The following is a 140,712-nucleotide window of genomic DNA, read 5'->3' as shown; positions in this document are numbered from 1 at the left end:
CTTCTCTCCTCCCTCCCTCTGCCAGTGACAAACCACCCCAATTCACTCAGAAAAATGACAGAATCTGAAGTGAGGGTCTCTAAGTGGAAAAGCTGGTAAAATTTGAAGGAGGTCTAAACTTTAGTTCATAGTATTGTACCACTGTTAATTTCCTGGTTTTCCTAATTGTACTATGGTTACATAAGATAATAACATTGGGGAATCTGGGTGAAGGGTACACAGGGCCACACTGGAAGAATTGTCTTGGGCCACACATAAAATACACTAACACTAATGATAGCTGATGAGCTTAAAAAAAAAACAGGTGGTGCGGTGGCTCACACCTGTAATCCCAGAAATTTGGGAGACTAAGGCGAGTGGATCACTTGAGGCCAGGAGTTCGAGACCAGCCTGGCCAGCATGGTGAAACCCCATTTCTACCAAAAGTGCAAGAAAAATTAGCCGGTTGTGGTGGTGTGTACCTGTAATTCCAGCCACTCAGGAGACAGAGGTAGAAGAATTGCTTAAACCCAGGAGGCGGAGGTTGCAGTGAACCAAGATAGCACCACTGCATTCCAGCCTGGGCAACAGAGCGAGACTCTGTCTCAAAAAAAAAAAAAAAAAAAAAACAAATCCTTATGTTTAAGAAAGTTTACGAATCTGTGTTGGGCCACATTCAGAGCCATCCTGAGTCACATGCGGGTCATGGGTTGTGCTACATAATCTACTGACTTGTGTATCTGTTTGCTTTTCCAACTAAGACATCACCTCCATAAGGAGGTGCTCTGTTTACTGTCACGTCTCTAGCATCTACAACACATCCTGGCAAATGGTAGGTCTTCAATAAACCGTCACTGAATGACTGAGTTCTAGGTGTCTATTTCTTTTTTCCCAGTCAAGGCAAGGGACATCTCTGATTATCATCTTTGCATTCTAGCACAAGGCCTGGTACAGAGTAAAAGTTCAATAAAGTGCCAAGCAAATGAGTAACAATGACAACAGTTAACATTTATTGCCCATTCCAGATGCTAGTATCAATTTGCTCTTCTGAACACCCACCCCAGAAAAATAGGTACCATTTGACAGTTGAGGACACTGAGTCACAGAGAGGTTAACTTACCCAGGATCACATAAGAAGTTGGTGGGGAAGTAAGATTTCAAAGCTAGGCAGTCTAGCCCTAGAAAACATACTGCTTAACTACTGCCTCTTACTGCTCCCTGGCTCACATGTATTAAGATCTGAACATATGGTGAAGATTTTAGGGCTTTAAAATAAATTAAAAAAAAAAAAAGTTATAGAGTGAGTGACTTTCAGACATTTTTGTCTGGCACCTACAAAAAGAAATGTATTTTTGGGGCCAGGCACATGGCTCACACCTGTAATCCCAGCACTTTGCGAGGCTGAGGTGGGAGAATCTTTTGAGCCCAGGAGTTCAAGACCAGCCTGCGCAACACAGACCCTATCTCTACAAAATATTTAAGAATTAAAAAAAAAAATACATTTTTGAAGAACCACAAGTATACATGAGTGTGCACATATGTATGAAACAAGTTTCACGAAACAGACGAACTTGTAACATATATACTTGTACCATGGTATAAATACCATGTGGATGTGATCTGGTGCTTTCTGTTCTACTTCACGTTTCAAAATGCTGGCTGCAACCCACAAACTGAAATGTATAATTATTAATGGGTCACAACCCATTGTAGGAAAACATTGCATTATTTCATTAACTGCTCACAATCACCAGATGAAATGAGTCTTTTACTACGAGGAAAGGCCCAAGGAGGTGAAGTCAGTACAGCCAGTAACATGCACACGTGGGCTGTGACCCCAGAGTCTATGTTTCTAATCACTGTGCAGTGCCACTTCCTGGGGAGAGTGAGCGAGCAGGGAGCAAGGCGAAGAGGCCAGAAGATCAGAGCTCGGGGCAGGGGCCGAAGGGCTCACCTGTTGTGTGATGTGCCACTGCCTTTGCCAACATGGTCTTCCCGCAGCCAGGTGGGCCATACATGAGGACGCCTCGGGGGGGATCGATGCCGATCTGAAACCCAGAGGAAGGAAGAGAAGTGGGAGTCAGGGGTTCCACCTCCAACCCCAGACCCAATGGGGCCTCTCCCTTCCCTGCCACCTGCACCACCTCACCTGCTTGTAGAGCTCGAAATGCGTGAGTGGGAGCTCCACGGCCTCCCGCACCTCCTGCTTCTGGATGTCCATGCCTCCGATGTCTGCATACATCACATCTGGCTTCTGGTCTGGTGGGAGAGCAGAGCTGGGGCTCCTGGCTGGGTCCCCAAGGTCCCCATAGGGCCCTCCCAGCTGCAGGCTCCCCCTTTACCTGAGGTGAGCATCATGATGCTGCTGTCGGCTTCGGGGGGCAGTACGTCCACCAGTGCATTGCTGTGTTTGTGGAGGGCCACTGAGGCGTTGGGCTTGAGCAGCTCCCGATCGATGGTGCTCAGGATGCGCACATAATAGTTGGAGCCTGCGAGAAGGGAGGGAGGAAAACAAGAAGTGTCAGCCTGGAAACTGCCCCTTCCCCCTTCCTTCCTCCTCATCTCACAGTCGCACCCTCCACGCCGCCAACATCTCTGGCTCAGACCCTGAGGGGTCCCCTCTCGGCCTCCAGCCTTCCCTCCTGCTATCCGTCCCCAACATTCACATGAACTCCTTATCTACTGCCCTGATTCTCCCTTGAGCTCCAACCCTGGCTGTCCAGCAGGCCTCCCCCTGCATCTCATACTAGTGAGGCACACTTCTCTTTCCAGGCTCAGTCTCTCTCCTGACTGTCAGACCTGGCTGACCAGCAGCCTCCTGGACACCTCCCATGATGCTCTGCACTGCCCTCCCTGTGTTCCCACAAACCTACTCCCCTACCCATGGTGCCATCTCATGGAAAGCCGCACTATCCCAACTCCCACAGGTCAAAGATAGAGACCTCATCCTGGATACCACTCTCCCCTCACTTTCTCATAGCCCCCCAGTCCAATTCCAGGCACAATTGCACACATTTCTCCACAACTTTTATAAGAACATGGCTTGGTCCAGAGGAGCAGAGCCCAGAAACAGGAAAAAACAGATAAGTGCCAGTGACAATGACTATCAAGAGGGCAAGGCCTAGACCCATATAAACAGCAGCAGCTACAATATACTCTGAGTCCCTATCAGAGCCCAGTCTTTTTTTTTTTTTTTTTTTTTTTTAAGACAGACTGTTGCTCTGTTGCCCAGGCTGGAGTATGGTGTCGCGATCTTGGCTCACTGCAACCTCCACCTCCAGGGTTCAACAGATTCCCATGCCTCAACCACCCGAGTAGCTGGGATTGCAGGCGTGCACCACCACACCTGGCTAATTTTTATATTTGCAGTAGAGACGGGGTTTCTCCATGTTGCCCAGGCTGTTCTCAAACTTCTGGCCTCAAGTGATCTGCCCACCTGAGTCTCCCAAAGTACTGGGATTAAACGTGTGAGACACCATGCCTGGCCTCAGAGCCCAATCTCTTAACACTCCTACTCATCGTTGCAAACTGCAGGCCCCAAACCAGTAGTAGTTGTGAAATCAGTTTGGAAGTTCATGACCAGAACTGTGTTTAAAGCAAAACAGACTAGAATAGGATAGAAAACATCAGTATATACCACACCTAGTAAGGCTAAATATTTCATGGTAAGACTTATGTTTTGCCGGGCGCGGTGGCTCAAGCCTGTAATCCCAGCACTTTGGGAGGCCGAGACGGGCAGATCACGAGGTCAGGAGATCGAGACCATCCTGGCTAACACGGTGAAACCCCGTCTCTACTAAAAAATACAAAAAACTAGCTGGGCGAGGTAGTGGGCGCCTGTAGTCCCAGCTACTCGGGAGGCTGAGGCAGGAGAATGGCGTAAATCCGGGAGGCAGAGCTTGCAGTGAGCTGAGATCCGGCCACTACACTCCAGCCTGGGCGACAGAGCAAGACTCCGTCTCAAAAAAAAAAAAAAAAAAAAAAAAAAAGACTTATGTTTTATACATCTATCTAAAAAGTAAGAGACAGAGACAGATATTCACAATGTAAAATATATTTCTGGCCGGGCACAGTGGGGCTCACACCTGTAATCCCAGCACTTTCGGAGGGTGAGGCGGGTGGATCACCTGAGGTCAGGAGTTCGAGACCAGACTGGCCAACGTGGTGAAATCCTGTCTCTACTAATAACACAAAAAGTAGCCAGGCATGGTGGTCCATGCCTGTAATCCCAGCTACTTGGGAGGCTGAGACATGAGAATCACTTGAACCTGGGAGGCAAAGGTTGCAGTGAGCCGAGATCATGCCATTGCACTCTCAGCCTGGACAACAAGAGCAAAACTCTGTCTCCAAAAAAAAAAAAAAACAACATATATATATATATATACACACACACACACACACACACACACACACACACACATGTATTTCTACCTTTCGATCAGTCAAAATACTCTGAAGAACACTGCACTGCACTGCCCTGCCTTGTTTGCTGCTTCCTAGCACATGGTAGGAAATAGTTAAGTGGACAAATGAATGAATTAGATGTCTTTGGCCACCCACACACCTGTGGTAGAGCCAACGATAGCTGTATTCTGATCCACAGCCTCCAGAAATTGTCCGATGACCAGCGGGATGCTTTGGATTCGCTTCACCTCCTCCTGGGCATGGAGGAATTCCTTTTTCAGGTTCTTTTGCTCATCCTTGATGTATTCCTCCTGCACCTCCAGGAACTCCAGCTCTTGCTGCAGCTTCTGTGAGCAGAGAGGGGACAGACGGGAATGGCTCCAGCCCTTGCTGATCCAGAGAGTGGTGGAAAATGGGGAGAGTATGAGATGCCAGGTCCTGTGCAAGGTCTGGGTTGGGGGTTGAATGTACCTTGTAGCGGCTGTACAGGTCCTCCAGGTCCTCAGGCTCAGGGCCCAGGAAGGACAGGCCGGTCTGGGGCCGGGACACGGACAGCGCTGGGATCTCATCCTAGACCAAAGGGGACAACTTACGTTGGAAGATGGTCCTCTCATGAAAACATCTCAACTTCACTAACGTTTGTTCCCCTCCCCACGTCACCCTGAAGTCACTTAGCCCCTAACAGACCCCTGATATCATAAGATCCTCTAAATAGATCCTTGTTTTGGCCCCCTAAACAAGCTCTTTATGTCAACTTGCCCCCAAACAGTTCTTATGTTATCATATACCACTCATAACACGTCCCCAGTGTCACACAACCCCCAACTAGGATCTAAATGTCACGTCAACTCCTTATCAGACCCAAATGCCACCCGATCCCCCTCAAGAGGTTCCTAATGTCACATGGCTCTCCTAGATAAGCTGTTAAAGTAACTGCGCCTTCAAAGAGTCCCAACATTCCCCAGTTTCCCCTCAAAGATCCCTTATGTCACAGTCTCCTAACTCACCTTAGACCTAAGCATCACTCAGCCAAGCCACAGATAATACTTAACTATCCGCCCCATTACCCGCATCAGCAAAGCCCTGAACATCAGTCAGCCCCGCAGCCTAGCCCCGGGGATCACTCGGCCGCATGGCTGGATCCCATACATCACTCACCGCCTGACCCAATCCCAACGCCGGGCCACTGACTTCACTAAGCACTACCGGCCAGGGTTCGAAATCAATGCGTCCCAAAGACCCACTAACGTCACTCACTCCCTCAGACCCGCTTTCTGAGCCTTACCTCCCACCATCACTCGGCCACCCAGACAAGCCTTCGAACAGCACAAAGCTCTCCACCGAGGCCTCGGAAATCACCCCAACCCGGGCCGGGGTCCTGGAAGCCATTCATCTCCCCACTCAGGTCTGGCTTCACCCTCTCCCCGCGAGCCCAGCACGAACTAAAAAGCCCAAGTCCCCACTGTACCTGAGCCTTCTCCACCAAGATGCCTATCTCCTCCATAGTGACCAAGCCGGCCTCTGTGTGGCCTGGGATGATCTGTCACCGCTTCCGCTGACGACAACGGAAGTCCCTGGCTGAGGAGGCTTCTGGGAAGTGTAGTTTAAGTTACCGCTAAGAATGGCTGGAAGGGCAGGATAGGATGAAGGGCTCATCTGAGCTCCTCCCTCAACATAGGCTCGTGCGCTGTCCGTACCCGCAGGCGCTAGGGCGGGACCGAAGCTGTTCGCGTGCGCAGTATCATGCGACGGCCCCATCTTGCCCTGCAGTGGAGGGTCGAGGTTCACCCCAGGAGGTGGCGCAACCCAGTTGCTCTTTCAACGGAGTAAGTTAGCAGAGCTCTGGCACGGACAGTCTGGCGGCCAACTGCTCTTAGCTTTCATTTAGTGTCTGAGCTGGAGGGACCTTGAGCTGGGCTCCACATAAGGGATCGTATGGGCGGGTAGGGTCTCCTTGTGGGGCTGATCCCAAGATTGTGCGCCGCGCGGGCGTGGGAAGGTCTGAGCAGCCGCTGAAGGTGACCCTTCGTACCGGGCTTTACCCCCGGGAGTGAGGAGCCCCGAGCCCGCAGTGAGCAACCAGTCAAGTAGAACCCACGCGTCTGGGCTGGGGAAAATGAGGCAGCCAGTGCCCAGAAATTGGGTTGCACAGGAGATCCATAGGCCTTAATTCTGTATCCCAGGTTTCCGCCTTACAAACCTATGCCAGGTCCTGTGCTTAAGCTTTACAGGCATCATCGTAGCAGGTATTATGTTTCCTTGTTTATAGAGAAGGAAACAAGCTCAGAGCCACGAAACCACCAGCCGTAGTCACAACATGCCGAAGGGACAAAGCACAGATTGGGACCCAGGTCTGTCTGACCCCAAAGCCTGTACTCCAGCCCCCAGGGATACACTGCTACCCTTCACACCAGCTACAGTTTTTGTTAAATAAATCTTTTATTGAAGTTAAAGAGAAGAGCACAAATCATTACAGCTCGACGAAATTACACAAAGTGAACACACCCTTACAACCTGAATTCAGATCGCAAAACCGAACAGTAGAAGCCCCATGTGCTCCCCTTTCCTCCATCCCTTCTTCCCTCCCCCTCCCCAACCCCCGCCTCAAGACGGAGCCTCACTCTGTTGCCCAGGCTAATGTTTGTATTTTTAGTAGAGACAGAATTTCACCATGTTGGCCAGGCCGGTCACAAACTCCTGACCTCAAGTGATCTGCCTGCCTTGGCCTCCCAAAGTGCTGGGATTACAGGCGTGAGCCAGTGAGCCACCACATCCAGCCTCCCGGATCCTTTCTAAAGGTTATCACTCATCTACTCATCTGTTTTTTTTATTTTTATTTTTATTTTTGAGAGATATGGTCTCTCTCTGTCGCCCAGGCTGGAGTGCAGTGGCACAATCATAGCTCACTAGAGTCTCCAACTCCTGGCCTCAAGCGATCCTCTCTCCTCAGCCTCCAAAAGTACTGGGATTACAGGCATGACCCACTCCACATAGCCTTTAAATATATATATATATATATCTTTTGAAACAGGTTCTTGCTTTGTCGTCCAGGCTGGAGTGCAGTGGTGACACCACTGCTCACTCCAGGCTCAACCTCCCAGACTCAAGTGATCCTATAGCCTCAGCCTCCCAAGCACCTGGGACTACAGGCATGTGCCACCATGCGTTGCTAATTTTAAAATGTTTTTTGTAAGGATAGGGTTTCCCTATGTTGCCCAGGCTGGTCACGAACTCCTGGGCTCAGATGATCCTCCTACTTCAGCCTTCCAAAGTGCTGGGGTTACAGACATGAACCACTGTGTCTGGCTGGACTCACCCTGAGTTATAACAAGTAAGTTACTTTTATTTGTTTTGAATTCTCTTTCTCTCTAGACCAGTACTCTGTGTACTGTGTTTGGCTTTTTTTAGTTAATGTTATTTTTGTGAGATTCATGCATATTATGTGTAGAAATAGTTCTTTCATTTTCATTCTGGATGGTTTCCATTTTGTGACTATGCTCTATACCTCAGACGGGATATTTTCCAGTTTAGGGCTGTTATAGTGCTATTGTTACGGGGGTCCTTGTTCTTAGAGCTCCCAAGATGGTGGCGGGCCACTTCCAAGATGGCGGCAAGCCTCTTGTTCTCTGACCTGGGGTTCTTGGCCTCACAGATTCCAAGGAATGGAATCTTGGGCCATGTGTTGAGTGTTAATAGCTCTATTCAGCTCAATTCGGATGAACCCTGGGCACTTAGCCCGCACAGGAACAATGGAAAGCCTCTAGCCCAATTGGGAGGGGCAATGGGTGCTGCCTCGCTGGATCAGAAGTGGAGTGGACACCCCGATCTGGAGGGGTGGAAGTCAGTGGCAGGTCTACCACGGCAGCAGACAGCAGCGGTGGACGGCGAGCGAAAGCTCAGCTCGAGCGGTAACAAATACGGAGCAGAAGAGTGTGCAGTTGAAAGATTTAAGAGTGAAAACAGCCAGGCGAGGTGGCTCGCGCCTGTAATCTCAGCACTTTGGGAGGCCGAGGCGGGCGGATCACGAGGTCAGGAGATCGAGACCATCCTGGCTAACATGGTGAAACCCCGTCTCTACTAAAAATACAAAAAATTAGCTGGGTGTGGTGGCCGGTGCCTGTAGTCCCAGCTACTCGGGAGGCTGAGGCAGGAGAATGGCGTGAACCCAGGAGGTGGAGCTTGCAGTGAGCTGAGATCCTGCCACTGCACTCCAGCCTGGGTGACAGAGCGAGACTCCATCTCAAAAAAAAAAAAAAAAAAAAAGAGTGAAAACAGAGCTCCCATAAAATGGGAGGGGACCCAAAGGGGATTGCCGTTGCCGGGTTTGTATCCCGATCGTTGTCTCTCCCCCTGTGCTCTCAGGAAATAGCTCCCTGGCTATTTCTTTACCTTCTGTTTTTGCCTGGTTAGCATTTTAGTGAGCTCTCTTTACTACCTGATTGGTCAGGTGTGAGCTAAGTTGCAAGCCCCTTGTTTAAAGGTGAATGCGGTCACCTTCCCAGCTAGGCTTAGCGATTCTTAGTTGGCCTAGGAAATCCAGCTAGTCCTGTCTCTCACTGTGAATATTCTAGTATATTTCTTTGGGCAAACTGATGTATTCATGTCTTCTGAAAATGGATGCCCCCTACCCCCCACCCCGAAAAAAAAAATAGAACCAAGTGTGGAATTGCTGATCATAGAGCCGTTATGTGTTTAGCTTTAGTAGACACTGTCACACTATTAACTTACACTCCTACCATTTGTATGTGTACTTTTGATATTCTGTGTGTTTGAACATTGTTTTCTATTTGGTGGTTGGATCATGGGTTGCCACACAAGACATCACTTGTGCATTTACTTTTGGCTAGGAAAGTTCCAAACCATGATCTCATAACAGCCTTCAGAGGTAGGTTTGCTTTGCCTCATTTTACAAATGAAACTGAGGTGCTGACAGGGGAAAGCCACTTCCATTAAGTTACAAAGAGAATTGGTGGCTCCTGCTCAGTAGAGATCACTGAGTAGGGAGGATCACTCTGCTGGGAGAACCCAGAGATTCGGTAGATCTGTCTCCTGCCTTTTCTTAAGGTCCTAGTGTCTGTGTTTCCACAAAAAAAAAAAAAAAAAAGGAAAACGACAATGACAATAAATCTTTCTTTTTCCCTCTGCATGAGCAACTCTTAATTCTGTAATTTTTTTTTCTTTTTTCTTTTTTTTTTTTTTTTTGAGACAGAGCCTTGCTCTGTTGCCCAGGCTGGAGTGCAGTGGCACCATCTCGGCTCACTGCAACCTCCACCTCCTGGTTCAAGTGATTATCCTGCCTCAGCCTCCCAAATAGCTGGGATTATAGGTGCCTGCCACCATCCCAGCTAATTCTTTTTTTTTTTTTTTTGAGACGGAGTCTCGCTCTGTCGCCCAGGCTGGAGTGCAGTGGCCGGATCTCAGCTCACTGCAAGCTCCGCCTCCCGGGTTTACGCCATTCTCCTGCCTCAGCCTCCCGAGTAGCTGGGACTACAGGCGCCCGCTACCTCGCCCGGCTAGTTTTTTTGTATTCTTTTAGTAGAGACGAGGTTTCACCGTGTTAGCCAGGATGGTCTCGATCTCCTGACCTCGTGATCCGCCCGTCTCGGCCTCCCAAAGTGCTGGGATTACAGGCTTGAGCCACCGCGCCCGGCCGCTAATTCTTGAACTTACCTTTTCCAAAATACAGTGATTCAGACCGGGTGTGGTGGCTCATGCCTGTAATCCCAGCCCTTTAGGAGGCTGAGGCGAGTGGATCACCTGCAGTCAGGAGTTCGAGACCAGCCTGGCCAGTGTGGTGAAACCCCATCTCTACTAAAAAGTACAAAAAATTAGCCGGGTGTGGTGGCACGTTCCTGTAATCCCAGCTACTCGGGAGGCTGAGGCAGGAGAAACGCTGGAACCCGGGAGGCAGAGGTTACAGTGAGCCAGGATGGCACCATTGCACTCCATCCTGGAGACAGAGTGAGACTCCCATCTTAAAAAAAAAAAGAAAAAAAAAATCTCTTTTCTTAGAAATAAAAAAAAAAAAAAGGCCAGGTGTAGTGGCTCATGCCTGTAATACCAGTACTTTGGGAGGCTGAGGCAGGCGGATCACTTGAGGCCTGGAGTTTGAGACCAGCCTGGCCAACATGGTGAAACCCCATCTCTACTAAAAATACAAAAATTAGCCTGGCATGGTGGCATGTACCACTGTGGATTCTAAGTCCAATTTATCAATTTTTTCTTTTATGAATCATACTGTTGGTGTTGTATTTTAAAAAACCTTTGCCTGGTGAAAACTCACAAAGTTTTTAAAAATGTTTTCTTCAGAAGTTTGATAATTTGATTTGCTGGGTGTGGTGGCTCACATCTGTATTCCCAGCACTTTGGGGGAAAAGAAAGGAAGTTTGATAGCTTGGTATTTCACATTTAGATCTATGTTCCATTTTGCCTTTGTTGTTGTTGTTGTTTTTGAGAGGGAGTCTCACTCCCCCGCCCAGGCTGGAGTGCAGCAGTGTGATCTGGGCCCACTGCACCTCTGCCTCCAAGATTCAAGCGATTCTCCTGCCTCAGCCTCTAGAGTAGCTGGGATTACAGGTGCCCGCCACCATGCTTGGCTACTTTTTGTATTTTTAGTAGAGAGGGAGTTTCACCATGTTGGTCAGGCAGGTCTCGAACACCTGACCTCAGGTGATCCACCCACCTGCCTCGGCTTCCCAAAGTGCTGGGATTACCGGCATGAGCCACTACGCCGGCCGAAGTTTCGTCTTTTTGCATGTGAATACCCAGTCAGTCCGGTACCATTTATTGAAAATATTATCTTTTCCCACTGAAATGCCCTGCGGCTTTGTCAAAAATCAGTTGACTATGCATGTGTATATCTATCTGTGGACTCTTCATTCCGTTCTGTTGATCTAATTTTCTTTCTTTTTTCTTTTCTTTTTTTTTTAAGACGGAGTCTCACTCTGTTGTCAGGCTGGAATGCAGTGGCGCAATCTTGGTTCACTGCAACCTCTGCCTCCCAGGTTCAAGAGGTTCTCCTGCCTCATCCTCCCGAGTAGCTGAGACTACAGGCGCGTGCCACCACACCCAGCTAATTTATATATATATATATATTTTTTTTTTTTTTTTTTTTTTTGAGACGGAGTCTCTCTCTGTCGCCCGGGCTGGAGTGCAGTGGCCGGATCTCAGCTCACTGCAAGCTCCGCCTCCCGGGTTTACGCCATTCTCCTGCCTCAGCCTCCCGAGTAGCTGGGACTACAGGCGCCCGCCACCTCGCCCTGCTAGTGGTTTTTTTTTGTATTTTTTGGTAGAGACGGGGTTTCACCGTGTTAGCCGGAATGGTCTCGATCTCCTGACCTCGTGATCCGCCCGTCTCAGCCTCCCAAAGTGCTGGGATTACAGGCTTGAGCCACCGCGCCCGGCCTTTATATTTTTAATAGAGACAGGGTTTCACCATGTTGGCTAGGCCTGTTGGCTAGGATGGTCTTGAACTCCTGACCTCGTGATCTCCCCACCTGAGCCTCCCAAAGTGCTGAGATTACAGGTGTAAGCCAGTGCACCCAGCCCTGTTAATCTAATTTTCTATCTGGACACAAATACCACATTGTCTTTATTACCGTAGCTTTATAATAAGTCTTAAAGTTAGGTAGTGGAAATCCTCCAATTTTATTCTTCTTTTACAAAGTTATTTTGACTATTCTAGGCACTTAACATTTCCATAAGAATTTTGGAATCAGCTTTACAATGTTTACTGAAAAAAAAAAGAAAAGCCTGACACGATTATATTTAGGAACACATTAGATCTACAGATTAATTTGGGGAAATTGACACTTTAACAGCATTAAATCTTCTAATCCATGAACCTGGTATATCTTCCAATTTACTTAGTCATTCCTTAACTTCTATCAGCAATGTTTTTTAGTTTTCAGTGTATAGGTCTTAAACATCTTTTGTCAGATTATCCCTATGTATTTCATATTTTATGATATTATAAATGTTACTAAAATTTTCTAAATTTCTAATTTTTGTTTACTTAAAAATACGATTGACTTTTGCGTATTATTCTGTGATCTTGTAAAAATCATTTATTAGTTTTAGGATTTTCTGTAGATTTCCTGGACTTTTTTTGTGTGACAACCATGTTATTAGTGAATAAAGACAGTTTTATTTTTCTTCCTTTTCAATTGACATAACTTTTGTTTCCTTTTCCTACCTATTACATTGGCCAGGACTTTCAGTTACAATATTGACTGGGAGTGGTGAATGCAAACATTCTTTTCTTTGTTCTCAGTCTTTGGTGGAAAGCATTTAGACTTCTAACATTAAATGTCTTTCAAAATGCCCTTTTAGCAGGTTAACGAAGTTTCTTTCTATTCTTAGTTTGCTGAGTTTTTTTTTTTTTTTTTAACCCTGAATGGATGTTCACTTTTTAATTTTTTTTGAAATGAGTCCTTGCTCTGTCACCTAGGATGGAGTGCAGTGGTGCAATCTTGGCTCACTGCAACCTTCGCCTCCTGGGTTCAAGCGATTCTCCTGCCTCAGCATCTTGAGTAGCTGGGATTATAGGCGCCTCCTACCACACCCAGCTAGTTTTGTATTTTTATTAGAGACACGGTTTCACAATGTTAGCCAGGCTGGTCTCAAACTCCTGACCTCAGGTGATCTGCCTGCCTCAGTTTCCCAAAGTGCTGGGATTACAGGTATGTGCCACCACGACCTGCCAGATGTTCACTTTTGTCAAGAAAATTTTGAACAGACATTGTATTCCCAGGATAAGCCCTACTTGCCATGATGAATTATCCTTTTTATATTGCTAGATTCAACTTGATAACATGAGGGATACTGATTTATAGTGTTCTTTCATTGTAATGTCTTTGGCTTCTGGTATCAAGGTAATGCTAGCCTCATAAGACAAATTGGAAAGTATTTCTCCTTATATTTTCTGAAAGAGAATTTTTTAGAATCCATGTTATTTCTTTCAATAATACTTGATAACATTCTTCAATAAAACCATCTGGGCCTGGAGATTTTCGGGGGAAGATATTTAACTATAAATTTAATTTATTTAATAGTTGTAAGACCTCTTTATCTTGTTCATCTTTCAAGGAACTGATCTGTTACATGTAAGTTGTAAAATTTATACAAACACTGTAGTGATATCTCTTCTGTCATTGCTAATATAGGTAATTTTTATCTTCTCTGTTTTTTTCTTGTTTAGTCTGGTTAGAGGTTTATCAGTTATATTGACCTTTCATAAGGACAATTTTTGGTTTCATTGATTTCTCCTGTTTTTTTTTTTCTGTTTTTAATTTCATTGATTTCTGCCCTGTATTTTTTTTTCCTTCAGTGCTTTGGATTTCATTTACTTTCTTTTTCTACAATGTTAATGTGGAGGGTTAGATTTGAGATTTTCTTTCATGACATATATGTTTGCTAATATAAATTTACCCCCTAAAAACTGCCTTAATTGCTTACATACATTTTGTTATATTTTATTTTCATTAAGTGAAAAATATTTTCTATTTCTTCTTAATACTTCTTTGACTCATGGATTATTTAGAAGTGAGTGATTCATTTCCAGATATTTGGGCCTTTTTCCTAGACATCTTTCTGTTATTGATTTCTACTTTAATTCTATTATGGTCAGAGAAGAGTAGCATTGTTTTGCATTTTTGCAAATCTCTTTAATGTCCAGTTTGAAGGAAAATGACTGGATCTTAATGTTTGCTTTTTCTTTCTGCTTTTTTTTTTTTTGAAACAGAGTCTCATTCTGTTGCCCAGGCTGGAGTGCAATGGCACAATCTTGGCTTGCTGCAACCTCTGCCTCCCGAGTTCAAGTGATTCTCCTGCCTCAGTCTCCTGAGTAGCTGGGATTACAGGCGTGAGCCACTGCGCCTGGCTAGTGTTTTGTATTTTAGTGGAGACGTGGTTTCGCCATCTTGGCCGGGCTGGTCTCGAGCTCCTGACTTCAGGCAATCCTCCTGCCTTGGCCTCCCAAAGAGCTAGGATTACAGGTGTGAGCCACTGCGCCCGGCCATTGTCTGCTTTTGCATTCAATGTGCTGTGATAGTTTGTTTCGGTTAACGTATATCAAAAAAATGTAGCCACACACATATAAGTAGCAGTAATATGGAAGTATATTTAATCTGCCACCATGAGCTTAATAGCTTCCCAAATACTTATTGCCTTTCAGATCAGAATGATGTGGATATCTATGACTATAATTTTTCAGTATAACAAATGTTTCAACATTTGGAAAGCTGTATAACTCACTGCACCAATATTTTCCAAATTCCTGTTGCATGATGCTGTAAAACTATGAATGGGTAAAAGATCCATGCAAAGTGCAATATAGACCAAGAAATTTTACTGTAATAGCATGGAAATAATTCATTGATATGGTTTCAGACGCCATGTTGCAACTAACCTTTGAGAAACTTCCACTTGTAGAGTTTTGGTGTAATATGAAAACAGGAAGATTCCATTAATCTGATGACTATTAGCTAGATTGATTTGGGGCAAGGGTCTTACTTATCATCATTTTTGCACTATCAGTGCAAATATTAAGAGTAAAATTTTGAATAACATCTTAGTATTATTATAAAAATAGTTTTGACCTCAGGGACCCTCTGGAGGGATCAGGGACATGCAGGGGTCTGCAGTCCCACTTTGAAAACTTCTCTACTAAGGAAAAAGAGAAAAATCCAGTGTTTTCCTGCAGGAATTAGAAAGGTAGAGCATTGATCCAACCGGGAGGTTAGAGCCAAGGTGAGACCTGAAGGACAAGTAGTAGTTAGCTAAGAAAGGTGAGGAGAGCCAGATGCAGTGGCTCATGGCTGTAATACGAGCACTTTGGGAGGCCGAGGTGAGCAGATCACGAGGTCAGGAGATCGAGACCATCCTGACCAGCATGGTGAAACCCCGTCTCTACTAAAAATTCAAAAAATTAGCTGGGCGTGCTGGCGCGCACCTGTAGTCTGAGCTACACAGGAGGCTGAAGCAGGAGAATTGCTTGAACCCGGGAGACAGAGGTTGCAGTGAGCTGAGATTGCACCACTGCACTCCAGCCTGGGTGACAGAGTGAGACTCCATCTCAAAAAAAAAAAAAAGAAAGAAAAGGGAGGAGAAAGACATTCCAGACTTTAAAAAAGCAACATAAGTGGAAGTTTGTGTGGGAGACATGTAGGGTGAGAACAGGAGTTTTGGGTTGAGATAGGAGAGGAAGGCCTGAATTATAGAAAGTCTTGAATGTCACCTAAGGAGCTTACGATTTATCCTGAGGGCAAGGGACAACCCATGAAGGGTTTTAAGTGGCAGGGAGTGGGGGATGGGGGAATGACTTAACAAGATTGCTTACTGTGCTGTAAATAGGGACTGAAAAGGATAAGACTGAGCAAAAAATCCAGAAAGCTGGTGGAAGAATGCAGTTGAGAGGTGGTTGCCAGAATCACTTGTAAAATGGTTGTGGATTTAGAAATAATTAGATTGATTTGAGAGATATAAAGCACATATAAGCAATGAGATTAAGAGAATAATTAGAGCTGGGTGCGGTGGCTCACGCCTATAATCCCAGCACTTTGGGAGGCCGAGGCAGGCGGATCACCTGAGGTCGGGAGTTCGAGACCAGCCTGACCAACATGGAGAAACCCCTACTAAAAATACGAAATTAACTGGGCATGGTGGTGAATGCCTGTAATCCCAGCTACTCTGGAGGCTGAGGCAGGAGAATCACTTGAACTCGGGAGGCAGAGGTTGTGGTGAGCCGAGATCGTTCCATTACACTCCAGCCTGGGCAACAAGAACAAAACTCTGTCTAAAAAAAAAAAAAAAAAAAAAAAAAAGAATAATTAGAAAGAGGGGTGAAAGGAAAAAAGAGGAACCCAGGATGACAGTCCTAGCTTGGACTGCTGGATGATGGCATAGTGTTTGACTAGAAGACATAGGAGGAGGGGCATATTGGAAGGAGAGTGACGAGGTTAAGTTAAGGTACCTGTGGGACATTCGAGTGGAAATTTTCCCTAGTCAAATGGGTACATGGAACTGGAAGTGACATACTTTCTGATTCCATTTGCATGACATTCTTGAAAACACAAGATTAGGGGAACAGAGAAGAAGTCAGTGGTTTCCAGGGGTTGTGGGGGAGGGATACTACAAAAGGATAGCATGAGAGAAGTTTCGGGGTGATGAAACTGTATCTCTGCTGTGGAGGTGGTTATACAAATCTATACATATCAATTTTACTGTATTTTTTTTTTTTTTGAGACAGAATGTCACTCTGTTGCCCAGGCTGGTGTGCAATGGCACAATCTCAGCTCACTGCAACCTCCACCTCCCAGACTCAAGTGATCCTCCCACCTCAGTCTCCCAAGTAGCTGGAACTACAGGTGCACACCACCATGCCTAGTTGATTTTTTGTAGAGATGGGGTTTCACCATGTTGCCTAGGCTGGTCTTGAACTCCTGGACTCAAGTAATTCTCCTGCCTTAGCCTCCCAAAGTGCTGGAATTATAGGCATGAGCCACCACACACAGCCTATTTTGCTTTTTTTTAAGATAAGCGTGAATCTTTTAATAGAATCTGCTTTTCTATTATTCACAAAGGTAAACATGAACATATATATACATAGAAGGGCAATGGTTTTGGATAGGAGACTCACATAATAAAAATATCAATTCTTTCAAAAAGTTAGTTTAAAAATATAATGCAGTCCCTCCAAAAATATCAGGTTTTTATCTAGAATTAGAGAAATTATTATGAAACTTGTTTAGAAGAATGAGAAAAGCAAGAACAGCTAAGAAAACTCTGAAAAAGAACAGAGTAGGGAGGCACCACTGACCTGAGTACACATATATATATATCGCCAGGCTGGAGTGCAGTGGTGCAATCTCGGCTCACTGCAACCTCTGCCTCCCGGGTTCAAGTGATTCTCCTGCCTCAGCCTCCTGAGTTTTTCAGAACTTTCTTAGCTGTTCTTGTTTTTTGTAATCCTGAGTAGCTGGGATTACAGACACGTGCCACCACGCCCTAGTAATTTTTGTATTTTTAGTAGAGACGGGGTTTCACCATGTTGGCCAGGCTAGTCTTGAACTCCTGACCTCATGATCCATCTCAGCCTGCCAAAATGCTGGGATTACAGGCATGAGCCACCGCATGTGGCCGACCTGACTAGATATTAAAACAGAAAACCTCTAATGAAAACAGTGTGGTATTAGCACACGAATGGGTAGGCCAAAGGAACAGAATAGAGAATCCAGAGCAGACCCAAATGCTTATAGATATTTAGTATATGATAAAGGTTGCATCTCAAATCATTGGTGACAAGAAGGACTTTTTAATAAGTGATACTGGAGTAAGCTGACAACTCTATGGAGGAATATAAAATTAAACCCATTCTTCAGACCACACAGCAGGACAAATGTAAAAGGGTCAGAGATCTAAATTTTAAAACATGAAACCGTGTAACTACTAAATGTGAATGAATTTATTCATTTATGTTTTCAGTTGAGACCTGTCTCAACTGGCTCTGCCGTCCAGGCTGGAGTGCAGTGGCATGATCTCCACTCACAGCAACCTCTGCCCCTTTGGTTCAAGCAATTCTCCTACCTGAGCCTCCTGAATAGCTAGGACTACAGGCACACACCACCACACCTGCCTAATTTTTGTAATTCTTTGGTAGAGATAGGGCTTCCCCATTTTACCCAGGCTAGTCTTGAACTTCTGGGCTCAAGCGATTCTCCTGCCTTGGCCTCCCAAAGTGCTGGGATTACAGGCATGAGCCACTGTGTCCAGCCGATGAATTTCTTTATAACCTGGCAGTGGTCAAATTTTTTTGCTACCTGATTCAAATTACAGAAGCAATAAAAGAGAGGACTGATACATTTGACTACATAATAATTAAAATTTTATGCTTGACGAAAATACAATGAACAAGGTAAGAAAACAAAAACAGAATTCATAGAAAATGGAAACTCTTTTATGAACAAATGATTGATCTCATTTATAATATTGCAAATGCAAAATAAAACTGTATTGAGATACCATTTGTCACCTATCAGATTGATAACATACTCTGTTGCCGAGGTTGTGGGAAAATTGGCACTCTCACACTGCTAGTGGGAATGAAAAATAGTACATGCCTGCCAGGCGTGGTGGCTCATGGGCTGGGCGCGGTGGCTCATGCCTGTAATCCCAGCGCTTTGGGAGGCTGAGGCGGGCGGATCACCTGAGGGTGGGAGTTCGAAACCATCCTGACCAGCATGGAGAAACTCCATCTCTACTAAAAATGCAAAATTAGCTGGGAGTGATGGCACATGCATGTAATCTCAGCTATTTGGGAGGCTGAGGCACGAGAATCGCTTGAACCCGGGAGGAGGCAGAGGTTGCAGTGAGCCGAGATCATGCCATTGTACTCCAGCCTGGGCAACAAGAGCGAAACTCCGTCTCAAAGAAAAAAAAAAGTCAAGTAAGAAAAGTCAAATAAAGAACAGTGTGAGCTGGGCACAGTGGCTCATGCGTGTGATCTCAATACTTTGGGAGGCTGAGGTGGGAGGATCACCTGAGGTCAGGAGTTCAAGACCAGCCTGGCCAACATGGTGAAACCCACCTCTACTAAAAAATACAAAAATTAGCCGGGCGTGGTGGCACACACCTGTAATCCCAGATACTTGAGTGGCTGAAGCAGGAGAATCGCTTGAACCTGGGAGGTGGAGGTTGCAGTGAGCTGAGATCCATAACACTGTACTCCAGCCTGGGCGGCTGAGTGAGACTCCATCTCAAAAAAAACAAAACAAAACAAAACAAAAAGAAGAAAACACAGTGTGTATGATACGGTATAATATGCTACCTTTTGCAAAAGAAGGAAAAGGAAATGCACAGACACGCACACTTGTATATGTATGTCTTTGCATATGTTTTCAAAAAGAAATGTTGGAAAGTTGAATGAAAACCCCATAAAAATGGTTACTCCCAGGAGAAGGGAGGAAATGTGGAGAGGACAGGGATGGCAGCTAAAGCTCTGTGAAGATAACTTATTGTCAAGTTTTGACTCTGGAGCTGTGCAAATGTTTTACAAAATTAAAAATATTAAACAAAGGCAGTTCCTCCCCTAGTACTCAAATTATGGTCTCTAAATTCAATTTGGGGCCAGGCACGTGGCTCACACTTATAATACCAGCACTTTGAGGGTCCAAGGCAGGAGGATCACTTGAGCCCAGGAGTTTAAGAGCAGCCTGGGTAACATAGGGAGACCTTGTCTCTACAAACAATTTAAAAATTAGCTGGGTGTAGTGATGCACGTCTGTAGTCTCAGCTACTTGGGAGGCTGAGGCAGGAGGATCGCCTGAGCCCAGGAGGTCAAGGCTGCAGTGAACCATGATCATGCCACTGCACTCCAGCCTGGGCAACAGAACAGGATTTTGTCTCAAAATGAATAAATAAATACAATTTGGTAATCATAGGAATTGTGGCTCTTTTAGAAATGGATGATTCTAGATCTGGGTAGGAAATATACCATAAACCAAGACAGCTCCCATTGGTCTAAGGTTTGACCACTTCAAATGTTTAAAAATCCATGCATTCATAAGGATTTTACATACATTCACACACATGCATGCACACACACACGTTTTGGTTACCTTTAGAGAGAGCATACTAAAATTGAAAATTGAAGCATTTAAGTTGCTTTTTCTGCATTAACTACGATTTAGGGTAACCAGAGAATTAATGAGGGGATGCTTCTTTGTATAATTGCATTATAGTTAATAAATGAAGAGAAAATAATACATTAAAAATCTCCATTTTGCAAAACCATAGTGAAATAATAGAATTAGGCAGGTTTCCAGATTTAGCCAATAAATGGCATGGGACATATTTATACTGAAAATTAATTGTTACCTGAAATTCAAATTAAACTGGAGGTCTTGTATCTTAGTTAGCAACTCTATATCAAGGTAATGATCAACAGTGGATATTAACATCATTGAGACAGATGCAGAAACATCATTTGATAAAGTTAAACATCTATTTATGATTAAACAATTAAAAGTAGAAGGAAACATTTAATAAAATAATGTATACTTTCAAAAATGCTATGGTAAGCATCATACTTAATAGCAAAATACTGAAAACAAGCTGGGTGTGGTGGCTAATGCCTGTAATCCCAGCACTTTGGGAGGCCGAGGGAGGCAGATCACTTGAGCCCAGGAGTTCGAGACCAGCCTGAGCAAAAACCCCATCTTTACAAAAAATACAAAACTCAGATGAGCATGGTGGCATGTACCTGTAGTCCCTGCTACTTGGGAGGCTAAGATGGAAGGATCGCTTGAGCCCAGGAGGCAATGGTTGCAGTGAGCTGAGATTGTGCCACTGAACTCCAGCCTGCATGACAGTGAGACTCCCTCTCAAACAACAACAAAAATCAATTGAAAGTATTTTTTTTGTGATCAGAAGCAAGACTAGGATGCCCCCATCATATCTTTCATTCAGTTATCTATTGGAAAGCCTAAAGAAATGTTATAAAGATGAGAATGGAAGGAATTAAACTAATTCATAAGAAATATGATTGTGTGTGTAGAGAACCCAAAAGAATCTACAAATAATTGTTTAAATAATAAATAATTTTATTTATTGACTTCTGGTTTTTTTGTTTGTTTGTTTTTGTTTTTTAATATGGAACGCTTCACGAATTTGCGTGTCATCCTTGCGCAGGGGCCATGCTAATCTTCTCTGTATCGTTCCAATTTTAGTATATGTGCTGCCGAAGCGAGCACGACTTCTGGTTTTGTGACAGGCAAGCTGGCTGACTTCCTGTTTTGATGTGGTCCAGAGCCAAAGAAGAAAAACCCCTTACTCAAGCTGTAGCTTACCTAATCTCCAGCCAATCAGCATCAAAGGCCCAAAAACCTATTAACCACAAGTTCCGGCTTTAGGGGACTAGGGACTTCACCAAGGACCCGCAAGTACAGCTAGGCTTGTTTCAACTTCTCCTTATTTTAATGCTAAAAATCATGCCCAGAGATGATTTAAAATGCTAATGTTACATGCAATGTGTGAAAAAGCATGTTGAACCACTGTGCAGGCACCAAAGAAATCCCTCCTAAACATTTGATGACAGGCACATCACAGCAGCTAGGCCCCTATAAGACAGATCAACCTGCTCCCTTTGGGGTGTAGCCCACCCTTTTCTTTTTGCAGTGCTGACCTGTCTTGTGCACAAGCTAAAATAAACATTCTCTTTTTCTTTTTTGTTTCTTTTTCTTTCTTTCTTTCTTGTTTTTTTGAAATGGCGTCTTGTTCTGTTGCCCAGGCTGGAGTACAATGGCACAATCTCAGCTCACTGCAACCTCCGCCTTCCAGGTTCAAGCAATTCTCCTGCCTCAGCCTCCCAAGTAGCTGGGATTATAGGTGTGCACCACCACACCCAGCTGTTTTTTGTATTCTTAGTAGAAATAGGTTTTCACCATGTTGCCCAGGCTTGTCTTGAACTCCTAGGCTCAAGCAATCCACCTGCCTCGGCCTCCCAAATTGCTGGGATTACAGGGGTGAGCCACCACACCCAGCAATCTCACTTGATTTCTATCATGAGAAATTAGAAGAACCAAGGATGATTGTAACATCTCCTGGTACCCCAGATGGGACCCTCATTTTAGGTCCCTACAGGACTTAGCAAGACTTCCTGGGGAACAGAGGCAGCTGACCAGGCGGTAAGAAAGGTGGTCACTCTGGACCATTGCTTTGGTGTTGGTGCTTTGGAGAGTCAAGTCTGGACCGTAGGTGAGTCTACTCTTCTCTCTCTTTCTCACCAGATGCCCAGTAAATGACATGGCCAGGATTATATCTGGCCATCTCTGCATATTTCTTACCCTTTCCAAGATTTGAACCTTTCACCAGGAGTACAACAATGAGTTAGAACTATTAGAACTACTAGAACATCTTGTCAAGTCAAAGGAAAGGTGAGACTGAACTTAACACATTAATCAGTAAACCTATCTGGAGTGTTCAAGAACTGACCAAACCAATCCTTGCCTTGACTTATGTCTGACGTTGATAAGGGCCTCTTTCTTTCTTTTGTCTCTCCTTCTCTCCCTTGTTTTTGGAAATTTGGGTGGGAAGTTGGGGGTGATTCCAGTTATCCCTTCGGGGAAACTTGTGTGGGCAGTTGGAGTGATTCTGGCTGATCCTTCTGAAATTGGTCTAGGAAATAGCCTGTGGGCTAGGTACCAGCTGGCAATCTGGAATTCTCTTTTGTTTCAAATACTGAAACCACTCAGTATTTTCCATGACTCTTTTCTTCTTTGTGGAGCCTGGACGTTTATAATCTGTTTTGTCAATTGTCTGAATGGAAATGTGTTCTTGTTTCTGGCCCTTGTTGCATGGGCCAGGATTCTTGGAAGGAAGCCTTACTCATTAGGCCAGATGAAATTTTTCTTCTGTTTGTCTAGTACATCATCTCGTTTCTTATTAGAGTCCATGTTAATAAATGTGGCTGTGGAGTAAGTTCTAGTTGGAGCTGATGTAAAATCTACTACTTGCTAGACTTTGTGGGTTGAAGCTGGCAAATCCAAGAGCTAAAGGTTGTCAAGCCCCCTCGTTCTGCTCTCTTCCCTCTGCCTCCTTGGCTTGCTTAGTTCTTGCCAGGGATTTGAAGGTCTGGGCTGAGTCAGACCAGGATGTGTGCTGCGATTGTGAAGATTGTCAGAGTCAGAGGCTGCATCCCTCATCAGGCCTCTTGATTACAGGACACCAGCTCTACCATGGGAAACACTACAGATGTCCCAAAAGATTCCCCCCTTGGATGTGTCCTCATTAATTGGGACCAGTTTAAATGAGATATTACAAAGAAAAAGAAGCTCGTGTTCCTCTGTGATGTTGCTTGACCTCAGTATCCCCTGGGATACCAAGAGAAATGGCCTGAGAATGGGGCCCTTCAGTTATAACACCATTTTCCAATTGGATATATACTGTAAAATATTCTAATAAATAGCTTGAGATTCCATACATGCAGGCCTGCAGGAAATTATATCAGGATCTCAAACTCTAGGACTCCTGCCAGGTTTATATGGCACCTCTCAAGCAACAGCTAAGAGATGAGCCAAGTCCTGTCTCAGATTTTAACCCCTAGGGCTCAATTCTCTCACTACTTTTCTAAGGGCAGGGTGGGAAGCAGGCCCCTCTGCTACTGTGGATCCTTTCTCCTGTCTGGAGCCTCCTCCATACCACACTGGGTCAGGAAGGCTTTCCCCTTCTACTCCTCAACAACCCTCAGTGCTGTCCCCAGTGTGGCTCCAACTGGACTCCAAGTCAGTACCCTCCTTCACTTCCCCACCATCCCAGGGCTACTTTCCCCCTGGGAGGTAATGGGTGGAACTAGAGGGGCAGCTCAGGTACATGGATCCTTATCAACGTCAGACATAAGTCAAGGTAAGGATTGGTTTGGCCAGTTCTTGACAATCCAGATAGGTTTAGTGATTACTTTGTTAAGTTTATTCTAACCTTTCCTTTGACTTGACAAGGTGTTCTTGTAGTCCTAACTCATTGTTGTACTTCTGGTGAAAATACTTGAATCTTGAAAAGGCTAAGAAATATGCAGAGGAGATGGCCAGATATAATCCTGGCCATGTCATTTACTGGGTATCTAGTGAGGCAGTGCCAGAGCAGAACCCCCAGTAGGTTTATACGGATGACAGGGACTGATTAAGGATAAATCACTTCCTTAATTGCATGTCAGAGGAAATAAGGAGGTGTCAGACAAAACCAGTAAAGTATAATAAAGTAAAATAATTATTTTACTCAGGAAGTGGATGAAAAATCCAGCTGTGTACCTTGATAGGCTCTCTGAGGCTTTCAGAAAGTATAGTAGCATAGACCCAAAGACCAGTGAAGGCCTAACACTTCTGGCCATGCATTTGTATAACCCACACTGTACCAGACATTTGGGGAAAGCTTCAAAAGCTGGAAGCTGACCCTTAGACCTCTGAAGCAACATTGGTAGCAGAGGTCTTCAACATTTTTAACAATTGGGACCAGGCAGAGAAGGAGGAGAAAAATGAGAGAATTAAAAGACACACATTTTGGCTGCCGTAATCACAGGCCCACCTTGAGGGGACCTTAGGTAACAGAGAAACCTGGATGGCGGGACCAACTAAACCCCACCCAATGTCAGTGGAAATGGGGTGCAACCAGTGTGCTTACTGTAAGAAGAAGAGGCACTGAAGAAAGGACTGTCCCTTGTTTTCTGGGAAGCCAGGATGGAGTGGACCTCCCCAACCCACTCCTCTTGTTGCTGGCCTCTCAAATAAAAAGGCTATCCCCTTTGAATGAGGGGTTCTCAAATGCTTATCTGCCTCCAGTCCTGAAAAGTTCCATCACCATCACCACTGCGGAGCCTTGGGTCACCCTCAATATGGCAGGTAGGAAAAGTGAATTCCTTATGGATACCAGAGCCCCCTACTCTGTCCTGACCCACCCTGTTGGATCTCTGTTCAGTGCCAGTTGTACGGTGACAGGAACAGATGGTCAACCCAAGGTAAGACAGTTTACCTTTCGTTTGACTTGTAAAATTGGATCTAAGGCTATCACCCATTCCTTCCTATATGTCCCTGAGTGTCCCCTTCCTTTAATGGTTCATGATATATTATCTAAGTTGGGAGCCTCAGTTTCCCTTCAGGGGAATGACATACAAGTCTCAGTGCCCCCTGAGAAAGGAATCCATTTATTGGCCCTTTTGGCTTCCCAAGATCAGAAGCTACCCCCAGTCCTAGAAAAGATACTGATTTGAGTGGAAAAGTCCGTATGGGATACCAACATTTCAGGACAGGTCATCAATGAGGAGAATATTAAAATAAAGCTTAAGCCAGGCCTACCCTACCTGTGCAAGCCAAAAGACCATTTGAGGCCAGAAGCCCTACAAGGGATATGGCCCCTTCTGGAAGCATTTACACAGAACAGACTAATTCAGCCCTGCAGTCCCCTTGTAATACACCAGTCCTGCCTGTGAAGAAACCAAATGGAGAATACCATTTTGTTCCACACTTTAGAGTAGTGAATGACTCAGTTGTTCCCACTCATCCTTCAGTCCCTAATTCATACACACTCCTCTCAAATTCCTGGGTGCACACAGTTTTACACTGTGCTGGATCTGAAGGATGCTTTCTTTTATATATGCTGTATCCTGACTCCACCTACCTTTTTGCCTTTGAATGGAAGGATCCAGAGACCTAGGAAACTCCCCAATGTGCTTGGATAGTGCTACCCCAGGGGTTTCCAGATAGCCTCCACCTCTTTGGGCAAGCCCTGGAAGTCCTAATTCAGAAGCTAGGGCCTGTCCAAAGGCCAGTGACTTACTTTTTAAACCAACTGGACCCAGAAGCCCAGGGGTGGCCTGGCTGTCTTAGGGCAGTGGCAGCCACCAGCCTCCTGGTCAAGGAGATCTCCAAACTCATGCTAGGCCAACCCCTTGAAGTTTTTACTCCTTACCAGGTCCAGAATGTGTTGGAAATCAAAGGGAGCCACTGGCTAACTGGAGGAAGGTTAACTCAAAATCAAGCCCCACTGTTAGAAACCCCAGACTTGACCTTAAAGATATATGAGTCCTTGAATCCTGCCACCATCCTTCCCTTGCCTACCTTGGGGACACTGGAACACACCTGTGTGGAAACTTTAGAATAGATCTAGTTGGATAAATTTACAGGACACCCCTTGAGAGAATCCAGATGAAGAGTGGTTTACAGATGAGAGTTGTTTTGTAAAAAATGGAGCCTATAGGCCGGGCGTGGTGGCATGCCACCACACCCAGCTAACTTTTTGCATTTTAGCAGAGATGGGTTTCACCATGTGGCCCAGGCTAGTCTTGAACTCCTTGACTTGTCGTGCACCTGTAATCCCAGCTACCCAGGAGGCTGAGAGGAGAATTGCTTGAACCTGGGAGACAGAGGTTGCCTTGAGCCAAGATCGCGCCATTGCACTCCAGCCTGGGTGACAGAGCGAGACTCCGTCAAAAAAAAAAAAAGAAAACAAAGAAAAGAAAATGGAGCCCGGAAGGCAAGACATGCTATTGTCAACGTACGCTGGACCAGAGAGGCAAAATTACTTCCCCCAAGCACTTCAGCTCAGGAAGCAGAGCTCCAAGCCTTAGTTAAGGGCTCTCCAGCTTGGATAAGGGAAGAGACTTAATATATATACTGATTCTAAGTATGGATTCCTAATGCTCCATGCTCCTGCAACTGTCTGGAAAGAGTGGAGAATGCTAATTGCCAGGAGCTCCCCGACAAAACACGAGGAAGTGATTTTACTCCTTCTTGAGGCATTCAGCTCTGCGTTAGTCCATTCTTACACTGCTATAAAGACATACCTGAGACTGGGTAATTTATAAACAAAGGAAGTTTAATTGACTCATAGTTCCGCATGACTGGGAGGCTTCAGGAAACAACCATGGCAGAAAGTGAAGGGGAAGCAAGGAACATCTTACATGGGAGCAGGAGAGTGAGTGAAGGAAGCCACACACTTAAGCTATCAGATCTCATGAGAACTCATGTACTATCATGAAAACAGCATTGGGGAAACTGCCCCTGTGATCCAGTTACCTCCCACCAAGTACTTCCCTTGACATGAGGAGATTACAATTCAATATGAGATTTGGGTGGGAGCACAGAGCCAGACCATATTAAGCTCCCTGCCCAAATAGCTGTTATGTCCTGTAAAGAGCAACAAAAAGACGATTCTTTAATCAGCCAAGGTAACAACCAGGCTGACAGAGCTGCCAAACAGGCAGCTCGGATGGGACCATTTTGGCCCTTGTAATTGGTCTCTCCACTTTGCCTTCAAATCCCCAGTACAGTCAAAAATTGAGCAGATGAAAGAGGGCATAATTTAGATGGTTAGGGTGTCTAGAAGATCAGCAACAATGCCTCTTCCTACCAGAAGCCGACCAATGGAAAGTCATCAAAAGTCTTCATGAGGCAACTCATTATGAGAGAGACTCACTATGGAATTTAATCCAAAATCTCCTTCTGGGCAAGGCTTTAAAAGCTACAGCATGATAGGCATGGTGGTTCACACCAGTAATCCCAGCATTTGGGGAGGCCAAGGCAGGAAGATTGCTTGAGCCCTGCAGATCAGGACCAGCCTGGGCAACATGGTAAGGCCCTGTCTCTACAAAAACATTTTTAAAAGTTATCTCGGCATGGCGGAATGCATCTGTGGTCCTAACTACTTGGGAAGCTGAGGTGGGAGGATTGCTTGAGCCCAGGAGGTTGAGGCAGCAGTGAGCCAAGATTGCACAATTGCATTCCAGCCTGGGTGACAAAGCGAGACCTTGTCTCAACAACAACAACAACAAAAGCCACAGTGGGCTGAGTACAGTGGCTCACACCTGTAAGCCCAGCAGTTTGGGAGGCTGAGGTGGGTGGATTACCTGATGTCAGGAGTTCGAGACCAGCCTGGCCAACTTAGTGAAACCCCGTCTCTACTAAAAGTACAAAAATTAGCTGGGTGTGGTGGCAGGCTACCTGTATTCCCAGCTACTCGGGAGGCTGAAGCAGGAGAAATGCTTGAACCTGAGAGGCGGAGGCTGCAGTGAGCGAAGATTGTGCCACTGCACTGCAGCCTGGGTGACAGAGCAAGACTCAGTCTCAAAAAGTAAAAATAAAAAAGCCACAGTGGACTCTGTAACTCAAGCATGTGAAGTTTGCCTTAGAAATAATTCCTGAGCCCATCCACTGACTCTGCCCCAGTGCAGCATAAGAGGACCTATCCTGGAGAATATTGGCAAATTACATAGATACCCTCTAAAAGGGAATTCAAATATATTCTGATTTTTATAGACGCTTTTTTTTTGAGACGGAGTCTCGCTCTAGCCCGGGCTCGAGTGCAGTGGCCGGATCTCAGCTCACGGCAGGCTCCGCCTCCCGGGTTTACGCCATTCTCCTGCCTCAGCCTCCGCAGTAGCTGGGACTACAGGCGCTCGCCACCTCGCCCGGCTAGTTTTTTGTACTTTTTAGTAGAGACGGGGTTTCACCGTGTTAGCCAGGATGGTCTCGATCTCCTGACCTCGTGATCCGCCCGTCTCGGCCTCCCAAAGTGCTGGGATTACAGGCTTGAGCCACCGCGCCCGGCCTTTATAGACGCTTTCACAGTCTGGGTGGAAACTTTCCCCACACAAACAGAAAAAGCAATTGAAGTTTGTAAATGACTGCTTAAAGGCCAGGTGCAGTGGCTCACGCCTGTAATCCCAGCACTTTGGGAGGCTGAAGTGGGTGGATCACCTGAGGTCAGGAGTTTGAGACCAGCCTGGCCAACATGGTGAAACTCCATCTCTACTAAAAATACAAAAATTAGCTGGGCGTGGTGGCACTGGGCACCTGTAATCCCAGCTACTAGGGAGCCTGAGGCAGGAGAATCGCTTGAACCCTGGAGGCGGAGTTTGCAGTGAGCTGAGATTGTGCCTTGCATTCCAGCCTAGGTGACAAGAGCGAGACTCTTGTCAAAATAATAATAATAATAATAATAAAAACCAAACCAAACAAACAAAAAGTAAATGGCTGCTTATACAAGGGATTCCTAGGTTTGGGCTTCCAGCCTTCCTACAGAGTGACAATAGGCTGTCTTTTACCACCTAGGTCACCCAAGGGCTGTCTAGCAGTCTTAGCATCAAATACAAACTTCACTCTGCTTGGTTTCCTCAATCTTCCGGGAAAATTGAGAGAATGAATCAAACCCTTAAAAAGAACCTTGGCTATAGTATGCCAAGAAGCCCAGAAATCATGGATTAAGTGCCTCCCTCTGGCCTTACTAAGAATAAGATCCACCCCAAAGGGGAACTTAAACCTCAGCCCTTTTAAAATGACCTATTGGAGCAGTCTTTTCTCAAGACAAACTTTCTAATAGATGAAGACTTAAATCAGGCTTTGAAATACATTATTGGCCGGGCGCGGTGGCTCAAGCCTGTAATCCCAGCACTTTGGGAGGCCGAGGCGGGCGGATCACGAGGTCAGGAGATCGAGACCATCCTGGCTAACACGGTGAAACCCCGTCTCTATTAAAAAATACAAAAAACTAGCCGGGCGAGGTGGCGGGCGCCTGTAGTCCCAGCTACTCGGGAGGCTGAGGCAGGAGAATGGCGTAAACCCGGGAGGTGGAGCTTGCAGTGAGCTGAGATCCGGCCACTGGACTCCAGCCTGGGCGACAGAGTGAGACTCCGTCTCAAAAAAAAAAAAAAAAAAAAAAAAAAAGAAATACATTATCAACTTGGGAAAAGTTTAGCAGACAATATAATAATAAAATATTACCCTAGCTGGGTAAGATGGTTTTAGATCATTTCCCTATTAGCCCAGGCACACAGGTCATACTCAGGATACGGTGAGGGTCTGGCATGAATCATGCTCCTACTGTACCCTCCTCTTTTTTTTTTTTTTTTTAGATGGACTCTCGCTCTGTCACCCAGGATGGAGTGCAGTGGTGCAATCTCGGCTCACTGCAACCTCCGTTTCCTGGGTTCAAGCAATTCTCCTGCCTCAGCCTCCCAAGTAGCTGGGACTACAGGCACATGCCACCACACCCGGCTAATTTTTTGTATTTTAGAGACAGAGTTTCACTGTGTTAGCCAGGATGGTCTCGATCTCCTGACCCCATGATCTTCCCGCCTCGGCCTTCCAAAGTGCTGGGATTACAGGTGTGAGCCACTGTGCCCAGCCACTGTACCCTCTTCTACCTTACTGTAACCTCTTCCTTTTAGTCTGGGTGCAGGGTGCCTGGAGTCACAGTAGCCCTAGGCATATAGTGGAGCAGGTGAGGCAGGCCTTGGAAAGGCTAAGAATCTCCCTCAATTCTCTTGCTAATGTGGTGTTGGACAACTGCTTGGCCTTACCCTCCATAACTTGGTTCCTTCCTTTCTTAAGCCCTTATTAGCTATCTTTCTTCTTTTAATCTTTAAACCATGCTTCTTTAACCTGCTGGTAAAATTTGTGTCTTCCAGACTACAGTAGTTTCATGTGAAGTTAATCATCATGCAAGACTTCCAGATTACTTATTAGCTGAACAGGAAGATGTTTGTACAGTCACCAAACCTCCTGTTGCACTTGGATAAATACTACTGGGCAAGTAGAGGTTAACACCCAGGCAGTTTACAATCAGGAAAGTGTTTACACTCTTTTGGTAAAGGAGAGTCAACTTAGAGTAGAATGTGTCAGATCAACCTTACCCTTGTAAGGCTTGTAACTTGGTTCCTCCCTTTCTTTCTTTTTTTTTTTTTTTTTTTTGAGACGGAGTCTCGCTGTCACCCAGGCTGGAGTGCAGTGGCCGGATCTCAGCTCACTGCAAGCTCTGCCTCCCGGGTTTACGCCATTCTCCTGCCTCAGCCTCCCGAGTAGCTGGCACTACAGGCGCCCGCCACCTCGCCTGGCTAGTTTTTTGTATTTTTTAGTAGAGACGGGGTTTTACCATGTTAGCCAGGATGGTCTCGATCTCCTGACCTCGTGATCTGCCTGTCTCGGCCTCCCAAAGTGCTGGGATTACAGGCTTGAGCCACCGTGCCCGGCCGGTTCCTCCCTTTCTGAAGCCTTTCTTGGCTATCTTTCTTCTTTTAATATTTAAATTTTTAATTTTTAAACCATCCTTGTTTAACCTGCTGGTAAAATTCATATCTTTCAGACCATAATGCTTTCATGCCCAGTAAATGGTCTTGCCAGGCTTCCAGCCTGTTTCAGAGACCACTGGCCCAGAGCCGTATCAGCCCCTTCAGCAAGCCACAAGAAATTCCTCCTCCTCCTGGAAATAGATGTAGGGACTATGTCCATGCTTAGCAGAAAGTAGTTCCAGAAGAGACCTTTGCCCAAAACCCCCTTAAGAATAAGGAGAATGAAATGTCTTGGCTGGGAATGAGACTGAGACAGCTGGCTGGCTTCCTATTTTGAGGTAGTTTAGTGAAAAAGAACAAAAGCCCCTTACTCAAGCTGTAGCTTATCTGCAGCGGGATAATTAAGGAATAAGAGAGACCAAGGGGTTGAGGAGGAATTATTTAATTATTCAGGTGCACCGACCCAGTCAGGTTAACATCCAAAGGACTGAGCCCTGAACAAAGAGTCGAGCTACCTTTTAAGCATTTCGTGGGGCCAGGGGAGATCTGTGCAGGGGGAAGCATATCACAGAAGTGAGAAACAAAGACAGTTAGTCAATTGAGACATGGATTATATCATTTCTTAATTTTCAAGGAACAGCATGTTTTACGACTTGGGATCATCCGTCTAGTGACCTTGCAGCTGCACAGCTAGAGAAACAGAGTCTTCACAATGCCTGGGAAAGGTAGAGATAAGGCTCACTAGCCACAGAAAAACAGGCAGTTAATTTTAAAGGACTCCAGCTCTTTCTCTTCCTCAGGGGGAATTGGGTATTCTTACATATAACTGAGTTTTCTTACACATTCTTTATTTCTTTTAATTCCTGTTCTATACCTAATCTCCAGCCAGTCAGCCTCAGAGGCCCGAGAAGCTATTAACCACAAGTTCCTGCTTTAGGGGGTTAGGGACTTCCCCAACAAGCTGCAGGAACAGCTTAAGTTTCAACTTACAGTGATATTTTCCTTATTTCAATGCTAAAAATCATGCTCAGAGGTAGAGATTTAAAATGCTAATGTTACATGCAATGTATGAAAAAGCATGTTGAACCATTGTGCAGGCACCAAGAAATCCCTTGTTAACACGTGATGACAGGCACATCACGGCGTCTGGACCCCTACAAGACAGTTTGACTTGCTCCCTGTGGAGAGCAGCCTACCCTTTTCTTTTCACGGTGCTGACCTCCCTCGTGCACAAACTAAAATAAACTTTCTTTTTTTTCTCTTTAATATTGTATCGGTAATCTCACTTGATTTCTATCTTAGGAGACTACAAGAAGCCAGGGTGATGGTAACCTCTCTGTCGAGATGACATAGATTTATTTTTCCTGGCTCCTCTCTGCTAAAAACCCTGGAATGATAGACATCCTTAAGAAGACTCTGAAACATAGAAAGAAGGAAAACTGACAAGGGGCCTTCAAACTCGAGAAACATCTCAGTGGCCCAGCATCTCTCAATTTCTCATCCAATGACAGGAGGTGGTCTAGATCCAGCGTCTCCCCAGCACCCTATCCAGCAGCAGAAAGCACCCAGGTAGGTGCTTTCCCCACCCTGGTGGATGGCGGAGATTAAGGAAGAACCTGCTGGCACCACACAGCCCAGGGAAGTACTCTCTACCCTTTTGTGCCAGTGTCTCCTACTCCTAACCTAGCAGTACCAAGCAGGCCCCAAGAAAATGCTTTCAACCTCTGTTGGTGGTACTAACAGGAATTGGGTGTGAGCTCAACCAGCACCAGGCAAATGAAATAGACCAGAATACTAATGCAAGGGCTCTGAAAACTAAATTGTCATTGGAATCACAACACACAAAAGTAGGCCAGGACCTGCATGCTAACCTAAAAAGAATGACTGCTAAAATAGAAGAGTTAAATAGGATCCAGGATCTCCTTTCATAGTATCAGAAATGTCCAGGATCTAATTAAAAAATCATAAATAATATGAACAACCAGAAAAATCACAACTTGAATGAGAAAAGCCAATCAACAGTCTATCACTGAGATGAATCAGATTTTGGAATTATCTGACATAGATCTAAAGTAGCCATCATAAAAATGTTTCACCAAATAAGTAGAAAATTCCTTGAAAAGATGGGAAAAAAGGAAAATCTCACCAGAGAAATGGAAAATATGTTTTTAAAGAACCAAATGGAAATGATAAAACTGAAAAATATAATAACTAAAATAAAAACTCTCTGGAAAGGCTCAAGAGCAGAATAACTATGACAAAGGAAATAAGAAATGAACTTGAAGATAGAACAATAAAAATTACCCAATCCAAAAAACAGAGGGACAATCAACTTTAAGAAAGAGAAACAGAAAATGACTAACAAGGGCTCAGAGAACCTGCAGGACAATTACAAAATAGCTAACATTTGTATTATCAGATTAACAGAAGGAGAAAAGAAAGTGGGGCTGAAAAATAGTTGAAGAAATAATGACCAAACCTTCCCAAATTTTGCCAAATTTGGCAAAAAACATAAACCTACAGATGCAAGAAGCTAAACAGAATAAATCTGAGGGACTCCATGCCAAAACACAGTATAACTAACTTACGAAAACAAAGGCAAACAAACAATGAAACTATCTTGGAAGCAGCTGGAGAGGAATTATAAATTGTCTATAGGGAACACTGATAAAATGACAATAAATTTCTTATCAAAAACCATGGAGAAGAAAGCCTGAAACAATACTCTTCAAGTGCTGAAAGAAAATAACTATCTACTGAGAATCTTTTTTTTTTTTTTTTTTTGAGATAGAGTCTCACTCTGTCCTCCAGGCTGGAGTGCAGTGGTGTGCTCTTGGTTCACTGCAACCTCCATCTGCTGAGTTCAAGTGATTCTCCTGCCTCAGCCTCCCAAGTAGTTAGGACTACAGGCGTCCGCCACCATGCCCAGCTAATTTTTGTACTTTTATTAGAGACAGGGTTTCACCATGTTAGCTGGGCTGGCCTGGAACTCCTGACCTTGTGATCTGCCCACCTCAGCCCCCTAAACTGCTGGGATTACAGGCATGAGCCACTGCACCCAGCCAAGAATCTTATATCCAGCAAAATTATCTTTGGGGAATGAAGAAGAAATGAAAAGCTTTTAGATGAAGGAAGACTACAAGACTTTGTCATCAGTAGAATTATTTTTAAAGAATGATTAGGCCGGGCACGGTGGCTCAAGCCTGTAATCCCAGCACTTTGGGAGGCCGAGACGGGCGGATCACGAGGTCAGGAGATCGAGACCATCCTGGCTAACACGGTGAAACCCCATCTCTACTAAAAATACAAAAACTAGCCGGGCGAAGTGGCGGGCGCCTGTAGTCCCAGCTACTCGGGAGGCTGAGGCAGGAGAATGGCGTGAACCCGGAGGCGGAGCTTGCAGTGAGCTGAGATCCGGCCACTGCACTCCAGTCCGGGCGACAGAGCGAGACTCCGCCTCAAAAAAAAAAAAAAAAAAAGAATGATTAAAGGAAGTTCTCCAAACTCCAAATGTTATGGGAAAAGGCTCAGAACTTCAGAAAGGAAGGAAGAATAGCAGAATGGACAAAAATATTGATAAATATAGCAGATTACCCTTCTCATGAGTTTTTAAAAATCATAGTTGGTTGAAGAAAAAATTATAGTATCATCTGATGTCGATAGGAAGAGACAATACTTAAAATAGTTATTATATATGAATATACACACATACGTATAAGTGGGAGGGTAAAAGGATGTATATGAATGTAAAGTTTCAACACTTCAATTAAAGTGGTAAAATATCAATAAGTTGGATTATAATCAGTTACATATGTATATTGTAGTACTAGAGCAAGTGCTAAGAAAATTCTACAAATTATGTATTCAAAAACAAATCAAAATGGAACGCTAAAAATTGCTCATATAACTCAAAGGAATGGAAGAAAAAATAAGAATGAGAAACGGAACAAATGGAAGATGAATAATAAAATGATAAACTTAAGTCCAAACATATCAATAACTACTTTAAATGTAAATAGTCTATCTACTTACATGAAATAAAAGACCAGAGATAGGTAGAGTGAATTTTAAAAAGTGACCCAAGTAGATACTGTCTCCAAAAAGCTTTACTCCAAATATAACAACATAGGTAGGTTGAAAATAAAATAATAGAAAATATTAATTTTATTAATTGATATTATTATAAATATAAATTTTAGGCTGGGCATGATGGCTCACTCCTATAATCCCAGCACTTTGGGAGGCCAAGTCGGGTAGATCACTTGAGGTCAGGAGTTCAAGACCAGTGTGGCCAACATGGTGAAACCCCGTCTCTACTAAAATACGAAAATTAGCCAGGCGTGGTCACAGGTGCCTGTAATAGCAGCTACTTGGGAGGCTGAAGCAGGAGAATTGCGTGAACCTGGGAGGCAGAGACTGCAGTGAGCTGAGCCCATGCCCTTGCACTCCATCTTGGGCAACAGAGTGAGACTCTGTGTAATATATATATATATACACACACATATATATATATACATACACACACATATATATATATACACATACATATTTTTTAAATATAAATTTTTAAAAGGAAGGAAGTACTATATTAATATGAAAATATTTTCCTTCAGCACAGAAAACGTTGCTAAAAACAAAGGATCATTCTGCCAAGACATTGCAATCCTAAGGTATATGTACCAAACAACAGAGATTCAAGTACATGAAGCAAAAACCAATAGAGTTGAAAGGTGAAATAGACAAGTCCACAAATATAGTTGGGGAATTAAAAACCTCACTCTCACCAAATTGATAGAACTACCAGGGATAAAATATGTGAGAGTATCAAAGAACGGAATAACAGCATCAATCAACAGGATCTAATTGATATTTATAGAATGCTCTGTTCAACAATAGACAAATCCACAAATACATTTGGGAAATTCAAAGCCTTGCTCTTGTTAACAACAACAACAACGACGACGACAAAGTAGTTCTTTTGTTTCATTGATTTTCTCATGTTCAGTTTTATTAATTTCTGTTCTTTATTATTTCCTTTCTTCTGCTTTGTGTTTGTTTTGGTCTTTTACTACTTTTTTGTGTAAGAGCTTAGATTATTGGTTTGAGAACTTTCCTCTTTCCTAATGTAAATATTTAATGCCATACATTTCCCTTTAGCTATATCCCACATATTTTGAAATATCTTCTTTTCATTTTCATTTAATTCTATGTACTTTTGATACTTCCTGTTTGGCCCATGGATTATTTAGAAGTGAGTTGCTCAATATCCTTGTGAGTGGAGATTTCCCTGTTTTTCTGTTATTAATTTCAAGCTGATTCCATTATGATCAGAGAACATCTCCTATAGAATTTCAATTATTATAGGCAGAGAGGAAGTGTGAATGTCAAATGTTACAGGGAAGGAACTAGAGGCAAGTGGCAAATAATGGGTCGTTGGAGAGTTTAGAAAAACATTCAGTGCCTATGGAAGTCAGACTGTGGGATCCAGAGCATAAAGGAATTAAGTTAGAAATTGCCCACAAGCCTGCATGTAGCTGGAGAGAGTACATTCTCTCCCACTGTGCTCAGGTCTGTAAAGCCAAGACTAGTCAGAGGGGCCCAGGGGTCTGGGATGGTGTAGCCAGTGCGCATGTTGCAGGGAGACAGAGGCAGATAAGCAGAGAGAGGCTGAAAGGCTCAGATACACAAGTACCTTTGTTTGGGCTCAGAGCAAGGCTGCCAGTGGAGGGATGGATGCGATTTCTCTGACCATAAGGAAATGTCCTCAGAGTTTATTTCCCGGGTCATCAAAGGGTTTCCTGAGAATTGATATAATACAGGGTAAGGCACAGGGCTGTATACACACACACAGGCACACACACACCACTTGGGCCTTAAAAGGAGTGAGAAAGAAGACCAAAGGGAATTGTCACAGAATATTAATTTGTGAGATCTCCCACCACAACCACCCCATTTCTGGGGACTCTGGCTGTGCAGAGCGATGATGAATTTTGAAGGCAGAAAGCTTCTTTCTGTGATCAACCAGGGGAACCCCCAAGGCTTAAAAAGAATTGAGAGCCAGAAACACCCATGAAACTCACCCTGATTCTTTCCCTTCACCTCCCATTTGTCTCTGAGTGCCTCAAACTACAAGACAGGTATCGCATACAGAGGATCTTATTTTCTTTTTTCTTTTTCTCCCCAGGTCAGAGTGCAGTGGCATGATCACGGCTCGCTGCAGCCTCAGACTCCTAGGATCAAGCAATCCTCCCACCTTAGCCTCCTGAATGGTGGAGACTACAGGTGCACGCCACCACACTCAGTTTATTTTTGTATTTTTTATAGAGAAAGGGTCTCACTATGTTGCCCAGGCTGGTCTTGACTTTGTGGCCTCAAGTGATCCTCCTGCCTCAGCCTCCCAAGTAGCTGGGACTACAAGTGTGCACCATCTGCCTGGCTAATTTTTGTACTTTTTGTAGATACAGGGTCTCACTATGTTGGTCTTGAACCAGGCTGGTCTCAAACTTGTGGCCTTAAGCATTCCTCCTGCCTCGGCCTCCCAAAGTGCTAGAATTACAAGCTGAGCCACTCTGCCTGACCTCACACAGGGAATGTTCACATCTTGGTTTGCAATTGCTGTTTCCTCCTAGGAATCCTGACATCTCCTCCTCCCAGTCCTTATCTCTTTCAGGGACCCAACAGCCCCTTCCACCAACTTTTAGACCCCTCAGGGACCCCGGCATCCTTTTCCCAAAGCTTCCATTTCCTGTGGGTCCCCTGCCCCTGCTTGTTTCTTGTTATCTCTGGCTTTTAGTCTTCTATTTACTCACTTCATTTTCCTGGTTGACTGTATATCCCAGTCAACTCTGAGCCTTTATCTTTCCCTCCAGGAATGTGCCTTGGGTGGGCGTGGGGATTGGTCGGAGCTCCAGGGAGAGAGAAGCCCCCGCACCCACTCTGGCCTCCCAGAGGCCCAGGATCCTGTGATAAGGGAGGAGGAGCCCCAGAGGCAGCAGCTGCTAGGGTGTTGGTCCAAGAGGGCACCCAGGCTTTGCAGCTGTTGGTCCCAGGGGAGACTCCCCTAGCAAACAGTGAGATCCTGGGTCAGGGAGAAGGCAGGCAGGGCGTGGGTCAGGCCAGCTCCTCAGAGGAGCTGACTCCAGATGAGAAAGCCCAACTTTCACCTCATTCTTCTGCTCCTTGTGTGCAACCTAGACCTCCACCTCCCATCTCAGGCAAATTCTGGGGTGATGGAGAGGCACAGAGTCCCCTAAACCTGTTCAGCTAGCCCCTGCTAAGAGCAAACCCTCCCTACACACAAAAATACCCCCCCAAACCAACAGGTCCTGGCTCTTCCTTGGTCCCCACAGGCTGGGGAGTCTCTGGCCACCTATATCCTATTTCCAGGGGCAGATGTCTGGAATCAGAAGTGGAATCCAGGTGTCTGTGTGGAACCGGGAAACAGAGGCCATTGTCCCTTCTTCACATACCGCCTCAGCCCCAGTGCCCACCTGCATGCTGGCCTGCGCCCGCACCAGAAGAGGCTGCCCCCCAGCTCTACAGTCTTTGAAAATGTCTTTACATCTCTGGGACATAAAGATGCCCAGAGAGGCTGGTTTTGGTGTTCCCGTTTTGCAGATGAGAAACCGCAAAGGCCCCACTGGGCTTTGGTGGAGGTCTTGTGTCCCACTCCATAGCCTCAGACTCCTGCCCATCCCAGACACCTGCCCCTAGTGGTGTCTGGAAGCAGGATGTGGGTGGCTAGGGACTTCCCAGCCTGTGGGGACTGAGGAGGAACCAGGACCCGGATATGGGTCCCTCATTGTTGTTCCTGGCAGGAGCCAAAGGAAGGAATCTAGCCACTAAACCAGCAGATATGACCACATGCCACCTCCCCCCTCGCTGCCCACACCCCCACCCCACCCTACCTCCACCCAGGGACCCAGGTGCTCAGCTTCCTGCTCCCCAGCTGTCTCCCTCAGAGACCCCACCCTTCCAGGACCAAACTTTCCAGAAGGCGTCCAGGGAATGGCCAGGAGCCGTCCTCCCTTCCTTCTTGGAACCCAGGCATCCAGAATCACCATCCCTCCTTCCCAGGCCTTCACAGTTTCCCATTTCATCTGGCCCTAAGGATGGCAGCCTCCTCCAGGAAGTTGGCATCATCTGCCTGGCACGTGACCCAGGGTGTGGCCTGAGCGGCCCAGAAACTCCACTATATAGCCCTGCCACAGGGCAGGCCCTGCAGCTCCAGGAACCTGCAGGTGAGAAGGGCTGGGGTCCCCTTTGGAAGTGGAACAGCAGGTCCCCTACTCTTGCTCCTGGCTTTAGGCCTCCTCATCCTACCCCTAGACCCACAAGACAGCCAACTCCCCACCCTGTCCCTGGCTACTGCCCTCCCCACCCGATCTCCAGACCCACTGGACAGCCAGCCTCCCCTATACACACACTGGTCCTTGGATCCATACCCCCGGTCCAATCTGCCTGACTTCTTTCCACACCTTAGCCTTCATGGTCCCAGGTGGCCCTTGTCATGAGAGTGGGCCCTTCTGCCGAGGACAGTCTCCAACAGAGGCAGTGACTCAGCCTTCTATGATCCCTTCTCTTTTCCTACTGCAGCCATGGGTGCCCTGTGGAGCTGGTGGATACTCTGGGCTGGAGCAACCTTCCTGTGGGGTAAGTCAGACCAAGACCCTCTCCATGTCCTTGTTCCAATCTGGGGAACTCTGCCTGGGTCCACGCCTTCCATGTGTGCCTCCTCCACATGTCACCCCAGGCTAGCTGAGACAGGAGAGAGGCCCTTAGGCTCTGCAGAGGGATGTGGTAGAATTCACCGATTCTCACCCTTTTCTGGATGGGAGCACTGGTGAAAACCTTAGTCCCCAAACTCAAGTGTGCACAAACTGTCTTGGTTTTCTGCAACTCAACTAAGGTTTTGACTTTGAACTTCATTCTGCTGAGTTGATGGAAAATTTCACAAAAGTTGTTTTTGGAGGCTGTTGTCCCCAATTCTCCCAGGGATGTGTCCGGAAGTAAAATTTTAGCCAAAGTACTGGGGGGAGGATGGGATATGAGGGCCCTCTAGTCACCAGTCAGCATCCATCTAGGCTACTTTTGAAATGTCCATTTTCCCTGATCCCCTAGCCCCCTGGGATATCCTTCAAGGCCCCCTTTATATGGAAGGTGGTCATTACATAGTCCCCCCCGCCACTCTCTTCAAGGTTCCTTAGACCTCTCTCTCTCTCTCTTCTCAGCTCCAGAGATGCTCTTCCTACTTGGGGGTGGTCAGAAGCCCCCACTATCATCTATTTCTAGGAGACAATTCATCCACCCTTCCATAATCCCCTTGTTCTCTTTATCCCCTTTTCACAAACCCCCAAGTCCCATTATTATTATTATTATTTGAGATGGAGTTTCGCTCTTGTTGCCTAGACTGGAGTGCGAGGGTACAATCTCAGCTAATTGCAACCTCTACCTCCTGGGTTGAAGTGATTCTCCTGCCTCAGCCTCCCTGGTAGCTGGGATTACAGGCGCCCCACACCACCATGTCCGGCTCATTTTGTATTTTTAGTAGAGATGGAAATTCACCATGTTGGTCAGTCTGGTCATGAACTCCTGACCTCAAGTGATCCACCCACCTTGGCCTTCCAAAGTGCTGGGATTACAGGCGAGAGCCACCGCATCTGGTCCCTACAAGTCCTATTAAGACAAAAATCAGTTGGGTGCAGTGGGTCACGCCTGTAATCCCAACACTTCAGGAGGCTGAGGCAGGAGGATCACCTGAGCCCAGGAGTTCAAGACCAGCTTGGGCAACAAAGTGAGACCCTGCCTCTAGAAAAAATAAAAAAAAATGAGCCAGGCACATAGTGCGTGTCTGTGGTCCCAGCTATACTGGAAGCTGAGATAGGAGGATCCCTTGAGCCCAGGAGGTTGAGGCTGCAGTGTGTTGTGTTTAAGCCACTGCACTCCAGTTTGCAAAAAGATGAAAATCACGCATACACCAGCAGCAGAGTACATTCACTTTGAGCTCCAAAGTGCTTAAAACAATTGTGGGTTGGAGATTTCACATGAAAATTCAGATAGCCAGTTTCTCTTTAAAAACAGAACGGCCAGGCGTGGTGGCTCATGCCTGTAATCCCAGCACTCTGGTAGACCAAGGCAGTTGGATCACCTGAGGTCAGGAATTTGAGACCAGACTGGCCAACATGGTGAAACCATGTCTTTACTAAAAATACAGAAATTAGCCAGGCATGGAAACCAGGAGGCGGAGGTTGCAGTGAGCCAAGATCATGCCACTGCACTCCAGCCTGGGTGACAGAGTGAGACTCCATCTCAAAGAGGGGGAAAAAAAGAAAAAATATAAAAGTTAGCTGTGCATGGTGGCACATGCCTGTAGTCCCAGTACTCAGGAGGCTGAGGCAGTAGAATCACTCGAACCTGAGAGGCAGAGGTTCTGGAGAGCCGAGATCATGCCACTGCACTCCAGCCTGGGTGACAGAGTGAGACTCCGTCTCAAAAGAAAAAAAAAAAGAAAAACAGGAAGGTCTTACAATTTAAAAAAGCTCACATTCTTCCATTATAACAGGTGAAATCTAGTCTCAACAGCCCACTTTATTTTTTTTTTACTAGTTTATATATTTTTTAAAATTTTAATTTTTATGGGTACATAGTAGTTGTCTGCATTTATGGAGTACCTGTGATATTTTGATACAGGCATACAGTGTGTAATGATAAAATCAGGGTAACTAGGGCATCCATCACCTCAAGCATTTGTCATTTCTTTGTGTTAGGAACATTCCAATTCCACTCTCAGTTATTTTAAAATATACCATAAATTATGGTCAATAATAGTCATCCTGTTCCGCTACCAAATACTGGATTTTATCCATTTCATCTAACTGTTTAACTGTATTTTTGTTTCCATTAACCATATCTGCTTATCCCCCACTCCCCACTATCATTTCCAGCCTCTGGTAACCATCATTTCACTCTCTATTTCTCTTTTCTTTTTTTTTTTTGTGAGCAACAGGGCTGTTTATTTCACCTGGGTGTAGGTGGGCTGAGTCCGAAAAGAGAGTCAACAAAGGGTGGTGGGATTATCATTGGTTCTTATAGGTTCTGGGATAGGCGGTGAAGTTAAGAGCAATGTTTTGGGGGCAGGAGGTGAAGCTCACCAAGTACATTCTCAAGGGTGGGGAGAATTACAAAGAAACTTCCTAAGGGTGGGGGAGATTGTAAAGAACCTTCCTAAGGGTGGGGGAGATTACAAAGTACATTGATCAGTTAGGGTGGGGCAGAAACAAATCACCACGGTGGAAGGTCATCAGTTAAGCTATTTTCACTTCTGTGGATCTTCAATTGCTTCAGGCCATCTGGATGTACACGTGCAGGTCACTGGGGATATGATGGCTTAGCTTGGGCTCGGAGTCCTGACATTCCTGTCTTCTTACATTAATAAGAAAAATAAAACAAAATAGTGGTAAAGTGTTGTGGCAGCAAAAATTTTTGGGGGCGGTATGGAGAGATAATGGCTGATGTTTCTCAGGGCTGTTTCAAGCAGGATTAGGGGCAGCGTGGGAACCTACAGTGGGAGAGATTCAACTGAAGAAAGATTTTGGGGTAAGGGATGATATTGTGGGATTGTTAGAAGGAGCATTTGTCATATAGAATTATTGGTGATGGCCTGGATGCGGTTTTGTATGAATTGAGAAACTAAATGAAAGATACAAGGTCCAAATAAAAGAAGGAGAAAAACAGGTATTAAAGGACTAAGAATTGGGAGGACCCAGGATGTCCAATTAGAGAGTGTCCAAGGGGATTCAACGCTATTGTTTGCTTGGTTGGCGAGTTTTTGGGCTCTATCCTTGAGTTTTTTAATGTTGTCATATACCAGGCCAGATTGATTTAGGTAAAAACAACATTCTTCATTTAAAAATATACAGAGTCCCCCCGGCTTTTGTTTTTTAGCAATGAGTAAGTCAGGGCCTCCTCGAATTTGGAGGAAAGAGAAATGCAAAGCTAGTGATTGTTTGTTAAAGAAGGATTAGAGACGGCTAGGACAGAGTGAGATTGATAGTATGTTGGAGATAGCTGGGGAGAGGTAGAGGGTAGCATAAGAATGGGAACGAGAATAAGAGTAAATATAAAAGTAAAGAATAGGACTTCATCAGGGTGAAAGTATTGGAGTGTACTGAAGATCTTCTATCCAGTTAAAGAGAGACTTAAGGGTGGCAGTTTGAGGTAAAACCAGGAGCCACTGAATACCAAGAGCATGAGAAACTGCTTGGGTGATTTGACTAGTAAAGGCCGGTCTGTTATCGGACTGTATAGAGGTGGGAAGGCCAAACTGAGGAATTATGTCTGACAGAAGGGAAGAAATGATCACAATGGCCTTCTCAGACTGGGTAGGAAAGACCTCTACCCATCCAGTGAAAGTATCTACCTAGATCAAGAGGTATTTTAGTTTCCTGACTAAAGTGGCATGTGAGTAAAGTCAATTTGCCAGTCCTGGGCAGGGTCAAGTCCCTGAGCTTGATGTGTAGGGAAGGGAGGGGGCCTGAACAGTCCCTGAGGAGTAGTAGAATAGCAAATGGAACACTGAGAAGTGATTTCCTTAAGGATAGATTTCCACAATGGAAAGGAAATGAGAGGATCTAAGAGGCGGGCTAGCAGCTTGTAACCTACATAGAAGAGGTTATGAGATGACAATAGAATAGAATGGGCCTGAGAGGCTGGAAGGAGATATTTTCCTTGGTCTAAGAACTATTTGCCTTGTGTGGGAAGAGATTGATAGGTGGAAGTTTCAGTCGGGGAGTAGGTGGGAGTGATGAGATGAGGAGGAGAAAAACTGGCCATGAGGGACAGAAGTTGGAAAGCTAGCTGCTTCTTTAGCTACCTTATCAGCATAAGCGTTTTCCTGAGTGACAGGATCTGATGCCTTTTGATGGCCCTTGCAGTGAATGACTCCAGCTTCCTTTGGAAGTAAAGCGGCCTTGAGAAGAGTTTTTATTAAAGAGGGATTAATGATGGAGGACCCTTGTGTAGTGAGGAAAGCTTTCAGCTCATGAAACAGCATGGTGGTGCAGGATATGGGGTCAGTATAAATATTGACTCATAGTCCCTTTACAAGAGTGAGGGCCGGAATTAAGGCAATGAGTTCGGCTTGCTGAGAGGTAGTGGAGGGTGGCAGAGCAGTAGCCTCAATGATAGATGTAGAAGATACTATAGCATAGCCTACCTTTGCTGGTGAGTGGCAATTAGGCCTGGTGGAACTGCCATCAATAAACCAAGTGTGGTCAGGGTGAGGAACAGGAAAGAAGGAACGATGGGGAAATGGAGTGAATGTCAGGTGGATCAGAGAGATACAGTCATGGGGATCAGGTGTGGTATCCGGAATAATGTGGGAGGCCGGATTGAAGTCTGGGCCAGGAACAATGGTAATTGTGGGAGACTCAACAAAGAGTGAGTATAGCTGAAGGAGCCGGGGAGCAGAAAGTATATGCGTCAAGTGTGAGGAAGAAAATAGATTTTGGGAATTATGAGAGCTGTAGAGAATGAGTTGAGCATAGTTTGTGATTTTGAGGGCCTCTAAAACTATTAGGGCGGCGGCAGCCACTGCACGGAGACATTATGGCCAGCCTAAAACAGTAAGGTCAAGTCGTTTGGACAAAAAGGCTACAGGGCGTGGTCCCGGTCCTTGTGTAAGAATTCCGACTGCACAGCCCTGCACTTCAGCTGTGTGTAATGAAAAGGGTTGGGATGAGTCAGGGAGAGCTAGTGTTGGGGCAGTCTCTAAAGCTGTCTTCAAGGAACAGAAAGAGGAGTGGGGAAAGGATTTAGGATCTATGTGGTCAGCTAGGTTTCCTTTTGTGAGTTTATATAATGGTTTCGTTAGGATTGCAAAACTAGGTATCCAAAGGCGGAAGTACCTAACCATGCCTAGGAAGGAAAGGAGTTGTTGTTTGGTAGAAGGGGTTTGGGTTTGGGAGATTAGCCGTTCATGATCAGCAGGGAGAGTACGTGTTTTCATAAAGAATTATACTGAGATAGGTAACACATGAGGAAGAAATTTGGGCTTGACTGAAGTAATGGGAGCTGTCTGTGAAGCCTTGCGGCAGTACAGCCCAGGTAATTTGCTGAACCTGATGGGTGTCAGGGTCAGCCTAAGTGAAAGCGAAGAGAGGCTGGGATGAAGGGTACAAGGAATAGTAAAGAAAGCATGTTTGAGATCCAGAACAGAATAATGGGTTATGGAGGGGTTGCGGAGGGAGCTATCGAGGATAGGAGAGTATATTGACTTTGGCACCATGGGATGGATAGGCTAGACAATTTGGTTGATAAGGCGCAGATCCTGAACTAACCTGTAAGGCTTGTCCGGTTTTGGGACAGGTAAAATGGGGGAATTATAAGGAGAGTTTATAGGCTTTAAAAGGCAATGCTGTAACAGGCAAGTGATAACAGGCTTTAATCCTTCTAAAGTGTGCTGTGGGATGGGATATTGGCATTGAGCGGGGTAAGGGTGATTAGGTTTTAATGGGATGGTAAGGGGTGCATCATTTGTCACCAAGGAGGGAGTAGAGGTGTCCTATACTTGTGGATTAAGGTGGGGAGATACAAGGAGAGGATGTGAAGGAGGCTTTGAACTGGGGCAAAAGGTGGCAATGAGGTGTGGCTGTAGCCCAGGAATAGTCAGAGAGGCAGATAATTTAGTTAAAATATCTCAACCTAATAAGGCAACTGGGCAGGTGGGGATAACTAAAAAGGACTGAATAAAAGAACATTGTCCAAGTTGGCACCAGAGTGGGGAGTTTTAAGAGGTTTAGAAGCCTGTGTTGTCAATACCCACAACAGTTATGGAGGCAAGGGAAACAGGCCCTTGAAAAGAAGGTAATGTGGAGTGGGTAGCCTCTGTATTAATTAAGAAGGGGACAGACTTACCCTCCACTGTAAGAGGTACCGAAAGCATCTGTGATGATCCTGTAGGCTTCCGAGGCAATCGGGCAGTGTCAGTCTTCAGCTGCTAAGCCAAGAAGATCTGAGGAGTCAGTCAGAGCCTTGGGCCAGCTGGACAGTCCAGTTTCCAATGGGATCCCGCACAGATGGGACACGGCTTAGGAGGAATCCCGGGCTGCAGACATTCCTTGGCCCAGTGGCCAGATTTCCAGCACTTGAAGCAAGATCCTGGGGGTGGAGGTCCTGAAGGAATGCCTGACCGCTGTGGCTTAGGTGTTTTGAAGTTTTTGTGTGCTGGAGATATGGCTGGGGTTTCTCTCACAGCAGAGGCAAGTAATTGCAACTCTTCTCTACTATTGTACACCTTGAAGGTGAGGTTAATTAAGTTCTGTTGTGGGGTTTGAGGGCCAGAATCTAATTTTTGGAGCTTTTTCTTATGTCAGGAGCTGACTGGGTGATAAAATGCATATTAAGAAGAAGGCAGCCTTCTGGCCTCTCTGGGTCTAGGGCGGTAAAGTGTCTAAGGGTTGTTGCTAAGCGGGCCGTGAATTGGGCTGGGTTCTTTACCTTGTGTAGTTTCTTTAAGTTTGTCATAATTAACAGCTTTGTAAGCTGCCTTTTTAAGCCCTTCGACTAGGCGGGAAACCATGTTATCTCGCCTTGCTATACCTGGGGAATTGGCCTGATAGTTCCACTGGGGATCTCCTCGGGGAACTGCTCTAATGCCTTCCTAGAGGTCTGGCTCATAAAGCTGGCAGTTGTCAGCATGAGACTGGGCTAGAGAAAAAGCTCTTTCCGATTCATCTGGGGAGAGGGTAGAATTTAGGATGACATTTAAGTCACTCCAGGTTAAACTGTAGGGCAGAGTTAGATATCGGAATTCCTGTATATATTTAGTGGGGTCTGATGAGAAAGAGTCTAAACACTAGCTGATTTGGGAAAGGTCTGATAGAGAAAAAGGCCCTGTACCCTGACTATGCCTTCAGCTCCAGCCACCTCTCTAAGAGGTGGGTAGGTGGAGGAGGGCTAGTCGCTGAACAAAACTGTAAACCAGACCGGGTGTGAGGAGGGGAGGTGACAGAAAGATTATAGGGTGGCAGAGCAGAGGCTGAGGAAGAATTGGGAGCTGGCTCCACCTGGCAAGGAGCAGCCTGGGGAGAAGGGGAGAGGTCTGATGAGTCTGTAGAAAAGAAGGATTCATAGGACTCGGAGCTTGGGGTGGAGACTGAAGGAACAGACAGGAGAGAAAGAAGAAAGAAGAAAGATTTGGGACGAGTTGCATTGGGAGCAGAGACTAGGGAGGGACCAATGTGTAAAAGAATGCCTGGACGTCAGGCACCTCAGACCATTTGCCCATTTTTCGGCAAAAATTATCTAGATCTTGTAGGATGGAGAAATCAAAAGTGCCATTTTCTGGCCATTTAAAACCATTGTCGAGTTTGTATTGGGGCCAAACGGTGATGCAGAAGAAAATAAGATGCTTAGATTTTAGGTCAGGCGAGAGTTGAAGAGGTTTTAAGTTCTTGAGAACACAGGCTAAGGGAGAAGAAGAAGGAATGGAGGGTGGAAGTTTGCCCATAGTGAAGGAGACAAGTTTAAAGAGACAGGTAGAGACATGGAGAAAGGGGTGGGGAGCAGCCCTGGGCTGCAACGTGGGTGAGCAGCCAAAGCAGGTGTCCCCGCAATTGACTTGCCACCAAGGGAACATGGGTGAATGATCAAGGCAGGCATCCCCGTGGAGATCAGATACCAATGGAACGTGGGTGAATAATCAGAGAGGCCTCCCCGCAATGATTAAATACCAAGGGAAGGCTGCCTTCCGGAGTCCATGACCGGCGGCAGAGTTTTGGGTCCACGGATAAAATGTGTCTCCTTTGTCTCTACCAGAAAGTGAAAGGAATTGAAATTAAGAGAAGGAAGAGATTGAAGGGTGGCGCCAAGATTGAAAGGAGAAAGAGGTTGAGGGATAGTGAGAGAGGTTGGAGAAGAGAGTAAAAAGAGGCCACTTACCCGATTTAAAATCGGTGAGATCTTCCTTGAAATGGTTGGTCTGAGGACCCGAGTAATAGGTGGATCTCTTCACGGAGTGAGGATGAAGACAGCGGACTAGTCTCCCGAAGGAGTCCCGCTGACCCGGGTCTTCAGCACCAAATGTTTCATGTGTCCGTGTGAAGAGACCACCAAACAGGCTTTGTGTGAGCAACAAGGCTGTTTATTTTACCTGGGTGCAGGTGGGCTGAGTCCGAAAAGAGAGTCAGCCTTCACTCTCTATTTCTACGAGTTCATCAGTTAAAAATTTTAAACTCCCATACATGAGTGAGAACATGTGAAATTTGTCTTTCTGCACTGGCTTATTTCACTTAACATAATGTCCTCCAGTTCCATCCATGTTGTTGCAAATAACAGAATCTCATTCCTTCTTTTTTTTTTTTTTTTGAGACCAAGTCTCACGCTGTTACCCAGGCTGGAGTACAGTGGTACTTTCTCGGTTCACTGCAACCTCCGCCTCCCAGGTTCAAGTAATTCTCGTGCCTCAGCCTCCTGAGTAGCTGGGATTACAGGTACATGCCACCATTCCTGGCTAATTTTTGTATTTTTAGTAGAGACAGGGTTTCACCATGTTGGCCAGGCTGCTCTCGAACTCCTTACCTGAAGTGATCCACCTGCCTCGGCTTCCCAAAGTGCTGGGATTTTTAGGTGTGAGCCACTGTGCAGCGTGATCTCATTCTTTTTTTATGGCAGAATGATTCTCCATTGTTTGTGTGTACTCAATTTCCATTATCCTTTCATCTGTTGATGGACACTTAGGTTGATTCCATATCTTAGCTATTATGAATAGTGCTGCAATAAACATGGGAAAGCAGATGTCTCTTGGATATACTGACTTCCTGTCTTGGAAGGAAAGGAACTGCTGGATCATGTAGTAGTTCTAGTTTTAGTTTTCTGAGAAACCTTCATACTATTATTGATAGTGATTGTAGTGACATACAGTCCCACCAACAGTGTAAGAGATTCCCTTTTCTCCACATGCTTACCCGCATTCATTATTGCCTTTCTTTAGGATAAAAGCAATTTTAACACGAGTGAGATGGTATCTCATTGTAGCTTTAATTTGCATTCCTCTGATGATTAGTGATGTTGAGCATTTTTTGATATACCTGCTGGCCATGTGTATGTCTTCTTTGAGAAATGTCTATTCAGATCTTTTGCCCATTTTTAAATCAGATTAATTCGGGCGTGGTGGCTCATACCTCTAATCCCATCACTTTGGGAGGCCGAGGCAGATGGATCACTTGAGGTCAGGAGTTTGAGAGCAACCTGGCCAACATGGTGAAACCCCGTCTCTACTAAAAGTACAAAAATTAGCCAGGCATGGTGGCACATGCCTGTAATCCCACCTACTTGGGAGGCTGAGGCAAGAGAATCACTTGAACCCAGGAGGCAGAGGTTGCAGTGAACTGAGATCGTGCCACTGCAGTCCAGCCTGGGTGACAGAGCAAGACCCCATCTCAGACACACACACACACACATCAGATTATTTGATTTTTTTCCTATTGAGTTGTTTGAGCTCCTTTTATATTCTGGTTATTAATCCCTTGTCAGTACCATATAGAAAGGCTACTGATTTTTGTGTGTTGATATTGTATCCTGTAATAGCTTTTTGATGGCGTCTTTAGGTTTTTTTTTAAATATAAGATTATGTCATCTGCAAACAAGGATAATTTGACTTCTTTTTTGTTTGTTTTGTTTTTCCAATTTGGATGTCTTTATTTCTTTCTCTCGTCTAATTGCTTTAGCTCGATGGGTTGTAAATATTTTCTCCCATTCTGTCAGTTGTGTCTTCACTTTGTGGATTGTTTCCTTTGCTGAGTAGAAGCTTTTTAGGTTGATGTGATCCCATTTGTCCATTTTTCTTTGGTTGCCTGTGCTTTTGATGTATTACTCAATAAATTTTTGCCCAGACCAATGAACTGGAGAGTTTCCCAAATGTCTTCTTGTAGTAGTTTCATAGTCTGAGGTCTTAGATTTAAGTCTTTAATCCATTCTGATTTGATTGTTGTATATGGTGAGAGATAGGGGTCTAGTTTCACTCTTCTGCATATGGATATACAGTTTTCCCAGCACCACTTATTGAAGATAAATCCTCAGCTTCCCGAGTAGCTGGGATTACAGGTACATGCCACCTTTATTTTATTGAAGATAAATGGTGCTGGGAAAACTGGATATCCCACAGTGTATGTTCTTGGGATCTTTGTCAAAAATGAATTCACTGTAGGTGGGTAGATTTGTTTCTGTGTTCTATATTCTTTTCCACTGGTCCATGTGTTTGTTCTTATGCCAGTGCCACACTGTTTTGGTTACTATAGTTTTGTAGTATAATGTGAAGTCAGGTAATGTGATTCCTCCAGTTTTGTTCTTTATGCTCAGGATGGCTTTGGCTATTCTGGGCATTTCATGTTTCCACATAAATTTTGGGATTAGTCTTCTAGTTCTGTGAAGAATGTCACTGGTATTTTTATAGGGATTGCACTGAATCTGTAGATTGCTTTGGGTAGTCTGGACATTTTAACAATATTGCGCCTTCCAATCCGTGAACATGGACTATCTTTCCGTTTTTTTGGTGTGTGTCCTCTTCCATTTCTTTCACTACTGTTGTATAGTTTTCATTGTAGAGATCTTTCATTTCTTTGGTTTATTCCTAGGTGTTTTATTTTATTTGTGGCTATTATAAATGGGATTACTTTCCTTTTTTTCTCAGATTGTTTGCTGTTAGCATATAGAAATGCTACTGATTTTTGTATGTTGATTTTGTATCCTGCAAGTTTAGTGAATTTGTTTATCAGTTCTAATAGCTTCTTGATGAATGTGTTTCTCTTTTTCTTTTTTTTTTTTTTTTTTTTTTTTTGATACGGAGTTTGGCTCTTGTTGCCCAGGCTGGAGTGCAATGGTGCAATCTTGGCTCACCGCCATCTCCGCCTCCCAGGTTCAAGTGATTCTCCTGCCTCAACCTCCTGAGTAGCTGGGATTACAGGTGTCTGCCACCATGCCAGGCTAATTTTTTTTTTTTTTTGTATTTTTAATAGAGACAGGTTTCACCATGTTGGCTAGGATGGTCTCAATCTCTTAACCTCTTGATCTGCCCACCTCGGCCTCCCAAAGTGCTGGGATTATAGGCGTGAGCCACCAAGCCCAGGTGTCTTTAGGTTTTTCTAAATATAAGATTATATCATCTTCAAACAAAGATAATTTGACCTCTCTTTTTCCAGTTTGGATACCCTTTATTTTTTTCTATTGTCTAAGAGGTTTAGCTAGGACTAACAACAATATGTTGAAGAATAGTGGTGAAAGTGGACATCCTTGTTGTGTTCCAGATCTTGGAGCAAAGGCTTTCAGTTTTTCCCCATTCAGTGTGATGGCAGCTGTGGGTCTGTTGTACATGGCTTTCATCATGTTGGGGTGTATATTCACTTTCTTGAGAATTTTTATCATGAAAGGTTGTTAAATTTTATCAAATGCTTTTCTGGCTCAATTGTAGTGATCACATAGTTTTTGTCCTTTATTCTGTTGATAAGATGTATCACACTGATTGATTTGCATAAGCAACAACCCACTTTAGATGGTGTAGGAGTGCTCCAGTTCCACAGTCGCCCCTCCGGGACTGTTTCACACATTTATATTTTCTTGCCTGGCCCCATCAGCATTTGAGTTTGAGGGCCCTGTCTAAGGTGTTTAGATTTTTGAAAAACAAAAGCCAGCAAGGCTTGTAGACGAATGCTGCATGAATCAGAAGAAAGGAAAGCAAAGCGGGGAAGAAAAGCCCAAGTTAATATTTCAACATGTTTCTGGGTGTAGAGCAAAAGGTGAGGAGGATTGGATAAGTGCACCCACAACTGTATTTTCTCAACCAGGAATGACCCAGGAGGCTTCAGTGGACCTCAAGAACACTGGCAGGAACGAATTCCTCACAGCCTTCCTGCAGAACTATCAGCTGGTCTACAGCAAGGCCTACCCCTGCCTCCTTATCTCCAGTCTGTCAGAGAGCCCCGCTTCTGTCTTCATCCTCAGCCAGGCAGACAAAACCTCAAAGAACGTCACAGTGAGGCCTGGGGAGTCTGTCATGGTCAACATTAGTGCCAACGCTGAGATGATAGGCAGCAAGATCTTCCAGCACGCGGTGGTGATCCACTCTGACCATGCTATCTCTGTGCAGGCACTAAATGCCAAGCCCAACACAGCGGAGCTGACACTGCTGCGGCCCATCCAGGCCCTGGGCACCGAGTACTTTGTGCTCACACCCCCTGGCACCTCAGCCAGGAATGTCAAGGAGTTTGCCGTGGTGGCCGGTGCCGCAGGTGCTTCGGTCAGTGTCACGCTGAAGGGGTCAGTGACATTCGATGGCAAGTTCTATCCAGCAGGCGATGTCCTAAGTGTGACTCTAGAGCCCTACAATGTGGCCCAGCTACAGAGCTCAGTGGATCTCTCGGGGTCAAAGGTCACAGCTAGTAGCCCCGTGGCTGTCCTCTCTGGCCACAGCTGTGCCCAGAAACATACGACCTGTAACCATGTGGTCGAGCAGCTGCTACCCACATCTGCCTGGGGCACCCACTATGTAGTACCCCCGCTGGCCTCCCAGTCCCGCTATGATTTGGCCTTCGTTGTGGCCAGCCAGGCCACACAGCTGACCTATAACCATGGGGGTATCACTGGCTCCCGTGGGCTCCAGGCAGGTGATGTGGTAGAGTTTGAGGTTCGGCCATCCCGGTCACTCTACCTGTCTGCAAATGTGGGCATCCAGGTCCTGCTGTTTGGCACAGGTGCCATAAGGAATGAAGTGACTTATGACCCCTACCTGGTCCTGATCCCAGATGTGGCGGCCTACTGCCCTGCCTATGTGGTCAAGAGTGTACCAGGCTCTGAGGGCGTGGCCCTGGTGGTGGCACAGACAAAGGCTACCAGCCAGCTGACCATAGATGGGCATGCAGTGGGGGCCAAGCTCACCTGGGCGGCTGTGCCAGGCAGTGAGTTCTCGTATGCTGAAGTGGAGCTCGGCACGGCTGACACGATCCACACAGCCGAGGCCACCACCAACTTCGGGCTGCTCACCTTCGGACTGGCCAAGGCTACAGGCTACGCAACAGCAGCTGATTGCGGTCGGAGTGAGTGATGGAAAATATCCCCTGGTCCTGTCCACCTGGTGACTGCTTTTCCACCCACCTGCTCCTCTGTGGCTTTCGGGATCCTGGTTGTCCTCCCCTCACTTCCCTTCTCCGCAACATCCTTCCTCAAGTCTTCTCAGCCCCTCCCATCCTCCCAGAAACAATATTGTAAATGTTTAGCAACCAGGGAGAGCTGGGGCACTACCAGTCAGAAGAGACAGCAGGCCGGGCACTGTGACAGGGTCCTGAAGCCCCCATCATGTTGGCATCAGCCCGTCTGTTGGTTTGTTCTGGGAAGCATCCTAGGGGAGAGCCAGGGTGCTGAGAAGGAGGGATCTTTGGGGTTGTGGGGGACAGTCAGGTCAGCAGCTTCTTACCAACCAGTTTGGAAATATTTTGATATTTTAGCAACTGACATAGCCACACCAGTTGCTAAGCCACTCTCCACACCTCATGTAGGAATGTTGATACCCAAACTCAGGAGGTCTAAATGTATGATAGTAAGACGACTACGTGTTGGGGAGGGGGAGTACCTTGCAATCTTTCTAGGTGTTTCACGTGTTTTTGACACAGTTAATGTATACGACCTGGCAGTTTGTGTGACCTCAGGCTCAGTCCATGAGACGCTGTCAGTGTAGTGCAGGGTCCCAGGGTTCAAATCCCAGCTCTCCTGTGTGATCTTGGACAAATGACTTCATCTCTGTGGGCTTCAGTTTCCACATCTGTAAAATGGGAATAATGGCTTCTCCCTCAAAACTTTTTTTGTTTTAGAGACAGGGTGTCACTCTGTCACTTGGGCTGGAGTGATCACAGCTCACTGCAGCCTTGAACTCTTGGACTAAAGCAGTCCTTCCTCAGCCTCCCAAGTAGCTGAGACTACAGGCATGCACCACCACACCCAGGTAATTTTTAATTTATTTTTTTGTAGGGACAGGGTCTTGCGATGTGGCCCAGGCTGGTCTCAAACTCCTGGGCTCAAGCAATCCTCCTGCCTCAGCCTCTCAAAGGGCTTGAATTACAGGCCTGAGACACCACACCCAGCTGCAAAAACTTTTGAAGACTGGGAGGAAGACGGAGGAAAAGCTGTTTCTTCCCATGTAGTCCCTGCCAGGCTAAGTCTCTGGGGTTCCTGGACCTGGCAAAAATGTCCCTCCCCTACCCTTCAAGACATGGAAGCCACTTAACTTCAAGGAGCCACTTTGGGCTTGAGAAATAGAATGAGGGAGTGGTGGGTGATTAATTATAATGGGTAACACTCCATTTAACACCTAGGTTCACTTCTAAAACTTTCTCGAGTTTTAGCTTATTTAATTCAAACACCCCCCACCAAGATCCCTATGAAGGAGGTATTATTATTACCCCTATGTTACAAATGAGGAAACTGAGGCAGAGGGAGTTTAAAACCACTTGCCCAGTTTCTCAGAGCCAGTTGGTTGAGCCAGGATTCCTACCTAGGCGGCCTGACTCCATAGTCCTTTTCATCCTGCTGAAGCCTGTCTTCCATTTTCTGTCCTTAAAAAAATCCCTTAGCTCAGCCGGGCGCGGTGGCTCACGCCTGTAATCCCAGCACTTTGGAAGGCTGAGGTGGGCAGATCACGAGGTCAGGAGATCGAGACCATCTTGGCTAACACAGTGAAACCCCTTCTCTACTAAAAATACAAAAAAATTACCCGGGCGTGGTAGCGGGCTCCTGTAGTCCCAGCTACTAGAGAGGCTGAGGCAGGAGATTGGCATGAACCCGGGAGGCGGAGCTTGCAGTGAGAGCCGAGATTGGGCCACTGCACTCAGCCTGGAAGACAGAGTGAGACTCCGTCTCAAAAAATAAAAATAAATAAATAATAATAATCCCTTAGCTCTTTTTGACCCTGGAGGGAAGGTAGGGAAGAGGGGAAAAGGGGGAGAGAAAAACACAAATTAACATTTTAATGACTGTTTCTGCCTTTTCTTACTTAACTGCCTTCCCTTCTTCTAGGCTGCTCTGTGTTAAACTAGAGAATCAGAAAACCTGGGACTTTCAGAGAGGCCTGAGCAACTATATCCCTGTGGGGTTCCAGACCTCGGTTTCCCCACCTTTAAAATGGGCAAAAATGGGCAGTTGTGAGCGAATTGCTCAAGCTTCCCAGGCAAAGTGGACTCCAGGATGCCTCCCTCTGAGGCCTAGGCAGGCTTCTTCCCCCCCTCCCCCTCCTCCCCTCCTCCTCCCCCTCCTCCTCCCCCCCTCCTCCCCCTCCTCCCCCCCTCCTCCCCCTCCTCCCCCCCTCCTCCCCCTCCCCCCTCCTCCCCCTCCCCCTTCCCCTCCTCCCCCTCCCCCCTCCTCCCCCTCCCCCTTCCCCTCCTCCCCCTCCCCCTCCTCCCCCTCCCCCTTCCCCTCCTCCCCCTCCCCCTCCTCCTCCCCCTCCTCTCCCCCTCCTCCTCCCCCTCCTCCCCCTCCCCCCCTCCTCCCCCTCCCCCTCCCCCTCCTCCCCCTCCTCCCCCTCCCCCTCCCCCTCCCCCTCCTCCTCCCCCCACTCCCTCCTTCCCTACCCCCTCCTCCTCCCCCTCCTCCTCCCCCTTCCTCCTCCTCTCCTTCTCCCCCTCCTCCTCCCCATCTCCTCCTCCCCGTCTTCCTCCTCCCCCTTCCTCCTCCTCTTCCTCCTCCCCTCCTCCTCCCCGTCTTCCTCCTCCCCCTCCTCCTCCTCCCCCTCTTCCTCCTCCCCCTCTTCCTCCTCCCTCTTCCTCCTCCCCCTCTTCCTCCTCCCCCTCTTCCTCCTCCCCTCCTCCTCCCCCTCCTCCTCCCCGTCTTCCTCCTCCTTCTCCCCCTCTTCCTCCTCCCCTCCTCCTCCTCTCCCCTCCCCCTCTCTCCCTCCCCCTCCCCTATTCCCCTCCCCCCTCCTTTTTCCCTCTCTCCTTCCCCCTCCCCCTTCCTCCTCCCCCTCCTCTCCCCCTCCTCCTCCTCCTCCTCCTCCTCCTCCTTCTTCTTCTTCCTTCTTTCTTCTTCTTTCTTCTTTCTTCTTCTTCCTCTTCTTTCTTTCTTCTTCCTTGTTCCTTTTTTTGTGAGACAGAGTCTCACTCTGTCACCCAGGCTGGAGTGCAGTGGTGCCATCTCAGCTCACTGCAACCTCTGCCTCCTGGGTTCAAGAGATTCTCCTGCCTCGGCCTCCCGAGTAGCTGGGATTACAGGCATGTGCCACCACGCTCTGCTAATTTTTGTATTTTTAATGGAGATGGGGTTTCACCATGTTGGGCAGGCTGGTCTTGAACCCCTGACCTCAAGTGATCCGCCTGCTTCGGCCTCCCAAAGTGCTGGGATTTCCAACCCCACAGACACTTCTAATTCTCTCTTTTCACTGTTCCCTACCCTCCCCAGCTGTGGTGTCCCCAGCGAAGCCCTCCTGCGAAGGCGTGCAGTGCGCAGCTGGGCAGCGCTGCCAGGTGGTAGGCGGGAAGGCCCAGTGTGTGGCAGAGTCCACCGCTGTCTGTCGCGCCCAGGGCGACCCCCATTACACCACCTTCGACGGCCGTCGCTATGACATGATGGGCACCTGTTCGTACACGATGGCAGAGCTGTGCAGCGAGGATGACACCCTGCCTGCCTTCAGCGTGGAGGCCAAGAACGAGCACCGGGGCAGCCGCCGCGTCTCCTACGTGGGCCTCGTCACTGTGCATGCCTACAGCCACTCCGTGTCGCTGATCCGCGGGGAAGTTGGCTTCGTCCTAGTGAGTACCCAGGGGCTTCTGGGGGTTAACATCCATGAGCTGCAGGTCCGAAAGCGGAGGCAAAGCCCAACTGGCCGACCTCAAACCAGGGTGCAGAGAAATGGGCCATGGGGTTGGAGGGTGGGGAGGGGGATTTGAAAATCAGTAGCAGGACCTTAGAACCCTGCCCTGCAGTCATCCCACATCTGGACATTTTAAGGATATTCAGAGACAGGATTCGGGGGAAAAATAACGCCAACATGGTTTATAATAGCATAAAACAAAAGCAAACGAAGAAAAAATTCTGTCCTAGTTAGAAAGGAAATTAAATATCCAACAATGAGGGATTTATGTTGACCAAATAACTAAATTTAATGAGCACCTGTTGTGGACCAGATATGTTTCTTAGCAATTTTCTCATCTTAATGCATTTAATGCTCACAAACTCTGTGCAGCAGGCATTATTATTATGAGCATGTTCAGACTGGGAAACAGGTTGAGATAGGCTAGTGATTTCCCGAGGGCTCAGAGCTAGTAAGAGTTGGAGCTAAGGGCACAGGCATGCAGGCTCTGGAGTCCCCGTTCTTAATCCCTCAGCTGTCCTGACTCTGGTAAATGCATTTCTACTTAGTTCATATGAATAACAGCAGCCTAGCGCAATTGCTTCCTTTTTTCTCGTCATGTTATTATGAAAATGTCAAAATGTCCAAAGTTGAAATTCTTATACAGTGAATGTTAACATGCCAATCACCTAGATTTTTCTTTCTTTCTTCTTTAATTTTTTCTTTTTTTCTTTCTTTCTTTTTTTTCTTTTTTTTGAGACAGAGTCTTGCTCTGTCACCCAGGATGGAGTGCAGTGTTAGGTTCAGGTTCAAGCGATTCTCCTGCCTCAGCCTCCCAAGTAGCTGGGATGACAGGCATGTGCCACCATGCCCAGCTAATTTTTTGTATTTTTGTAGAGAGGGGTTTCACCATGTTGACCAGGCTGATCTGGAACTCCTGGCCTCAACTGATCCACCTGCCTCAGCCTCCCAAACTGCTGGGATTACAGGTGCCAATCATCTAGGTTCTAAACACCATACTCTTCTTGATTGATCACACACTGATCCATCGGTTCCTCCCTCTGTCCATTCCACAATCTCTCTTATTTTTTATGCACTTCAAAGTTCCACACATCAGTACGTATCACCCAAAGGACTTCACCATGTCATTAACTAGAATACAATATTTTCACACTTCTTATGGCTGATTTTGCAGATGAAATTTATATATAATAAAAATCACAGATCTTAACTATATAGTTCACCTTTGGCAAATGTGTAACCAAATTGCCCATTAAGATATAGAATATTTTGGCCGGGCGCGGTGGCTCATGCCTATAATACCAGCACTTTGGGAGGCCTAGGCAGGTGGATCACTTGAGGTCAGGAGTTAGATACCAATCTGGCTAACATGGCAAAACCCCATCTCTAGTAAGAGTACAAAAATTAGCTGGGAGTGGTGGCACATGCCTGTAGTTCCAGCTACTTGGGAGGCTGAGGCAGGAGAATCGCTTGAACCTAGGAGGCGGAGATTGTAATGAGCCAAGATTGCGCCACTGCACTCCAGCCTGGGTGACAGAGTGAGACTCTGTCTCAAAAAAAAAAAAAAAAAATATATATATATATATATAATATATATTTTTGCATATATATACATATATACACACAAGTATACATATATATGTGTATATATATGTTGTGTTCTCTACTTTGCTTTTTGTACTTAGCAATACATTCTGGAACAGTTTCTCTATCAATGCAGAGGGAGCCTTTTTTGTGGGTTGATTTCTTTTTTATTTTTTATTACCTTTTTATTTTTATTTATTTATTTTTATTATACTTTAAATTCTAGGGTACATGTGTGCAACATGCAGGTTTGTTACATATGTATACATGTGCCACGTTGGTGTGCTTTTTTTAACATCTGCACAATTCTTTATACGCATATGAACACCATAGTTCATTCAACCAGTCCCCTGTGGATGGACACATTGTTCACCATTACAAACAATACTGCAATGAATATTTTTTTGAGATATATATATATATATATTTTTTTTTTTTTTTTGAGACAAGGTCTTGCTCTGTTGCCCAGGCTGAAGTGCAGTGGTGTGATTATAGCTCACTTCAACCTCAAACTCCTGAACTCAAGCAATCCTCCAGCCTTGGCCTTCCAAGTAGCTGAGACTACAGTCTCATGCCACTATACTGGGCTAAGTATTTTTATTTTTAGTAGAGATAAGGTGTTGCTATGTTGCTCAGGCTAGTCTCCAACTGTTGGTCTCAAGTGATCCTCCCACCTTGGCCTCCCAAAGTTCTGGGATTAGAGGTGTGAGCCCCTGTATCTGACCTGCAGTAAATATTTTTGTACCTCCCTCATTTTGTGAGTGTGCACGTAGATCTCTGAGATTAATAATCAGTTGGTGAAAGTAGGTGTTCTGGCCGGGCGTGGTGGCTCAAGCCTGTAATCCCAGCACTTTGGGAGGCTGAGATGGGCGGATCACAAGGTCAGGAGATTGAGACCATCCTGGCTAACACAGTGAAACCCCGTCTCTACTGAAAAAAAAAAACACAAAAAACTAGCCAGGCAAGGTGGTGGACGCCTGTAGTCCCAGCTACTCCAGAGGCTGAGGCAGGAGAATGGCGTGAACCTGGGAGGCGGAGCTTGCAGTGAGCTGAGATCCGGCCACTGCACTCTAGCCTGGGCAACAGAGCGAGACTCTGTCTCAAAACAAAAACAAAAACAAAAAAAAAGAAAGTAGGTTGTTCTTCAGTCCTGGAAGGGTTGAACGCAAGTTCAGGCGGACTTCAGATCCCTTAAAATTATATACAGAATTTTGTACCTCTCTCTGAAAAACTACTTTTTATTTTATTTTATTTTATTTTTGAGACGGAGTCTCGCTCTGTTGCCCAGTCTGGAGTACAGTGGCATGATCTCGACTCACTGCAACCTCTGCCTCCTGGGTTCAAGTGATTCTCCTGCCTCAGCCTCCCAAGTAGCTGGGACTACAGGCACATGCCACCACGCCCGGCTAATTTTTTTGTATTTTTTTTTTTTGAGACAGAGTCTTGCCCTGTCGCCCAGGCTGGAGTACAGTGGCGCCATCTCGGTTCACTGCAAGCTCCGCCTCCCGGGTTTACGCCATTCTCCTGCCTCAGCCTCCCGAGTAACTGGGACTACAGGCGCCCGCCACATCGCCCGGCTAGTTTTTTTTGTATTGTTTTTAGTAGAGACGGAGTTTCACCGTGTTAGCCAGGATGGTCTCAATCTCCTGACCTCGTGATCCGCCCGTCTCGGCCTCCCAAAGTGCTGGGATTACAGGCTTGAGCCACCGCGCCCGGCCAATTTTTTTGTATTTTTAGTAGAGCTGGGGTTTCATTGTGTTAGCCAGGATGGTCTTGATCTCCTGACCTTGTGATCCGCCCGTCTCAGCCTCCCAAAGTGTTGGGATTACAGGCTTGAGCCACCGCACCTGGCCTTACTTTTTTCTTTGTCAGATCCTCACAGATGTCAGTGACTTGACAAAGCTGTAAGGTGTAGAGCTACTGTCAGAATCATAGTAGGATACTCACAAGACATTGTTAGGAGAGGGGTTAATGAAATAGTGACTTCAGCATGGTCCTTTTTTTTTAAGTGTAAATATATCTAAAGGTTGGAAAAAACTCAACTGGATCTATACATTTGTATGTGTGTGCCTACAGGGTGATTTTCCTTTTCTCATTTTTGCTCATGTGCATTTTCTGTTTTCTGTAATGAACGAATATTATTTGTGTCATTTAAAAATGGGAGACCCGGCCGGGCGCGGTGGCTCAAGCCTGTAATCCCAGCACTTTGGGAGGCCGAGACGGGCGGATCACGAGGTCAGGAGTTCAAGACCATCCTGGCTAACACGGTGAAACCCCGTCTCTACTAAAAAATACAAAAAGCTAGCCGGGCGAGGTGGCTGGTGCCTGTAGTCCCAGCTACTCGGGAGGCTGAGGCAGGAGAATGGCGTGAACCCGGGAGGCAGAGCTTGCAGTGAGCTGAGATCCGGCCACTGCACTCCAGCCTGGGCGACAGAGCGAGACTCCGTCTCAAAAAAAAAAAAAAAAAAAGGGAGACCCTATCTCTACCAAAAAAAATAAAATAAGATAACTGGATGTGGTGGCGCCTGCCTGTGGTCCCAGCTACTTGGGAGGCTGAGGCAGGAAGATGGCTTGAGCCCAGGAGGTCGAGGCTGCAGTGAGCTATGATGCTGCTACTACACTCCAGGCTGGGTGACAGAGCAAAACTGTCTCAAAAAAATACATAAATAAAAAAATAGAAAAATTAAAATGGAGATCACTGGACTTAGGGGAGAGACAGATTTGAGCAGCCATTCTGGACTGAGAGCTCTGAGCATGGGTCCATGGCTGTCTCCATCACTGCAGTGTCTAAAGCACCAGCTGGCACAGAGCAGGCCATGCAGTGGGACTCACAGGCGCTTTGCTGGGAACCAGAATGAGTGAATGCTCTGTCTTCCCTCTGGGCCACTGCTCATGCTGTCCTCTCTCCTGTGGCTCCTTTTTTCATATTCCATCCTCTTGGCTAAGACTTTCTACACTTCAAGTCTCAGCTCTGGCACAGCTCAGAGAATGTGTAAGGAAAGAGTAAGAAAGCGATGACCAGGCTGGGTGCGGTGGCTCACACCTATAATCCCAGCACTTTGGGAGGCTGAGGTGGGAGGATTGCTTGAGCCAGGAGCTCCAGACCAGCCTGGACAACATAGTGAGACCCCATTTCTAATTTAAATTTTTAAAAATTAATTAAAAAAATAAAAGGCTAGGCACAGTGGCTCATGCCTGTAATCACAGCACTTTGGAAGGCTGAGGGGAGGGGGATGGGGGGGCAGATCACTTGAGGTCAGGAGTTCAAGACCAGTCTGGCTAACAGGGTGAAACCCCATCTCTACTAAAAACACAAAAATTAGCTGGGCGTGGTGGTAGGCATCTGTAATCCCAGGTGGGGGAATCACTTGAACTTGGGACGCAGAGGTTGCAGTGAGCCAAGATCGTGCCACTGCAGCCCAGCCTTGGTGACAGAGCAAGATTCCATCTAAAAAAAAAAAGATGCCCCAGGGCACAGAGAGACATAGTTCTTATCTCTTGGTTCTTAGTCAGACTTTAGGCTTCTATAATACCAGAACCTGGGAGGCTTACAAACAACACAACCTTGTCTCTCACAGTTCTGGAGGCTAGAAGTCCAAGATGAGGTCACCAGCGCTGCCAGGTGAGGGTGAGGGTGCTCCTCCAGGTTGCAAATGGCCTACTTCTCCCTGTATCCTCACACAGTGGAAAGAGGACCCGAGAGCTCTCTGAGGCCTCTGTCATAAGGGCACTAATCCCATTTGTGGGGGTGCCACCCTCATGACCTACTCACCTCCCAAAGGCCTCCCCCCACTCTTAATACCATCATGTTGGGTATTAAGATTTCAACATGTGGGCTTTGCAGCAGACACAGATATTGAGTCCATAACATCAAGCCAGATGGACTGGCCAGGATCTCTGTCCGCTCAGGACATTTGAATGGGAATATCATACTCCCTCCCGGTTTTCCTGGCTCTTTCTCTCTTACTGGTCCTTTAAGGCTCATCACAATTATTCTTTCCTCTGGGAAGCCTTCCCTGACCAGCAAGGTTAAATCTGACCATTTATCTAGGTTTTCACAGCCTCCTATCTTCCCACTATCCCAGCTCTGAACCCTCAGCCTGTACCTCCCCATCCCATCCCTGACTTGTCCGCCTGGGCCTTTCTGATCCTGGCCTTGACTTTTCTGCCTGTGCTTCTCCCACCTCTGCCCTGACCCCTCTGAGCTCCCATTGTCTGGTGATGGGTCTCTTTCTCCCAGTGGACTGGGAGCCCCACGAGTGTAGGGCATGGGGCTATCTCTGTTACCTTCGTATTCCCAGTATCTCCCAGCCCAAGGCCAGGCACAGAGTGAGTTCCCAGTGAATGTTTATTAAATGCAGCAGTGACTTCATTCACTTAGTAAGTGCCTGTGATTCCACCAGGCCCTGTTCTATGCATTGGGGATAAAGCAGTGATCAAAGCAGACCCAAACCCCTGTCTTTGTGGAGCTGCCATTCTGATGGAGTGAGACAGATGATAAACATGGTCATTTGTGAGTTATATTTTAGAAGGCCAGATGCTATAGAAAAAAAAGGAAAGCAGGGAAGGAGGTTATGGAGTAGGGAGAGGCTGCCATTTTTTTTTTTTTTTTTTTTTTTTTTTAGACAGAGTCTCACTCTGTTTGGCATGATCTTGGCTCATTGCAGCCTCCACCTCCTGGGTTAAAGCAATTCTCCTGCCTCAGCCTCCTGAGTAACTGGGATTACAGACGTGCCCCACCACACCCAGCTAATTTTTGTATTTTTAGTAGAGACGGGGTTTCGCCATATTGACCAGGCTGGTCTTGAACTCCTGACATCAAGTGATCCACCCACCTCAGCCTTCCAAAGTGCTTGGATTACAGGCGTGAGTCACTGCACCTGGCCCAAGACTGCCATTTAAAATGGGTTGTAGGCTGGGTCCCGTGGGTCATGCCTGTAATTCCAGCACTTTGGGAGGCTGAGGCAGGAGGATTGTTTGAGGCCAGGAGTTGAGACCAGCCTGGGCAACATAGCAACACTTCATCTCTATAAATAAATAAATAAATAAAATAAAATAATAAAATAGGGTGGTCAGGGAAAGCTTGAGTCAGTGACATTCGAGCAAATACTTTAAAAATATATTCTCCAATTTAAAACTTTTAATTAAAAAGCACACTTTAATGTCGAAAATGCAAACTTGGGGAGGGCAGAAAGATCACACACAAGATTGTCACTTCACACTTGGAGGGTCACACAGCAGCTGGGCAGAGGTGCTCCTCACTTCCCAGATGGCGCAGTGGCCAGGCAGAGGCGCTCCTCACTTCCCATATGGTGGGGCAGCTGGGCAGAGGGGCACCTCACTTCCCAGATGGTGGGGCAACCAGGAAAAGGCGCTCCTCACTTCCCAGACGGTGGGGCGGCCGGACAGAGGCGCTCCTCACTTCCCAGACAGTGCAGTGACCGGGCAGAGGGGCACCTCACTGAGCAAATATTTTATAGGAGGTACAGGAGTGAGTCACATGCACGTCTGCAGAAAGAACATTTCAGGCCACAGGTACTGCAAGAGGCAAGGTCTCTGATGGTGGCAGTAGCAGAAAGAATGAGTCCCAGTGCAGCCAGAGCAGGGGAGCAGGTGGGAGGCCCAGAGATGAGGACTGGAGGCCAGGTGGCACAGGGGCCTGACCACCCCCTCCTCACCCACTCTGCAGGTTGACAAACAGCGCTCGCGCCTGCCAGTCTCCCTGAGCGAGGGTCGCCTGCGTGTGTACCAGAGCGGACTGCGGGCTGTGGTGGAGCTGGTCTTTGGGCTGGTGGTCACTTATGACTGGGACTGCCAGCTGGCACTCAGCCTGCCCGTGCGCTTCCAAGACCAGGTGTGCGGGCTGTGTGGCAACTATAATGGTGACCCAGCAGACGACTTCCTCGCGCCTGACGGGAATCTGGCTCCTGATGCCGTGGAGTTCGCAAGTAGCTGGAAGCTGGATGATGGGGACTACCTGTGTGAGGATGGCTGCCAGAACAACTGTCCCTCCTGCACCCCAGGCCAGGCCCAACACTATGAGGGCGACAGACTCTGTGGCATGCTGACCAAGCTTGATGGCCCCTTCGCTGTCTGCCATGACACCCTGGACCCCAGGCCTTTCCTGGAGGAGTGTGTATATGACCTGTGTGTGGTCGGTGGGGAGCGGCTCAGTCTGTGCCGTGGCCTCAGCGCCTATGCCCAGGCCTGTCTGGAGCTTGGCATCTCAGTTGGGAACTGGAGACCTCCAGCCAACTGCCGTGAGTGATGCCCTGGGGGGTGCTGGGAGCATACAGTGAGGGGCAGGAGATCCCTAGCATCTGCTCAATATCTGAGAAGTTATTGTGGTTCAGCCTGGTGCTGGGCAATGCCAGGGGCCTAGTAATGGCCAAGATAGCCAGCCACAATGAGCCTAAGGTTGGAGGAGATGTTTCACTAGACATTCACAGTATGGAGGGGTCCAGGCAGGATGGGGAGGCCCACTCGGAGGGGTTGGGGCCAGGATGAGAGAGAGACAGGCAGATGAGTCAGGGCTGGGACTGGGGGGACACAGGCAGAGGGGTCAGGGCCAGGATGGAGGAAGTCAGTGGGGGCTATGGGAAACCAGAGGAGGTTTCCAGCCCAGCCTGGGGAGCAGGGGTGGTCAGGGAGGGTTTTCTAGAGAAAGGGATGTCCGATTTGAAACCCATAAGAAAGTTGCCGAGAGAAAGAGGAGGAAGTGAGTTGCAGGCCCAGAGAACAGCATGCTCAAAGGCTTGGCAGGACAGGAATTCATGTCTGCAGAATCCCAACACAGACATGTGATGTCTCTTCCTTTGCCTATAGTCCTCCCATGACTCCCATTGCCCTCTAGATGAGGCTCAGGCTCTTTAGCCAGGTGTCCATCTGCTTTATCATTCACTCATTCATTCCACAAGCATTCCTTGAACCCCTGCCTGCCCCCCTGTGCATGCTGATGATATCGAAGACACAGTGAGGACCAGCATAGATCTGTTCCTGCCCTTGAGTGAGGCTCCCAGAGACATGTCCCAGAAGCAGAAAGGACAGGTGGGAGGGAGGAAGAGGCATCCAGGCCCAGGCCCAGAGGGAGGGGAGTAAGTACAGGAGGGACATAGAGGCCACTAGGTGTTTGTGTTGGCTAGTGCTGTCTGTGTCCCCACTGCCCAGTAAGCACCCCCCGCCCCCGCCCCCCCGCACCCAACCCCATGCCTGGCGCAAAATGGGAACCAGAAAGTTCATATATTCTCCCATTCATCTCTGCAGTATTTCATGAGCACCTGCTGTGCACCAGGCCCTATCCTTGGTGCTGGGGACTCAGCAGTGATTGAGACAGATCAGGTCCCCACTCCCATAGGACTTATCTCTTAGAGGGAGGGGAGGGACACAGACAGTGAGCAGATAAACTAGGAAGTATCTTCAGAGAGCCAAATAAACAAGTTCATGCAATGACAGTGACTGTGAGCCTCATGAAGAGGGTGGCCAGGGAAGGCCTTTCTGGGCAGGTAACATTGGAGCTGAGACCATGGTCAGGCAATGGAGTCAGCTAAGACCTAACAGTGATGTCCACAGAACGTTTCCCCATAGATCAACTCAGTTAATCCCCACAACAACTGTGTGAGGTCTGGACTACATTATCCCATCTTACTGATGGGGAAACTGAGGCACGGGGAGATTGGAGTCAGTGGTTGAGAAGGAGAGATCTGGGATTTGAACCCAGGCCACCTGGGCCCCAGTGGGCTTTCTGTGGAAGGGGAAGGCAGAGGGCACAAGCAATGCAAAGGCCCTGAGGTGGAAGCGTGAGGACCCGGGAGGAGAAGGCAGCTGGGGCTGGGGCAGAGTGAGCCCGAGGGAAAGGGAGAGGAGGTAAGGGTTGAGAGGTGAGAGGAGCAGATGGCACAAGTCCTCCTGGGGCATGGGAAGGACTCTGGCATTTACCCTGAGTGAGAGGAAACCACGGGAGTACTCTGAGACAGGGAGGGACCTGATCTGACCCAGATCTTCCCAGATCCCTCGGACTGGTGTGAGGAACAGGCTGGGGGAGCAGGAGGGAGCCCAGGCAGGAGGATTTTTTTTTTTTTTTTTTTGAGACAAAGTCTTGCTCTGTGCGCAAGCTGGAGTGCAGTGGTACCGTCTCGGCTCACCGCAACCTCCGCTTTCCTCGTTCAGGTGATTATCCTGCCTCTGCCTCCTGAGTAGCTCGGATTACAGGCCTGCGCCACCACTCCTGGCCAGTCTGGGTAGATTTTGAATATGGAGCTCACAGGACTTGCTGACAGATTGGTTGTCCAGTAAGCGTTAGGGGGTTGGCGGGGTAGAGATTAACTGCATCGCTAGGGTGTGGCACAGGAGCACCCAGAAGGATGGCAGTGCCATTATCTGAGATGGCGAGCTCTGAGAGAAGAGCAGGGTTTGGGGAGGGAATTCCTGGGCGCTGTCCCCAATAGGGCGCCCTTCGACGGTCCCTGCTGCTCGGGCCTGATCCACCCTCTCTGATCTCCCTGCAGCCCTGTCTTGCCCAGCCAACAGCCGCTATGAGCTCTGCGGCCCTCCCTGCCCGGCCTCCTGCAACGAGACTGCGGCGCCGTCCAACTGCTCCGGGCGCCCCTGCGTAGAGGGCTGCGTGTGCCTCCCGGGCTTCGTGGCCAGCGGCGGCGCCTGTGTGCCGACCTCGTCGTGCGGCTGCACCTTCCAGGGTCTCCAGCTAGCTCCGGGCCAGGAGGTGTGGGCGGACGAGTCGTGCCAAAGGCGCTGCACCTGCAACGGCGCCACCCGTCAGGTGACCTGCCGCGACACACAGGGCTGCCCGGCGGGTGAGATCTGCAGCGACCAGAATGGGCTCCTGGGCTGCTACCCCAATCGCTTCGGGACCTGTCAGGGGTCCGGGGACCCACACTATGTGAGCTTCGACGGCCGGCGCTTCGACTTCATGGGCACCTGCACGTACCTGCTGGTCGGCTCATGCGGCCAGAACGCAGCGCTGCCCGCCTTCCGGGTGCTGGTGGAAAATGAGCATCGGGGCAGCCAGACTGTGAGCTACACGCGCGCCGTGCTGGTGGATGCCCGCGGGGTGAAGGTGGCGGTGCGCCGGGAGTACCCCGGGCAAGTGCTGGTGAGCGATGCAGCGCCCAGGGCTGGGTGGCCGAGCAGGAAATACCCACTGAAGACTTGGAGCTCTGGGTGGGTCTGGGCGTGGGGGAGGCCCATTAGAAGATCTTATTTTTTTTCGTTTTCCTTTTTCCTTTTTGTGGAGAACGGAGTCTTACTAAGTTGCCCAGGCTGGTCTCCAACTCCTGGGCTCAAGTGACACTCCCTGCCTCAGCTTCCGGAAATGCTAGGAAGTGAGCAATGATCAGGCCATTGCACTCTGGCCTGGGTGACAGAGTGAGACCGCTGTCTCTATTTTTAAAAGGAAGCTAGTGACCGGGAACGGTGGCTCACGCCTGTAATCCCAGCACTTCGGGAAGCCAAGGAGGGTGGATCATCTGAGGTTTGAGATCAGCCTGACCAACATGGTGAAACCCTCTCTCTACTAAAAATACAAAAAAAAAAAAAAAAATTAGCCAGGCACAGTGGTTCACACCTGTAATCCCAGCTACTAGGGAGACTGAGGGAGAATCACCTGAACCCAGGAGGCAGAGGTTGCAGTGAGCCAAGATTGCACCACTGCACTCCAGCCTGGGCAACAGAGTGAGACCCTGTCAAAAAAAAGAAAAAAGGAAGCTAGTATGGTCGCAGCAGCCTGAGTGAGAGGGACAGTGAGAAGAGGTGAGGTAAGGGAGGTAATGGGGAGATAGACAGATCATGGAGGTTTTGAAGGCCATGGGTGAGGCATTTAAATTTAAGCTGGTGCTTTAGGAATGAAGAGGGGTGAATGGTGAGCCAGGCAGAGGGAACAGCAAGTGCAAAGGCCTTGAGGTGGGACTGACCATAGTATGTCCAAGAGAATAGCAAGGAGCCCAGGGTAGCTGGAGGTGAGTGAGTTGAAGGTTGGGCCACAGAGCCGTGAATAGCCTGACCAGGTGGTCCTCTTGCATCTCCACCCAGGTGGATGACGTCCTTCAGTACCTGCCCTTCCAAGCAGCAGATGGGCAGGTGCAGGTGTTCCGCCAGGGCACGGACGCCGTCGTGCGCACGGACTTTGGTCTGACTGTCACCTATAACTGGGATGCACGAGTGACTGCCAAGGTGCCCAGCAGCTATGCTGAGGCCCTGTGTGGACTCTGTGGGAACTTCAATGGGGACCCAGCTGACGACCTGGCTCTGCGGGGTGGGGGTCAAGCTGCCAATGCACTGGCTTTTGGGAACAGCTGGCAAGAAGAGACGAGGTCCGGCTGTGGAGCAACTGAACCGGGTGATTGTCCCAAGCTGGACTCCCTGGTGGCCCAGCAGCTGCAGAGCAAGAATGAGTGTGGAATCCTTGCCGACCCCAATGGGCCCTTCCGAGAGTGCCACAGCAAGCTGGACCCCCAGGGTGCTGTGCGCGACTGTGTCTATGACCACTGCCTGCTGCCAGGCCAGTCTGGGACACTATGTGATGCATTGGCCACCTATGCTGCTGCATGCCAGGCTGCTGGAGCCACAGTGCACCCCTGGAGGAGTGAAAACCTTTGCCGTGAGTACCGGAAGTGGCAACTGGGGGACTCAGCCATATATATAGTCATTAATGTATAAATATCATTAATTCATTTAATCCTTATAATAGCTGTATGAGGTAGGGATTGTGGTTATACCCATTTAACAGATGAAGAAATTGAGGTTCAGAAAGGTTCAGTTACACAGCTGGGATCATGATAGCTAGAAAGTCACAGATGGTGGGCATGCAATTGTTATTAGTTTTTTTTTTTAGACGGAGTCTCGCTCTATCACCAGGCTGGAGTACAGTGGCTTGATCTCGGCTCACTGCAACCTCTGACTCCCTGGTTTAAGCGATTCTCCTGCCTCAGCCTCCAGAGTAGCTGGGATTACAGGCACGTGCCACCACACCCAGCTAATTTTTGTATTTTTAGTAGAGATGGGGTTTCACCATGTTGGCCAGGATGGTCTCGATCTCCTGACCTCGTGATCCGCCCACCTCAGCCTCCCAAAGTGCTGGGATTACAGGCGTGAGCCACCGCGCCTGGTGGCAGCTAGTATTTGTAAAATGACTGAGTACACCTGGTGGCCCAGGGTCTGATTCCCACATAACAGCTGTCATTGAGATACGAGCAACAGTATTGTCATTAGGAGTCTCATCCCCTGTCTGGTTCTTTTTGGTCCCCATCTATCCTGCCTCACTTATTTACATCTGCCTGACCCCTTGGACAGTCAGTTTGAGAGCCTTGTTTCAGAGGTGGGTGCATGAATGGTTTTCCAATGCCTTTGCTTGCCTGAGAAAGAAGTTTGAAAAGCCATGTATCCTCTCACCTGATTTTTTTTTTTTTTTTTTTTTTAAGATGGAGTCTTGCTCTGTTGCCTAGGCTGGAGTGCAGTGGTGCAATCATAGCTTACTGCAGCCTGGAACTCCTGGGCTCAAGTGATTCTCCTGCCTCAGCCTCCTGAGTAGCTGAAATGGCAGGCATGTACCACCCCAGCTAATTTTTAAATATTTTTTATAGAGGCGGGGTTCTGATTTTTTGCCCAGGCTGATCTCGAGCTCTTGGGCTCAAGCAATCCTCCTGCCTCGACCTCTCAAAATACTGGGATTAGGGGTGTGAGCCATCGTACCAGTTTCCTCTCACCTGATTTTTAATTTTTAAAATTCATTATTGAAATATAATACAGATATTTAAAAATATGTACATATCATAAGCTAACAGCTTGATCAGTTTTCACCGAGATAACAAATCTGTGTGAACAGTCCCAAATTCAAGAAAAAAAACATCCAGGTTCCCAACCCCAAGAGGTAACCACTATTCTGACTTCTAAAGTTTTTGAATTTTGGAATTAATGGAAGCATACATGTCTAGTTTTTCACCTGAAATAATTATAAAATGTATAATTTCCAACAAATGGTAACTTTTGACTTTTAAGAACTTTTTTTTTCTTTTTTTTTTTGAAATGGAGTCTCACTCTGTCATTCAGACTGGAGTGCAGTGGCGCGAACTCAGCTCACTGCAACCTCCGCCTCCTGGGTTGAAGCAATTCTCCTGCCTCAGCCTCTCAAGTAGCTGGGACTACAGATGACCGCCACCACACTTGGCTAATTTTTTTGTATTTTTAATAGAGACGGGGTTTTACCATGTTGGCCAGGCTGGTTTTGAACTCCTGACCTCAAGTGATCCGCCCAACTCGGTCTCCCAAAGTGCTAAAATTACAGGCGTGAGCCTCTGCGCCCAGCCTTAAGAACCTTTTTATTAGGGAAAAATTTAAACATACCCAAAGTAAACTAGGATAGTGAGCCCGAATATATCCATCATTTAGTTTCCACAATTATCAACATAGTATTGATATTTCAAAATGAAACTATTACTTGACTTTTGCTCCTCTTTTAAATGTATTCACCAGATACATAATCCTCATAGTCATACATTACAGGCATGAGTCACCACGCCTGGCCAAGTATTTATTCTTTCTCATGATTCTGGGGGCTGCTGAGCTGTTCTCCCAGCCTGGGCCAGCTTGGTTGATCTCTGCAGGCTGTTAGAGGCTCAGCCGAGGCTGGGTAATCGAGGGTGATTTTACACATCTGGCAGTTGTCAAGCTGGTTGGTTTGGAGGGCCCTCAGCTGGGACTTCTTGTCTCTGCTCCACTTGGTCTCATCTTCCAGTAAGTGAGCCCAGGCTTCTTCCCAAGGTGCCCTCAAGATTCCTAAGAGCAACAAAAGCACACAAGCCCAAGTGTGCAAGCACTTTCCAAGGCTCTACTTGGTATCATGGTTGCCAGTGTCCCACTGGCCAAAGCAAGCACCATGGTCATGCACAGAGTCAAGACGTGACCCTTGGAAGCCTGTGTCACGATCCCCATCACACTTCTCTGCCACAAGCATACACATATATGACTAAGATTTCAGAATTTTTATCATCCTAGCTACTCAGGATGCTGAGGTGGGAGGATCCCTAGAGGCCTGGAGTTAGAGACCAGCTTGGGCAGCATAGCAAGAGCCTGTTTCTGAAAAACAGTGCAAGCTGGGTGCTGTGGCTCATGCCTGTAATCCCAGCACTCTGGGAGGCTGAGGTGGCTGGATCATCTGAGGCCAGGAGTTTGAGACTAGGCTAGCCAACACGGTGAAACCCCGTCTCTACTAAAAATACTAAAAATTAGCAGGGTGTGGTGGTGGTTGCCTGTAATCCCAGCTACTCAGGAAGCTCCGGCAGAAGAATCGCTTGAACCAGGAAGGTGGAGGTTGCAATAAGCCGAGATCACGCCACTGCACTCCAGCCTGGGCAACAGAGCAAGACTCTGTCTCAAAAAATTAAATTAAATTAAATTAAATTAATAAAATAAAATAAGCAGTGCAGTCTCCACCCATCCCAAATCTTAACATGTGACGTGTTGCCCTGAGGTGTGAAACCTCCTGGAACAAAACAGCCTTCTTATAAAAGATGTAAGAAGTTTTAGAAATTCCTGAGACTATAAGACTCTAAGTGGTTTTTTTTAATGGAGTAAGATATCATTGCAAGTATTGTTTGTGCACAACTGATAAAAATATTAAACAGAAGTAAATTGTAATGGCCATTGTAATGGCATCATTCAGTGAGATGAATGGAGCTTACACCCACCCAGTATTTCACATATATTGTTAGAATGAGACAGGGTTCAGCATCAACTCTAATCCTACCTTTTATTTTTGTATATATGATATATATTTATTTTTGAGATATTATCCTGTCACTGAGGCTGGAGTCCAGTGGCATGATCACAGCTCACTGTAGCCTCAATCTTTGGGCTCGAGTGGTCCTCCTATGTCAGCCCCCTGAGTAGCTGGGACTACAGGTGCACACTACCATGCCTGGCTATTTTTTTATTTTTTGTAGACACAAGATCTCGCTATGTTGTCTAGGCTGGTCTCAAACTCCCGGGCTCAAGCCATCCTCCCGCCTTGGCCTCCCAAAGTGCTGAGATTACAGACTTGAGCCACAGCTCCTGGCTTACATGATATTGATAAGTGGGTGGGAGTGGACAGAGTACAGGTAGAGTAACATCACTCCGTGCTCTGAACCCCTCCTGAGTCAGGGGAAGGCACACAGTGAGACACCACAAAACTTATTTTTGATTATCTGTGAGCCGCCAATTATATTAGGCCCTCCTTTTGATTTATTACTCAATAATGAGTGAGCATTCATTGTGTTCACAGTGATAACAATATTTGAAATTGTCTATTTATGTCCTCAGAGGTTTCACACCCCAGGGCAGTGTGCCATGTGTTAAGATTCAGGATGGGGCCGGGCGCCGTGGCTCACACCTGTAATCCCAGCACTTTGGGAGGCCGAGGCGGGCGGATCACTTGAGGTGAGGAGTTCAAGACCAGCCTGGCCAATATGGCAAAACCCTGTCTCTACAAAAAATACAAAAATTAGCTAGGCGTGGTGGTGAGCGCCTGTAATCCCAGCTACTCGGGAGGTTGAGGCAGGACAATCTTTGCTTAAACCTGGGAGGCAGAGATTGCAGTGAGCCAAGATCGCACCACTGCACTCTAGCCTGGCCCATAGATCAAGACTCTGTCTCAAAAAAAAAAAAAAAAAAAAAAGATTCAGGATGGATGGGGGACTGCACTGTTCTCTTCTGTAAAGTGGAGAAAGCATGCTTGTGAAGGGGACAGGTGGACAATGGGAAGGAGGAATGCTCCTCTAACAGAGCATTCTTGGGCTGTCCTTTTAGGGAGGACACATATAATTCCAGCTAGCAGTTGTGTGACACGCATCCCACTGGGCAGGTCCTGTTCTAAGGGTTTCTCATTGAATCCTCACAACCACCCCGTGAGGTGGAATTGCTCTTATTCCTACTTTACAAGAAGAAGAAAGAGAACCACAGAGATGTTAAGGAACTAGCCTGAGGTCACACAGCCGGTGGGGTGATTTGAACAGGCTGGCTCCTGATTTTGTGCTGTTAATTATTAGACTCTGTGGCCTCTGTGGAAATTGAGAATCTCTTGTTTCCTCAAAACTCCTCTTGTCCTTGTACCTCTTGGAAGTTCTAGAAGACTGGATCACGAGGGCTTAGACATGCAGATGGAGGCCTGACCCAACTTCGACAATTATTGGTATTTTGCCATTCTTAGTTCCTCTACATCTCACTCCACACCCTCTTTTTTTTATAGAATATTTTAGATCAAATTCTAGGCAGATGAGTTCTCCTGTAACTACTTCAGTAAACATCTGTATTCAGCAACAAAAACGGACTTTTAAGGAACAGGACTTTTTTTCATGCCTGTAATCCCAGCACTTTGGGAGGCCTAGGTGGAAGGATCGCTGGAGGCCAGGAGTTCAAGACCAGCCTGGGCAACATAACAAAACCCTGTCTCTACAAAAGTAAAAATAAAGAATAAGCCGGGCATGGTGACTAGTGTCTATCGTTTCAGCTACTCAGGAGGCTAAGGTGGGAGAATATCTTCCGCCCAGGAGGTGGAGGCGGCAGTGAGCCGAGACTGTGCCACTGCACTCCACTGAGACCCTGTCTCTAAAAAAAAAAAAAAAGGAAGGAAGAAAGAGATATGAGGGCATGTGGTAATTAATTACCAGTAACAAAAATAATATCAATTCCCTAACATCATGTAAAGCCCAATCTGGGTTCAAATTTTCCCAATTGTCTAAAAAAAAAAAAAAAAAAAGTTTTTTTTCTATTTTGTCTGGCTCTAGAACCAAACCAAATACACATACTGCGTTGGATTGATCTACCTTGTTGCTTTTACTCTGTCAGAATTTCCTTCCTTTGTTCCTCCCAACATAGTATTATGAAAATTGTCAAATATACAAAAAAGTTGAAAGAATTTTACAGTGAAGACCCATAAACCTACCACCTGGACTCTACACTCTAATTCTGTTTCTTTTCTTTTTCTTTTTCTTTTTTTTTTTGAGATGGAGTCTCGCTCTGTCACCCAATCTGAAGTGCAGTGGTGCGATCTCAGCTTACTGCAACCTCCGCCTCCTGGGTTCAAGCAATTCTCCCACCTCAGCCTCCCACGTAGCTGGGATTACAGATATGCGCCACCATGCCCAGCTAATTTTTGTATTTTTAGTAGAAACGGGTTTTACTATGTTGGCTAGGCTGGTTTCGAACTCCTGACCTCAAGTGATCCTCCCGCCTCGGCTTCCCAAAGTGCCGTGATTACGCATGTGAGCCACCGCACCCGGCCTCTACACTCTTAATTCTAATTCACTCACTTGCCTTATCACGTATCTATCTCTCCATCTAGCTCTTCCTTTTGTTTATGTCACTTAATTATTGGGAAAGATAGGTCATTTATCCTGCAGAATTTTCTACTTTCGGGATCTGGCTAGTTGCTATTTTGGAGTGTTATTGAACTTGTCCCTGTGTCCCCATGATTCTCCTGTAAGCTGGATGTTAGCTTCAGAATAGCACCACCCAGCAGAACTTCAATGATGACAGCTCCATATTTGAGCTGTTCAAATACATACCAGGTTGCCACAGGTCACATGTAGCTGCTGAGCGCTTGCAGTGAGGATATTGTGACTGAGGTGCTAAAGCTTCAATTTTGTTGCATTTTAATTAATTTATATCTAAATGGTCCCAAGTGGCTAGTGGCTACTGTATTAGACAGCACAGATAGAGATTTAATGTGGTTTAGTTTTAGCCACTTAGATTTGCTTTTTATAGACTGGAGTGACTGGAGTGACTGGAGTTTGGGGAGGGGAGAAGGGAGGTTTTTTTTTGTTTTTTGTTTTAAATAACACTGGCTAAATATTTTAATTTAATTACTGTTATAGAAGGAAGAAGCTAAAAGTATGGCATTCACAAATACACTGCATAGATTATACACACACACACACACACACACACACACAAATATATGCATATGCATGTTTAAAATATATACCACATATCAACACCATGTATCCAACTTGAATAAGGTCATTAAAGACATAATAGAAGTCCGGGTGTGATGGCTCATTGCTGTAATCCCAGCACTTCGGGAGGCTGACGCAGGGGGACTGCTTGAGCCCAGCAGTTTGAGGCCAGCCTAGGCAACAGAGTGAGACCCTGTCTCTATACAAAATTTTAAAAGTTAGCCAGGCATGGTGGTGCACGTCTATAGTTCCGGCTACTCAGGAGGCTGAAGTGGGAGGATTGCTTGAGCCCAGGAGGTCAAAGCTGCAGTGAGCTGTGATAGCAAGCACCACTGAGCTCCATCCAGCCTGAGTAACAGAGCGACCCGTTTCTCAAAAAAAAAAAAAGAAAAAGAAAAGAAAAAAGAAAAAACCATAATAGATAACTCCAAACTACAGTTAAATTGGGAAAGACTCTTAAATATCAGGATCAGATTAACTGCGATGTAATGTGTTCCCCAAGCTCCCTGCAATGGGACTGCTTGTGTGTGCGTGTCTTTGAGCATCTGTGTGTGCATACGAATGTGTTGGGGGACCGCTTGTGTGTGTGTTTGAGTGTGTGTGTGCATATGAATGTATTGGGGGCTGGGGGGTATCGAGTCCTGCTCCCTGGTAGCAGGAATTCTTGATCTTTATGTCTCCTCTCCCTGCAGCACTGAGCTGTCCACCCCACAGCCACTATGAGGCGTGTTCCTACGGCTGCCCGATGTCCTGTGGAGACCTCCCAGTGCGCGGAGGCTGTGGCTCAGAATGCCATGAGGGCTGCGTGTGCGATGAGGGCTTTGCGCTCAGTGGTGAGTCCTGCCTGCCTCTGGCCTCCTGTGGCTGCGTACACCAGGGCACCTACCACCCGCCGGGCCAGACCTTCTACCCGGGCCCCGGGTGTGATTCCCTTTGCCACTGCCAGGAGGGCGGCCTGGTATCCTGTGAGCCCTCCAGCTGCGGCCCGCACGAGGCCTGCCAGCCATCCGGTGGCAGCTTGGGCTGTGTGGCCGTGGGCTCTGCCACCTGCCAGGCGTGGGGAGACCCCCACTACACCACCTTCGATGGCCGCCGCTTCGACTTCATGGGCACCTGCGTGTATGTGCTGGCTCAGACCTGCGGCATCCGGCCTGGCCTGCATCAGTTTGCCGTCCTGCAGGAGAACGTGGCCTGGGGTAATGGGCGAGTCAGTGTGACCAGGGTGATCACGGTCCAGGTGGCAAACTTCACCCTGCGGCTGGAGCAGAAACAGTGGAAGGTCACGGTGAGAGCAGATGGGAAGCGGGGAGCGAGGGGCCTGTGGGTGGGTGGGGCACAGGCAGCGATCAGCCCAGGAGTTGGGGGCACAGAGATGAGAGTGCATGTGCGAGGCCTGGGGTCCCTGAGGACAGAAGCTGCCAATAAGAACCCAGAGTGGGAAGCCAATGAGGGAGGTGTCCTCAGGGACTTGGGAGCTGCTCCCCCTACTCTGTCCCTCAGTCTCCACCCTCTCTTCACCTCCACACATTGACTTTTCTTCCTTCCTTCCCTCCCTCCTTCCTTCCTTCCTTCCTTCCTTCCTTCCTTCCTTCCTTCCTTTGTTTCTTTCATTCTTTCTTTCTTTTTCTTTCTTTTTTTTGAGATGGAGTATTGCTCTGTCACCCAGGCTACAATGCAATGGTGTAACCTGGGCTCACTACAACCTCCGCCTCCTGGGTTCAATCGATTCTCCTGCCTCAGCCTCCCAAGTAGCTGGGATTACAGGTCCCCACCACTACGCCTGGCTAATTTTTGTATTTAGTAGAGACAGGATTTCGTCATGTTGTCCAGGCTGGTCTCGAATGTCTGACCTTGTGATCCCCCTGCCTCAGCCTCCCAAAGTGCTGAGATTACAGGGGTGAACCACTGCGCCTGGCCGCATGGACTTTTCTCTCCAAATCTCTCCCACCGTCTCCTCCCTCCCACTCCATCCTCTCCCCACCTCAATCCTGGATTCTGTCCTACTCACCTCCCTATTCTGCCACTCATTGGCAGGATGTGGTGCCATCAGAGGTTGAGACAGCCCAAGGCTGGAGAAGCTTCATGGACAGAGGACAGTCTGTTGGTGACACTATCACCCCCTTAACAATAACAACAGCAGCTATCGTTTCTATACAGCTGACTGCAGACCTTTTGGCTGCCAGGCACTTCATGTCCATGGTGTCTGTATGTTTGTAACAGGAGCTGCAGGCACTATGACTTGCTTTATTTTTCAGAGTGGGGTGGCCCATCACTGGCCCATAGTCCCCCAGCAAATGTGGAGCTTGAACCCCGTGCTGCTCTGCAGAGCTTTTCTTACTGAGAAGATTTGGTCTCATATGGAGACTGGCATCTCAGTTACAGTGGAGGGGTTTCCCCTGAGATCCCACTGAAACACACACACGCAGCTGTTTTTCTAGTAGCAGTATTGGCGAAGGTGCTGATAAATTGCTGACTTAATCTGGTGAACTGGACAACTGCGACTTTTTTTTTTTTTTTTGAGACAGAAACTCGCTTTGTCACCCAGGCTAGGGTGCAGTAACACAATCTTGACTCGCTGCAACCTCTTCCTCCTGGGTTCAAGTGATTCTCCTGTCTCAGCTACAAGTGCCTGCCACCACGCCCAGCTCCTTTTTTGTATTTTTAGTAGCGACGGGGGTTTTACCATGTTGCCCAGGATGGTCTCAATCTCCTGACCTCGGGATCCACCCACCTTGGCCTCCCAAAATGCTGGCAGTACAGGCATGAGTCATCATGCCTGGCCAAATTTTTTTTGTATAGAGAGGGGTTTGCTATGTTGCCCAGGCTGGTCTCAAACTCCTGGGCTCAGGAGACCCTCCCACCTTGGCCTCCCAAACTGCTGGAATTACAGCTGTGAACCACTGCTCCTGACCAATTTATTTTGTATTTTTTTTATTTTGTAGAGATAGGATCTCCATATGTTACTCAGGCTGACCTTGAACTCCTGGGCTCAAGTGATCGTCCCACCTCGACCTCTCAAAGTGCTGGGATTATAGACACGAGCCATTGTGCCCCATCCAGGGGTGGATTTATGAGGCTTTGTTGGTATCTAGTAAACTTAAACTGAAACCACTGTCCTCAGCTCATAGATTTGAGTTCAGTTCCTCAAGAATTCAGCCTAATTTTCCACCCGCTGATGCTTTAAAGCATAAACCTGTGGTGCCCATTTACTCTTCAAAAGAAAAACTTCCACTCATAGCTGCTAGTAACAGCAAATGCTCCTGAAGCATGCATGCTGTGCCAGCCATGTTTCTCAGCACTTTACAGACATTAATTTATTTGATCCTGACAACAGTTCCATGGGGCAAACACCTTATTCCCACCTGAGAGATAAGGAACAGAAATAGGGAGAGGTGACTCACTTGCCCAAGGTCACAAATAGGGTAAGGGGGAAACTGTTTGAACTCGGGCAAGTGACTCTGGGAGCGATCATTGCTTATTAATGCCTGCATCAAGTGGTACATAAAGGATAGCTGGAGGCTTGTTACTTCATTGAGACCTGTGTTCTTTTCCGGTGGTGCCATAACAAATTACCACAAGCTTCGTGGCTTAAAACAATAGAAAATGTACTTTCCCACAGTCCTGGATGTCAGAAGTTCAACGTCAGGGTGTTGGCAGAGCTGCACCGCCTCCAAAGGCACTGGTTGGGGGATCTTGCTTTCCCTTTCCAGCTCTGGAGGCTCCAGGATCTCTGGGCTTGTGACAACACCATTCTAATCTGTGCCTTCATCTTCATGTGACCTTTTCTTGTGTCTCTGTGTCTTTTTCTCTCTGGCTCTTATAAGGACACTTGTCATTGGATTTAGGGCCCAGCTTAATCCAGGACAATCTCATGTTGACGTTATTTCCCTGAATCCATCTGCAAAGAACTTTATTCCAAGTAAGCTCACATTATGGGATTCTGGGTGAATATGCATATTATGGACCACCATTGAATCCACTATCAGGCCCCATTATTCTACCAGTTTTAGAGATGCAAAAAGTGAATACGTAAGAGGTGAGGACACACAGTTCTTCAGCATCAGGCATGGGCTTGAACTAGGGTCCAACCCCCACTCAAAGTTTACTTTCTGAAGCGTGGCCTGCGTCTCTCGCCTCCCAGGTGAACGGTGTGGACATGAAGCTGCCCGTGGTGCTGGCCAACGGCCAGATCCGAGCCTCCCAGCATGGTTCAGACGTTGTGATTGAGACCGACTTCGGCCTGCGTGTGGCCTATGACCTTGTGTACTATGTGCGGGTCACCATCCCCGGAAACTACTACCAGCTGATGTGCGGCCTGTGTGGGAACTACAACGGCGACCCCAAGGATGACTTCCAGAAGCCCAACGGCTCGCAGGCAGGCAACGCCAATGAGTTCGGCAACTCCTGGGAGGAGGTGGTGCCCGGCTCTCCCTGCCTGCCGCCGCCCACCTGTCTGCCAGGGAAGGAGGGCTGCAACACCAGCAGCGAGTGTCCTCCCGAGCAGGAGAAGAAGTATCAGAAGGAGGAGTTCTGTGGGCTCCTCTCCAGCCCCACAGGGCCGCTGGCCTCCTGCCACAAGCTGGTGGATCCCCAGGGTCCCTTGCAAGATTGCGTGTTTGATCTCTGCCTGGGTGGTGGGAACCTGAGCATTCTCTGCAGCAACATCCATGCCTATGTGAGTGCTTGCCAGGCGGCTGGAGGCCACGTGAAGCCCTGGAGGACGGACAGTTTCTGTCGTGAGTGAGGGAGAGGCAGAGGGGCAGGGAGGGGAGAGGTTGAAGTACACAAGGGTAGACCCTGGGCCTTGCAGCCCCTCCCTCCCCAGGGCTCTGATCGGCACCCGCTCCTTGCAGCCATGAAGTGTCCAGCGAACAGCCACTACGAGCTCTGTGCAGACACCTGCTCCCTGGGCTGCTCGGCTCTCAGTGCCCCTCTGCAGTGCCCAGATGGGTGTGCTGAAGGCTGCCAGTGTGACGCCGGCTTCCTCTACAACGGTGAAGCCTGTGTGCCCATCCAGCAATGCGGCTGCTACCACAATGGTGTCTACTATGAGGTAGGAACCTAGTCATCTGGGGCAGAATATGGGGCCTCACCCTTCCCACTGCTCATCAGCCCCACAGCCTACTTGGTCTCTTACTTATTCTTTTAGAGTCAGGGTCTCACTCTGTCACCCAGGCTGGAGTGGGTGGTACGGTCATAGCTCACTGCAGCCCCGAGTTCCTTGGCTCAAGCAATCCTTCACCTCACCTCCCAAGTACCTGGACTATAGGTGTGCACCACCAAGCCCAGCAAGTTTTTAATTTTCTTGTGCAGACATAGACATGGGGGTGTCTCATTATGTTGCTCAGGCTGGTTGTGAACTCCGGGCCTCAAGCCATACTCCCGCCTTGGCCCCCCAAAGTGCTGGGATTAATGGCATGAGCCACCTTGCCCGACCCATTCATCCTTTTTTTTTTTTTTTTTTTTGAGACATAGTCTTGCTCTGTTGCCCAGGCTGGAGTGCAACCTCCGCCTCTTGGATTCAGGCTCACTGCCACCACGGCGTCCCAGGTTGAAGCAATTCTCTTGTCTCAGCCTCCTGAGTAGCTAGGAGTGCAGGCGTGTGCCACTATGCCCGGCTGATTTTTTGTTTTTTTGGTAGAGATGGGGTTTTGCTATATTGGCCAGGCTGCTCTCAAACTCCTGACTTCAAGTGATCCTCCCACCTTGGCCTCCCAAAGTGCGAGTGTTACAGGCGTGAGCCACCACAGCTAGTCCACTCAGTCTCTTGAATGTCTCTTGTACCCACTCATTTCCCCGTTCCCATGGCCCTCCCTTGGTCCAGCTGGCCCTCTCCCACCTGGGTCCCTCCAGGCTCCTACCTTTGCTCCTCTGGTCCACCCTCCACGTGGCAGTGGTAAAGATCTTTCTAAATATGACCATGGACTCTGAAGCTTTAAACCCTCCCCTGACTCCCCAGGTGAAGTTGTGGCTTTGCCTTCCAGGTCTGGAAAAAGGGAGCCTTTCTGACCACAAAGACAAGATTTTCATCTGTTATACCAGCTGCTAACACCCTCTGCTTCCCTCTCCCACTCTCTCCCTGTGGGTCCTTTTTCTTTGCCTGGAGCATGTGTTTGTCTAGTGTCCGTCTCCCTTGCGGGACTGTGAGCTCTCCGCGGGGTGGGATCCTCTCTCTGTTGTTCCCCTCACATAAATAATAGTAGTAATAACAGAAAATATGTAGATAGTGCTTTCTGTGTATCTCGTAATGTTTTGAGTGCTATGTGTGCATTTTTTATATATACATTACATATCTAAAAACTTTTTATTCTGAACATTTTCAAACATGCGAAAATGAAGAGAATAGTGAAATGACTGTCCATGGACTTACCCATCACTTCGCTTTAAAACTAAGCCACATTCTCCCAATCTTGTTTGATGTCTACCCCACGTATCTTTCCTATCTGAATGTTTTAAAGGAAGCCTTTGTTTGTTTGTTTGTTTTCTTGAGATGGAGTTTCGCTCTGTCATTCAGGCTAGAGTGCAGTGGTGAGGTTTCACCTCACTACAAGCTCCACCTCCTGAGTTCACTCGATTCTCCTGCCTCAGCTTCCCGAGTAGCTGGGACTACAGGCGCCCGCCACCACACCTGGCTAATTTTTTGTATTTTTAGTAGAGACAGGGTTTCGCTGTGTTAGCCAGGATGGTCTCAATCTTCTGACCTCGTGATCCACCCGCCTTGGCCTCCCAAAGTGCTGGGATTACAAGCATGAGCCACCGCGTCCGGCCTACCCTTTTCATTTTATCTGAATTTTACATGTGTTATTAACTCAGTTATACTTCTATAGCCAGGCGCTACTATTTTCTGCAATTTGCACATCAGGAAACTGAGCCATAAAGCGGTGAAGTAACTTGCTCAGAGTCACAGAATTTGGAAACAGCAGAAACGCACTTCAAGCTCAGGCCATCTGCCCTTAGTTACTATGTCACACTGTTTCTCCTACAGCAGAGATTGAGCGGATATTTTGGAATGAATGAGTTAATGAATAAAAGTGAATGAACAAATGTACAAATGAATGACGGCCCCAAAGCCATGCTGTGCCTCAGCTTCACAGACAGGGGGCCATCCTGCTGAGAGATGTCCCTTGCCTGTGATGTCTGCAGGCCCCTCTGTGCCCAGAATGCCAGAGTTGTGAGAGTCAGCTCCCACCCGTGGTGTCTGATGGCCGTGCCCTCTCTCCCCACAGCCGGAGCAGACAGTCCTCATTGACGACTGTCGGCAGCAGTGTACGTGCCATGTGCGTAAAGGCGTGGTGTGCCAGGAGCACAGCTGCACGCCGGGGCAGGTGTGCCAGCCCTCCGAAGGCGTCCTGAGATGCATCACCAAAGGTGCTGGGCTGGGCTGGGACTGGGGCTGATGTGACTATGGATGGAGTACAGGGACTCTGAGGCCGAGGGTGATGTGACTGGGGTGTCCATGGCGGGAGGCGCACAGGACTAATGATTGAGGTCGCAGACCTGGAGACCCCTGGGCTGGGTTTCACAGGGCCAGGGCCACCTACTGTGGGAGGCAGGGACCCTTAGGGAAAATCCAGGCTGTGGGGACCCTCAGAGGTTTCTCAGGGTTGATGTCAGAGGCCCTCGGTATAAGGCAGGGACAGGCATGCCTTTGCTGATACGAGCTACATGGTAAATGTTTCAGCTTGCAGGCTGTATGGTCTCGTTCCAACTGCTCACTCTGCCATTGTGGCATGAAAGCAGCTGCACACTATACAAGTGAAGAGGTGAGACTCCTGTAAGACTTTAGAATACAAGAGCAGCAGCCCAGGGGGCCATGGTGAGCTGACCACTGGTGCGTGGAATTAGGCTTGGGGCTTCAGACACTAGCACCAAAGGGCAGGGGAGAGACTGGGATCCCAGGGACAGGGACAGAGCAGAGTTCTGAGTCTCAGGCACAGAGACCCCACCAAGGCAGGACATTGGATATGGGGACCCCTCTCAAGTGGGAGATCAGGATTTCTAGGGGTATAGTCTCTGATGTGGGAACCCCTCCAGACTAAATCTGGGACATAGAGCTACCGCCAGGGCTCATTTCTTAGGACGAAGAGCAGAGAACCCTTCTCCCTCAAAGGATAAGAGAATAGGAGCTCCAGCACCAAGGGGTAGGCTAAGACTCTCAGGGTGATGAGCAGGACAATGGGACTCCCAGGAATGGGGGTATATCGCTCAGCATCCAGTCGAGAGACAGAAAGCACACAGCCATTTGAATGAGGAAAGTTCAATTAAAGAATCATTTACTTATTAATAGGAGACTACCTATTAAAAGGCAAAGAGGGCCTGGTGCGGTGGCTCACACACCCAGCACTTTGGGAAGATCGCTTGAGGCCAGGAGTTCGAGACCAGCCTGGGCAACATAGTGAGACACCCGTCTCCACAAAAAATGTAAACTTAGCCAGGCGTGGTGATGCAGGCCTGTGGTCCCAGCTATTCAGGAGGCTGAGTTGGGAGGATCACTTGAGCCCAGGAGTTCGAGGCTGCAGTGAGCTATGATTGTACCACTGCTCTCCAGCCTGGGCAAGGCAGCAAGACCTTGTCTCTTTACAAACAAACAAATAGAAATAAGAAACAGTAAAGAGAACACTAAAGAATACCACCAAAGCAGACAGAGGAAGTAGCCCCCACTTCCAGGGCTAAGGTGGAGGCCTCATGGAAGGGAGAAATTGGCCCCTCCTCTTCAAGGAGGGGAGAATCAGCCCCAAGGCTGAGTCCAATCCTACTGCAGCTGTAGCCCACTGGGTGGCACAGAGGTTTCTGCAGGCTGGAGTTGGCAAGAAGGAAACTCCTCACTGGGAAGCCAGCTGGGACCAGTGGAACTCACTGACTGTGGCCACACACCCTGGCCAGAGCTGGAAGGGCCAAACCAGCTGGAAGGCCAGACCAGGAGCCCCTCCCTGCTGCAGTGACTCTCCAGCGCCCTCTGTTGACAAAGCTTAACTCCGCGGGTGTATTTGAAGCTGAGAGGCGGTACATTGGTAGCAGGCACGGGAGGAAGGTGCCATTTGAAGACTGGCTTCTCCCACACAGGGATTCCACAAGCTGGGTCACAGATGTAGTAACTGTAGGAACAGGGTCTGGGACACAGAAGCCCTCCAGGACAGGGCCTCAGCAGTGAGACACCCTCCAGGCTATTGGCTTGAATATAGCAACCCTCCGGGATGGAGTTTTGCACTGAGGGAGGCCCAGGCAATGAGACTTAGCTAGTTAAGGCCTCAAACGTTTCAAATCATGCTGAGACCCCTGGCACTGAGCTCTTGCCAGAAGATCACCCAGGGCCCTACTCTAGGTCACAGAGGCCCCCAGGACCTAGAGAAATTGGAGACCCATTGCTGTCAAATGTGGAGAGGTCCAGAAGGCTGAGGTCTCAGGCATGGGGGACCCTGAGGCCTAGATTATTTTTTTTTTTTTTCAGAAAAGGTCTTACTCTGTCACCCAGGCTGGAGTGTAGTGTAGGTTACTGCGCCTCTATTTCCTAGGCTGAAACAATCCTCCTGCCTCAGCCTCCTGAGTAGCAGGCGACTACAGGCACACACCACCATGCCTGCCTAATTTCTAATTGTTCCGTAGAAATGGGGTCCTGCTGTATTGTCCAGGCTGCTCTCAAACTCCAGGGCTCAAGCGATCCTCCCACCTCAGCCTCTTATAGTGCTGCGATTATAGGTCTGAGCCACCACACCTGGCCTGGGGCCCAGGCCTTGAACACAGAGAACCCATGGGCTGGGATCTCAGACATGAATGCTCTCAGGGCTGGCATCGCAGACACAAGGACCCCTGGGGCACAGATCTCAACTTGGGTCAAGTGCACCTTTTCTCTAAAGGGCTAGATGGTAAATGTTTAAGCTTGCAGGCTATACCTTCTCGATCACAGCTACTCACTCTGCCGTGGTGGCGTGAAAGCAGCTGTAGACTATGTAAGTGAAGAGGGTGAGGCTCCTATAAAACTTAAAATAGAAGAACAGGCTGAAATCTCAAGCAAGGACACCATGGAAACTGCATCGTAAACACAGACCTAGAGTCTTGGTCTTAGGTGCATGGACTCCACAACCTCAGTCTCACACAGCAAATGGCAGGGCCTCAGTCTTAGAGATAGGGGGACTCAAGGGCCTGGGTCTTGGCTGTCAGGGACCTCTGGGACCCGGGTCTCAGGTATGGGATCTTTGACACCCGAGACTCAGACACACCACCATGGGGCCTCAGTGTCAGACGTGTGGAACTCCCAGGGGCTGGTCTTGAAAACAGCAGGCTGGGCTTGGTGGCTCATGCCTGTAACCCCAGTACTCTGGGAGGCCGAAGTTCGCTAATCACTTGACGTCAGGAGCTAGAGACCAGCCTGGACAACATAATCAAACTCTGTCTCTACTAAAAATACAAAAATCAGCCAAGCATGGTGGCGGGCACCTGTAATCCCAGCTACTCGGGAGGCTGAGTCAGGAGAATCGCTTGAGCCCGGGAGGCAGAGGTTGCAGTGAGCCGAGATTGCGCCACTGCACTCCAGCCTGGGTGACAGAGAACCAACAAAACAAAACAAAATACAAAAGCAAACTATAGGACCTGGGTCCTAGACATGAGGACTCTGGAATCTGGTCTTGCCTGCGGTAACCCTCGGATCGCTGGCACAGACTAGGGTAGATGTGGAGGGAGCGGCCATCCTTGACAATGGGCAGCCTCTCAAGGTCCTCCCTCTTCTGTCCCCAGACCCGTGCGACGGTGTGACATGCCAGCCACAGGAGACGTGCAAGGAGCAGGGTGGCCAGGGCGTGTGCGTGCCCAACTATGAGGCCACGTGCTGGCTGTGGGGCGATCCACACTACCACTCCTTCGATGGCCGGCCGTTTGACTTCCAGGGCACCTGTAACTATGTGCTGGCAACAACTGGCTGCCAGGGGGTCAACACCCAGGGCCTGACGCCCTTCACCGTCACCACCAAGAACGAGAACCGGGGCAACCCTGCTGTGTCCTACGTGAGAGTCGTCACTGTGGCTGCCCTGGGCACCAACATCTCCATCCACAAGGGCGAGATCGGCAAAGTCCGGGTATGTGTGGCAGGATGGTCCCCTGAGGTCCCCGGGAGGACAGGAGGGATCCTGATGACCACAGTTAGCAGCTCAAGGCTCTTTGTCTTCACTTGGGCCTGAAACAAAATGTCAACAAAAACTAATTCCAGCAAAAATATCACCCCATTCCTGCGAATTAAACAAGCCTAGCCCCTTGCTAAGGGCTTTAATCTAGGACCTCAGCATTTCCCTTCTTTACAGACCTGGGTTTGAATCCAGCCTCTCCTCCTTATGAGCTAGGTGATGCTGGGCAGTTCACTTGGTAGGCCTCAGTTTCCTCATCTGTGAAGTGGGCATCATATCAGGGCCTGCCCCACAGCAAGGTGGTGCATGTCACATGCTGAGCTCAGAGTCTAGTCCAGGTGAACACTCGTTTGAGTGTCTGTGAGGGAACAAGTGAGAGGCCCAGAGACCAGGACATGGAGAGAAATATAGGGAGATTGGGATGGGCATGGGGGCTCACACCTGTTATCCCAGTACTCTGGGAGCCCGAGGTAGGTGGATCACCTGAGGTCAGCAGTTCAAGACCAGCCTGGCCAATAGAGTGAAACCCTCATCTCTACTAAAAATACAAAACTTAGCTGGGTGTAGTGGCGCTACTGTAATTCCAGCTACTCTGGAGGCCGAGGCAGGAGAATCATTTGAACCCTGGAGGCGGAGGTTGCAAGAGCCAAGATTTTGACACTGTACTTCAGCCTGGACGACAGAGCGAGTATCCATCCCCTCCACGAAAAAAAAAAAAAATATATATATATATATATAGTGAGATCACAGGAGAGAGATGGGCTGTCCTTTCTGCCCAGGGAAATGGAGATAGAGCCTAGTGGTAGCTCACAGACACAGAGGGAGGGATGGAACAGAGTAGGCGGTGAATAAATGATGGTGAGTGAGTGGAAGAGACACACAGAGAATGAGGGAGGGAAGGAGGAAGGGAAGAGGAGGGAGAGACAGACAGAGAGAGAGACGACCAAGTGATAGAGACTTAGGTGAAGACAGAGGGAGAGAGACACAGAGAGACAGAGAGACAGAGACGGGGAGGGAGATAGAGATCAAGGGAGAAGATTAGAAAAGGTAAAGTGAGGTTTCATTCCCCAAGACCTGGGCCAGAACAAATGTCCACACTGTGTCCGATGACAATCCAACTATCGGAGGAAGGTCTTGGCCTCTCCCAGCCCCCGGTGGGGTGAGAAAGAGGGAGGCAGAGGGCCAGAGCTGGGGCCGTAACACCTCCAGTGACCCGTTTGACTTCTTCCTCCTTCCCCAAGGTGAACGGTGTGCTGACAGCGTTGCCCGTCTCCGAGGCCAACGGGCGGATTTCAGTGACCCACGGTGCATCCAAGGCACTGCTGGTGGCTGACTTTGGACTGCAAGTCAGCTATGACTGGAATTGGCGGGTAGATGTGACGCTGCCCAGCAGCTATCATGGCGCAGTGTGCGGGCTCTGTGGTAACATGGACCGCAACCCCAGCAATGACCAGGTCTTCCCTAATGGCACCCTGGCTCCCTCCATACCCATCTGGGGCGGCAGCTGGCGAGTCCCAGGCTGGGACCCACTGTGTTGGGACGTGTGTCCGGGGTCCTGCCCAACGTGCCCTGAGGACAAGTTGGAACAGTACGAGGGCCCTGGCTTTTGCGGACCCCTGGTCCCTGGCACAGGGGGCCCCATCGCCACCTGCCATGCTCATGTGCCACCTGAGAGCTTCTTCAAGGGCTGTGTTCTGGACGTCTGCATGGGTGGTGGGGCCCACGACATTCTTTGCAAGGCGCTGGCTTCCTACGTGGCCGCCTGCCAGGCCGCTGGGGTTGTCATCGAAGACTGGCGGGCACAGGTCGGCTGTGGTGAGTGTCGGGGTAGCAGAGGCGGGGCTGGGGTCAGGTTCCCGTCTCTTCGGGGCTAGTTTGGTTTCACTCTGGTCCTCCTGGGTCTCTTTGTTTGCTTTTCTCTCTGTCTGTCTCTCTGTCTCTTGGTGCTTGTCTCTGTGGCTCGCTTTGCTTGTCTCTGTCTGTTTCTCATTCTCTCTCCCTCAGTTTCTTCTTGGGTCTCCTGGTCTCTTGCTTTCTCCTATTTGTTTCTCTGTGTTCTCTGTCTCTCTGTGTCTCGTCCTTTGTCTCCCCCTTTCTGTGTCTGCTCCCTATTGTCGCTCTCTGTCTCCTGCTACCCTGTCCTGTGACCCCACCCTAACACCCTCCTCTCTGTTTCTCTCCTTCCTGCTCCTTCATCTGCCCACAGAGATCACCTGCCCAGATAACAGCCACTATGAGGTCTGTGGCCCACCCTGCCCTGCCAGCTGTCCGTCCCCTGCGCCCCCTGCGGCCCCAGCCGCGTGCGAGGGTCCCTGTGTGGAGGGCTGCCAGTGCGACGCGGGTTTCGTGCTAAGTGCTGACCGCTGTGTTTCCCTAAACAACGGCTGCGGCTGCTGGGCCAACGGCACCTACCACGAGGCGGGCAGTGAGTTTTGGGCTGATGGCACCTGCTCCCACAGGTGTCGCTGCGGGCCTGGGGGTGGCTCGCTGGTCTGCACACCTGCCAGCTGTGGGCTGGGTGAAGTGTGTGGCCTCCTGCCATCCGGCCAGCACGGCTGCCAGCCCGTCAGCACAGCTGAGTGCCAGGCCTGGGGTGACCCCCATTACGTCACTCTGGATGGGCACCGATTCGATTTCCAAGGCAACTGCGAGTACCTGCTGAGTGCACCCTGCCACGGACTACCCTCCGGGGCTGCAAACTTCACTGTCACTGTAGCCAATGAGCACCGGGGCAGCCAGGCTGTCAGCTACACCCGCAGTGTCACCCTGCAAATCTACAACCACAGCCTGACGCTGAGTGCCCGCTGGCCCCGGCGGCTACAGGTGAGGAGGGCTGTGGGCCAGACAGGAGCGGGTGCCAGCTTTGGGGTTGCCCGAGATGGTAAGGGCTTCACCATTCCCCTGGGCACCTTTCACAGCTTAGCTGGGGCATGATGGAAGGGTCAGAGGATAGGCCTAGGAGCCTGATGGCTTGGCACCAGGGCTTCTTCCTCTCTGAGCCTACTGTATTCCTTTGAAAACTGGTGTAAGAAAAGTAGCAGCTTTAGAGAAGGATGAGGAGTCAGTGACATGTGCCTATAGAGGCTCTTTGTTTTTCTTTTCTTTTTTTCTTTCTTGCTTTTCTTTCTTTCTTTTTTTTCTTAGCCTGACTCCGTTGCCCAGGCTGGAGTGCAGTGACAGGATTAGGGCTCACTGCAACCTAGAACTCCTGGGCTCAGTCGATCCTCCCACCTTGGCTCCTGCCTCCCGAGTGGCCGGGACTAAAGGCGCACGCCACCACGCTGGCTAATTTTTCCTTTTTTTTTGTAGAGATGGGGGTCTCACTATGTTGCCCAAGCTGGTCTGAACTTCTGGCCTCAAGCCATCCTCCCATCTCGGCTTTCCAAAGTACTGGGATTGCAGGCTGCGCCACCAGGCCCGGCCTATAGATGCTCATTATTATTTTCAGAGGGGAGGTGACATGCTCAGGGTCCCACAGCTAGTAGGTGGTGGGGCCAGGATTCAAACCCGTGTTCACTCTGCTTACCGCTCCCCCAACCCCCGCCCGCAGGTGGACGGCGTGTTCGTGGCTCTGCCCTTCCATCTGGATTCGCTCCTGCACGCACATCTGAGCGGCGCCGACGTGGTGGTGACCACAACCTCAGGGCTCACGCTGACTTTCGATGGGGACAGCTTCGTGCGCCTGCGCGTGCCGGCGGCGTACGCGGGCGCTCTCTGTGGCCTATGCGGGAACTACAACCAGGACCCCGCAGACGACCTGAAGGCTGTGGACGGGAAGCCTGCTGGATGGCAGGTGGGCGGCGCCCCGGGCTGCGGAGAATGTGTGTCTGGGCCATGCCCGTCGCAGTGCACCCCAGAGCAGCAGGAGTCCTTCGCCGGCCCGGACACCTGCGGCGTGATCTCCGCCACCGACGGCCCGCTGGCGCCCTGCCACGGCCTTGTGCCACCCGCGCAGTACTTCCAGGGCTGCTTGCTCGACGCCTGCCAAGTTCAGGGCCATCCTGGAGGCCTCTGTCCTGCAGTGGCCGCCTACGTGGCAGCTTGTCAGGCCGCTGGGGCCCAGCTCAGCGAGTGGAGGCGGCCGGACTTCTGTCGTGAGTACTGCTCCATGCATGGTCCCCATCGCAGAGTCTCTCCCTGCCCTTCCTTTCCAGGACTGTAAGACAGCTGCCCCTTCCTCCTCCATGGGGCTCAGGGGCCACCTTCCTTCCTCTGAGCTGGGTATCTCCTGTCAGGAAACACCTTGGCACTCACACACTGAAATGCCCCAAGTCAGGTACTGCAGTGAGAGAGAGTCAGTTAGAAACAAGTATTGAGGGTCTGGCCGCGGTGGCTCACGCCTGTAATCCCAGCACTTTGGGAAGCCGAGGCAGGCAGATCACCTGAGGTCAGGAAGTCGAGACTAGCCCGGTCAACATGGTGATACCCCCGTCCCTACTAAAAATACAAAATTCATCAAGGTGTGGTGGCAGGCACCTGTAATCCCAGCTAATCTGGAGGCTGAGGCAGGAGAATGACTGGAACCCAGGAGGCAGAGGTTGCAGTGAGCCGAGATGCAACACTGCACTCTAGCCTGTGCAACAGAGTGAGACATCAGATCAAAAAAAAGAAAAAAGAAAGAAAGAAAAAAAGAAAAGGGACACCTAGTCAGAATCCCGGGGTCCAGGACACCCTTGGGGATTGGTGATCCATGTTCTCAGACATCCAAGGCATATAGATTGGGATGACTGACCCTGCCTCAGTCACATAGCAGGGTACCCTTGGTTAGGAAGACCTTGTGAGTTACAGCTGGTCACAGGGCCCTTGTCTTTTGCACACACTGAAATACACCTAGTCATATAGAATTAGTCGCATGCCTTCCGTGGTATCTGCACAGATTTTACACTAAGACTAACTGGTTAGATACACTCAGATAGAATCAGGACCCTTGCATAGCCCTGGGCAGATCCACACAGATGCATAGTTAGATAGTCCTAGGCGGTTCCCTTCAGGCAGGTCTCCTGGTCACAGGTATCCTGCCAACTTTACTCAGGCACAGCCTTACACAGACCATGTCAGAAGGACTCTGGGAGATGCCCAGGTCAGACACCCACAGCTGGGTACCCTCAGGCAGAGTCATACCCTGAGATACATGTAGCCCCAGACCCCAGTCACATTCACACCCTGAGATACCCGTAGTCAGTTCTGATCTTGCACACCCCGAATAGATAATAGTGATCCATTTCACCCAGGTAATCCTGCCTGACATAGTGAGACCCCATCTCTACAAAAAACTACCAATAAATTAGCCAGATGTGGTGGCTCACGCCTGTAGTCCCAGATACTCGGGAGGCTGAGGCAGGATGATTGCTTGAGCCCAGGAGGTGGAGGCTGCTGTTAGCGCGCCTGTGCACTCCAGCCTGGGTGAGATAGAGTGAGACCCTGTCTCAAAATAATAATAATAATAAATAACATAAATAAACATCAGGCAAGCAGAGTCATTTGATCTTTAGAAATACTTGGTCAGGCTAACACATAAACTGGTCAGAGAGACCTGGGCATGTCCCCTCCCATTCCAGGTCCCACGCTGAGACCCCCAGCTAGATGTCCTGGATCACATGTGCATACCCGGAGACACCCAAGTTGACATGAGCAGTTTTCCCACTCAGGGCCTCCCCAGACCCCAACTCAAATGCCTACCTGACTCATGCCCATCTTGTCCCCACAGCCTTCCAGTGCCCTGCCCACAGCCACTACGAGCTCTGCGGTGACTCCTGCCCCGTGAGCTGCCCGAGCCTCTCAGCACCTGAGGGCTGTGAGTCGGCCTGCCGTGAAGGCTGTGTCTGCGATGCTGGCTTCGTGCTCAGTGGTGACACCTGTGTGCCTGTGGGCCAGTGTGGCTGCCTCTATGATGGCCGCTACTACCCGCTGGGTGAGGCCTTCTACCCGGGCCCTGAGTGTGAGCGGCGCTGTGAGTGTGGGCCAGGTGGCCATGTCACCTGCCAGGAGGGTGCAGCCTGTGGGCCCCATGAGGAGTGCCGGTTAAAGGATGGTGTCCAGGCCTGTCATGCCACAGGCTGTGGCCGCTGCCTGGCCAATGGGGGCATCCACTACGTCACCCTTGATGGCCGTGTCTTCGACCTGCATGGCTCCTGCTCCTATGTCTTGGCCCAAGTCTGCCAGCCAAAGCCTGGGGATGAGGACTTCTCCATCGTGCTTGAAAAGAACGCAGCTGGAGATCCCCAGCGCCTCCTGGTTACTGTGTCTGGCCAGGTTGTCAGCCTAGCTCAAGGGCAGCAGGTGAGTCCATGGGAGCCTGCCCTGGGGGTCTGAAGGTAACACAGCCCCATCTAGGGGGTTCTGAAGGAGCCATGACCCCACCCTGTAGGTATGAGAGGGACATTCCTCCAACCTGGGAACTCTGAGCCTATCCTGGAAGGTCTGGTGAATGGTCCCACCCAGGGAGATTTTTGTTTTGTTTTGTGACAGGGTCTTGTTCTGTCACCCAGGCTGGAGTGTATTGGCATGATCACAGCTCACTGCAGGCTCAACTTGCTGGGCTCAAGCAATCGCCCCACCTCAGCCCCCCATGCCTAGCTAATTTTTTTTGGTAGAGATAAGGTCTTGCTGTGATGGCCAGGCTGGTCTTGAACTCCTGGGCTCAAGTGATCCACCTGTCTTGGCCTCCCAAAGTATTGGGATTACAGGTGTGAGTCACCACGCCAGGCCTGGGGCCCAAGAAGTTTAAGGGAAACATGACCTGACGTTAATGGGACTGAGGGAGATGCAGCTCTGCCCTGGGAGTGGGACAGGACAACCTTGCTTGTGGTTCTGTGAGTTCCTGACCTACCTGACCCTTCCACCCAGGTCACCGTGGACGGCGAGGCTGTGGCCCTGCCTGTGGCTGTGGGCCGCGTGCGGGTGACCGCCGAAGGCCGAAACATGGTTCTGCAGACGACCAAGGGGCTGCGGCTTCTCTTTGATGGCGATGCCCACATCCTCATGTCCATCCCCAGCTCCTTCCGTGGAAGGCTCTGTGGCCTCTGTGGGAACTTCAATGGCAACTGGAGTGATGACTTTGTCCTGCCCAATGGCTTGGCAGCGTCCAGTGTGGAGACCTTTGGGGCTGCATGGCGGGCGCCCGGCTCCTCCAAGGGCTGTGGCGAGGGCTGCGGGCCCCAAGGCTGCCCCGTGTGCTCGGCAGAGGAGACTGCACCCTACGAGAGCAACAAGGCCTGCGGGCAGCTCCGGAACCCCCAGGGACCCTTCGCCACCTGCCAGGCTGTGCTGAGTCCCTCTGAGTACTTCCGCCAATGCGTATACGACCTGTGCGCGCAAAAGGGCGACACAGCCTTCCTGTGCCGCAGCCTGGCAGCCTACACGGCGGCCTGTCAGGCAGCCGGCCTGGCCGTGAAGCCCTGGAGGACAGAGAGCTTCTGCCGTGAGTGTCCGTGGGTCCCTCAGAGAACTCTAGACCAGATGTAGGGGCCCCTCCTGGCCCATTCCTTCTATTCACATGTGGAAGTGGTTTCTCCCCACCCCCTCCCACCCCACGCCCACATACCTCCTTCTCCCATGGCGTAGTCCACTGGCTTCCCTGCTTCCCTGCTACCCCTCTCACTGTTCCTTCTCAGCCTCTTGTCCGGGCCCACTCTCCTCAAACCTCAAGTTCACTTCTTCCCTAGTGCTCTATTCTGGACTCTTTCTGCAGTGACCTGAAAGGCATAGTTGGATGGGTTGGGAGATCTATGGCTCACACAGACCCTCCTTCTACCCCCTGACAAGATCATATCCCCTCAGATCCCCCCAAGACAAGGTTGCAGCCTAGGAGACAGCCCCCTAAACTAGGACTGTACCTCTCATTCAAATCCCGAGGGGAGGGACATCACCTGAGACTCTCAGGACAAAGCAATGGCCCCTCCGGCCCCAGGTCAGAGCCAGCTCTCCCCTGGGCAGGACCTATACCCAGGGCCGTCGTCCACACCCGCGGCCTTAGATTTGTTCTCAGTGTTGACTGTGGACCTGGTCTGTCTGTCTCAAGCCCTGAACTCTCTCCTGACTGTCAGTCCAGTGATCCTAATTTCTGACTTCTGGCCTTTAAAACTGTGGGAGAATGAATTTCTCCTGTTTAAGCTACCAAGTCTGAGGTAATTGTGAGGGTGTCCAGGACACCTTCCCCTGGGTGTCCTTAGAGTTCCTCTCACCTGATGTGTTCCCAAATAAAATCAGCCTATCACCCCCAGCCTGATGCTCCTTCCCCAATCCCGGTGGGCATTGCAGAACAGCCATACCATCCACCAACTGCTTAGCCAGAGACCAGGGACTTACCACAGATATTTCCCTTGGGTCCGTACAGCCTCTGTCCCAACCCTGACCCCTCTGCCTGTGCCCCCCATCCCAGCCCTGACCCCTTTGCCTGTGCCCCCCCGACCCTGGCCCTGACCCCTCTGCCTGTGCCCCCCTACCCTGGCCCTCAACCCTCTGTCTGTGCCCTCCCCATCCTGGCCCTGACCCCTTTGCCTGTGCCCCCCCACCCTGGTCCCCACCCCTGTGCCTATGCCCCCAACCCTGGTCCTGATCCCTCTGGCTGTGCCCCCCTACCCTGGCCCTCAACCCTCTGTCTGTGCCCTCCCCATCACGGCCCTGACTCTTCTGTCTGTAGCCCCCCACCCTGGCGCTGACCCCTCTGTCTGTGCCCCCCATGCCTGCCCTGATCCCTCTGCCTGTGCCCCCCGATCCCTGCCCTGACCTCTCTGCCTGTGCCCCCGTATCCCTGCCCTGACCTCTCTGCCTGTGCCTCCTCATCCCTGCCCTGACCCCTCTGTCTATACTCCCTGAGGCAGTGTGTTCACTTTTGGCTGTTCCTATCTGTCCCACTGAACGTGAGCTCTGTAGGACTGGGGTTGAGGCTTTTCTCAATACTTGTGTCTTCAATGCTACCTAAAACAGGGCTGGGTGTGCAGTAGGCCCCATTGGTTATCCAGGACCCTTTGGAGGTGTGACACAGCCCTGCCTCCTCTTTCTGCAGCGCTCCAGTGCCCTGCCCGCAGCCACTACTCCATCTGCACACACACCTGCCAGGGCTCCTGTGCAGCTCTCTCTGGCCTCACGGGCTGCACCACCCGCTGTTTTGAGGGCTGTGAGTGTGACGAGCGCTTCCTGCTTTCCCAGGGTGTCTGCATCCCTGTCCAAGATTGTGGCTGCACCCATAATGGCCGATACTTGCCGGTGAGTAGGGGCTTGGGGTGGGCAGAGAGGATAGAAGAGCTTGAGAGAGACCCAGAGCTTCCGTGCTGACCTCTTCAAGGCTGGGGACAGAGGAGCCACCGCCATCTCCCAGCTGTGTGACAATGCAGGCAACCTCCCCGTATTAGTTTTGTGTAGCTTCTGTAACCAATTACCGCAGACATGGCAGCTTAAACAGGAGAAATTCATTCTCCCACAGTTCCAAAGGCCAAAAGTCAGAAATCAGGATCACTGGACTGACATCAAGGTGTTGGCAAGGTGGCACTCCCTGCAAAGAAATCTAGGGGAGGCCATGCCCAGTGGCTCATATTTGCAGTCCCAGCCCTTTGGGAGGCCAAGGCGGGAGGATCACTTGAGCCCAGGAATTCAAAACCAGCTTGGGCAACATAATGAGACCCCATCTCTACAATTTTTTTTTTTTTTTTTTTTTTTTTTTTGAGATGGAGTCTCGCTCTGTCACCCGGCTGGAGTGCAGTGGCCGGATCTCAGCTCACTGCAAGCTCCGCCTCCCGGGTTTACGCCATTCTCCTGCCTCAGCCTCCCGAGTAGCTGGGACTACAGGCGCCCACCACCTTGCCCGGCTAGTTTTTTTTGTGTGTATTTTTTTAGTAGAGACGGGGTTTCACCATGTTAGCCAGGATGGTCTCGATCTCCTGACCTCGTGATCCGCCCGTCTCGGCCTCCCAAAGTGCTGGGATTACAGGCTTGAGCCACCACGCCCGGCCCAATTTTTTTTTTTAATTAGCTGGGCATGGTGGTGCACACCTATAGTCCCAGCTACTCAAGAGGCTGAGATGGAACAATTGCATGAGCCCAGGAGTTGGAGGCTGCAGTGAGTTATGATCACACTGCTGCACTCCAGCCTGGGTGACAGAGCAAGACCTTATCTCTAAAGAAAAAAGGAAAAGAACCGGGTGCGGTGGCTCACGCCTGTAATCCCAACACTTTGGGAGGCCGAGGCAGGTGGATCACGACGTCAGAAGTTCAAGACCAGCCTGACCAACATGGCGAAACCCTGTCTCTACTAAAAATACAAAAATTAGCTGGGCGTGGTGGTACGTGCCTGTAATCCCAGCTACTCAGGAGGCTGAGGCAGGAGAATCACTTGAACCCGGGAGGCGGAGGTGGCAGTAAGCCGAGATCACGCCACTGCACTCCAGCCTGGGCAACAGACCGAGGCTCCATGTCCAAAAAAAAAGAAAAAAGAAATCTAGGGGAAAATCTGTTCCTTGCCTCTTCCAGTTGCTGGTTGCTGCAGGTTTTCCTTGGTTGTGGCCACATCACGCCAACCTCTGCCTCTTCTGAGTGTGTCATAACATCTCCCTCTGCTTCCCTCTTATAAGGATACACGTGATTGCACTTAAGGCTCACTCAGATAATCCAGGAGAAATTTTCCATCTTAAAATCCTTAATTCAATCACATCTGCAAACACCCTTTTCCCATATAAGGTAACACTTACTCATTACAGGGATTAGGACCTGATATCTTGGGGCAGGGGCATCATTTGGCCCCTCCTTGAACTTCATTTTCTTCACCTGTAAAATGGGGCTAATCACCATCTTTGTACCATAGGTGTCTGAGGATCAGGCACGATTATACAGGAAAGATACCCACTGAGCACTGGGCCTTGCCCTGCATGTTCATCACACTCAGTAAAAAGAAAGAGCAGTTTATAGCATGGTGCAGTGGCTCACGCCTGTAATCCCAGCACTTTAGGAGGCCGAGGTGGGGGCAGATCAAAAGGTCAGGAGTTCGAGATCAGCCTGGCCAATATGGTGAAACCCCGTCTCTACTAAAAATACAAAAATTAGCTGGGCATTGTGGCGGGTGCCTGTAGTCCTAGCTACTCGGGAGGCTGAGGCAGGAGAATCGCTTGAACCCGGGAGGCAGAAGTTGCAGTGAACTGAGATTGCGCCACTTCATTCTAGCATGAGCAACAGACTGAGACTCCATGTCAAAAAGAAAAAAGAGCAAAAAAAAGAAATAGCAGTTTACAACAGTGCAAATAGGTAGCCCAGCTAATAATTTTTTAATAATATGAATTAAATTGAAGAATTGATTTATTCTTGTTAATGATTTTTTTGAGCTCTTACTATGCACCATGTTTGTTATAGGTATTATTTTGTATTTATTGAGATAGGATCGCACTCTGTCTCCCAAGCAGAAGTGCAGTGGCGTGATCATGGCTCACTACAGCCTCAAACTCCTGGGCTCAAGCGGTCTTCCTGCATTAGCTTCCTGAGTAGCTGGGACCACAGGCTCACACTGCCATGCCTGGCTAACTATCTAATTTTTTTGTAGAGATGGAGTCTCACTATGTTGCCCAGGCTGGTCTCAAACTCCTGGGTTCAAGCGATCCGCCTGCCTTGGCCTCCTAAAGTGCTGGGATTACAGCGATGAGCTACCTCTCCCGGCCATGTTATGGATGTTAATCCATTTAATAATCACAACAATCCTCTGCAATAGATACTATGGCTATTTTCCCCATTATACAGATGAAGAAATTGTGACGTAGAGAAGTCAGCCCAAGGCTATATTAACATGCAGTGCTAACTTGCATTGCTTGCAAATGGAGTCAAATTTTGCTCTTTCCAGTAGACTCTCACTGCCTACTGGAAGCCATCCTTGATACCCTAGGCTGGGTTAGGTACCTCCTCTGAACCCCTCCGCTCCCTGTGCTTCCCCATTCCTGCTCTGACCCCTCTGCCTATGCCAGAAGTCTTCTCGGATTTGTGAGTCTGGCCTTCATGGTAGAGGTCTGGCCTAGAGATGTGGAAATCATTAGTGTAGAGATGGCATTTATTTTGTTAATTACATTTCTTCATTTCTTACCTGTATCAGTTAGCTTTTGCTGGGTTACAGATCACTCCAAAACATGGTGGCTTAAAATAATTATTCATTTAGTTTGCAATTTTGTGACTACAGTTTAGGCTGGACTTGGCTGGGTGGTTCTTCTGCTATGCTCTGGGGTTGCTCATGTATAATATCTGTAGTCACCTGGTGGGTCAGCTGAAGGCTGCCTGGTCTAGGGTGGCCTGAGCTGGAAGAGTTATCTATGTTCCATGGGGTCACTCATGTTCTAGGGAGCTAGCCCAGGCTTGTTCTCATGGTGGCTGGGCAGGATTCTGTGTGTGTGTGTGTGTGTGTGTGTGTGTGTGTGTGTGAGAGAGAGAGAGAGAGAGAGAGAGAGAGAGGAGAGAGAGAGAGAGAAAAGAAGCTGTAAGTTCTCTTGAGGTCTAGGCTTAAACCTGTCACAATATTGCTTCTTCTGTGTTTCATTCACCTAAATATAGTCTTATGGCCAACCCAGATTCATAGGGAGGGGGAAATAAACTCTATTTCTTAATGGGAGTCTGTAAAGTGACTCTGCATGGATGCAGAGGGTTCAAGGAGTGTGGCCATTTTTGTGATCCATCCCACCACCATAACCTGGCCCCTTTCTGTGCACAGGTGAACTCCTCCCTGCTGACCTCAGACTGCAGCAAGCGCTGTTCCTGTTCCTCAAGCTCCGGCCTAACATGCGAGGCAGCTGGCTGCCCATCAGGCCGCGTATGTGAGGTCAAGGCTGAAGCCCGGGACTGTTGGGCCGCCCATGGTCTCTGTGTCCTGTCTGTGGGTGCCAACCTCACCACCTTTGATGGGGCCCGTGGTGCCACCACCTCTCCTGGTGTCTATGAGCTCTCTTACCGCTGTCCAGGACTACAGAAGACCATCCCCTGGTACCGTGTAGTTGCTGAAGTCCAGACCTGCCATGGCAAAACTGAGGCTCTGGGCCAGATCCACATCTTCTTCGAGGATGGGATGGTGACGGTGACCCCAAACAAGGGTGTGTGGGTAAGTTTGTGAGTAGGGGGTGGGGAATGTCTCCCCTGGGCTTTTGCTCTTCCGATTACAGTATCCCCACATTCCTGGCTTCCTTTCTGTCTTGCGATCTGTTTTCTTTATCCAGGTCTCTGTGGTTTAGTCTCTGGATTTGTATTTATCTCAATATTTCAAACTTGGTCCCTCTGTTCTGGCTGAGTTCTAGAGGAGCAAAAACATACTCGAGTAACTTAATAGTTTTGACACTAGTATGACTCGAGACTCTATGGGTTGCAAGTGACTTAAAACCAAATTCAAACTGCCTTAAGCAAAATTGAATTTATTAGTCCATGTAGCTAGAGAATCCAAGGATAGAGCCTCAGGAATGGCTGACTCTAGGTGCCCTGGCAATATTATCAGAAATTTGTACTTCCATCTTTGAGACTTGCTATTTGCCAAATCAGCTTTATTCTCAAACAGGCTTTCCACTTGCAGGGGTAAAGACAACCCCCTCAGCTGCCCAGGCCTATGCCCCACCAGCTTAACTACCTTAACAGAAAATGGTTCAATAAAATATCCCAGGATGATATCTCACTGGGCCAGTTTGGGTCCCATGCCCACCCCTGGAGCCAATCACTGTGACTTTAGGGAGGAAGTTCTGTGATTCGTCAAGGCTAGGGGCGTCACATAATGTGTCAGGGTTTCCCATAACCACCCCCAGGTTCAGTGATTCAGTAGGACTCACAGGACTCAGCATATAGTTGTACTTAGGGCTAAGACTTGTCATAGGGAAAAGATACGAAGTGAAACCAACACAGGGAAAAGGTGCATCACACAAAGTCCGGGGGAAATCAGGTGCAAGCTTCCGAGAGTCCTGTCTCGGTAGAATCACAAAGGATGTGCTTCATTCCTCCAGCAACAAAGTTGTGATGAAACGTGAAATGTCGTCTACCAGGGAAGTTCATTAGAGTCTCAGTGCCTGGGGTTTTGGTATCTACCTACCAAAATTTCAGACTCCTAGAAGGAAACTCCCAGAAGATGCTCAGCATCTTTGTTCATCACTGGACTATAAGCCGCAAGTAGGCAGGGATCCTGTCCATCTTGGTCACCAGTTCGTTCGCAGTACCCAGATCAGGGCGTGGCACCTAGAGGGTACTCAGGAAAAGGTTGGTTTTGTGAATAAACTCAGCCCTGCTCCTTTTGTGCCAGGCCATGTGCTGGGTAACAGAGATGACGTGGACTCAGTCGTTATACTTGCAAAGTTCGCACCCTATTGAGACCTTCCATCCACTAGTCTTCATCTATCCTTCACTATGCCCATCCTCCCTTTTCCCCTCCTTCCAGCATCTATTCTACCCCCTTTCTCTTTTTCCCATTTTCTTCCTTCTTGTCTTCTTCCGTTCCTTCTTTCTTCCATCCACCCACCCGTCCGTCCATCCATCCATCCACCCACAAATCCACCCATCCACCCATCCATTCATCCATCCATCCATCCATCCATCCATCCATCCATCCATTCATCCATTCATCCACCCACCCACTCATCTGTCTTTTCAGATCCATCTACCCATCTCTCCAATCATCTGGCAGAAGAAAACTCAGATACAAAAGCATTTAGAGGGCTGGGCATGGTGGCTCATGCCTGTAATCCCAGCACTTTGGGAGGCCAAGGTAGGCAGCCGATCACTTGAAGTCAGGAGTTAGAGACCATCCTGGCCAACATGGCAAAACCCAGTCACTACTAAAAATACAAAAATTAGCCAAGCATGGTGGCAAATGCCTGTAGTCCCAGCTGAGGCAGGAGGATTGCTTGAACCCGGGAGGCGGAGGTTGCAGTGGATCGAGATCGCGCTATTGCACTCTAGCCTGGGTGACAGAGCAAGACTCTATCTCAAAAACAACAACAACAAAACAAAAAACAAACAAACAATAAAAGGATTTACAAAAAAAAAAAAAGAGAGAGAGAGAGAGAAGTCTTTCAAGGAAGTTTCTCTAGAGAATCTAACTTTAGAAGGGCTAATTCACCAACTAACATAGACAACAGTTAAAGGAAAAAATTCACAAAGTTACTGGATCTGCAGCCTATGATGAAGAAAAAGTAATTTTCTCACATGATTATTATATCTGCTAAAGTCATTACTTATCTTCAGACATCAGCATTGCAAAAGCAAAGGATAACGTTGTTTTGGTTAGGGAACCAATAACTTACAGAATGTGCTCAAAGTTGGTTTTATTTTGCAAACTAGAACCATGCTGAGGTAGGCAGATCACCTGAATCCAGGAGCCCAAAACCAACCTAGACAACATAGTGAGACCCCCTCTTTACAAAAAATACAAAAATTAGCCGGGTGTGGTGGCGCACACCTGTAGTCCTGTAGTCTCAGCTACTTGGAAGGCTGAGGTGGGAGGATTGATTGAGCCTAGGAGGTCAGGGCTGCAGTGAGCTGTGATTGCACCACTGCACTCCAGCTAGGATGACAAAGCAAAACCCTATCTTAAAAAAAAAAAAGAAAGGAAGGAAGGAAAAGGAAAATAGAACCATAAGGATGACCCTGGGGTTTGTCTGTTTGTTTGCTTATCTGTCTGGTACAAAGTGCTTCCCCCACCGACTTTGGGGTGTTGTGTAGATCCACAAGTCCATCTCTCCATCCCTCCACTCTCCATCCTTCTATCCGTCTATCCAGATCTACAGCTATCTTCTCATGTATCCATTGCTCCAAATAGTGCAAACATCCAGGTCTTCATCTCTTTCAGCACCCGCCTCTGATTTAGTTCCATGAACTTATCTTGCTTGGGGTCTCTATCCTGGTAACACCTAGCTATTCTATGGCTGTGGCCTCACCTCTGTGTTTGCTGGGCACCCCCCACCAGGTGAATGGTCTCCGAGTGGATCTCCCAGCTGAGAAGTTAGCATCTGTGTCCGTGAGTCGTACACCTGATGGCTCCCTGCTAGTCCGCCAGAAGGCAGGGGTCCAGGTGTGGCTTGGAGCCAATGGGAAGCTGGCTGTGATGGTCAGCGATGACCATGCTGGGAAACTGTGTGGGGCCTGTGGAAACTTTGACGGAGACCAGACCAATGATTGGCATGACTCCGAGAAGTCAGTGATGGAGAAATGGAGAGCACAGGACTTCTCCCCATGGTGAGGGATGTAGTATGGAAACCAGACTTCTTGGGGCAAAGGCACCTGGATCCTCATGGGATGAGGGCAGTCAGGGTGGGTGTTTAGTCTTCAAGCAGAGGTGCTAAGTGTCTGTCTCTTGCAGTTATGGCTGATCAGTTGTCCACTGGGAATGAAGACTTCCTGAAGAAGACCTGATCCTCCTGGAGGCTGCAGTGGCTGAAGGATGCATCATGTGCTCCTACCCTGCTCTACCACTTTTCTGGGTCGCAGAGGCCAAATGTGAGAGCATTGAATAAATTTCTTAGGCTAAGCTGCATGTCACTGTGTCTGTCTCATGCCTTCTCATCCCTGACTTTCCTCCTGCACAGCAGGTATCAGGTGCCTGGGGAATCTGGCACATGGTGAATGTTTATCGGGGGCTGGGAGGATGGATGGATGATTGCATGGGTAGATGAAGAGATGGATGGGGGAACTGAGAAAATGGTGTGTGGGGAACTAGGAAGATGAGGCAACAATAGGTGATTAGAAGAATGGATGGATGAGAAGATAAATGGCCAGGCGCAGTGGCTCATGCTTGTAATCCCAGCACTTTGGGAGGCTGGGGCAGGAGGTTTGCTTGAGCCTAGGGGTTTGAGACCAGCCTGGGCAACATAGTGAGACCCCATCTCTACAAAAAATATAAAAATTAGCTGGGCATGGTGGCACGTGCCTGTATTCCCAGCTACTCGGGAGGCTGAGGTGGGAGGATCACTGGAGCCTAAGAGGTTGAGGCTACAGTGAGCCATGATCATTCCACTGTGCTTCAGCCTGGGCAACAGAGTGAGACCCTGTCTCAATAAAAAGAGAAGATAAATGATTGGATGGAGGGAAGGTGTGGAAAATGGAGAGAGATAATAGATTCTGGCTTTATCATTTATAACCCTAGCAAGTTACTTAATTTCTCTCTGGATCAGTCTTCTCATCTTTAAAGTAGAGTTAATGATAGTACTTACAGAGCTGGAGTGAAGATTTAATGTGTTAATACAATCAACAAGTAAAAAACTGAAGTCTTGGTTTTCTTTCAAATCTGTCCCCTTCCCATGATGGTCTTCCCTACCTCCTTAAATAACACAATTAGCACCCCGTGAGTTCAGCAGCAAGAAAATAGGGGAATTATTCTTCATTTCTTCCTCTCCTTTGTCCTCCACTCAGTTCCTTAACAGATCATCTTAAACTGTTTCAAAACATACCCAAGGCCCCACAGTGGCTCACGCCTATAATCCCAGCATTTTGGGAGGCTCAGGTGGTCGGATCACGAGGTCAGGAGTTCGAGACCAGCCGGGCCAACATGCTGAAACCCTGTCTCTACTAAAAATATGACAATTAGCCGGGCATGGTGACAGGAGCCTGTAATCCCAGTTACTCGGGAGGCTAAGGCAGGAGAATTGCTTGAACCCGGGAGGCGGAGGTTGCAGTGAGCCAAGATTGCGCCACTGCACTCCAGCCTGGGCAACAGAGCAAGATTCTATCTCAAAAAAACAAACAAACAAAGAAAGAAAAAACACACCTGAAATCTACCTTTCTTATTATGCCCACTGTCACCACCTGGTACAAGTCATTATCCTAACTTCTATCAACAACACAGTAACCTACTGTCTGCTCTTTCTCTTCTGTAATCCACTGTCACAGCTGTCATGAGAATCTTCCTTAAAATACAAACAGGTCACTTGGGGCCAGGAGTTCAAGACCAGCCTGGGCAACATAGCAAGACCTTGTCTCTACAAAAAATTTAAAAATTAGCCAAACATGGTGGTGCAGGCCTGTAGTCTCAGCTACTGAGGAGGCTGAGGTGGGAGGATTGCTTAAACCCAGGAGTTTGAGGTTACAGGGAGCTATGATTGCGCCATGCATTCCAGCTTGGGCGACAGAGCAAGATCCTGTCATTTAAAAAAATAATAATAGTGATTATATATATACATATATATTATATATATATATAATAATTAACTATATACATTTATAATAAAATCAAATTTCTTCACCTTGTCCTATGAGGCCCCTTCCAACCTCTTGCTGACTCATCTCTTATCACTATCACTATCTTCCTTGCCAATTATGATTTGGGAATGTGATCTTTCAATTTATTGAATGTGCCAAATTTTGCCACTTCAGTCCTTTATAATATGCTTGTCCCTCCACTCATGACATGACTGGCTTTTTCTCATCCTTCAATGTCATCTTCAGTGTTAATCAACTTAGAGAGGACTTTTATGGCCACCCCACTGGGCAACATAGTGAGACCCCATTTCTACAAAAAATGTAAAAATTAGCTGGGCATGATGGCACGTGCCTGTATTCCCAGCTACTCGGGAGGCTGAGGTGGCGGGATCGCTGGAGCCTAGAGGTCAAGGCTGCAGTGAGCCATGATCGTTCCACTGCACTTCAGCCTGGGCAACAGAGACCCTGTCTCAATATAAAGAGAAGATAAATGATTGGATGGATCCACTTTCATCCCCTTCTGTCCCACCCTTTTGCTAAATTCCTTCTTAGCCTTTGTCACACTTTATAATTAATTTTGTTTGACTTTCTCTCCAATTCGAAATAACTTAAGAGCAGAGATGGTATCTGCTTCATTCACTACTTTATTTGCAACTCCTAGCACAGTCTGTCACATCGTAGGTGCTCAGTACATATTGGATAAATGAATAACTAAAAACAAACTTGCAGGAAAGCTTTGCAATAAACCTAACAAAGGATTAATATTCACAATATGCTGCATACCAACATGGCACATGTATACATATGTAACAAATCTGCACGTTGTGTACCCTAGAACTTAAAGTATAATAAAAAATAGAAAAAGAAAAAAGAAAAGAAAAGAAAGCTTCTAAGAAAAAGAAAAAATATATATATTATATATATATCTCCACAATATGCAAAGAAATCCTTCAATAAGAAAGACAATAACCCAATTAGAAAAACTGCGTTGGCCGGGTGCGGTGGCTCATGCCTGTAATCCCAGCACTTTGGGTGGCCGAGGCAGGCAGATTACCTGAGGTCAGGAGTTCTAGATTAGCCTTGCCAACATGGTGAAACCCCCATCTCTACTAAAAAATACAAAAATTAGTGGGGCATGGTGGTATATGCCTGTAATTCCAGCTACTCCAGAGGATGAGGCAGGAGAATCGCTTGAACCTCGGGAGGCAGAGGTTGCAGTGAGCCGAGATCACACCACTGTACTCCAGCCTGGGCAACAGAGCAAGACTCTGTCTCAAAAAAAAAAAAAAAGAAAAGAAAAGAAAAGAAAATAAAAATAAAATGGGTTGAGGATATAAACAGGCAATTGGGAGAAATCCAAACATGTTGAATTCATACAGTATGTCATGTTCTTTGTGTACAGTATTTCTGAACTTCATAATTACTCTGTGAAATGGGAATAGACAAAGAAATAGTCTCAGTGAAGTTAAATAACTTGCCCAAGGGCAAACAGTTTGTAAATAATGGAGCCCAGATGTGAATCCGGATGTGTCCTCTACCATAGCCAGTGCTTTCTATTGAATTTTGCTGTCAACCATTGCCTGGGATCAATTTCCCTTCGAGAAAAAGAATTAAGAGGTCCTAAAAAATAAAGAATAAAAAGCAACATTCCAATAGAAAAATATGCAAATGATTGGAATAGTTCATAGAAAAGGAAATACAAATTGCCTTAAAACCTAAGGAGGTGGCTGGGTGCCGTGACTCACGCCTGTAATCCCAGCACTTTGGAAGGCTGAGGCGGGCAGATTACCTGAGGTCAGGAGTTCGAGACCATCCTGGCCAGTGTGGTGAAACCTTGTTTCTATTAAAAATACAAAAATTAGCTGAGTGTGCTGGCACACGCCTGTAATCTCAGCTACTTAGGAGGCTGAGGCAGGAGAACTGCTTGAGCCGGAGAGACAGAGGTTGCAGTGAGCTGAGATCGTGCCACCGCACTCCAGCCTGGGCGACAGAGCAAGACTCTGTCTCAACAACAAAAAACAAACAAACAAAACCTAAGGAGTGTCTGATTCTGCTCATACGAAAAGAAATGCAAATTAAACTACCTTGCAATACTACTTCTCACCCATTAGCAAAGTCACAAAAATTAGACAATATAATTTGTTGACTAGACTATGAGAAACAGAACACTTTTCTGTGTTACCAGTGGGAATGCACAATGTGTAAGTCCAACGCGTAAGGGATATTTGGTAGTGTCTAACAAGATTGCAGGCGCATTTAAAAAAAATTTTTTTTTTTTTGAGATGGAGTCTTGTTTTGTTACCCAGGCTGGAGTGTGGTAGCAGGATCTCAGATCACCGCAACCTCCACCTCCCGGGTTCAAGCGATTCTCCTGCTGCTCAGCCTCCCAAGTACCTGGGATTACAGACGTGCACCACCGTGCCCAGCTAATTTTGTATTTTTAGTGGAGACGGGGTTTCACCGTGTTGGCCAGGCTGGTCTTGAACTTCTGACCTCAAGTGATCCACCCGCCTCAGCCTCCCAAAGTGCCGGGATTACAGGCGTGAGCAGTACCCCACCCCCCTCGGCTGCATTTATCTTTTGATCCAGTGATCCTACTGCTAGGAATCCAACTTAAAGATACCTTGGCAATAAAAGGATGTAAGCCTGAGGCAGGAGAATAGGGTCTAGAGGCAGAAAACCTAAGGCTGATTTGCACTGACTTCCTAGAACTGAATCAAAAGGAAAATCCCAACTTGCCACACCCAAGTAACAAAAGGATCAGAGGCTACTCCCTTTGCAACCCCCAACCCCAGCGGGCTTCCCCTCCCCTTTCCGCATGGCCGATGAAAAATGGAAAGTACCTCTGATTGGTAGTCCCCCACAACCAATCAGACTGGTCATGGGCCTATTCTTCATTTGCATAGGGTTGTAAACCTGTAACTTCACTTCAGCCTCTGATTGGTCCCCCACCCATCCCGACCCATTAGACGTTTGCATAGGGTGTAACTTTGTACCTTCACTTCAGCCTCTGATTGGTTGCTTCCTGGTTTGTTGAGTGTGTCTGTTCAGCCTGCTCCCACCCTGTGGAGTGTACTTTTCATTTCAATAATTTAGGCTTTCTTTGCGTCATTCTTTTGTTGGCTGCTTCGTTGGTGTGTTTTGTCCAATTCTTTGTTCAAAACGCCAAGAAGCTGGACACCCTCCACCAGTAGTGAGCCCAGGTTGCTCACTGCAACACTCTTTGTAAGGAAAAAAGACTGGGAACAACTAAGTCAATTTTCTGTTAGTGGACTGGTTGACTAAACGACGTTTCATCTACACAGCAGACTGTAATCCAGATAAATGAAATATAAGAAAGATTTCTATAAACTGTTCTGGGGTGATCTTCATAATATATTATGAAGTGAAGGAAGCAAGGTTAGAACAGGGTACACATGAAAAGACCTCTAAGAGTAGAACCAAAAGGGGAATTTGGGGGTACTGGTCATGTTCTCTTTATTGACCTCAGTGGTAGTTATGTGGTTTCTTCCCTTTGTGATACTTCATAAAACCACAGTTACATGTACTTTTCTCTTAGCATGTTGTACTCCCCCCAAAAAAGATCTAAAGTAAATAAATTATAGCCTGGCATTTCTCATGCCTGTCTGTATTCCCAATGCTTTGGGAGGCCAGGTTGGATTGCTTGAGACCAGGAGTTCAAGATCAGCCTAGGCAACATAGGGAGACCCTGACTCTATGTAACAAATAAATAAATTATAATCTCTGAAGACTCTTGGCTAAAAAGTTTATATGTATGTGTGCGTGAGAGAGAGAGAGAGAACACACCAAATGAAGGGACCTTGTTTGGATCCTGATTTATTTATTTTTATTTTTATTTTTTTTTTGAGGCTGAGTCTCGCTCTGTCGCCAGGGCTGGAGTGCAGTGGCCAGATCTCAGCTCACTGCAAGCTCCGCCTCCCGGGTTTACGCCATTCTCCTGCCTCAGCCTCCCGAGTAGCTGGGACTACAGGCGCCCGCCACCTCGCCCGGCTAGTTTTTGTATTTTTAGTAGAGACGGGGTTTCACCGTGTTAGCCAGGATGGTCTCGATCTCCTGACCTCGTGATCCACCCGTCTCGGCCTCCCAAAGTGCTGGGATTACAGGCTTGAGCCACCGCGCCCGGCTGGATCCTGATTTAAATAAGCAGTAATTCGGGCCGGGCGCGGTGGCTCAAGCCTGTAATCCCAGCACTTTGGGAGGCCGAGACAGGCGGATCACGAAGTCAGGAGATCAAGACCATCCTGGTGAACACGGTGAAACCCCGTCTCTACTAAAAAAAATACAGGAAAAAAACTAGCCGGGCGAGGTGGCGGGCGCCTGTAGTCCCAGCTACTCGGGCGGCTGAGGCAGGAGAATGGCGTAAACCCGGGAGGTGGAGCTTGCAGTGAGCTAAGATCCGGCCACTGCACTCCAGCCTGGGCGACAGAGCGAGACTCCGTCTCAAAAAAAAAAAAAAAAAAAAAAAAGCAGTAATTATTTATTTGTTTATTTATTTATTTATTTATTTTTGAGATGGAGTCTTACTCTTGTCACCCAGGCTAGAGTGCAATGGTGTGATCCGGCTCACTGCAACCTCTGCCTCCCAGGTTAAAGTGATTATCATGCCTCAGCCTCCAGAGTAGCTGGGGCTATAGGTGTGCACCACCAAGCCTGGCTAATTTTTGTGTTTTTAGTAGAGATAGGGTTTCACCATGTTGGCCAGCCTGGTCTCAAACTCCTGGTCTCAAGTGATCTACCCGCCTTGGCCTCCCAAAGTGCTGGGATTATAGGCATGACAGCCACCATGCCTAGCCAGTAGTAATTTTTTAAATCACTTTTTCTTTTTTTTTTTGAGATAGAATTTTGCTCTTTTCACCCAGGCCGGAGTGCAATGGTGCAATCTCGGCTCACTGAAACCTCTGCCTCCCGAGTTCAAGTGATTTTCCTGCCTCAGCCTCCCAAGTAGCTGGGATTACAGGTGCCAGCCACCACACCCAGCTTATTTTTGTATTTTTAGTAGAGACGGGATTTAACCACGTTGGCCCGGTTGGTCTCGAACTCCTGACCTCAGGTGATCCATTCCCCTCTCAGCCTCCAAAAGTGCTGGGATTACAGGTGTGAGCCACAGTGCCCAGCCTAAATCACATACTTTAAACCATTGAGGGAATATGGATATAGACTGGCTACTAGATTATAAAAAGGACTTCTTGTTAATTGTGTTAGGTGTGATAATGGAAGAAAATGTTCTCTTTCTTAAGAGATGCATACTTGCCGGGCGCGGTGGCTCAAGCCTGTAATCCCAGCACTTTGGGAGGCCGAGACGGGCGGATCACGAGGTCAGGAGATCGAGACCATCTGGCTAACACGGTGAAACCCCGTCTCTACTAAAAATACAAAAACTAGCCGGGCGAGGTGGCGGGCGCCTGTAGTCCCAGTACTCAGGAGGCTGAGGCAGGAGAATGGCGTAAACCTGGGAGACGGAGCTTGCAGTGAGCTGAGATCCAGCCACTGCACTCCAGTCCGGGCGACAGAGCGAGACTCCGCCTCAAAAAAAAAAAAAAAAAAAAAAAAAGAGATGCATACTTAAGTACCTGGAAGTGAAATGCATATTATTGAGGTTTGCTCTAAAATACTCCGGAAAAAAATAAAAAGATGTAGGCGCAATAGATAAAACAAGGCTCTTTTACATGTTAATAGTTGTTGAGGCCAGGTGGCGCATAAATGGGGACTTCTCATCTTGTCTACTTTTTGTGAAAGGTTTAAAATTTTGTTATGTAAATTAAAAAGAAAATTCATCAGGTCATCTAGGTCCTAGTCATAACAGCTTCTGCAAAGTTTTGCACACTTGGTCCTAATTTGATTTTTTGCTGAGAGGTGTACTCAATGCTAGCCCTTATGACCTTACTGTGGACATTCCTTCATTCATTCAATACATGTGTTTTTGCCAGGCACGATGGCTCACACCACAATCCCAGCACTTTGGGAGGATGAGATGGGAGGATCGCTTGAGCCCAGGAGTTTGAGACCAGCCTGGGCCACATCTCTACAAAATAAAAAATAAAATAAATCGATGAATAAATAAATGTGTTTGAGCACCTACTATGTGTTAAATTTGAGATGTTTTGTGGTAGGTTGAAAAATGCCCCCACCCCCGCAAAGATATCAGATCCTAATCTCTTGAACCTGCAAATATTGCCTTATGTGGGTAAGTGGTTTTTGCAGGTGTGATTAAGTTAAGGCTCTTGAGACAGGGAGATTATCCTGGATTGGATTATCTGGGTGAGCCCTAAATGTAATTACATGTATCCTTTTTCTTTTTTTCTTGTCTTTTTTTTTTTTTTTTTTTTGTAGATGGAGTGTAGCTCTTGTCACCTAGGCTGGAGTGCAATGGCATGTGATGGCACACGCCTGTAGTCCCAGCTACTCGGGAGGCTGAGGCAAGAGAATCGCTTGAACCCGGGAGGCAGAAGCTGCAGTGAGCCGAGATCACGCCACTGCATTCCAGCCTGGGCGACAAAGTAAGACTCCATCTCAAAAAAAGAAAAAAGAAAAGAAAAGAAAACCGATCTATCAGGTACTATGCCTATTGCCTGGGTGACAAAATACTCTGTATATCAAACCCGTGACACACAATTTACCTATGTAAGGGGTATGTGTGCAGATTTACCTATATAACAAACCTGCACACAGCTAGGCACTGTGATGGGTAACAGGGAGTCATCCACAGTCACACATGGGAAGGCAGCATACATGGTATCAAGTGCGGGGCGGCTGATACGTATTGGGATAGAAGGATGTTGGTGTCCTCTTGTCATTGCTTCTATCTTCTCGGAAGCAAGGTCAACAACAAAGAGTGAGAAGCGGGGAGAAAGTTCTAAGGTTTGAAGAAAGAGGAGAAAGTGTAAAATAATTCTTCAAAAAAACGGGTCTGGGCTGGGTGCAGTGGTGCACGGACTGTAATCCCAGCACTTTGGGAGGCCGAGGCAGACAGATTGCTTGAGCTCAGGAGTTTGAGACCAGCTGGGCAACATAGTGAGACACTCGTCTCTAGAAAACATACAAAAATTAGCAGGCCTGGTGGCGCGCACCTGTAGTCCTAGCTACTTGGGAAGCTGAGACAGGAGGATTGATTGCTTGAGCCTTGGACATTAAGGCTGCAGTGAGCTATGATCATGCTGCTACAGTCCAGCCTGGGTGACAGAGCAAGACCCTGTCTCAAAAAATAAAAAAAAAAAGAAACTAAAAGAAATAAAATAGGTCCAATTACTTTGAAAAAAAGTGTTCCCATTTCTTCAAAAGGTAAACATGCTCAGCATATGACTCAGCCATTTCACTCCTAGGGCTTCTCCCAAGAAAAATTAGAGTAAACCTGCACAAATATTTGTACATGAATGTTCATGGCAGCGTTATTCATAATAACCCAAACTAGAAACAACTCAAAAGCCCATCAACAGGTGAACAGATCAATGAAATTCCAGAGAATGAAATACTCAGCCATAAAAAAGAAATTCGCAACAATGTGGAACATTAGGCTAAGTGAAAAAAAAGGCTACATATTGTATGATTCCATTTGTGTGAAATGGGGTGTTGGCAGTTTTCTGAAATTGGATTGTGGTGATGGGTGCACAACTGTAAATTTACCAGAATTAAATGAACAATAGACTTAAAATGGGTGAATTTTTTTTTTTTTTTTTTTTTTTTTTTGAGACAGAGTCTCACTCTGCACCAGGCTAGAGTGCGGTGGCATGCAGTAGGCTCACTGCAACCTCTGCCTCCTGGGTTCAAATGATTCTCTTGCCTCAGCCTCCCGAGTAGCTGGGACTACAGGCATGCGCCATCACACTTGGCTAATTTTTGTATTTTTAGTAGAGATGGGGTTTCACCATGTTGGCCATGATGGTCTCTATCTCTTGATCTCATGATCCACCCGCCTCGGCCTCCCAAAATGCTGGGATTACAGGCGTGAGTCACTGCACCTGGCCAAAATGGGCAAATTTTATGGTATGTAAATTAAACCTTAATAAAGTTGAAAAAAAATTAATACATGTGTATTTGTTTGTGTGGGCTGTCTTAACAAAATATCATAGACTGAGCGGTTTCAACAACAGAGATTTATTTCTCACAGTTCTGGAGGCTGGAAAGCCCAAGATCGAGGTGCTGATTGATGTGATTCTCTGCGAGGACCCTCTTCCTGGCTTGCATCTCCCCTCTCTGCCTCTTATAAAATCACTAACCCTGGCTGGGCGCAGGGGCTCACGCCAGTAATCCCAGCACTTTGGGAGGCCAAGGCGGGGGGATCACCTGAGGTCAGGAGTTCGAGACCAGCCTGATCAAAATGGAGAAACCCCGTCTCTACTAAAAATACAAAATTAGCCAGGCATGGTGGCACACGCCTGTAATCCCAGCTACTCCAGAGGCTGAGACAGGAGAATCGCTTGAACCTGGGAGGCAGAGGTTGCCGTGAGATGAGATCATGTCACTGCACTCCAGCCTGGGCAACAAGAGCAAAACTCTGTCTCAAAAAAAAAAAACAAAAATAATAATAAAGTCACTAATCCCATAATGCAGATTCTACACTCATGACCTCCTCCAACCTTAATTCCTCCCAATGCTGTCACCTCCAAATACCACAACATTGGGGGTGAGAACTTCAACATGTGACTTCGTGGGGAGACACAATTCAGTCCAGGGCAATGTGTTATCTATATTATTAACAGGGTGGGAAAAAATGGACAGTGAATAGACTAGGGGCAAGTGATAGGATTGCTGGTCAGCATTAAGCATTTGGGTTTGCAGTCATGAATCAAAAGTGAGACCAGCCAGGGTGATTGTGTATTTTTCTCCACCCACATTGAGCTGCCAGGGGTGCAGGTGCAGAGTATGTGGAGGGTTGAATTCAATTCATAGTTTGGAGGTGCGCAAAGGGGTGCAGATAATGATGGTGGGGAATCTGGCTGGGTAGTGAGAGTGGTGTGGCCATGATCGGGGGAGGGATAGCAAAGAGTCAGACAGCTTAATGGATGGTTAGGGCTGAAGGCTCACTGGCGCAGTCTTTAGAAGGAGTGAGCTGGAGAGAGAGGAGGTGATAGGCAGAGCGTGAGATGCACGGAGCTGAGATTCTGTAGGGGCTGTGGTTGTGGGCCTGTTGCATCTAGAATGGGTCTTTCTTCCCCAACCAGGCTGGGACCTCTGGAGCTGTCACAGTTATGCGTTGTTGCGTGTTCCCAGCACAAGGTCTAGGTGTGATCATGGGAAAGAGGGGTTGGGTGGAGGACAAGCTCAGTGGGGGAAAGGAGGTCAAGGCACCAAAAGGCCAGAGTGGTAAAAGGATCATTTACCTGAATTTGAAAATCACCAAGAATAAGGATGGGAGTGGTGTGGGTAACAGTGAGCCTGGAGCTAAATGACAAGGTGAGCAGAGGTGACTTGGGAGTCAATGGGTCTAGCAGCACAAAGGGGAGCAGGTGCTACAGTGTGACTGTGCAAGCTTCAGAGCTAGGGGTGCAGGGAACAGGCAGAGAGAATGGTTTAGAAGTGGAAGTGAGGAGCAAGGACGCTCTTCTCCCATCTACAGATCCAGTGGACATGAGGGCCGAGAAGGAGAAAACAACCCCGCTTGGAAAGGGTGGTCTTCAGGGCAGAGTCAGGTTGTGCTTACAGCAGGAAGGTCACAGGAAGGTTCAGAGGGAGTTGAGGAAATGGGGAATATTGGGAAAAGCCCTCAAGGGCTTCACTATCCCTGCTCTGCCCTGTCTGCCAGTGTCTCCTCCATCCCCCTCCCACCTCTCTGCCTGGGCCTTCCCCATCCTGGCCCTGACCCCTCTGCCTAGGGCTCCCCAATCCCATTTCTGCGGTGCCTCCCCCATCGTCCTCCTACCCCTCTGCCTGTCCCAGTCCTGACCCCTCTGGGCCTACACTGTCTGGGAACCTGTCTGTCTCTGCTATTGGACTGGCAGCTCCAGGAGGACAGGACTTGGGGCTGTTTCAGTCACCATTGTGCCCCAGCACAAGACCATCAGGCACCTCCACCACTAATTACTCACCGACAGAGCCAATTTCAGGTCTTCAGAGCAAGCGGGCAGGCAAAGTATCTCGGAAGTAGGAGATGCTGCCAGGATTCCAAGAAATAGGGCTGGAATCCCCTAAATTTGCACTGCACTCTTATCCTTTAGAAAAAAAAAAATTAACTAGAAGGCAAACAGTAAAATCCATGCGAAATAGGTAACATTATCCGGAATTGGACCCACTGGAATCATTGCACATCTCCTAGAAATCCAGAACAGACTCAACTATCTCATCTCATAGTTGAAAAAACTTTTATTTGTTTTTTGCTTTTGTTTTGAGACAGAGGTGTCGCTCTGTGACCTAGGCTGGAGTTCAGTGGTGCGATCACGGCTCACTGCAGCCTTGACCTCCGGGGCTCAAAGGATCCACCTGCCTCAGCCTCTTGAGCAGCTGGGATTGCAGGTGCAAGGAATCATGACCAGCTAATTTTTTTTTTTTTTTTTTTTTGAGACGGAGTCTTGCTCTGTCGCCCAGGCTGGAGTGCAGTGGCGCAATCTCGGCTCACTGCAACCTCCGCTTCCTGGGTTCACGCCATTCTTCTGCCTCAGCCTCCCGAGTAGCAGGGACTATAGGCGCCCGCCACTACGCCCGGCTAATTTTTTGTATTCTTTAGTAGAGACGATGTTTCACTGTGTTAGCCAGGATGGTCTACGATCTCCTGACCTCGTAATCCGCCCGCCTTGGCCTCCTAAAGTGCTGGGATTACAGGCTTGAGCCACCGCGTCCGGCCCATAAAATTCTTAACACTTAAGCAGAATCTGTTGACCCCTGACGCCACTCTCTGCCCCCACTCTGATCTTGTCCATCCTTGTCTCCTTCTGATTCATGGCAGCAGCCAGTCCTCGGTTTTCCTGCTTCCACCCACACGCCTGCAGTCTGCTTCCCACACGCAGTCAGAGGGACCTGTGTCAGATCACATTCCTTCTCTGCTTGGAACCCTTCCATGGTTCCATCTTACTGCCAAAGTCCTCACTATGTCCCACAAAGCTCCGCACAATCTGCCCTTGTTAGCCACCCGCCCTTATCTTCTCTCTCTCCATCTTGCTCACTTTGCCCCAACCGCCCTCCTCATTATCTCTCCAACTTCCCGTATCTTTCCTTCCTCAGGGCCTCTGCATGTGCAGATCTCTTCCCTGCCTGGAACTCTCTTCCCCTAGATAGGTGCATGCCTCACTCCTCACTTCCTTCAGCTCTTTAGCTCAAAAGTCACCTGATGCATTCCCTGACCACCATGCCAAAAAAAACAAAAATCCCTTGCCCTCCAAAATCTCTATCCCCTTTCCCTGCTGTTATTTTCTCCAAAGCACTTACTGCCTTCTAACATTCAACATGTTTGGTGTCTATTTCCTCCATTAAAAAGATGAACTTCAAGAGAGTGGAGATTTTTATGTCTCGTATACCGCTGTATTCCCAGCTCCTAGAACAGCGCCTGGTACACAGGAGGTGCATGGTAAATGTTTTTCGGATGTATGAATGGAAGCCCAGAGTCGGTCACTGTTCTTAGCGCTGGAAATGTGTCAGGGAAGCCGTTTTGGGTGTACAGGGACCTCAGGGAGTTAGGAATACAAGAGGGGGCAGAGGGCACAGGCCTCGCTATGAGCCCTGATTATTGGGGTGCTCGCACTGGGGAAGAGGAAACTGGAAGCGAGTTTAGGGAGACCGCTGCACAAGCAAAGGCTGGGAAGGCAGAGAGTGAGAGCAACCGGCGTAGTTTCAATAGGCTCGAGAATCCACGCCCACTGTGCGTGCGCCGAGCTCCGGGCGGGGCAGGGGCCCGGGGCGGTGCTACGTGGTTGCGTCACGCGCTGCACGTCGCCGCGCGCCTGCGCTCTTTTCCACGTGCGAAAGCCCCGGACTCGTGGAGTTGTGAACGCCGTGGGCTCCGGAGCCGCACAAACCAGGGCTGGCCATGAAGCCAGGTCAGGCTGGGGTGGGGTCCGGGATCAGGGACGGAGGCCGGGCGGGAATCTGGGTGCCAGGCCAGAATCGGAGGGGTGGGGCCTTGGCCTGGGGGCAGGGGTTCTGAGCACGGATCGTCTCCTGTGGGAAGGGGGATCCTGATTCCAGGAGGTCTAGGGGTTTGTGACTGGCTTCGGAGGTCACTGTCGTGAGTCGAAGAAGGCCTTGGGCCTGGCATTGGGGGTCTTGACCTGGGGTTCGTCTCACTGAGGCCGTCTAATAGGGATTTTGGATATTGGGCAGGAGGCGGCACTTAGGAGTCTTGGACTAGAGTCTGGATCCCGGCGTCTGGAGTCTTGGATCGCTGGGCGTGTTTTGGGAATCAGTCTTGGGTCGGAGATGGAGAGTTCCTGACCTTGGGTCCTGGAGATGTGTGTGGGAAGCCCCTATTTGCCTTCCCTGTCGCTGCCACCACCACCATCCCCTTATCCCCCAACCCAGCTTTTCCGAGTGGGCCAGAGCGGAGGACTCCTCGGTTGGCCGTGTGCGGCATTCTGGCTCACTTTCCCGCCTTCTGCACTTACAGGGGGGCGGATCCCCAGGGATGGAGTGGAGATTTGGGGACTAAGATTTCCACCTCCGGGGCGAGACTTAACAAGCTCGGCATTAGATTGGGGTAGGGGGGTGGGTGGTTGTCACAGGACGTAAGTGGTTTTCTTTCGATTTTCCATTAGAGTCTGCTGAACCCACTGCCTTCATGGTGGAATGAGGAGGGTCCTAGCTTTGACAGCAGAAGGGCCTCAGTTCAGTATTTCAGTGCTGGCTCAGCTTCTTGGCCTGCTGTGTGACCTTGGGCAAGTGGCTTTACCTCTCTGAGCCTCTGTTTTCTCATCAGTAAAATGGCGCTAGTTAGGATTAAGCGACGTTTAAAAACAAATAGCAGTGTTTGACATAATAGTATTGGCTCTAATTGTTACCTTTATCTTTCTCAAAGAGAACAAAATTAGAATCCTCCGTGGTGTCTGAGCACTTCCTCCATCTGGCCTGCCCAACCTCCACTCGTCTGTGTGAGAACTTGCTTCACTGAGTTTGGAGAATTTTCCACCATGGCCCAAAGGGTCTGTTTTCCTGGAACAGGCTTTATTTTTCTTTTTTGTGTGTGTTTGTGTGGAGAGATTGGAGTCACCTGGCAGGAGATTTGTGGCTCCGTGCCCTTCTCCCAAGCTCCCTTTCTCTTCCGTGTTTGGGAGATCTCCTGATGAAGTGGGGTGAGGGATTGTAGGCCAAGTATCTCTCCTATTGAGATCCTGACTTGCCTGCAGGCATCCTGGTCTATGATTCCCTCAGAAATGGAGGATACCCCTTCTTCCAACCTTCCTCCGTTGTGTGGTAGAATGTGAAGTTGTAAACGTTGTCAGGTGTTAGCTCTTTAGTAAGAATTTTAGTCTGAGTGAGAGAACCCTTTGGGAGCTTTTGAGCAGGGGCGTGGTGCAGTCTGACATTTTTAAAAGGGATTCTTCTTGCTTCAATGTGTGAAAGACCTCAGGGTGGCCAATGTGAAAGCAGGCAAATCAGTGGGAAGCTTGTTGCTGTAATCTAGGAGGTGGTGTGGTGGACCAGGATGGAAGCAGTGGCCATGCTGACAGTTTTACATGCTTTTGAAGACAGAACCAACAGATTGTATGTGGGTGTGTGAGCAGAGTCAAGGATAACCAAGGGTTTGGGGGTGTGTAGCTGGAAGGATGGAATTGCCATGTTTGAGATGGAGAAGGCTGTGGAAGGAGAGCAGATTTTAAATCAGGGAGTTTGTGGAACCCCCCTCCTCCCCAAAAAAGAACTTAGTGGAAAAGTTTGTGTGAACATGTGTTTTTTCTGAGGAGTGGGTGCTTTTGGTACATTTTCCCCAAAAAGCTCCAGGACCTGAAATGAGATGTTTTGAGTATCTGGGATTGAAAGTTTACACTCCTGCCCACTCCGCCCCGTGCACATGCCAATACTTCCTTTTTATTAGGCCTGGGTTGAGACTTTCATAAGCCTAGCTGTGGCATCTCCCCTAAATGAAGGTCCTGGCTTTGGGAAACTGTTGGAGGGTTTGGGCAAGAAAATGATGAGATCTGAGTGCTGTTAGGCACATGGATGCAGCTGGAAACCGTCATTCTCAGCAAACTATTGGAAGAATAAAAAACCAAACACCGCATGTTCTCACTCATAGGTGGGAATTGAACAATTAGAACACTTGGACACAGGAAGGGGAACATCACACACCCGGTCCTGTTGTGGGGTGGGGGGAGTGGGGAGGGATAGCATTAGGAGATATACCTAATGTAAATTACGAGTTAATGGGTGCAGCACACCAGCATGGCACATGTATACATATGTAACAAACCTGCACGTTGTGCACATGTACCCTAGAACTTAAAGTATAATAAAACAAAACAAAAACAGCACTTATTAGTTGCTGTGTGGAAAGTGGACTGTAGGGGGATAGAAGATAAAAAGTGAACAACTCTTGGTTATGTTCTGGAGTTTTGAAAAGGAAACTGTTCATTTTAAAAGATCAAATTAGGAGTAGCTATTAAAAGTTACATTTTCATCGTTAATACCATTAAGGTGCATGAGGAGGGAAGAGGAGACTCGTTCCCCTGAGTTTGAGTGATGATATTCAAAGTAGGTGCCAGATAGTGTATATGTGAAGTGCTCTGTGTGTACAAGGCATTTAATCTTTACAGCCCTATAGGATGTGCACTGCATTTTTTAATTTATTTATTTTTGATACTGAATCTCTGTCTGTCACCCAGGCTGGAGTGCAGTGGCACCATCTCAAGTCACTGCAACCTCCACCTCCTGTGTTCAATTGATTCTTGTGCCTCAGCTTTCCAAGTAGCTGGGATTACGGCCATGTGCCACCATGCCTAGCTAATTTTTTTGTAGAGACAGGGTTTCACTATGTTGGCCAGGCTGGTCTTGAACTCCTGGCCTCAAACTCTCCACCTGCCTGGGTCTCCCAAAGTGCTGGGATTACAGGCATGAGCCACGGCACCTGGCCTGGCACTATATTGTTCCATGTCTTACAGATGAAGTTTTCAAGACCCCTATGAACCTTTCTTACTCACTAGGGTGGAGAGTGGCAACAACATTGCCAGTCTCTCCATAAGGGATACTTGAGGGGAGTGACCAGCGCTTCCCTGGTCACCAGCTGATGGATCACGTGCTTTCTGAACAAACAGAGGGTGCTTTCTCCTTGAGGCAGGGCCCAGGGTTTAAGAATCATCAGCACAGTGCTCATTTAACATTTATTGAGCCCATACTTCGTGCCAGATGTTGTGCAGGGTTTTGGGGATGTGGTGGTGACCAAAACAATGAAAAATCCCTGCCCCTTTGGAGCTTGATCTTAGCGGGGGAGGCAGGCGGTAATAATATTAAAAATGCCATGTGTGATCACTGATTTGAAGGGAAATAAAGCAGGGTAAGGGTACGATGGCCAAAGTAGGCCCTTCTGAGGAACTAACATTTTATCATAGACCAGAATGCAGTGAAGGAGCGAGTGAGCCGTGCACATGTCTGCAGGAGCCGGGCGGTGGGGACAGCACGTGGTAAAGATTTAGCAGCTGGACTGTGTGTGCTTGGTGGGGAAGAGCATAGGACCCAGCATAGAATGAAGTCAGGGAAGTCAGCACAGGCCAGATCCTTACGATGATGATTCCCAACGTGGGCTGCACCTTGGAGTCACCTGGAGAGCTTTATTGAGGGGAAGACCTTGCGCTCAGAACAATGAAATCAGAATTTAAAGCCTAAGGATTTGAGGCTTTGATTTCAGGCTTTGTAAGCCAGGGAAAGGAATTTTTATTTCGTTTTGGATGTGGTGGAAAACCATTGGAGGGATTTGCGCAAGGGCATGATGAGATCTGACTTGCTGTTTTAAACACAGCATGTATTAGCTGCTGTGTGAAAAGTGGACTGTAGAGGGAGTAGAAGATTAAAAGTAAACAACTTTTTGTTAGGTTTGGGAGTTTTGAAAATGAAACCGTTCATTTTTAAAGATTAAATTAGGTTAAAAGATACATTTTTTATCTGTAATACCATTAAGGTGCATGAAGGGTTCGTAGGATAAGATCATAATGTATCTGTACAAAAAACATGAGCAAACTTATTATTGAATAGATTACATCATGTGAGATGATTTTAAACCACTGGTTTTCCAACTTTTTTTATTTTTAACTTGTGTGATTTAGTACTTCTGAGTTTTTGAAACCAAATCGCAGAAAATATTGAATCTGTTAGCACCAGAGTTCTGTTTTAAACATTGTTTTGTGCTAATGGTGTTTGCTGTCCTGAACTGGTAAGAATAAAGCCTATCTGAGTCTATTATTTCTTTAACATATTATTTCTTACTGACACGCCACAAACTACTTGTAAAGTGTAGCCCATTCTTTAATGGCAGTTTGTTCTGCTTTTTCTTGTTTTTCCCCTGAGCGGACAGGGACGTCTTTAAGCTTGGAAGCAGGGAGATGAGTTAGGGATGACATCGTGCTGTACTCTGTTGTGGGGCTGGGGTTGACACTTTTCTTCCAGCTCCAAGGTCGGGAGTGGGAGGATATGAAGACGTTTCCAGAGTCTAGGGGACCCTGTTGTCCCAGCATGTGCTCATATGCAGGGGCTCACTCTTCACAGTAATTAATATTGACATGGAATGAATTCTGTGACTCTGCTGTGCAACCAAGGAAACGAGGATATTAACAGTAACCTACATCTACTCATGTCCTCCTCCCCTATCCCAATCCCCTATTAGTATCTCCTTCCCATTCGCCAATATCATGAGTTTTGCATTTCTCATTCCCTTGCCCCTTTTCTTGGGCAACGTTATTGTGGCTGGGTGTGGTGCCTGACACCTGTCATCCCAGCACTTCAGGAGGCCAAGGCAGGAGGATCACTTGAGCCAGGAGCTGGAGACTAGCCTGGGCAACATAGTGAGACCTCCATCTCTACAAAAAAAAAAAAGTTAGCCGGGAGTTGTGGCACACACCTGTAATTTAGCTACTTCAGAGACTGAGGCAGGAGAATTGCTTGAGCCCAGGAGTTCAAGGCTGCAGTGAGCTATGATTGCGCCACTGCTCTCCAACTTGGGGGGCAGAGCGAGACCCCATCTCAAAAAAAGCACTAAGCACAAAAAGGTATTATGATTTTAACATTAGTCTGTTGTGTATAACTGAAGGTCATTTTCGTGATCTTGATTGTGAATATCTTCTATTTTATTTGTCCATTCTATTGATGGACATTTGGGTTAGTCTTCGCTTTTCTTTTGTTGTGGACATTCTTGGAAATGTGTCCTGCTGCACACGGGCACACGTATTTCAGGTTTCTTGCCTGAGAGGTATTGCTGGGTACAAGGTGGCTTCACCTCTCAAGCTTCATTGCCCTGATTCCTATTTTTGTTTCCACCACAGGTTTCAGTCCCCGTGGGGGTGGCTTTGGCGGCCGAGGGGGCTTTGGTGACCGTGGTGGTCGTGGAGGCCGAGGGGGCTTTGGCGGGGGCCGAGGTCGAGGTGGAGGCTTTAGAGGTCGTGGACGAGGAGGCGGCGGCGGTGGCGGCGGCGGTGGAGGAGGAAGAGGTGGTGAGTAAGGTTGGCTAGGGGTATGGAGGAGGCCTTCCTGAGGCGGGGAGTGGGGAGGGCGGAGATTCAGGATCTTTCTCTCCTGTTGTACCTCTCCTTTATAGGTGGAGGCTTCCATTCTGGCGGCAACCGGGGTCGTGGTCGGGGAGGCAAAAGAGGAAACCAGTCGGGGAAGAATGTGATGGTGGAGCCGCATCGGCATGAGGGTGAGTGAGGAAGGCAGGGAGCCGGCTGGGCTTCGGGGCAGGGAGCGGCGAGGGGGCCTCACCACTGCTCTGATCCCCTCACCTAGGTGTCTTCATTTGTCGAGGAAAGGAAGATGCACTGGTCACCAAAAACCTGGTCCCTGGGGAATCAGTTTATGGGGAGAAGAGAGTCTCGATTTCGGTGAGAACTGGGCCCCTGTCCAAGCCACCAGGGTTGCAGCTGAGGGTGTAGCCAGTAGTCTGTGTCTACCCTCACCCTGTGTCCTGCACATGACAGCTGGAGGATTGTCATAATATGCAAACCACACTGTCTGTTCCCTTCCTAATCCGCCTTCTGTGACTCCCCACTGCCTTCAGGTTAGACCCCTGAGTCTTCACTGTGGCCTCCAAGACCCTGCGCATTCTAGTTCCCCCTGCCTGGCCCCCGGCCTTGTCTCCTTCACTAACCATCTGACCACGTGTCCTCCAGCCACCCTGGCCTTGCTCTTCCCACTCCCAGCTCTGTGGGAGGCTGCATCCTTATCATCTGCTTCTCCAGGCTGCCTCACACCACTCTGCCTGTCAAGGCCTTGGGGCCTTCCTAATTGCTTTCTCTCTCCTGGGAATGTCCTTCCTCAGATAACTTGAATGGCCCCTCGTCTCCTTCAGGTCTGATTTGGAATCTGCCTTTCAGCCCCTCCCTGGCCCCCTTTCTCATTTTCACCTGCTCCTTTCCCTGCTTCCCAAACTTCATGTCTTCTTTCCTGACTTTGTCTTCTCTCCTTAACACCTGTCACCATCTCATATGCCATGTTATATTTAGCTAGTTCGGTGAATACTTACGCCTTCTGGGCAGGGATCCTTGTCTTGTGTCCCCAGCGCCTACAGCAGGGTCTGGCACACCGTAGATGCTGGCACAGTGCATGTTTGTTGAACGAGTGCTGGTTTTACTGTTACTCTTTGTGTTTATTCTCTGTTGCTGCCCCTCGAGTCAGTAACCTCCATGAGAGGGCAGCGATGGCATGTGCATGGTCACTGCTCTGTACTCACGTTGAGTTCTTGTGCAGTGATAGGACGGCCCAGTTCCTTTCAAGGGTCCTAGGGTTAAGGGCAGTGAGGTCCTGCAGAAGAGCCTAGCACTGACTTCTGTCCCCATCTGTCATCTAGGAAGGAGATGACAAAATCGAGTACCGAGCCTGGAACCCTTTCCGCTCCAAGTTGGCAGCAGCAATCCTGGGTGGTGTGGACCAGATCCACATCAAACCGGGGGCTAAGGTGCTCTACCTCGGGGCTGCCTCGGGCACCACCGTCTCCCATGTCTCTGACATCGTCGGTCCGGTGAGTGAGTGGATGGAGAGTCAGGCAGGAGGCAAAGGCTCCCTCCCCTCTGCCAACCTGGAATAGCAGGGTTTGACTGCTTGCCTTCACTGTGTGACTTAGGGCCAGGCCTTTTTCTGTCACAGTGCCTGTGAGTAAAAGGAGCCGCTTGAACCAGATAACGTCATTCAACCTCGCTCCTGGGTTCTTGGCCTCAAGGGAAGAGATGTGGGTGTGGGGTGACCAACGTTAGAGAGACAGCTGGGAGTATAGATACCAGACTATTTGATTTGATGGGCCTCTTTAAAATTTTATGCTGCTAAAACCTGCTCTTCTGGTTTCTTTAGAAAGAACCAGGAGATCTCATGGTTTCTGAGCCTGTACAGACTTCCCATTTAGAGGGCCCCTGGCACCCACATGTCCCACTCCATTACCCTTTGTTACTTTACGTGTTTATAAGCTATTAAATGTAGTGTCTTAAAGCCTCAGGCTTTGGCCAGACGAGGTGGCTCATGCCTTTAATCCCAACATGTTGGGAGGCCGAGGCAGGTGGATCACCTGAGGTCAGGAGTTCAAGACCGGCCTGACCAATATGGTAAAACCCCGTCTCTACTAAAAATACAAAAATTAGCAGGGTGTGGTGGCTTGTGCCTGTAGTCCCAGCTACTCGGGAGGCTGAGACAGGAGAATTGCTTGAACCTGGGAGGTGGACGTTGCACTAAGCTGAGATTGCACCACTGCACTCCAGCCTGAGCAACAGAGCGAGACTCCATCTCAAAAACAAAACAAAACAAACAAACAAGAAAACAAACTGTCAGGCTTTAATCAGGCAAGTTACCTAACCCATTCAAGCCTCAGTTTACCTCTCTGGAACATAGACTTGTGAAGATTAAATGAGTTAATTTCTGAAAGGTGCTTACAGCAGTGATTGACCCATGGTTACATCATCTCTGTGCCTTGGCTTCCTGGCTTTAAGCCTCTGTTGGGAGCCTGGGCTCTCAGGCAGATGGGATTGGGTTCTTTGGGTTCTTTTGCTACTTGCTGAATAACCCTTGACCGCTGACTTATGTCTGGACCTCAGTGTATTCATGTGTAAAATGGGCATGATAACAATAGTCATTATATGGTAGGGTTTTGATTTGGGGGTTGGAAGAGATGCTGTGTAGAGTGTATGGGCCTAAAGTAGGCACTCCATGCCTGAGAACTAGCATCATTGTTGATTCATTTTTAATTTATTTTAGGATGGTCTAGTCTATGCAGTCGAGTTCTCCCACCGCTCTGGCCGTGACCTCATTAACTTGGCCAAGAAGAGGACCAACATCATTCCTGTGATCGAGGATGCTCGGCACCCACACAAATACCGCATGCTCATCGGTGAGGGGTCTGGGGGTGGCCCCGGTGGGGTAGGACAGGCCACTGCAGGCTTCCTGGAAGAAGCCAGTGGATCCCTGATTTGGATGGAGTTGGAGTGGATGAGCAGACCTCTTGAGTCTCCAGGAATAGAAAGGGGTAAGGGGAGCTAGGTGAGGTTGTAGAGGTGGCAGCTTGACTTCAGAATCTTGGAAGCCACCCTTGGAGGGCCAAGCTCCTCTCCTTCAGTCTCCTCCCCATCTCCTGGGTCTCCTGTACTTCCTGCCTCCTGTATTTATTACACTGCCCCTGCATAAAAAGCCTCCTTTCGGGGGTCCTTATCATTGGCTGGTGAGAGCATAGCCCAGAAAACAAACTGAGCATGGCTTGACCTGGAGGGGCCCATTGTGAATATTAATGACTTTGTTTAAAAAAACATGCAAAGGTATAATATAAAAGTTGAAAAGCCTTATAAACCACCCCCAGAGGTAACTGATGAGAACAATTTGATGTCTGCTTTTCCCAGGTTTTGAGTAATCAGTTTTCATTATACCACCTTTTCATTTCTGAAAAGTCACTGCCTTAAATACATTATTTTTCATTCTGCTCATTTTTCTTTCTGTGTTTTTTCCCCCATGCACTCATACCATCCCCTTTGTTCTGCGACTTGTTTTCATTTCACGGTCCTGCAGACTCTCTTCCCTATAAGTGCTCACTCACTCTTACTTGTCTTTTTGATGACGTGTCTCTCCCCACCAGACCCGGGAGCGTCTCGAGGGCAGGGTCCGGGTCTGACTCGTCTCTATGTCCCCCACGCCCGGCCCAGGGCTGGCCACAGAGTAGGTGGCAACCATGGTTTCCAAGAAGAGTGGATGAATGATGTGACTGTGGGTTTTGGACTCATCTTGGGATACTGGAGGGAGGGGGACCAGTGGAGGTGGGGAGTGAAACTGGAGGCAGGGAGAATCTCCCAGGAACCTGCTGGTGATGGGCATAGGCCCCTGGGAGGGTCTGGGATGATCCCTGACTCCAACTTGTAACTGCTGCCCCTTTCTCCTTAGCAATGGTGGATGTGATCTTTGCTGATGTGGCCCAGCCCGACCAGACCCGGATTGTGGCCCTGAATGCCCACACCTTCCTGCGTAATGGAGGACACTTTGTGATTTCCATTAAGGTGCGGGGTTTGGAGGAGTCTAAGATGGGGTGGCAGTGTTCTAGGGAGGTATCTTCTCTATCTGTATCTGTCAAATAGCCACCCAAAACAGAGGGACCAAGTTTGCAAAACTATAGCTTTGGATTTAAAGAGACAGGAGAATGCAGTGGTCAAGTGCAAAATTGAGTCTGACCATCTCATTCCAGCCTGCTGTGTAACTGAGTAAGTTACTTAACCTATATGCCTCAGTTTCCTCACTTGTGAAATAGAAATACTAATCTTTTTCAGGGTGGATGACAGGATCAAATTTGTCAATATATATGAAGTGTTTAGAAAAGATCCTGGCCTAGAATAGATACTAGATAAAAGCTAGGTGCATCTTTCACAACGTTTTATTTAGAAATAATGGAGAACTCCCCCATCACCCTTCACAGGGTTCACCATTTGGTAGCCTTTTACTACGTTTGTTTTATTATTCTCAACGGCATTATTACTATTATTAAAGAAGAGGAAGTAGAAATAAACCAAACAGTTCCTGGGTATAAAACGTAAGCACTGGCTTTTAGATAAATAGGACTGTTTGAGGCTTCCTGCTTCAAATCCAAAGCAAACTAAAACCTTTTTTTTTTTTTTTTCTTTACTTTGAGACAGAGTCTCGCTGTGTCACAAGGGTAGCGTGAAGTGGTGCAATCTCAGCCCACTGCAACCTCTGCCTCCCAGGTTCAAGCAATTCTGATGCCTCAGCCTCCCAAGTAGCTGGGACTATAGATGTGTGCCACCACACCTGGCTAACTTGTATATTTTTAGTGGAGATGGGGTTTCGCTATGTTGCTCAGGCTGGTCTGGAGCTCCTGAACTCAGGCAGTCTCACCGCCTTAGCCTCCCAAAGTGTTAGGATTACAGGCATGAACCCAGCCAGAAACTTCTTTAATTAAGCCCTTTTATCACATTTCCTAAACCTAAGTGTCTTAGCCCTTTTTATGCAGCTATCACAGAATGCTATAGAATGGGTAATTTATTTTTTTTATTTTTATTTTTTGAGATGGAGTCTCACTTTGTTGCCACGTTGGAGTGCAGTGTTGTGATCTCAGTGCACTGCAACCTCCATTTCCTGGGTTCAAGCGATTCTCCTGCCTCAGCCTCCCGAGTAGCTGGGACTACAGGTGTGTGCCACCACAGCTGGCTAATTTTTGTATTTTTAGTGGAGACAGGGTTTCACCATGTTGGCCAGGATGGTCTCAATCTCCTGATTTCGTGATTCACCCGCCTTGGCTTCCCAAAGTGCTGGGATTACAGGTGTGAGCCACCACGCCCAGCCTTAGACTGGGTAATTTATAATGAACGGAAATTTATTTGGCTACCGGTTCCGAAGGCTGGAAAGTCCAAGATTGGGGGTCTGAATCTGGCGAGGGCCAAATTGCTGTCATCCATTGGCAGAAGGATGAGAGCAAGATAGAAAGGGGGCATAATCATGCTTTTAATCAGGAACTCACTCTTGTGATAATAGCATTAGTCTATTCAGGAAGGCAGAGCCCTCATGACCTAAATCATCTTTCAAAGGCCCATCTCAGTTCTGTTGCATTTAAGCATTAAGGTTCCCACACATGAACTTTGGGGGACACATTAGAAGCACAGCACTGATTTTTACTTGAATTAATAATGAAAACATCTGGTTTAAAGAGCACACAAGAGGAAAACAGCCCAAAGCCCTGTTGTAGACATCAGTCAGTCCTTTCTCCTCTGTAGGCCAACTGCATTGACTCCACAGCCTCAGCCGAGGCTGTGTTTGCCTCCGAAGTGAAAAAGATGCAGCAGGAGAATATGAAGCCGCAGGAGCAGTTGACCCTTGAGCCATATGAAAGAGACCATGCTGTGGTCGTCGGAGTATACAGGTGAGCAGGGGCCCAGCAATACACCAAGACAGACATCTCTGTCCCTTGCACCCCGAGTGCCATGATCCTGGGGATCCTTCTTCATCACGTATCTTCCTCTCACAGGCCACCCCCCAAGGTGAAGAACTGAAGTTCAGCGCTGTCTGGATTGCTAGAGATGTGTGTTGATACTGTTGCACGTGTGTTTTTCTATTAAAAGACTCATCCGTCTCCCATGTCTGCTGCTCATTCCTCCCCTTGACCTGCTGACACAGGGCGCATGCACCCTTGGTTAACTTTGCGGGGTCGTGGGGTAAATTCTCACCTGGTCACAGAGCACATGCTCCGTTTGTAGCTGCCTCTTGCGCAGCCGCAGCCCAGATTTCGGTTCTTGGGTGGGATTGGTAGCTCACTGCACATGCGTACAGGTAAGCGGCCGTTTCGCGCAGGCGGAGTGGCAGTCTGGGTCACGTGAGGGGAGCGGAGAGGGCGGGATGGGGGCGGAGTCCAGGGCGTGGGGGGGCCGGTTTGTTGTGGTCGCCATTTTGCTGGTTGCATTACTGGGTAATCGGGGCCCTGGCTTGCCGCGTCTGCCGGATACCCTCAGCCTGTGGGCAGGTCTGAGCTCGGGCTCCCCGAGCAGTTTGAGTCCCCTTGCCCGCTCCCTCAGGTAACGGCGCAGGGACGGTGGGGCGGCAGGCGGTCGCAGGGAGGTGGGCAGGACGGGATCCGCCCTGCCCGCGTCGCCGCGAGACTTAGCGCGAGGCCAAGGGAGGAGAGGAGGGGGTGACGGGCAGGTGCGGGCCCTGCCTGGCTATTCATAGTTGAATTCCTGGAACCGGCCAAGCCCGAGGGAGCAGTTGCAGGAGGGAGGCTGGGAGGGGGTAGCTGGGCCCCACTCCCGCCCTTTGTTTGGGCTCGGCTCCGCGGGCCGCTTCTTCGTTGCCTAGCAACAGCTGCCCTAGGCTGTGATTGGCTGAGCTCTTGGCACCAGCGACCAATGGCACAGTTGTTGCCATGGCAGGTGCCGATTGCCAAGCTCAGTCGGGCCCCGCCTGCCGGTCTCGGCAGGCCCAGGAGGGCCTCCTGGGTGGGGGGCGGGACGCCGGGTCCCTAGGGGCTGGTGGCCACTCAGGGTGGGGCGTGTCGCCCCTCCCCCGTCCACCTGCTCCACTCTTCCCCCTCGTGCCCCGGGCTGACCCTTGTCCCCTCCTCTCCCCGCCCCCGGTGGCAGCGGCGGCTGCTGTTGTCACCCACCGGGCCGCCCGTCCCGCTTGCCCTCCCTGCCGCAGGGCCGGCCGGGCCAGGGACAGGCGGTCGCCTTTTCAGCGCTGCCACCGCCGCCATGCTGGCCGCTCGCCCACCCCACTGGGGGCCCCACCGCGCCCCAGCCCCCCGTGGGCCCCGCGCCAGCCCTGACCCGGGTAGGGGGGGCGGGGAGCTGGGAGAGATGGTCCTGGTGTGGGAGGGCCCCGGAAAAGAGGTTGTTTTGGGGGGAAGCTCCAAGGGTGGAGGAGTCGTGGAGTGGTGAGGCATGGAATAGGAGAAAGGGATTTGACATGGGGGAGAGAATGGCCCACTGGGGAGAAGATTTTTGCTGTGGCTGACAACTCTGGGAGGAGAGAACCCTATGTGATACTTGGGCATTTAGCTTTGAGGCCCTGTAGGAGTGGACACAGTTGTGGAATGACCCTGGTATAAAGAGGGGTGCCTGGAGAAGGGTCTCTGGTGGGAATATTAGGCAGTCTGTGTGTGTGTATGTAGGAGGGCAAGGAAGCAGTGTAGGGGAGAAAAGATGATCACTCTAAACTGTGGGAAGAGACACCTTCTCCCGTCAGGAGGAGTGGGCCTTGATGGGGATGGGGTCTTGGAGTAATATGGGGAAGAACCCTGTTGTGGCAGGGGGAACTGGGATATGGTACAGGCAGACTACCTGGAAGGCTGGTTCCTAATATGGAGGACCTGATATAGGGAAGCGGTCTTGGCATGATATGTAGAGGGTCCCCTAGGAAAGTTGTGCCCTAGTAGATGAGAATGCCGTAGAGATAGGACTCTGTTCTATAGAGGTTCTCAGATAACTTTGGTGTGGTTGGGAGGTCCCCAAGGACGCTGATGTGGTTTTAGGGCTGCAGAGGATTCTGCTGTGGTTTGGGAGGGGAACACTCATGTGGTTTGGGAATCCTAGAGTTCTCTGGGTTGAGGGAATCTACCGAGAAGGATAGATCTTGAAATAGTGGCCCTTGCTGTACTACGGGCTGAGATCCTAATGTTCAGGGAAGACTTTAGAAGGGTGGGATCTTGTGTTAGGGGCTCTGGGGAGGGCCATGAGTAGTAATGACAAAAGAATGAAGCCTACTCCTCTGCATACTGTCTGTGGTTTCTATCTTTTTTCTTTCCCTCCTCCGAATTATTGGTGTCTTCCTGTCCTCCTTTCCCTGTGATGGCTCATATCGACCCCTGCCTGGCCCCCAATCATTGTCTTTTATGTGTTCTCTTTGTGCTGCCTTAATCATTTACTTGGTCATTATTTGTCGAGGGACTGCTGTGCCACCCCCCACTTGGCTGCCACTTCTCTGCCCCTTTTCTTCATTGCTACCTGTTGCTCTGTTGTGCCTTTTCCTCTTCTCTCTGTTCCCTGCCTTTCCCATGCCCACCTCTTCCCCGCCTGGCACTATTCACATATCCCTTGTTCCATGTTATTTTCCTACCGCCTCTCTGCTCTCAGGTCTCAGCGGCGGTGGCAGCCGAGGTGCAGGATGCAAGAAGGCGCCCCCCGGCCGGGCTCCCGCTCCAGGCCTCGCTCCCCTGCGGCCCTCTGAGCCCACCATGGCCGTCCCACCGGGCCATGGTCCCTTCTCTGGCTTCCCAGGGCCCCAGGAGCACACACAGGTACGCGTTCAGCTGGCTCCTCACCTGCCTGGTGGTAGGGGGAGGCTGGGGATAGAAGGGTCTCCAGACCAAAAGGTAGTGTGGTTGCCCAAGACAGTCTCCTGGGCACATAATGGGTCCCATGGGATTAGAAAATAACAGAGGAGTTTTCAGGCAGAGTCAGGGTTTGGAGAGGTTGGGTTCAAATCCTTACCCAGTGGTTAAATTACTTAGATTCTCCATACTTGAGTTCTCTATTCTGTGAAATGAGGCCAATAATGATACCTACCTCACACGGTTGTTGTGAGGATTAAATGAGTTAATGCTATGCATGTAGAATGCTTAGAATGGTGCCTGGCGCATAGTAAATGCCCAATAAATGCTCACTAAGAAAAGTTCAGAGTGAAAGATCTGGAGGGGGTGAATGGGGAGGGGGGTTGAGTCTAAACGGTCTTGAGGCCAAGAGGCATGGGTGGTGCAGGGCAAAGCTCTCCAAGGCTGGAGGCAGTGAAGGCAGTGACATGCAGAGCTTGAAGCAGGATGGAGTGGGAGGTCCAGGGGCCAGATCCCAATCCAAGAGTCTTGGGGTGAAAGACTGTGCAAAGAGTTGGTGGGGGTATGGATTGGGGCCCAAGGGATGAGGGTAAATTGAGATAGAGGAACATCAGAGGATACCCAGAATGGCTGGCTTCACAGTGAAGAATGGGGAAGAACAGAGCCCAGGTTTTCCATATGATCTCTCCCACTGAGGTTCAGAAAGGAGTAAAGATGAGGGGTGAAAGGTCAGGGTTCACTCATTCACATCACTGGTCTGAAAGAGTATCCATTGTGTACCAGGCCCTGCTTTAGGCACCGGAGGTGCAGTAAGAACAAGAGAAAGTCTCAGCCCTGGGGGAGTTTCTTTCCTAAATGGGTGGAACAAATACAGACAGCAACCAAATACATGATGCGCCAGCAGCCCTTATAGTTCTTCCCCTTAAGGTTGGAGGTAAAGGCCTGTCCTCAGTGCCCACCCCTCACCCTGCACTGCAGGTATTGCCCGATGTGCGGCTACTGCCTCGGAGGCTGCCCCTGGCCTTCCGAGATGCAACCTCAGCCCCGCTGCGTAAGCTCTCTGTGGACCTCATCAAGACCTACAAGCACATCAATGAGGTGGGCAGGGGCTGGGAGATCCTGGGCTGGGTGCCGAGGGTCTTGGTTGCTGGCATGAGTCACTCACGGGTCCCCATCTTCTGGCTGGCTGGCTGGGCAGGTATACTATGCGAAGAAGAAGCGGCGGGCCCAGCAGGCGCCACACCAGGATTCGAGCACCAAGAAGGAGAAGAAGGTCCTGAACCATGGTTATGATGACGACAACCATGACTACATCGTGCGCAGTGGCGAGCGCTGGCTGGAGCGCTATGAGATTGACTCGCTCATTGGCAAAGGCTCCTTTGGCCAGGTGTGGGACAGCCCCCTCTCCCACCCTGATCCAAGGCCCCACTCACACTGACCACACACCCAGTGGTTCAGTGGCTTCAAATCCCATGCTGGGCTGCTCACCCTAGCCCACTTAGTTTCCCTGTGCCTCAGTTGCCTTTTCTGTAAAACAGTTTAAATAACAAGACTCAACATAAGGTGGTTATGTTATTTCACGTCCAGCGTTTCCACCAGTGCCTGACTAATGGTGTGCACTCAACTGCGAAGTGTGCATAGTGTTCTCGGTGGGCCTCCTTGCCTGGAGAGAGAATGGTGCCTGGCTCTGCCCTGCTCCCACCCCTTTCTTGACATGCCCTGCCCCAACAGGTGGTGAAAGCCTATGACCATCAGACCCAGGAGCTCGTGGCCATCAAGATCATCAAGAACAAAAAGGCCTTCCTGAACCAGGCCCAGATTGAGCTGCGGCTGCTGGAGCTGATGAACCAGCATGACACGGAGATGAAGTACTACATAGGTGAGGCCTGGGACTGGCAGGTCTGTGGGCACCTGGGATAGCGGGAGCTGGAGCTAGTAGGGATGGGTCACACCCCTGCCCCACCCTCAGGAGGAGGCTGATATCTTCAGAGCAGGGTTTGATCTGTGCTTCACTGACATCAGTGATTCTCCTGCTGCTTTTATGATTTTTGTCCTATTTACTTGGTAGTGGTCAGAGGTTACTGAGTGCTCACCAAGGGCCAGACTCTCTTGGAAGCGCTTTATGTAAGTTAACTCACCACAGCCCATAAGGGGAAGGGCATTATTACCAACATCTTGAAGATGAGAAACCTGGACTTCCATCCTAGTTTCTTCTTCAATAAAACAAGACAAAAACAATCAAAAAAAGGGGCCGGGCGCGTGGCTCACGCCTGTAATCCCAGCACTTTGGGAGGCCGAGGTGGGCGGATCATGAAGTCAAGAGATCGAGACCATTCTGGCCAACATGGTGAAGCCCTGTCTCTACTAAAAATATGAAAAAATTAGCTTGATGTGGTGGCAGGCACCTGTAGTCCCAGCTACTCGGGAGGCTGAGGCAGGAGAATCGCTTGAACCTTAGAGGCGGAGGTTGCCGTGAGCCAAGACCATGCCACTGCACTCTAACCTGGTGACAGAGTAGACTCTATCTTAAAAAACAAACAAACAAAAAACCAAACAACAATAACAAAAACAAAGAAAGGAAAAAAGAAACCCAAGCATTCAAGTGCTGTCACTTGGATGAGGGGGCGGTTTGTACTAATTGAGCTATAATTTGATGAGGCTGTGGACTCCAGAGCTGTTACTCTTAACATCTGTGCCAGTCTTTCTCCTCCCTTAAACTGATTCCTCTTAATGGACATAAACATCACAACATAATCATAAACAGCAAGTGGATTTTAAAATGGTTTTGTTTGAAAGGAAAACGTATATCCTTAAAGTAAATGGAAAACTAGTGTCCTTTGCCACAAAAATGAATACAAGGGAGATGAAAGCAGTGTTACAAAATTAAAGGAGGAAGTGTAGAATGTGTTAGAGCTAGTAGTAACTAATGAAACTTTCTCGTTTGTTTAATTGGAGGGTTTGACAGAGACGTGGAAAGAGCGTTAACTTCCTGTGTGAATCTAGTTGTTAGATAAAAAGATGCTGACTAGCAGATGGTACCCGTGGGCACAGCACGTGTGGCTAGTGATCAAAGAGTGTTGTATGACCCCAGGCCACCACCTGCCCTCTCTGAGCCATTTCTTCTCTGGCCCATTTTCTCCCCTCCCTCGCAGTGCACCTGAAGCGGCACTTCATGTTCCGGAACCACCTGTGCCTGGTGTTCGAGCTGCTGTCCTACAACCTGTACGACCTCCTGCGCAACACCCACTTCCGCGGCGTCTCACTGAACCTGACCCGGAAGCTGGCACAGCAGCTCTGCACGGCACTGCTTTTTCTGGCCACGCCTGAGCTCAGCATCATTCACTGCGACCTCAAGCCCGAAAACATCTTGCTCTGCAACCCCAAGCGCAGCGCCATCAAGATCGTGGACTTCGGCAGTTCCTGCCAGCTTGGCCAGAGGGTACGGGGCAGCCGGGTCCTGGGAGCAGGGCTAGTGCTTTGGGTGAGGCAGGGCCAACGGGAGGCTTAGGGGCGGGGCTTGGCTGGGATGGGATTATTAGGAGCTGCTGGAAGTGAAGGATAGTGCTTGGGGCGGGGGTGTGGATATACTGCCCACTAGGATGGGGAGGGTGAAGCCTGAGGGGGCAGGGCTCGTTTTGAAGCTGCCAGATGTGAACAGGGTAAAGTTGAGTTGGGTTTGAGCCCTGGGTGCTGCTTCACTAAGTTTTTGTATTCTGTGTTCTTAAAGCTGGGGATGGAGGTGGAAGGCTTCAACTTTGCAGCTCTGTGTGAGCTGCCACTAAAAATGACAATAGTATAGGGCTTGTGGAATGTCAGCCTCTGCCAGAAAGGCCTAGGATCAGGGTTGGGGGTGGAGCTCAGGGTCTCTTTAGGCCAGCAGGCTCCCCAGATTGATAAACAAGATGGCACCAGTGGCTCCCAGAAAACTGGTGCTGATAATGGCAGGATTTGGAGCCTTGGTGCCCATTTTGTCAGCAAGAGGCCTGTCCTTAGTTGGGTCCTCTTAGCTTTGGGGGTGTCAGTGGGACCAGTAGGGGAGGCTGGGACCCTTGACGATGACCCTTTTCCCAGATCTACCAGTATATCCAGAGCCGCTTCTACCGCTCGCCTGAGGTGCTCCTGGGCACACCCTACGACCTGGCCATTGACATGTGGTCCCTGGGCTGCATCCTTGTGGAGATGCACACCGGAGAGCCCCTCTTCAGTGGCTCCAATGAGGTGTGCCCCCAGGAAGGGGTGTGCTGGAGGTGGAGGGGGTGGAGCCTGGCTGGCCTGATGACCCTGACTCCCACCTGCTCACAGGTGGACCAGATGAACCGCATTGTGGAGGTGCTGGGCATCCCACCGGCCGCCATGCTGGACCAGGCGCCCAAGGCTCGCAAGTACTTTGAACGGCTGCCTGGGGGTGGCTGGACCCTACGAAGGACAAAAGAACTCAGGAAGGTGCGGCCCCTGCCTCACACCACTCCTCCCACCCCGTGGCCCCTCACTCACACTTGGGGCTCTCTCCCCCTGCTCCCTCTCCCTTGTGTCTTTCCCTTCCTTCCTGTCCCCCTTGTCTGTCCTTTCCTTCCTCCCCTGCCCACCCCATCTCCCATCTCTCCTTCCCACCCCACAACTCTTCTTAGCTTTTCTTTCCACTTTCTCTCCTGTGCCTCTGTTTCCCCATGTGTGTCTCCCTGCCCCTCCTGCCCACTGACGGCCACTCTCTTGCCCCCCCTCCCACCCCCTCCCTGCCAGGATTACCAGGGCCCCGGGACACGGCGGCTGCAGGAGGTGCTGGGCGTGCAGACGGGCGGGCCCGGGGGCCGGCGGGCGGGGGAGCCGGGCCACAGCCCCGCCGACTACCTCCGCTTCCAGGACCTGGTGCTGCGCATGCTGGAGTATGAGCCCGCCGCCCGCATCAGCCCCCTGGGGGCTCTGCAGCACGGCTTCTTCCGCCGCACGGCCGACGAGGCCACCAACACGGGCCCGGCAGGCAGCAGTGCCTCCACCTCGCCCGCGCCTCTCGACACCTGCCCCTCTTCCAGCACCGCCAGCTCCATCTCCAGTTCTGGTGGGTGCCCAGGTGCCCAAATGGGGTACAACAGGGGTGGGGGCTGCTCAGGTTTGGCCTGTCCTGGGGAACCTCGTTACTGGGTCTTCACACAAGAGCTCTGAAACTGTCTGATCCTGAACTCTTTAAGATGACGTGTGGGATGGGAGAGCTCCAACTGGCCCTGACACAATCTCTGAAATTGGGCTTGAGCTCAGATCCTTGAAACTGGTTCTGACTCTAAAACCCAAAACTGAATTCCAATCTAAAATCTCAAAATTGGGCCTGGTTCTTCAGATGGGCTCTGATCTTGAAGCCTGAACCTGAGCCTGGGCCACAAACTTCACTCAGCCATCCCAAAACCCACTTGCTACCTTCTCTCACCTTATGCCCCTTCACCTCTCCTCCCTGGCACTTCCAGGAGGCTCCAGTGGCTCCTCCAGTGACAACCGGACCTATCGCTACAGCAACCGATATTGTGGGGGCCCTGGGCCCCCTATCACAGACTGTGAGATGAACAGCCCCCAGGTAATGCTTTGGGGGCTTTGGAGGTGGGCAGTGGTGCCTGGGGCTTAAGGACTGGGGTCTCCATCATCCATGGCTCCTTTGCTTTTTTAGGTCCCACCCTCCCAGCCGTTGCGGCCCTGGGCAGGGGGTGATGTGCCCCACAAGACACATCAAGCCCCGGCCTCTGCCTCATCACTGCCTGGGACCGGGGCCCAGTTACCCCCCCAGCCCCGATACCTTGGTCGTCCCCCATCACCAACCTCACCACCACCTCCGGAGCTGATGGATGTGAGCCTGGTGGGCGGGCCTGCTGACTGCTCCCCACCTCACCCAGCGCCTGCCCCCCAGCACCCGGCTGCCTCAGCCCTCCGGACTCGGATGACGGGAGGTCGTCCACCCCTCCCGCCTCCTGATGACCCTGCCACTCTGGGGCCTCACCTGGGCCTCCGTGGTGTACCCCAGAGCACGGCAGCCAGCTCATGACCCTGCCCCCTCCCTGGGGCCCCTCCTGAAGCCATACCCCCCCCCATCTGGGGGCCCTGGGCTCCCATCCTCATCTCTCTCCTTGACTGGAATTGCTGCTACCCAGCTGGGGTGGGTGAGGCCTGCACTGATTGGGGCCTGGGGCAGGGGGGTCAAGGAGAGGGGTTTGGCCGCTCCCTCCCCACTAAGGACTGGACCCTTGGGCCCCTCTCCCCCTTTTTTTCTATTTATTGTACCAAAGACAGTGGTGGTCCGGTGGAGGGAAGACCCCCCTCACCCCAGGACCCTAGGAGGGGGTGGGGGCAGGTAGGGGGAGATGGCCTTGCTCCTCCTCGCTGTACCCCCAGTAAAGAGCTTTCTCACATGCCTGCCTGAGCGTTTGCAGGGCCTCGGCTTCCCTCACCTGACCCTCAGAGGCCTGGTGGGGAAGGGGGTTTGTGGAGGGGGTGCTGGAGGAGCTCTGTGGTGTGGAGACGTCTCTTGTGGGGAAGCTGTGGCTCTTGTTGCAGGCACGGGGCTTCAAGTCTGGGGCACCAGCATTCTAGATAGATCGTGGATAGGATCCTGGTCGTGGATGGGAGCCTGGCCTATACATTTGCCTTTTCCTGGGTAAACAGACTGAAAGGGTAAAGGCTCAGCTCTGGCCTGTCTCTGGGAAACAGGTACCCTAATAAGCCGGGGCGTCCGCAGAGCCAGCACAGGAGTGGCTCCTCAGGCCAAGCAGGCGTCCAGTAGCTGCTGAGTGCACTTAGCAGGCTTTGTTGGCGCCAACTGGGGAATAGGCAGACAATAGGTACAGACTCTGCCCCCACATGTGTACTCTCCAACCCTTTGGAATCATCGCGAAACAAAGTGTTTTGAGATTCTAAGGAAAAAAGATTTTCCCGGGGTTCCAGGTAAGTGGTCCTGTTTCCATGGTAATTTGGAAATGTACGTCTCCCAACCGGCCAATCAAGAACTGCCCAGTTCAAAGGGTACCGTCTCCCACCACTGGGGCGCAGCGCTTTCTGGGAAATGGAGTTCTACTTAGCAATCGCTTTTTGCAGTGTCGGGGAACTACAACAACCAGAGTTCTTTTCGCTCAGGCTTGGGGGGCGGGTTTTCAGGCAGCCAATGAGCAGTCTGAGGTAGCCGGATGTTCGTGGTGGTTAGGAGGTGGAGAGGAGACCGTGATTGGGTGGCTTTGGCACAGGTCTTGAGGTCTTCTAGGTGTGCAGAAGGTGGGCGCGGCGCCGTGCCGGGAGAGCGTGCCGGTTGTCGCTCACAGTTCCGGAGTGGGCGGTAGACGCCGAGGCCTGAAGGGGCCCCAGCACGTGGACATCACTGGCTGCTGTGCCTGGTCTGGCTTGCGGGAAGCCCCGCTCAGCAGGAGAGACAGGCAAGGACCCCATCGCGGACATATCTATGTTCGCTAATGGAGGCGGCGTAGAACGCGGTGGGAACCCGAGGAGGCCCTGGTAGGAAGATCCCGGAAGACTAGGAGCTGTCTGAGCTGAGACCTGAAGACGGAAGGATGTTTTGGGGGTCGGGGGCGGTGTGGTGGAATGGCTTGAGCAAAGGCAGAAACAGCTTGATGTGTGAACACGGACTGCAGGTGATCTGGCGTTGGTCATCATACTGAAAATTCTGTATGAATGAGATGTGAAAGATTTTCCTGACCATTTAGGGAACTTGGATTTTGCCCTGAGGGCAATGAAGAGCCATGGGAGGGTTTTTAGTGGGGAAGGGGTACGGCCCAGTTTGCTGTGACATGAGAATAGATGAACAGGAAAGTGACTGGGGTCGGGGAACCCAGGGTGGCAGATGTAATAGATTCCTAGGCAAGAGGTGTTGGGAATGGATCAGGGCACGGGTCACTGTCGGGAGGGCAAGAGGGGATAGGAGAGACGTCCAGAAGGTTGACAGGCTGTGTGGGAGGCGGAGGCAGGGAGGAGTGGGGAAGGGATATCTCCAGCACATACAGCAGATGCTCAGTAACTAATGTCTTGAATGAACAATCCTAGGAGGCAAGTGCTGATGTGATCTCCCATTTGTAAATGATACCTAGGACAGAGAAGGTTAGGTAACTTGACCAGTATCGATAGCTAGGAAGGGGAGGGCCCAGCATGTGTGTGTGTGTGCCATTAACTTACCAAGGAGGTATCAGCAGGGCAAGATCATGTAGGTTTTGTGAGGAATTTGGGAGAGGCATGGAAATGTATATGTCATTTTTTTTTTTTTTTTTTTGGAGACGGAGTCTCACTCTGTCGCCAGGCTGTAGTGCAGTGGCACGATCTCGGCTCACTGCAAAATCTGCCTCCTGGGTTCAAGCGATTCTCCTGCCTCAGCCTGCCGAGCAGCTGGTACTATAGGCACGCGCCACCATACTCAGCTAATTTTTGTATTTTTAGTAGAGACAGGATTTCACCATGTTGGCCAGGATGGTCTCGATCTCTTGACCTTGTGAACCGCCTGCCTCGGCCTCCCATTATATGTCACATTTCTATGTGTATCCCAGAATCTCTCCTCTGAGCTCCTGACCAGATGCCTACCTGATACCTGTTGGTAATCTAGAGGTATCTCCAGAGTAATTTTGATCAAATTGAGCTCCTCCTCCTTTCCCCAAAATTTAATCCCCCCATGTTCATCTCAATAAATGCTCCCTCCTCTCCAGGCCCAAACCACTGGAATTGTTCTTTACTCCTCTCTCTGTCTTATATCCATGTCTGTCAGCTAATATACCTGACCACTTTTCCCCACCTTCAGTCCTGTCCACGCTTATCTCCTTCCCAGACCATTATGGCAGGCCCCTCAGTGATCTCTCTGCTCTCACCCCTGCCCCCCAGAGTGTTCCTCACATGCAGCTAGAGGGATGCTGTGAGCACCTGTATCAGGTCATATCCCTCGCCTGCTCAGAACACTGCCGAGGTTCCATCTCACTCGGGGTAAAAACCAGAGTCCTCTGCAAGGCCCTTTATTGTCTGCCCTCATCACCTCTCTGACATCGTCTACTCATTACTCCCTGTGCTCCAGCCACACTGGCCCCAGGGCCTTTGCGTTTGCTCTTCTCTTTGCCTAGAGAACTCATCTACCAAATAGCCCAGACTCATTCCTTTCTCTTTAGGTCTCCCCTGTGATGTCACTGCCTTCCTGAGATCTTCCCTCACCACCCTTCTAAAATTGTACCACTAATAGTCATATCTATCTTTGCTTCTTTAACTTTATCCTTAACATTAATCATATTACTGTTTAACACTCTATAGAATTTATCTGTGTTTAGGGTCTGTCTCCCCTGACCCTTACCTCTAGGAGACTGTTGACTTCATGAGGGAAGGGGCTTTTGTCTACTTCCTCCGTTATCTCCAACACATGGAAAAGTTCTTGGCACATAGTTAGGGCTCAGTAACTACTTATCAAATAAACTATTGAAGAGCACACATCTGGATCCCAGCTGCTGGGAACTCTGCTGATCCCCTTTCTACAGAACTTGAAGGGGCTGCCTTTTCTGAGGGCTCAAGACATTCAACAATTATTTCACCTTACCTCTTCTTTCTGCTCAGCATTGGGAACACAGCAGAGAACAAAATATTTCCCTACCCCCATAGAACCTACAGTAATAGGGATGGTAATTTAGACTATCAATCACACGTGTGAAATTACAAAGACAGGTAGAGAGTGTTATAACAACACTTAATAGGATATCAAATCCGGATCCTAGGAAATGAGGTTTGAGGTGATGAAGGAGTAGGCATTAACTCCTTTAAGAGTTAAGAGTTTGTGATGGTTGGAGCCT

General features: G+C 48.8%; 4 protein-coding genes, 1 long non-coding RNA gene and 1 other non-coding gene across 12 annotated transcripts in view; 3 read left to right on the top strand and 3 right to left on the bottom strand.

The window, feature by feature from the left end:
• Positions 1–6,080, bottom strand: part of PSMC4 (proteasome 26S subunit, ATPase 4) — a 10,064-nt gene extending 3,984 nt beyond the window's left edge. The window contains exons 1-6 of the mRNA XM_033226237.1: positions 5,852–6,080; positions 4,855–4,953; positions 4,544–4,730; positions 2,322–2,468; positions 2,129–2,238; positions 1,934–2,027 (exon numbers count right to left, since the gene is read on the bottom strand). Coding sequence (XP_033082128.1) covers positions 1,934–2,027; positions 2,129–2,238; positions 2,322–2,468; positions 4,544–4,730; positions 4,855–4,953; positions 5,852–5,887 — 673 coding nt within the window. The 5' untranslated portion in view covers positions 5,888–6,080. The remainder of the gene's footprint in view (positions 1–1,933; positions 2,028–2,128; positions 2,239–2,321; positions 2,469–4,543; positions 4,731–4,854; positions 4,954–5,851) is intronic.
• A 14,944-nt stretch (positions 6,081–21,024) lies between these two features.
• Positions 21,025–21,131, bottom strand: LOC117094136. The gene has a single exon (XR_004441444.1). It is a non-coding gene; the product is annotated as a U6 spliceosomal RNA (small nuclear RNA).
• A 17,949-nt stretch (positions 21,132–39,080) lies between these two features.
• On the top strand, positions 39,081–102,880 carry FCGBP (Fc fragment of IgG binding protein). 2 transcript variants are annotated; one of them, XM_033226214.1, is made up of 21 exons: positions 39,081–39,171; positions 39,527–39,583; positions 51,769–53,016; positions 56,363–56,712; positions 64,048–64,618; positions 66,863–67,467; positions 68,403–68,970; positions 75,994–76,586; positions 79,443–80,037; positions 80,155–80,354; positions 82,528–82,669; positions 86,033–86,370; positions 87,657–88,230; positions 88,622–89,238; positions 89,966–90,509; positions 92,123–92,694; positions 93,262–93,835; positions 95,423–95,622; positions 99,092–99,475; positions 102,314–102,582; positions 102,707–102,880. In XM_033226214.1, the coding sequence occupies exons 2-21, from the start codon at positions 39,529–39,531 to the stop codon at positions 102,714–102,716; spliced, it is 9,009 nt and encodes a 3,002-aa protein (XP_033082105.1). In that variant the 5' UTR covers positions 39,081–39,171; positions 39,527–39,528; the 3' UTR covers positions 102,717–102,880. The 2 variants fall into 2 exon arrangements, with proteins under 2 accessions (XP_033082105.1, XP_033082106.1); XM_033226215.1 differs by lacking the exons at positions 39,081–39,171; positions 39,527–39,583 and adding an exon at positions 44,871–45,034.
• LOC117092532 lies at positions 41,934–46,215 on the bottom strand. Its single transcript, XR_004440831.1, has 3 exons — positions 45,845–46,215; positions 42,151–42,352; positions 41,934–42,119 (listed from the first exon to the last, which is right to left on the bottom strand). It is a non-coding gene; the product is annotated as an uncharacterized LOC117092532 (long non-coding RNA).
• Positions 102,881–116,401: 13,521 nt separating the features above from the next.
• Positions 116,402–128,227, top strand: FBL (fibrillarin). Its single transcript, XM_033226213.1, has 9 exons — positions 116,402–116,525; positions 121,950–122,117; positions 122,222–122,323; positions 122,410–122,504; positions 123,470–123,640; positions 124,861–124,993; positions 126,031–126,143; positions 127,869–128,014; positions 128,120–128,227. Exons 1-9 carry the CDS (start codon positions 116,516–116,518, stop codon positions 128,142–128,144), a joined length of 963 nt encoding a protein of 320 aa, XP_033082104.1. The 5' UTR covers positions 116,402–116,515; the 3' UTR covers positions 128,145–128,227.
• Positions 128,228–128,448: 221 nt separating this feature from the next.
• On the top strand, positions 128,449–137,304 carry DYRK1B (dual specificity tyrosine phosphorylation regulated kinase 1B). 6 transcript variants are annotated; one of them, XM_033226211.1, is made up of 12 exons: positions 128,449–128,663; positions 130,719–130,882; positions 131,894–132,013; positions 132,114–132,302; positions 132,647–132,794; positions 134,068–134,354; positions 134,987–135,133; positions 135,218–135,358; positions 135,656–135,691; positions 135,776–135,971; positions 136,372–136,478; positions 136,569–137,304. In XM_033226211.1, the coding sequence occupies exons 2-12, from the start codon at positions 130,820–130,822 to the stop codon at positions 136,938–136,940; spliced, it is 1,806 nt and encodes a 601-aa protein (XP_033082102.1). In that variant the 5' UTR covers positions 128,449–128,663; positions 130,719–130,819; the 3' UTR covers positions 136,941–137,304. The 6 variants fall into 6 exon arrangements, with proteins under 6 accessions (XP_033082102.1, XP_033082103.1, XP_033082101.1 ...); XM_033226208.1 differs by lacking the exon at positions 128,449–128,663 and adding an exon at positions 129,038–129,417; XM_033226212.1 differs by lacking the exon at positions 135,656–135,691.
• Positions 137,305–140,712: the final 3,408 nt, after the last annotated feature.

The sequence above is a fragment of the Trachypithecus francoisi genome, unplaced genomic scaffold (assembly GCF_009764315.1).
Source record: "Trachypithecus francoisi isolate TF-2019V2 unplaced genomic scaffold, Tfra_2.0 Lachesis_group12, whole genome shotgun sequence".
Classification (NCBI taxonomy): Eukaryota; Metazoa; Chordata; class Mammalia; order Primates; family Cercopithecidae; genus Trachypithecus; species Trachypithecus francoisi.
The sequence above is the reverse complement of the archived record's forward strand: the minus strand, read 5'-3'. Positions and strand labels throughout refer to the sequence as shown.

Excerpts from the sequence above, each read along its gene's own strand:
- FCGBP (XM_033226214.1), top strand. The coding sequence starts at position 39,529 with ATGGGTGCCCTGTGGAGCTGGTGGATACTCTGGGCTGGAGCAACCTTC. Across the intron at positions 56,713-64,047 it reads GGGAAGTTGGCTTCGTCCTA|GTTGACAAACAGCGCTCGCG; the intron begins GTGAGTACCCAG and ends CCCACTCTGCAG. Across the intron at positions 99,476-102,313 it reads CCCCAAACAAGGGTGTGTGG|GTGAATGGTCTCCGAGTGGA; the intron begins GTAAGTTTGTGA and ends ACCCCCCACCAG.
- DYRK1B (XM_033226207.1), top strand. The coding sequence starts at position 129,339 with ATGCTGGCCGCTCGCCCACCCCACTGGGGGCCCCACCGCGCCCCAGCC. Across the intron at positions 130,883-131,893 it reads GGCCCCAGGAGCACACACAG|GTATTGCCCGATGTGCGGCT; the intron begins GTACGCGTTCAG and ends CCTGCACTGCAG. Across the intron at positions 135,359-135,655 it reads GGACAAAAGAACTCAGGAAG|GATTACCAGGGCCCCGGGAC; the intron begins GTGCGGCCCCTG and ends CCTCCCTGCCAG.
- FBL (XM_033226213.1), top strand. Across the intron at positions 122,505-123,469 it reads AGAAGAGAGTCTCGATTTCG|GAAGGAGATGACAAAATCGA; the intron begins GTGAGAACTGGG and ends TCTGTCATCTAG. Across the intron at positions 128,015-128,119 it reads GTGGTCGTCGGAGTATACAG|GCCACCCCCCAAGGTGAAGA; the intron begins GTGAGCAGGGGC and ends TTCCTCTCACAG.